Source organism: Taudactylus pleione, unplaced genomic scaffold, assembly GCF_031769625.1.
Source record: "Taudactylus pleione unplaced genomic scaffold, aTauple2 ptg000824l, whole genome shotgun sequence".
NCBI lineage: Eukaryota > Metazoa > Chordata > Amphibia > Anura > Myobatrachidae > Taudactylus > Taudactylus pleione.
In genome coordinates, this window is record NW_028285226.1 from 2,970,208 (window position 1) to 3,114,386 (window position 144,179).

Here is a 144,179-nt window from a genome sequence, read left to right on the forward strand (position 1 = left end):
AGCATGTGCTGAAATTGGTGTGTGGCGAGGAGGAGCATGTGCTGAGATTGGTGTGTGTAGAGGTGGATTTAGTGCTGAGCTTGGTTTGTGGAGAGGTGGAGCACATGCTGAGATTGATGTGGAGCATGTGATGCTATTGGTGTGTAAAGAGGTGGAGCACATGCTGAGATTGGTGTGTGGAGAGGTGGATTTAGTGCTGAGATTGGTATGTAAAGAGGTGGAGCACATGCTGAGATTGGTGTGTGGAGAGGTGGAGTATGTGCTGAGATTGGTGTGTGGCGAGGAGGAGCATGTGCTGAGATTGGTGTGTGGTGAGGAGGAGCATGTGCTGAGATTGGTGTGTGGAGAGGTGGAGCACGTGCTGAGATTGGTGTGTGGAGAGGTGGAGCACGTGCTGAGATTGGTGTGTGGAGAGGTGGAGCACGTGCTGAGATTGGTGTGTGTAGAGGTGGAGCACATGCTGAGATTGGTGTGTGTAGAGGTGGAGTACATGCTCAGATTGGTGTGTGGAGAGGTGGAGTATGTGCTGAGATTGGTGTGTGGAGAGGTGGAGCACATGCTACAATTAGTATGTGGAAGGGTGGAGCATGTGCTGCGATTGGTGTGTGAAGAGGTGGAGCACATGCTGAGATTGGTGTGTGGAGAGCGGGAGCACATGCTGAGATTGGTGTGTGGAGAGGTGGAGCTCGTGCTGAGATTGGTGTGGAGAGCGGGAGCACATGCTGAGATTGGTGTTTGGGGAGGAGGAACACATGCTGTGATTGGTGTGTGGAGAGGTGGAGCACGTGATGAGATAAGTGTGTGGAAAGGTGGAGCATGTGTTGTGAAAGGGGTGTGGAGAGGAGGAGTGCATGCTGAGATTGATGTGTGAAGAGGTGGAGCGCATACTGAGATTGGTGTGTGGAGAGGTGGAGCGCATGCTGAGATTGGTGTGTGGAGAGGTGGAGCTCGTGCCAAGATTGGTGTGTGGAGAAGTGGAGCACATGCTGAGATTGGTGTGTGGAGTGGTGGAGTACATGCTGTGATTGGTGTCTGGAGAGGTGGAGCTCATGCTGAGATTGGTGTGTGGATAGGTGGAGCTCATGCTGAGATTGGGGTGTGGAGAGGTGGAGCACATGCTGAGATTGGTGTGAGGAGAGGTGGAGCACGTGCTGAGATTGGTGTGAGGAGAGGTGGAGCACGTGCAGAGATTGGTGTGTAAAGAGGTGGAGCACGTGCTGAGATTGGTGTGCGGAGAGGTGGAGCACATGCTGAGATTGGTGTGAGGAGAGGTGGAGTATGTGCTGAGATTGGTGTGTGGCGAGGAGGAGCATGTGCTGAGATTGGTGTGTGGTGAGGAGGAGCATGTGCTGAGATTGGTGTGTGGAGAGGTGGAGCACGTGCTGAGATTGGTGTGTGGAGAGGTGGAGCACGTGCTGAGATTGGTGTGTGGAGAGGTGGAGCACGTGCTGAGATTGGTGTGTGTAGAGGTGGAGCACATGCTGAGATTGGTGTGTGGAGAGGTGGAGCACGTGCTGAGATTGGTGTGTGGAGAGGTGGAGCACGTGCTGAGATTGGTGTGTGGAGAGGTGGAGCACGTGCTGAGATTGGTGTGTGTAGAGGTGGAGCACATGCTGAGATTGGTGTGTGTAGAGGTGGAGTACATGCTCAGATTGGTGTGTGGAGAGGTGGAGTATGTGCTGAGATTGGTGTGTGGAGAGGTGGAGCACATGCTACAATTAGTATGTGGAAGGGTGGAGCATGTGCTGCGATTGGTGTGTGAAGAGGTGGAGCACATGCTGAGATTGGTGTGTGGAGAGCGGGAGCACATGCTGAGATTGGTGTGTGGAGAGGTGGAGCTCGTGCTGAGATTGGTGTGGAGAGCGGGAGCACATGCTGAGATTGGTGTTTGGGGAGGAGGAACACATGCTGTGATTGGTGTGTGGAGAGGTGGAGCACGTGATGAGATAAGTGTGTGGAAAGGTGGAGCATGTGTTGTGAAAGGGGTGTGGAGAGGAGGAGTGCATGCTGAGATTGATGTGTGAAGAGGTGGAGCGCATACTGAGATTGGTGTGTGGAGAGGTGGAGCGCATGCTGAGATTGGTGTGTGGAGAGGTGGAGCTCGTGCCAAGATTGGTGTGTGGAGAGGTGGAGCACATGCTGAGATTGGTGTGTGGAGTGGTGGAGTACATGCTGTGATTGGTGTCTGGAGAGGTGGAGCTCATGCTGAGATTGGTGTGTGGATAGGTGGAGCTCATGCTGAGATTGGGGTGTGGAGAGGTGGAGCACATGCTGAGATTGGTGTGAGGAGAGGTGGAGCACGTGCTGAGATTGGTGTGAGGAGAGGTGGAGCACGTGCAGAGATTGGTGTGTAAAGAGGTGGAGCATGTGCTGAGATTGGTGTGCGGAGAGGTGGAGCACATGCTGAGATTGGTGTGAGGAGAGGTGGAGCACGTACTGAGATTGGTGTGTAAAGAGGTGGAGCATGTGGAGAGATTGGTGTGTAAAGAGGTGGAGCGCATGCTGAAATTGGTGTGTGAAGAGGTGGAGCACATGCTGCAATTGGTATATGGAAGGGTGGAGCATGTGCTATGATTGGTGTGGAGAGGAGCACGTGCTGCGATTGGTATGTGGAGAGGTGGAGCGCATTATGTGATCAGTGTGTGGAGAAGAGGCGCATGTGCTGCGATTGTTGTTTGAGGAGGTGGAGCAAGTGCTGTGATTGATGTGTGCGGAGGTGGAGCATGTGCTGTGATTGGTGTGTGGAGGGGAGGAGCATGTGCTGTGATTGGTGTGTGAGGAGGTGGAGCATGTGCTGTGATTGATGTGTGTAGAGGTGGAGCACGTGCTGCGATTGGTATGTGGAGAGGTGGAGCGCATTATGTGATCAGTGTGTGGAGAAGAGGAGCATGTGCTGTGCTTGGTGTGTGAGGAGGTGGAGCATGTGCTATGATTGGTGTGGAGAGTAGGAGCACGTGCTGCGATTGGTGTGTGGAGAGGTGCAGCGCATTATGTGATCAGTGTGTGGAGAAGAGGAGCATGTGCTGCGATTGGTGTGTGAGGAGGCGGAGCAAGTGCTGTGATTGATGTGTGAGGAGGTGGAGCAAGTGCTGTGATTGATGTGTGAGGAGGTGGAGCATGTGCTATGATTGATGTGTGAGGAGGTGGAGCATGTGCTATGATTGGTGTGTGTAGAGGTGGAGCACGTGCTGCGATTGGTATGTGGAGAGGTGGAGTGCATTATGTGATCAGTGTGTGGAGAAGAGGAGCATGTGCTGTGATTGGTGTGTGAGGAGGTGGAGCATGTGCTATGATTGGTGTGGAGAGTAGGAGCACGTGCTGCGATTGGTGTGTGGAGAGGTGGAGCGCATTATGTGATCAGTGTGTGGAGAAGAGGAGCATGTGCTGCGATTGGTGTGTGAGAAGGTGGAGCAAGTGCTGTGATTGATGTGTGAGGAGGTGGAGCAAGTGCTGAGATTGATGTGTGAGGAGGTGGAGCATGTGCTGTGATTGATGTGTGAGGAGGTGGAGCATGTGCTGTGATTGATGTGTGTAGAGGTGGAGCATGTGCTATAATTGGTGTGTGGAGGGGAGGAGCATCCCGCCGGGCGTAACCTCTAAACCTAACCCTCCCTCCTGGTGCCTTAACCTAACCGGAGTAAGTGCCTAACCCAAACCGTCCCTTCTAGTGCTAACCATAACCCTCCAGTAAGTGCCTAACTCTAACCGTCCCTCCTAATTACTAAGCCTAACCATCAGGGGGTGTGCCTAACTGTAACCGTCCCTTCTAGTGCCTAACCCTAACCCTCCAGTAAGTGCCTAACTCTAACCGTCCCTCCTAACTACTAAGCCTAACCATCGGGGTATGTGCCTAACGTAACTGTCCCTCTTATGGCCTAACCCTAACCCTCCGGTAAGTGCCTAAGCCTAAAAAACAACAAAAAAGCAACTATTTTTGTGTCAACATTTTGACCATGGCGACCTTTTGTACCTGTCAACCTTCATCCATGTCGACCTTTTGTGTGTCGACCTTTTGGCACTGTCTACCTATTGATTGTCTACCATTTGGGGTCTATCTAGACATTGTCGATCTTTTTAGGGTAGATCTGTAGACCAGAACCCTTTTAATCTCTTGGCTTATTGTGTCTTCATGGTAAGGATTCTGTATATGACAAGAAATGGATGACAATTTTCCACTTTCTGGATCTCCGCACTGTGCAGATTCTGTGCAGATTGCGAACATTGAACTAATACACCACAGATGAATAGGGATTGGGGGTGTTGAGTTTACATTTAATGCTGTAAAATCCTGTACAGCTGCAATTATCCTGCACTGACTGATCTCATTCCACAGGAGCAGGTGAATCTAGAGCTGATCATTATTAGACTCTGATTTGTTAGTTTGACCCTCAGCAGTGTCCACAAAACAAATATTTCCAGCAGGTCAGAGCCCCAGGCGGATCGGATAATGGGCTGCAGAACAAACAATGTGTCAGCGTGTAGCGCTAAGCACCCATCTGAAAGTTCACTAATTAAAAATGCAGATGCTTATGAGGACATTATCCATCTACATAAAGCCATTAGAACTGTGCTAAGTGGATTTATCTCATTATTAAAGTTTTCCTCTCACCACTGAGGTTATTCACAGATGTACAGCATCGTCCAGTCTGTCAGTCAAGTACCACATTTAAATACCTCATGAAAGGGGTATGAAGACAGGGGGCAACTGACTACAGCTTTACATTGGACCCCCTCTAAATTGCTTTACAAAAAAAATAAAAATCTACATTTCTTCTAATCATATTACATTACCAAATCCATTTTGCTTTCCTCAGTGATCCCAGCATTGTCCCCGCTCTAACTGAAAATAATGAAACTCTTCTGTAGTTCTAGGTTTCCGTGTGGTGCATTATACACCACAGGTCGAGTGACCCTGCAATCCAACCCGGGTAGCCTGCAGAGTTTTACACAGGAACGACCGGTGTAACCCTGCTGGGTAACCCGGGGCGTCCAACCCGTATCCCTTTTACAGCATGGGGAGATCCTGATTTCCCGGTGCTTGCAGATGATGTCATCTCCAAGCTCCGGCAGAAGAGTTCCACTGCACACTGGTGCAGTGTGAACAGTGCCAACCCGGGAATAACCCCGTTTGGCACAACAGTGTGCAAGGGGCCTGTCCCAGGTCTGACCCAGTTTGGAACCATTTTCTAAATCCCAGGTCAGGCCCAGTACTTAGGTGTAAGAGGGGTATTAGTGGCAGGAGAGCTAAATAGAATCATGGGTTTATATGTGACAGGACATTAGAGAGGAACTCAGCACTATCACATATAGCACACTACGGGGGAGTAAAACCCCCGAAAATGCAGTTTTCGGGGGTTTTACCGCATTGCCCATAAAAACCTGCTAGGTAACACCAGGTGGTGTTACCCAATAGAAGCCTATGGGCTTCTTAACGTGACGCTCCTGGTCGGGAGGGATCCCATCTGATCCCTCCCATGAGCCCCGCCGGCCTGCGTCCTTCTGTGCCTGCGCAGAAGGACTTCTGGGTGTTCAACCCGAAAGTCCCTCTGTCCGGCAGCATCGCAAAGGACAGCTCTTATCGAGAGAGCTGTCCTTTGCGAATCCTTAGTACATACCATGGAAACGATTGCTTAGTACATCTTCCCCTACTGTGTATTAGACAGGAGAGCTATATTGAAACATGGATCTATATGTGAGAGCAGATTATAGAGGAATCAGAACTATAACATACATCACATTACAGTCTATTAGAGGGAGAAGAGCTGTACGGAAACACGGATCTATATGCGATGGTACATTACAAAGAAACCCAGCACTAGCACATATATGGTCCTATTTTATCAAATAATATTTGAGATATACCAGTTTTCAGGGGGTAGCCACAAATTTTAGGGATCCCCTAAATGTATGACGGAGATCAGAGATATCTGCTGTGGTCCCTCCATTTCCGACGCAGGCGCGGTCCCCATATGTTTCTAACATTCTATAGCGGTTGCAAAACTGTCAGATTTACCAAGTTCCATAATGCAAAGCATTACCCTGTAATGGTCGTCGTACATGCATGGTCAGCAGACCGCACTGCGCAGAATAGCCCCGGCTCCCCATAAAGAAGGTAAATAATTGCTTTTGTGATCATTTAATTTAATTTCTTTATGCATCACAGGAACGGGCTCCTGTCCCTGCATGTGATTTTTAGTACATTTGGAGAATGTGAATTCTTATTGCTACAAATAACGGCAATAAGAAATTCTAAGTATCTGGTCTGAAACCAGATAATTAGTAAATATGACCCACAGGGCAATACAGTATATGAGAGACAGAAAAGCTGTATGGAAAGAAATATGGGTCTGTATGTAACAGGGGAACGGGTATGAAGTCCCGGCGGCTGAGATCCCGACAGGGCATGTAGCTCTATCTACTCTATTCCTACCCCTCTCCCCTACCCTAACCCTCCTTTAGTGGTGCCTAACCCTAACCTCCCCCCTAGTGCCTAACCCTAACCCACCCCCCCTGACAGCACCCTAAACCTAACCCTCCCAGGGGGGTGCCTAACCCTGACCCTCCCCCCTAGGGGGGCCTAACCCCCCCTCAAAACCTAACCCTAACCCCGCTATGCTCCCTAAAGCTAACCCTCCCTCCCCCACGGCTAACGCTAAGACCGCCCGGACTTACCACGTTCGGTCTGGCGTCCTTCGGTGTTACGGCGTCGGGATCAAGATAGGCGTCGGTATTTCAATGCCTGTCTTAAATCCCTTGTTTGAATTTGGATGTCTCTATTGAGACCGGCATTCCGTGACAGGACATTACAGCAAAACTCGGCACTATCTCATATAGCACTTTAGACGTGTATTAGAGCGGGAATAGCTGTATGGAAACACAGATCTATATGTGACAGGACATTATAGAGGAACACCAAAGCCGTAACTAGACTTTTTGGAGTCCTGTTCCAGAAAGAGCATTAGCGCCCCCCTCATTTTTCAAAGAGACATAATGCACCCAAAAAAGGGCCATGGCTTCATGGGGAAGGTCCAGGGAAGAGATAGGAGAGGCCAGGAGATCTGGGGATGAAATAAGAGGAAACTACAAGCAAGAATGATAATAAACAGAAATTTGACAGGCCCAAACAGCGCCCCCTGAACTGTGCGATGGCACCGACCGCATTACCCTAGCTACGGCCCTGAGGAACACCGCACTATCATGTAATAGTTTAGTGTTCATTTTAATGGGAGCTGGAAGACATATTATATTGTACAGGGTTAATGTTAGAAATGGTGTTTCTGTGGGAAAGCATTATGCTGCCATGTTTGTGTCCAAACTCCAAACAAGGGTTCTCAGAACTTCTCATGCTCTGCAGATGCTTTCTGTGTTATCATTCTCCTATGATTTGGCTATAGCAGGCTCTGAGAAATCTTTATAAATGTGAGAAATAAACATTGGGCAGCCGCCCATTCCTAACAGGCAGTTGTCTAACTGAAGGAAGCTTGTGGGACCTGTACAGTCATATATGAGCCAAATAATGTGGTCTTAGTGCCCTAAAGGGGGGCTAGGGCCTGATACACTGAGGCACTGGAGGATGAGATAGACCTATTGCCTACCTCCACTGAATTGCAAACAGCCTGACGCCCAAAGTGTGACACCAGGGGCAACCTAGGGGTTTTGGCATCTGGGGAAGGTATCTAGGGGAACATTAGTCTTAGTGTAATATGAAATATGGAGGGTGCCCGCGGGCCTTTACTGGGTATGTGATCATCTCTTGTCCTCTTGACTCACAGAAACTTCCATCTTTCCTCTAACCAGTCTTTACCCAGGCAGGGGTGGGCAAAGGTCACCTCTTTTGAATGAGCCCTCTGCTTGCCTGGGATTTTAGCTTGACCATCCTTCTTCTGACCTCTTCAGACAAATGGTGGCATTATTTCCTGTTGCTGTCAGCGGTCCTTCTTTGCTTGATCCCAATGGCTCTTCTCTCTGCTTTCTCTCTTGTCTGACAAATAAGAGACTGTTCCTGATTGGCTGCTTGTCTATTACAAAGGGCCATTAGCTCACTCTGTAAGCTGAAAGGCTCGGCCTGTGTGGTCAGTATGTTGTCTGAAAACATTGGAGTATGAAATGTGTGTTTGAAATTGAGTATAAATATATATATATATGTATGTTTTAATGGATGACGATACTGTTATCTTATTAGGAGAGGGACACGATGTGTATTTAGAGGAATTAAAGGAGACAGTATTATCCTTTATATTTATATTCAGGGGATGTAATAATTATAATGGGGTCCACAAGGATTATTCAATACAATAGGGGCAATAAGCATTACTATAAAGATAATAGAAAGCACTATGGGCCTGATTCAGCAAGGAACGCACGGATGCAGACGCACGCACTCGGCCGCTGCGAGAATATGCTAATGAATGCATACGCACGGCAATCGCAGCAGAATTAGCAGACGCCCAGCGCTACATAATACCACCCACTTCCCTCTACTTGCGTCCTCTATAGCTGGCAAGACAGCAGAAACATCGGTAACATCGTGAACCATCGGACCCATACGCACAATTAGTGGTTGACCTGACCCTCCCGTAGTCTTTGTTACATCCCGTGCACACAGTGAGAGCTCAGGCTGCGTAGGGTTTCGCAATGCCTAATTTATGCATGCCACTGCAACGGCGTTGGAACGCACTAACACTCCTGCGTTCGCACGACCACACCCCATCACCACTTACAAACGGTGCTTCCTGTCAATCACTGGGTGGTGGGTCTGCGCACTGTCTGCGATCGCACTCCCTTTCGCAGCGCCTAGATCGCGCATGCGCACTGCGTCTTATATGCATGCGCAGATTGCAAACATCGGCCGGGTGTGTGCGTCCGCACACTTGCGTTACTTGCTGAATCAGACCCTATGTTTGTTAATAATATAATAGAGATATATCATGACTTTTTTTATTTTTTTATTGTCCTGCTAACATATATAATTTGAATAATATATGGGATGGGGAAGGGGGTTCTTTTGCATTTGTTTTTTTTTACGAAGTTATGAAGGCAAGATAGGTGAAACTAGCAGCAGAGTTTTACAGCAATTTAGTTTTTTGCCAGGTTTAAAATATGCTACTTGATAAATCTGCCGGTTTCCAGTGTCATCATCGGAAGCCGTATGCCCGCATGCACACAGCCGCCGGTGAGTCCGTGAGAAGGCGGCGGAGGGATCTGCTTGGAACCCTCTTCGCATCCCCGGAACTCCTACCCATAGGAAGGAGTGGGACTACGAGAGCAAGCGCCGTCTGAAGATGGCGCTTGTTCTCGTGAGGAAACTGCGACAACTTTCAGTTTTCGGAATTTGCTGAATATCAGGGGGTGCTATCGGACCCGGAGATGAATGGCCGGGTAACTAACACATGCGGAAACTAGTGTTTCTGCATGGTTACCGGGCCATTTATCGATGATGAATATGTCCCATAATCAGCCTGCAAAGAATAGGACCCCTTTATAAAGAACAAGGGTGTGTCAGGGCTGCCTATTTTGATTGGCAAGAGGGCTAATCTTTGTGTAGTTTCCATAGAAACGAACCAAGCACCCAAGTTTGTCCCTGGTCCTGCTGCACCAAGTTACTGACCCTAGTAGAGTAACAAATTCAATATATACTATATAGGCCCCCATTTATTAATGAGTTTTATCACCAAAACGAGTGATAAATTTCACTGTGTATGATAAATGGCGCTCCAGCCAATCAGCTCCCAACTGTCATTTTTCTAACAGTTGACAATTGGGAGCTGATTGGCTGGAGCACCATTTATCACACACAGTGAAATGTATCACTCGTTTTGGTGATAGAACTCGTTAGTAAATGGGGGCTATAATTTGAGAGCACAGTGTGGAACCTGCCCCCCTAGAGGAGGTGGCGAGCCCTTAGACAGTGGGGCCCACATGGGATTCCCCTGTACAAATGTGGGCCAGTAAAACCCTGGTGGTTTCTATTCCTTACTAGTGGAAACTAATGATGACGATGGTTATTGTGGTATTGTCTAAAGTTTATGTGGATTTGACTTTAGTAAATCTGATGAACCCCACATGTATACCTCATACAAAAGCAGCGGCAATGGGATTAGAGCCGTACAGAGACAACATAGATATAGATAGAGGCATATTTGTGGGATATCCCCAGAAAACACCAGTTTTCGGGGGTTACTTGCACGTTACGAATCACCTGGATGTAACAAGAGACAGCAGCAGATACAGAATCTCCGATATCTGAAGTCCCTCCATATCCGACAGCAGAAGCAGCCCCCATAGGTTTAGAGCTATAGGGTTTGCTAGACTGTCGGATTTACCAAACTTAGAAATGAGAAGCATTCCGGAGCCCTGGCAGCTAATGCCATCTTTAGATCGCGTTAGCCCATTGTAGCCTATGGGTTACAGTTTGCAGAATTTACCTGGCAAGAGATCCGTAGGGTCCCTCCCCGGTGTTGCCCGCTTGCACATGCACCGACGGACACCGGCACATGCGCTGTAGTACAGCAACTGACCGAAGCAGGAAGTAGAGCGATTGCATATAGTCTCACTTTACTTCTTACCGATCGCCGGAACTTGATCCAATTGGAGCCCCATTGCGGGAATAGTGGCAATAAGGAATCCTTAATACCGTTGTAGACCGCAAATATTAATAAATATGCTCCATAGAGAGAAACTGCAGAAAGCTTAACAGTGTCAACATCTCAAAGACATTTTCTGGAGTAATCACAAACTGCCAGCTCTGGAGAATGTGCTTTTGCTGATGAATGCAGTCAATATGAAAAGAGTTTTATGTGTCATTAATTCCTTTAGCATTCAAAAAGAACTTCCTCTGACTGGAGATAATGCAGTAATCACTCACGATTGCCAATACAATTATCTCCATTCAGCTGTGAAGAAGTAGTGTCATATTTTTAGCCACTTAAAGTTTTAATGTTTATATTGAAATCTGTTCTCGATTCATTCAGAGAAATCGGAGGTGAGATGAGAGATGGTTGTGTTAACCCTCTGGATTCTGCAATAGTTCTTCTCTCGCGTGATCATAATTCATAGGGATTCCCCAAATTGGAGGCTGCCATGAAAGAAAGCCGTTTTGTTGGTCACACAACCTGGCGTAATTAGATAATGACGGGATCATATGGCACTCAGTCGTCATACAGTGCGTGATCATACACAGTGATCATGCATAGTTTATTTTGGCTACTTGGCTTTGCCACCATGACCTGGCAGATGGTTCTTGGCAGTGGAGGCTTCAAAGGTGGGGCTGCAGCGCAGTCCAAAACTCAAATAGGGGAGCCACACCAACTGCCACCCAAAACACTGCCAAACATCGCCGGCCAGGATGGTGTGGCTCCCTTATTTGAACTTTGGACTGCAACTGTTAGGTGCAGAGCAAAGCAGTGAAGTGATGAACACATACAGGGCCTGATTCAGAGCCGTTCGCTCTGAATCAGTGCCCTCCTACCTAAAAATGGAGCGGCCTCCTGGCCGCTCGCATAGCTGTGGGTGACCACCCACAGCATATGCGAGCGGCCAAAAAGATGGTCACGATGGTCAAGACCATTGCGACCATCGGGCTTGCGACGAGACCCTGTGGTAGGGTCTCGGTGACCGCAAGCCCTGGAGTGATTTTGGCGACAGCTTGGCTGTCGCTGTCCGGGTCTCGCGCATGCGCACGACGGAACTCCCTCCGTCGTGTGCATGCGCATTGGGGTAACATCGACCCGCTTGCGAGCGTCCTGCGCTCGCGAGCGGGTCTGAATGACCCCCACTGTACGGGAGTTTAAAAAAGTTTCTCCCAGCACACTTGCTAGTTTACATTCTATATGTAAATTAAATGCAGTAGCTCAGTTACGCACATTTGCATTGCAAGTATATGATAAGCCGCCCACCACTTCACAATGCCTCTGCTAAGGGTGGTCCTACTCGTAACTAATGCCGGATACACACTAGACGATATGTTGTCTGATCCCGCAGATAGGGGAGACATATCGGGCACATCGTCTTGTGTGTACCCATTATGTGCGCCCCTGCTGCCCGACATGAATGCACAGTCGACGGAGCGACCCAGCTGCTGACACCGGCAAGTTCAATGGTGCCAGTGAACAACATATTGAGCGGTCGGTCACCGGATCATGCAGTGTGTACCGCTCGCTCGATATGTCTTTCATCAGCACCATCGGGCATCCCATCGAGGAGTTGGGTAGAGTGTACCCACCTTTAATTTAGCTTCTGCGGTTTATTTGCATATAGAATGCAACTTTTTGTTTTACTGGCTTATGGCAGTGTGCAGGGGGGACATTTGTGTATCTTTCTTGTCTAGATAACCCCACACTTTCACGCACCTATGGGACTATGGGCTCTACAGTCCGCAACCGTATGATCCCTCCCTGGCACCCCCCTCCTCACACATGTGCAGTCAACAGACCACACATGCGCAGTAGCACTGCTGGCTCCTAAAAGGGGAAGTGAAGTGATCACATTAGAGCAAGCTTGCCTACCCTCCCAATTTGGCAGGGAGCCCCCCGATTGTTGGGTGCCGCTCCCGGCCCCCCGGAAAGGCAGGCAAGCCTCCCGGCAGCCAGCAACCCTGCAGACCTCCCCCCAGAATAAACTAGAAACCCCCACAGCGAGGGGGGGGCGGTGACGCGATTCGTGCTGAATAGCGTCATCGTGGCCCCGCCCCCTGCTTCACAATGCCGAAAATAATGGCATTGTGAAAAGGGACGGGGCCACTATGATGCGATCGCGTGGCCCCGGCTCCACCCCCAAAGTGACGTGAATGCCGGGCACGCCCCCCGCTGTTAGCCGACAATCAGCTCCCTCCCGGAAGGAGGGAGCTGATTGTCGGCAAGTATGCATTAGAGATCACTTGACTTCTAACACATTCTAGAAACTGGCTCCTATCTGAGACCCAGTCCCCCCCATGTGTACTTGTAACACATTTATGTGTTACTTAGGTCACCTTTTTACTACAATCCGCACTTAACATAAAATATCACATAGATGTACTAACATCCGCATGCAGGGACAGAGGGCCTGATTCAGAGCCGGATGCTCTGACAGAGCGCTCACTCTGAATCAGGGACGGCCCTCTGTTTTTTTTTAGCGGCCTCCTGGCCGCTTGCATAGCTGTGGGTAACCACCCACAGCTATAGCGAGCGGCCATGATGATGGTCGCGATGGTCAAGACCATCGCGACCATCGGGCTTGCGACGAGACCCTTGTGGTAGGGTCTCGTTGCCGCAAGCCCAAGAGTGCTTTCGGCTCTAACAGAGCCGAAAGCACTCCCACTGACATCACTTGTGATGTCAGTGGGGCCGGCCCCAGACGGTAGGTGTTCCCATGGGAACGCCTCCGTCTGGGCAGCCACGCCCCCGGCCCGCTCACCAAAGGGGGCGTGCTGTCACTCAACATCGACAGCACGCCCCCTTTGGTACGAGACCTGGAGCGACGGTTTCCCCGGGTCTCGCGCATGCACACGACGGAGCCGGCTGTCTTGCGCATACGGACTGGGCCACCATCGACCCGCTTGTAAGTGGGGTTTTTTTACTTTATTTTTTGCAGTGATCAGCTGTATGGTCGGTTTAGACCACACAGCTGATCACTGGGGCCGGCTCCCAGCTCTGCCTGTTAGAGCAGAGCAGAAGTTGTGGAACTGGGGGAAACCCTGGATAACGCCATCTCCAGATGGCGTTATTATCACAGGGCTTCCGCCGGTATTTTTTCACAATATATTTTTAGTAAATCTGGGCAGATCACATTTCCCATTACAAGTATGGGATATGCAATCTGCTTACTAAAAATATGTGATAAAAGGGTTTGGAGTAGAATTTTGAGAATTCTACACCAATTGCCCGTTAGTAAATTGATGTGATACTAAAATAATGTTAAAAGGTTGTGAAAACACCAGTTTTTACATTAATTTAGTTAAAGTAATGTTAATAAATGTGCCCAATTGCACTGTACTTGTACAAAGATGCATGTATTCATGTTACCAGGATAAGGAATCTGTCTGCATGGTGTAAGGGATCAGCTACTGAGCAGTGTACAGTCTGTATTTCCTCCACATAAGCAATCCTTGAATTTAACAGTCTGTCCCATTCTTCTAACTAGTTTCAACTGTTGCTGCAATTAATGTTAGGCAATCCCTTTATGTGTAATCCGCTGCCAGAACTGTCCATCCCTGCTGCAGACGTACACTAATGGTGTGTACACACTGGGCGATTACGACATCATAATCGTGCAATCGCTCAGTAATCGTGCACTCTTATGTCAGAAACGTCCAGCGATGCGCGCTCTTGCTGGTCGTTCCCGACATTGTCCTTTGCCTGAACATGCAGGCCAATCTGCCGATAACGATAATATGTTCAAGAAGGAGGGTGCCTGAGACTGACCGCTCAGTGTAGGCACTACAGGGGATCAGGAACGACTGTACGATTACGATGTCGTAATCGTACTGTCTTTCCTAATCGCCCAGTGTGTACGCACCTTAAGGACATTGGTATTATTGTCTCATCATGGTTGGGTAACTTTTAGCTTATTTGCAGTGTTGAATAAACAAGTTCAACTTTATAGTACTCATTTATGGGCCTGATCGTTAAGAAGAATGGACCCAATAAACATGTAGAAACAGCATTTTCCAAGTAACAGGCCCATCCATCATTGGTGGCCTTATGTGGCTGCTGCAAATCTATTATGCTCTGAGGGGCTGATCAGCATTGCTCATATGTGCAATGCAGAACGCAGATTCCCAATTATCGGGAATCTGCACGTGCGCAGGATCCGTTCTGCGAATGTGCAAAACGGGTCCTGCATGATCACACACAGAGGCGTTTAAGGGGTGGTGCGGGGTGGGAACGGCTGGTGTTTCCAGAAATGGGGGCATGTCCTCCCCGTTTTCTGGGAGTGGCAAGTTTCCTGGTCTCACAAACCAGCCAGCCTGAGTAAAGGCCCCTATACATCAGCAATCTGAAAACCACAATTGAACAATTTGAAGATTTATTGCCCGATCTTAGGATTTCCCAATCGAGCAATCTGCGCCCATACACTACAGATCTTTTTCAGTGATTTGCAGATCGTTTGCAGCAAACACAGATCTGGCAATCTTGAAAGGCCCATCATTTTGCTAGAAATGGTCTGCAAATCTGCTGATCATGTCCATACACTAGCAATCTACAGCCCCAATCAATCTGTGAAAAGGCCTCCATACATCAGAGATGGATTGCAGCAATAGTGCAATTTGCAATCGATTGTGTATAAAAATCTGCAATGTATGGGCTTCACAGATCGCAGATTGCAACCAAAAAGTGATTGGAATTGTTTAATCAGATTGTCCAACATGGTGGATTTCACAGATCGATTGGCGCTGTAGATTGCTAGTGTATGGGGGCCTAAATCCAACATGTTGGACAATCTGATTAAACAATTCCAATCACTTTTTGGTTGCAATCTGCGATCTGTGAAGCCCATACATTGCAGATTTTTATACACAATCGATTGTAAATTACACGATTGCTGCAATCCATCTCTGATGTAGTTGAGGCTTAATCTCAGCTTGCCGGCGCTGTCCACTATTGCAACCGATGGTCACGATGGTGATCATAGCCTGAGATATCGGTCACTGTGCTGGGATCGCAAGGCAGCAGGGGGTGCCACACACCTCCTGCTGCATTTGCATATTGGCAAGGACGGAATTGCAAAGCTGCCTGTGTGCTGCCTGTGTGCTGCCTGTGTGCAGCTTTGCAATTCCGTCCTAAGCTGAATCACCCCCTGAATACGGAACTGTTTTTGGAGGCTGATTGTGGGATTTGACGCCATATTCAAACGGTGTTAGCGTCTGGTGCCCTACTACTCCATCTGCCCTCTGGGGGGGGGGGGGGGGTCCTTCCAGGTCTGCGCTGCAGGGGGCGTAGCATTGGCAATGGTGGCGTCTTAGCGTCTCTGTTCCCCACTATACAGGGATATGACCATCCTTCACATCCACTGAGAAGCACCACTTCAATGCTTCCTTCCTTCGACAAAACCATATTTAATCTGTGTTGGTAAAAAAAATATAGTTAATGAGATTTCCGATGTGTCCAGACTTTAGGGACACCCTGTACTATAAAGAGATTTCCGGCATTGTAAAGCAGGGGCGTGACTGCAATGACGCGATTTAGCGCAAATTGCATCATTGGCCCCCTACAGACCACCCACTTTCATCAGGTACGTGGGGGATGGGAAGTACAGGGGGAAGTGGGTAGGTGCGGGGGGAAGGGCTTCAGTCTGAGAGGTTTGCCCTTTCTAAATGTGCCGCGAGGTGGGGGGTTACGGCAGCCGGCGGCGGCGCATGCGCAAATGCATTCTCCGTGTATTTTTTCCAAAAAATATTGGGAGAAGTGTGCGGATGGGATTCGCAGTGACAGATTTATAGCTAGGGATTTTTGTTAAATTCCTCTGATATTTCCTAAATTCACAACGCAAATTTAGTCGGAAATATCACACTACAACCATAAAAAATGAGACATATCAGGTCTAAAACTTGATAATAAATTAGCTCCACAGGACCTGATTCTGAGTCTCACTCAGCGGCGATACAGCAGGCACTTAGCCAATGTTTTAAGTCTGCTCATGCATCTGAGTCGCACTGCGCAGAGACGTAGAACAGAATCGGACGCATGACCTGGATTTCAGTGGGCGTGTCTGGGCAGTTATATGGGCGTGTCTGGTCAGTTACATGGGGGTGTCTGGGCAGTTACATGGGCGTGTCTGGTCAGTTACATGGGGGTGTCTAGTCAGTTACATGGGAATGTCTGGGCAGTTACATGGGCGTGTCTGGGCAGTTACATGGGCGTGTCTGGGCAGTTACATGGGCGTGTCTGGGCAGTTACATGGGCGTGTCTGGGCAGTTACATGGGCGTGTCTGGGCAGTTACATGGGCGTGTCTAGTCAGTTACATGGGAATGTCTGGGCAGTTACATGGGCGTGTCTGGGCAGTTACATGGGCGTGTCTGGGCAGTTACATGGGCGTGTCTGGGCAGTTACATGGGCGTGGCTGGGCAGTTACATGGGCGTGGCTTGGCAGTTACATGGGCGTGTCTTGGCAGTTACATGGGCGTGGCTGGGCAGTTACATGGGTGTGGCTGGGCAGTTACATGGGCGTGTCTTGGCAGTTACATGGGCGTGTCTTGGCAGTTACATGGGCGTGTCTTGGCAGTTACATGGGCGTGTCTTGGCAGTTACATGGGCGTGTCTGGGCAGTTACATGGGTGTGGCTGGGCAGTTACATGGGCGTGGCTGAGCAGATGCAGGTGTGTTGCAGGAATCTTGGGGGCCCAGTATAAGTGGATCATGCAGGGCCCCCCTCTCCCAAAGCCCTGAGGGTGCAAAGGTGTAGTGCAGTGTAGAGTGCTGAGTGATTTAATAAATGAGAATCGTACTTACCTGCTATCCTTAGATTGTTGCGTTGAACCTTGTTGTTCTTCCCCTTCATCCATGCCTCTTCTTATCGCCAGCCAACGGCCAGGGTTCTATGTAGAACATTCAGGAGATGAGGACGGAAAGACATAAGGAGTGGAGAAGTGGTAGATGAGGGGGTACTAAGTTGTGGCATAAGAGGAAAGTGAATAAGATCTGCATTGGTTTACTGCTTCAAATATATCTTAACACCTTGATATCTTACTTAACCAATATATATAAATAAATAAAGACACGGACACCAGAGCTTGGCTAAAAAGGTCACAGCTTTTTATTTATAAATTAATAATCAACCTAACCAGGGTGGCTAAGAGACGCTGCAAACTCAGTTCTAGCTTTCACGCTGATCAGAATACTCGGAGGACTACTTAAAAGTCCCCCCTCTAGACGTACTAACGATGTGAGAGTCTCACTTCCCTCTAGGGCCAATCCGAGGTGCAACCGTACAGCCAGCACCCGGGTCCCCCGTACAGAGCAGGACAAATTCGCCAGGGGCAATGAGGGTCAGTGCCCCCACAAAGTTGTCTTACGCCCTCTAAAGCCACTGAGTTGCAGCATACTCTCGCCAAAACCAGGCCCTAAAAGAGACTGGCCCGCCACCCAAAAAACCAAACTCCTAACCCAGGAACGAGAACAAGTCCTTAATAAACAAAGCTGTGCCCACAGTGTTCAGATGCACCCCATCATGCCGAAAAAACTTCCCAAGCTCACCAACCAGAAAAACATGTCTAATCGCCATTCCATCCATAGACTCAACATGTCTCGTAATCGCCACATTCACCTTCTTCCGCGTCCTATCCAACGCACCATGCTTGCGCACACCTCTCCAATTCAAACGAGGCATCATATCCGACCAAACAATCTGAACTGACGGCCATCTGACACGAATCTCTTCCAAAACTTCACGCAGCCTCACAATCAATTCAACTCCAACATGGAACACCAAGAATTTGGGAATTCCCCATTTGGAAACAGATGAAACAATCAATCCTAGAACCAACTCCACCCGTAAACCTCTCACACCAATCCAGCGAACACTAACACCTCTCGGCCACAAGTTCTGACCCTGTGACAAGACATGTTTTTCCGCCAAAAAATTTAAGAGTGGCCCACCAGCCACACTGTCACATCTTCATTTGCCAAATCTGTGGAAAAAGAGAAAAAACCCTAACCTTAAGACCGCACCATACCCAAAAACAAAACACAACTTTAACAACACATGGCAACTAACTAGCAGGGATGCATATGTGGGAAAACTGGAACCCGAGTGAAGAAGAAAACCCAAAAAACCTTCCCGTGAACCAAATATGGGCCAAATCATGGCTAACGGGAGGAAAAATAAAAAAATCCCTTCACACCCCCAATTGCTCAACGCTAGTCGTTGAACAATTGGCGGGTAAGCAAACTTTTGGGTTGACGCCAGGAGCGCATCTATACCTTGTCGCAGCGAACATGGGCCCTGATTCAGAGCCGGATGCTCTGACCAGAGCGCTCGCTCTGAATCAGGGCCCACCTCCATAATTATAGCATATACGAGCGTGCAGGATGATGGTCGCGATGGTCTTCACCATCGCGACCATCGCCACTGTGAGCCCAAGCCTGCAGTTGAGTTTCTCAACCGCAAGGCCCGGAGTGATTTTGGCTCTATCAGAGCCAAAATCACTCCCACTGACATCACTAGTGATGTCAGTGGGGCCGGCTTCTGATGGTAGGCGTTCCCTTGGGAACGCCCCTGTCTGGGAGGCACGCCCCCGGCACGCCCACCAAAGGGGGCGTGCTGTCAATCAACATCGACAGCACGCCCCCTTGGATCAGACACAACGAGCGAAAGTCCTTCGCTCGTCGCGTTTCGCGCATGCGCACGACGGAGCTCCCTCTGTCGTGCGCATGCGCAGTGCACACCATCGACCCACTTGCGAGCGGACAGCCGCTCGCAAGTGGGTCTGAATCAGGCCCATAGTTCTTAAAAGCGGCCGACTTCCAGCGCCCTACTTGCTGAATGGAGTCTGCTGAAGCTCCAGCGAGAGCCGCGCTAGTAGCAGCCCCAATGTGGAAGGAATGAGTACCATATTCTGACGGATCTGCCCCTAATTCCAGCAAGCCTTTCCTAAATACTGCAAACTGGTATTTCGTGAGGGGTGAATTATCCGCATGTAGCAACCATTGCGCCCCCGCCCGAAGGGCGTATTACCATGTAATTTGCAGCTAAGTACACCGGACAAATATTCTTGTTCTGCTGCTGCTGTAAAGTAACCCACTTGCCCCTGCCTGTTTGATCGGTTTTAGAGAAACGAAGTCGACAAAGCACCGACGAATCTCTAAAAACGATATCCCCCAACAAGAGTCCTGAGGAATTGGACGCCTTGTTGGAAGCTACCAGCTCACTAACTCTAAATGCTCCAAAAAATGCCGCTGCAAATGTAAGACGAAAAAGACACGCCTCAAAACTATCAGAGGCCACCCTCCCCATAATCGATAACAAACCTGCCAACATCTGTAAGTCCACAGGCCGCCGTGAATCCGAACGAACGGGGAAACCTTAGCCCAACCTTTCATGGCCTTCATTAACACAAAAGACTTGGGGGCCCATTTATCAAAGATCATTTGAGGTAAATTCCCCGAAAACACCTGTTTTCGGGGGTTTACCTCAAATACTTAGTATCCCCTAAGTATTGTATGAAGGAGGGAATGTATGAAGGAGGGACCGCAGCAGGATCTCCGATACCTGCTGCGATCCCTCCATTGCCGCCGGCAGCCGCTTCCCCCATAGGTTTCTATGGGGGTTGCGATGCTGCCAAATGTATCAATATCGGGAATGCTTCGCATTCCGGATATTGACCCCGGCAGCTAACGCCATCTGCAGATAGCGTTAGCCGCTGTGTCCTATGGGCACTTACCGCATTTTCAGACGGCGGAGGGATCTCCCAGATCCCTCCGCCGGCAATGGGCGTCGCTCATGTGCAGTCCACGGGACTGCGCATGCGCAGTCCACGGGACTGCGCATGCGCAGAAGCCCGGAATGCGCTCTGGCCACATCGTAGGGACGGGCTCTTTTCGGAGCCCGTCTCCGTGCATGTACTGGGTGATACATTCGGCCGGTATGATCGCATTTTGCAATGCGATCATGGGCGGTACTGCATGCCCTGATCGCATTGCAAAATGCGATCCTTAATAAATGGGCCCCTTGATGGGGTCATGCAAACCCTTTAGCTTACAAAAAAAAGAAATCCCTGCAAGCGCGGATCCCATGGAGGCCCTGGACCTACCCCATTGATATCTTTCCCAAATAAAGGAAGAAATCACGACTTACCCTCCTTCTCAAGGAGTGCACCATGAGCACACCAATCCCGCCAAGCGGCCGAGTAAGCCTTGAGAGTCGACGGGGCAAGCGATTGCGACGCCAAACCTTCTAAGCTGGCCTGATGATCTGCCACACAAAAGGGGGCACACCAAACCAACGTCAGAAGCCCTCAAGGCAGCGCAAAACTAAATGCCGAAGCAAACGCAAAACAAAAGGTGAGGACAAACGTTGGTTGTTGATGGCGTGAACCACCCCCAGATTGTCACACCAAAATACTACTTGCCAGTTACTCAGTCGTACAGACCAGAGTTCCACCGCTACGACAATTGGGAACAGCTCCAACAACAACATGTTATTCGTCAGCCCCTCCCTGCGCCAATCAAGAGGCCATGGAGCAGCACACCACTCCCAATAGAAAAAGGCCCCAAAACCGGACGAACCAACCGCATCAGTAAAAAGTTGAAGCATGCTATTCGCCAACGGGGGTGAAGGCCAAATACGTTCACTGTTGAAACGCAACAAGAAACGCTTCCAATTCCTAAGATCCTCTTAAATCTCTACTGACAGGCGAATATACTGATGCGGCCGCATCGCACCGACTGTGGCCCTCTCCAATTTTCTGCAGAAAACTCTACCCATGGGAATGATCCAACAGGCAAAGTTTAAGGAACCCAGGAGCGATTGAACCCTGCGTAACCTAACTGATTCTGCTGCTAAACACGACTCAATAAGTTCCTGCGGTTTCTCCACTTTATCCTTAGGTAGCCTGCAACAACCCGCTGCTGTGTCTATCTCTATGACTAAGTACGACAAACACGCCACCGGACCCTCCGTCTTGTCATGGGCAATGGGAACACCTAAAACTTTGAACAACGCCTGTGCAGAAAAGAGAAGATCAGCACAAACCTCACTCTTTCCTGGGCCTATAAAGAGAAAATCATCCAAATAGTGTGCTATGCCCATCTGACCTGTACCGGCATGCAGACACCACTGAAGAAAAGAGCTGAATTTCTCAAAATAGGCACAGGAAACCGCGCAACCCATGGGCAAACATTTGTCTACAAAATAACCCGAATCCAATCTAAAACCCATGAATTGCATGGCCTCCGGATGCATCGGTAACAAACGAAATGCAGCTTCTATGTCTAGCTTCGCCATTAAAGCGCCACTACCAAAACTGCGAACTAAGGCCCTGATTCAGAGCCGGACGCTCTGACCAGAGCGCTCGCTCTGAATCAGGGCCCATCTCCATAAATATGGAGCGTCCCCCTGGACGCTCGTATAGCTGTGGGTCACCACCCACAGCCTATACGAGCGTGCAGGATGATGGTCGCGATGGTCTTGACCATCGCGACCATCGCCAGTGCGAGCAGAAGCCTGCGGTGACCGCAAGGCCAGGAGTGATTTTGGCTCTATCAGAGCCAAAATCACTCCCACTGACATCACTAGTGATGTCAGTGGGGCCGGCTTCTGACGGTAGGCGTTCCCTTGGGAACGCCTCCGTCTGGCAGGCACGCCCCCGGCACGCCCACCAAAGGGGGCGTGCTGTCAATCAACATCGACAGCACGCCCCCTTTGATCAGACACAACGAGCGAAGGAAAGTCCTTCGCTCGTCGCGTCTCGCGCATGCGCACGACGGAGCTCCCTATGTCGTGCGCATGCGCAGTGCACACCATCGACCCACTTGCGAGCGGACAGCCGCTCGCGAGTGGGTCTGAATCAGGCCCTAGGTTTAAAGTAGCATCAAAAGATTGATACACTACCCTACAATAGCTCTCAGGTATGGCATCATTCACTGAACCGCCCTGAGGATGGGAGAGATGTTGAATCAAGCGGAACTTACCCGGCACTTTCTTGGGAACCACCCCCACCGGGGATATACAGAGGTTATGCAAAGGAGGACAGGGAAAGAGAGCTTCCATCCTCCCAAGCAAAACCTCCGCACTCACTTTATTCCTGAATTCCCCTGGAAATTCCCTGGCGGAACGCAAATTCTGTGACGCCCTGATCCGCAAAGGCCCCATTATAGGTAAACGAAAACCAACTGTGAAACCTTCTAACAAAAACAAAGCATCTTCTCTACAAGGATATAACTTTAGCCATCTGGTAAGAGAAGCTAAGCATACTGGAGAAACGGCTTTAACCATTTCCTTTGTGACCCTCTCCTCTATCCTGTGAAACACTTCCTGTACCCCGTCGACAATCCTTGGCTAGATGCTCCCCCCCGCAGAGACGACAGGAGTGGCGAAAACGACAGCCTGCACCCCGTGTACACTTGGAGTCATTATAGGTGAAACATTTCCCTCTCCCCCCTCCCACCGTCCCCTGTCTGTTGTTTGCAAGATTATTACGAGGGGGAGCACCATCCAAGGGGGGCCGACGCTGCTGCGACACCTCCAGCCAAACCTCTACGTCTTTAACCCCAAATGGAATGAGGAGAGCACTGTCATGCTTCTTGCGAAATTGAGAGTCATATTCACGCCACGCCAGATTACGAGACCTGACGAACATGTCGAGAACCAAGAATAAATATCTTATAATGTTAACATAGTCGTCTGCCCTGGTCTCCAAGTAACATGTCGCGAAAATGAGCATTCCCTTCAACCATGTGTTAAAGCTGCAAAAGGCATCTTCGCCAATGCCGCCCGACTTCTTCGCCTGTGTGAAACCCTTTTTCATATCATCTGTGAGCGAAAAAAAGGTCCACGAATTTTCCTCTACGAATCCTGCTTCTAACACTTTTACGCAAGCCCCTGAGCACCGCCGTATTTACACAGTGGACCGTGTCTGCGCCTGCTTCTTGCGCTTTAGCCCCTATCTCATCATCCTTCCTAGCATTGTTACTAGACTTTTTTGCTAAACGCCGCGCCACCATTCGAGCAATTTTGCGGGGGCGTGCAGGGGAGCCAGAAGAGTGTGAAGAGGAAAAGGAAGAATCGGTAGAAGACATGTCATTTTCATACTCACCAGAACCTGATGGGCCCGGAACCTCTTCGCCCACTTTATCTTTTGTTTCCGCACCTGTCCCGGTCACCGAGGTAGAAGGGTCTTGCGCCGTTTCAGACAACGAAGGCATTACTGACACCGCGGTAACTTGCCCGCTAACCGCATCTGTACCTGAAACTGAAAGAGACGTGTGAGGCACCAGCAACGTGGACAAGGTAGCGATAGTGGCCGAGGGTGTCGGAGATGCTTGACTGGTACTATCAACAGAGGGGTTCAAAGGAAACGCATGTGAAATGGGAGGATAAAGCACAGGCCGAAGAGGGGGTGCGGCCGGGGCAGAGGGGTAAGCTTGCCAAGGCGGCATGTAGGGGTAATACAATTGATGCTGTGGTAAAGCTGAAGGGTAGTAAATAGGGGGTGCCGTGAAGTGTGCCCCGTACACGGAAGTGGAAGGGGCCACTGCAGGGGAGGATAAAACAGGTGGGACAACACCTGAACTCCATGACGCTTGGCTCCAGTTAGGACCGGCCATGGAAAGGGGCATTGGTGATGCGCTCGCCGCTGCCTGACTACCTGCTGGCGTGAACCACGGGGGCTGATAAGCCGCCTGCGAAACTACACTAATGGGTACCACCCCACCATGAGTGGGGAACCAGCTGGGAGCTGATAAGCGCGGTGCAATGCTGCTGTGCAGCTGACTGGCAGTTCCGGCAAAATATGGGGAGCTCATCCCCAAAATGGCACCCGGCTGTAAGATGGCCGCCGGACCTGCCGTATGAGCCAGGCCGACAGGACCACCCTGTGTTATCGAGGCAGGGGAGGAGGTATGCGGGGAAACAAGCCCAGCGCCCGGGCCCGCATAAGGCCATGTGGAAGGTCCTGCTATGTGCCCGCCCGCAGCGTAGGAACCTGACGCCGACGGGTGACTCGCGGCAGGAGCCCCCGCCAGAACAGGTAAGTGGGGAGTGTTAGGAGGGGGAGAAAGGCTGACTATGATAGGCAAACCTGGGACCAGATGCACCGGGAGATGTGCACGGCGATGGAGCGGGGGTGCCATCAGTAGCGGAAGGAGGTCGCTCCGCCATGAGGCCTGACGCGTGTGAAGTCTGGTGAGGGAGAGGTGCTGGGGAAGCCTGCCTGATGGAGGGCTGTATAAGCAAGGGTGGGGGCGCGGCCAAAGAGGGAGAGCCTGTGTGTGCTAGGGGACTGCCGGGGGGGATGATGGATCCACCCGGTGACAAAATTAAGAGGGCAGGCTGAGGAATTGGGGATGAACCCCGGAAGGGAGCGGAGCGAATGGGGCAGGCAAAATCAGCCAGCCGGCTGGGGGGGGGAGCAGTGCGGCGGGGTCGTGACATGATGGATGGAATAAGGGGAAAGCTGCAAGCGAGTACTAGACAATGTGGCCACAATGAGCAGACTAGCAACTCAGATACTTAGCTCTATAAGAAGATCAACTACAAGAGACTGAGCTGAGTTCTGGCAGTCCTTTAAATAGACAACACCTAGCTCCTCCTACTAACAATCCTATAGGATAATCCACTCACTCTGACACACACAGTTTAACCCAGCAACAAGGCTGTCATCAACACCCACACGCAGCAGAAAACCAGTCTGTAATGTGACACACAGGAATAAAGAAAGTAAGAGGTGTTAGAGGCACACAAGTGGAGTGGAGGCAGAGGCACACATAGGGAGGGAAGGAGGTGCATGGGCACACATGGGAAGTGGAAAAGGGGCAATGGTACAATTGTGATTTGGAGGAGGAGGCCGAGGCACTCATGGGGAGTGGAGGGGATAGAGGCATTCATGGAGGTGTGAGGTAAAATCACCCATGGGATGGGGAGGGGCAGAGGCAACACATACTAAGCTACATAGAGTTCACTAGAGACAAGTACAGATGCCCTGATTCAGAGCCGCTCGCTCTGAATCAGGGCCGTGGGTTTTTTTTTTAGAACGGCCTCCTGACCGCTCGCATAGCTGTGGGTGACCACCCACAGCTATAGCGAGCGGCCATGATGATGGTCGCGATGGTCAAGACCATCACGACCATCGGGGCTTGCGACGAGACCCTTGTGGTAGGGTCTCGTGGCCGCAAGCCCCAGAAAGATTTCGGCTCTAACAGAGCCGGAATCTCTCCACTGACATCACGGAATCTCTCCACTGACATCATCCGTCGTGCGCATGCGCGAGACCCGGATAGCGACGGGCAATCCGTCGCTCCGGGCCTCGCACCAAAGGGGGCGTGCTGTCGTGTTGAGTGACAGCACGCCCCCTTTGGTGGGCGGGCCGGGGGGGGTGGCTACCCAAACGGAGGCGTTCCCATGAGAACGCCTACCGTTTGGGGACGGCCCCACTGACATCACTTGACATCACAGCGCTTGCGACCAGGTCTGAATCAGGCCCAGAGTACAGACAGGGACAGATATCAAGGTGGTAGGGAGGGAACATAGAGCTGTAGACACAAGAAGTGAGATCCATGTAGTTACTGGGCTGTGGGCCTGATTCAGAACCGGACGCTATTTGTGGACGGTCGTTCTGAAAAAGGGGCCCGGATATTTAAATTAAGCGCTCGCTCTTTGCGGTCTGTTGACGCCTCTATGTCTGAACGAGCGAACGAAACAAGCGCTCGCTATTTTGAAAAAACGCCCCCTGGCCGTTCGCATCATACGTCATCTCTGCTATTTATTACATCGAAAGGCGTCTGAACTGCTCGCTATTCTTGTGGTAGCATTTTCCTAACGCAATCATGCGAGTAGTTCAGGCTAAAAGACACCCAACTGACGTGGTCGATGACGCTGCTTTGTTAATTATGCACACCCTTAAAACGCCCGTTTTGACTGTTTGGCACGCCTGCATTCGGATCACCACTCCCCGTTTTCAAGCACCTTCCACTGTTACCACCCACAAACGCCTCATCCTGTCACTCAAATTAGCAGGTATTCGCTATTTTGTGAGCACACGATTTCCAACCGCACTGACTGGTTGGCGCATGCGTATTACAATTTACAACCCATACGCATGCGCAGATGTGCAAACATCGCTCGGAATGAACGAGCGGCCGCTTACGAGTGGCTCTGAATCAGGCCCAGTGTCTGCAGCGCTCTTCCTGGGCTGTGTGTGGATGACAAAACCATCTGACCTCCAGGCTGCAGCGTGGATCACAGATCTGCTAGGAGAACCCAGCACCTGACAGCACTAGCTTGTGTGCTGCTAGCGATGTCTGGAGAGTTAATTAATGAATGACTCTTCACAGCTTAGCAGTGCGATGATTGATTCATATTAGGGATGGGCAGAACGGTTCACCGCACTGAGGGCCTGTTCAGAGCCGCTCGTAAGCGGCCACTCGTTCACTCCGAGCGATGTTCGCACATCTGCGCATGCGTATGGGTTGTAATGCGCATGCGCGAACCAGTCAGTGCGGTCGAAAATCGTGTGCTCGCAAAATAGCGAATGCCTGCTAATTTGAGTGACAGAATGAGGCGTTTGTGGGTGGTAACAGGGGAAGGTGCTTGAAAACGGGGAGTGGAGATCCGAACGCAGGCGTGCCAAACGGTCAAAATGGGCAAAACAGAAAAACTTTTGCTATCGGCGCTAACAATAATATACTGCAAATTTATGTGTGTGCAGCAAATAAATCAAAGGGGATTTTGTCATGATTTGATCAAAGCATTTAAGCCTGCAGCCCAGCATCAAGGGACCCCATTTTTCTGCAGGTCCCTAACACTAGCATATATGCCTAGCACATCATTACATTGCAGTTAAATGTACTCACCTCCTAGATACAGAGGGACACATCTATACAGGGCTGGCTGTTAGCCACACCCAACTAGGCCTTTTATAGCCTTAATTGAAAGCTGCCATGATAGCACAAGGCAAAATTTTGAAACCAAACAGAAAAGAAATATGCCCGCGCTCGGTTTTACCCATATCATACATGGTACCAGCAGCATGGCAATATTAATGCCATATATGTGTACAAAACAGAAAAACTTTTGCTATCGGCGCTAACAATAATATACTGCAAATTTATGTGTGTGCAGCAAATAAAACAAAGGGGATTTTGTCATGATTTGATCAAAGCACTTAAGCCTGCAGCCCAGCATCAAGGGACCCCATTTTTCTGCAGGTCCCTAAGACTAGCATATATGCCTAGCACATCATTACATTGCAGTTAAATGTACTCACCTCCTAGATACAGAGGGACACATCTATACAGGGCTGGCTGTTAGCCACACCCAACTAGGCCTTTTATAGCCTTAATTGAAAGCTGCCATGATAGCACAAGGCAAAATTTTGAAACCAAACAGAATAGAAATATGCCCGCGCTCGGTTTTACCCATATCATACATGGTACCAGCAGCATGGCAATATTAATGCCATATATGTGTACAAAACAGAAAAACTTTTGCTATCGGCGCTAACAATAATATACTGCAAATTTATGTGTGTGCAGCAAATAAAACAAAGGGGATTTTGTCATGATTTGATCAAAGCACTTAAGCCTGCAGCCCAGCATCAAGGGACCCCATTTTTCTGCAGGTCCCTAACACTAGCATATATGCCTAGCACATCATTACAGTGCAGTTAAATGTACTCACCTCCTAGATACAGAGGGACACATCTATACAGGGCTGGCTGTTAGCCACACCCAACTAGGCCTTTTATAGCCTTAATTGAAAGCTGCCATGATAGCACAAGGCAAAATCCGAACGCAGGCATGCCAAACGGTCGAAACGGGCGTTTTAAGGGTGTGCATAATTAACAAAGCAGCGTCATCGACCACGTCACTTGGTTGTCTTTTAGCCTGAACTGCTCGCAGTGATTGCGGTAGGAAAATCCAACCACAAGCACTGCGAGCAGTTCAGACGCCTTTCGATGTACTCGATTAATCAAATAAATAGCGGAGATGACGTATGATGCGAGCGGCCAGGGGGCGTTTTTTCCAAAATAGTGAGTGCATGTTTCGATCGCTCGTTCAGACATAGAGGCGTCAACAGACCGCAAAGAGCGAGCGCTTAATTTAAATAGCCAGCCCCTCTTTCTGAACGAGAGTCCGCAAATAGCGTCCGGCTCTGAATCAGGCCCTGAGTTGAGCCACATGGCTCAACTCAGTGAAGCGTCTCGAGACACGGCTCTTTAGATTGTGCAGCGCTGTAGCCAGCAGGGGAGCCAGCGACTCAGAGTGCGTCACCGACAGCTCCGCCCCCTACACTGCTGATCTGACATACTGGAGAAGTATAATCAGGTCGGATCAGCAGTGTAGGGGGCGGAGCTGCTACTCACTCAGGCTCCCACTGACAGAGAGGCTAGGGAGGTGAGTGTCTCGACATACACCAAACGCTGAGTGACTCAAATCATTCTCTCATCTGAATCATTCGAGTCAGTGTGTTGACACACTCACTCACTAGCCATCTCTAATTCATATATCTCTCCAGTAAGCACTACAGCAGCTTCAGCTGTCCTGTGTGACAGGTCATTAAATAGCAATCAACTCGTCCTGTGGCGGGGCCCCTCAGATGCCCGGGCCTGGTACAGGAGTACTGGCAGTTCCCCCCTGATGGCGGCCCTGGCGGCTCAGTCCAAAGATGCACAAGCACTTACACAGGATGCCATACGCACACAGCGAAATGCATCTGCCAAAAGGTTGCTGCAAGTTTCGATGGTGCGTCCGATGATGAGTTCAATGATGAATCTAAAGACACACCAAGATGGATTCACACTGCCGCAAGACCCTGCAAGTGGGCGCCTCAATATTCATAAAGAGAATAAAGTTGCAGATGCGTCTGCGTGTGATTCAGAATCAGACCCAGAGTGTGTATCATCTACAGTACCGGTCTCTTCTCTGTTCTTCCTATAGCCTACTATACCCCAAAGGATATGACATTATTCCAGTACGCCAGTATCTAAACGCTGTGGGGCTTATAATCAGGGCCAGCCCACCCTTTACGCCGACTACGCAGGTGCATAGAGCGCCAGCCGAGCAGAGGGCGCTGTGATTAGCAACCGGGCCACAATTCAGTCTCCAGCGTGGCCAAATTCCTTCCCCCACCTCCCCGCCGCCACACTCCTTCTCCCTCAGCCGCCGCAGGGAGGCTCCAAGTGCCTGGCGCCCTCTGAAATTTTGTTACCAGCGGGCGCCCAGCTCTATCGATGCAGCGGCAGCTGGAGCTCACTCCTGAGCTCTGGCTTCCGGCTCCCTCCACGGGCACTATGGGAGAGACATCGTGACGTCTCTTCCATAGTTCCAAGGAGCGGCGGATGGCAGCAGACGCAGGATCGGGGCTTAAGGTAAGTATTGTGGGTTTTTTTGTGTATGTGTGCGGCACTCTTACAGGGGGCACTTTTACAGGGGGCCTTACTATTGGGGGCACTACTAATGGGGGCTAACTACTGGGGGTACTACTACTGGAGGCACTAGTACAGGGGCATTACTATTGGGGGCACTACTACTGAGGGCACTAATACAGGGAGCATTACTTGTGGCGGCACTATTACAGGGGCACAACCACTGGGGGCACTACTGCAGGGGGCATTACTACTGGGGCCACTACCAATGGGGGCATTGCAGAAGGGGCACCACAACTGTGGGCACTGCATAAGGGGTACCACTGCTGTGGATATTATGTGTAAGTGGCACTACTGCTGTAGGCACTACTATTGTGAGTATTGAATTAGGGGCACTACTACTGTGGGCATTGTGTATAAGGGCCATTAATGTGGGCATTGTGTAAAAGGGGCACTACTGTGTCAGAACATGAATAAGGCACACTAATGTGGGTAATGTGAATCAGGGGCACTATGAGCCTCATTCAGATCGTCTCGCAAGCGCTATGTGCTCGCAAGCGGGTTGATGGTGGGTGATTGCACACGTGCGGCGTGCGTAATGCGTGTGCGCAAGCCCCGGAGCGAGTGAGAAATTCACTTGCTCCGGGGCTCGTGGCAAACGGCGGGGAGGGGGGGTGGCTGGACAAACGGAGGCATTCCTGAAGAAACGCCTGCCGTTTGTGGGCGGCCCCACTGACATCACCACCGGTAACATACCCCTAGTTACGGCCCTGGTGGTGAGGGTCCTCTGCATACTACCTTCGGAGCCACCGGCTGTTTGTATTACCATCGGATGTCTGTGATTCCGGTCCTCAGCATGTCTCCTCTCAGGGGGCGGTAGGTACTGTGCAGGAGACGACGGCGGTACCAATGGTAGTACGCCGATGATAGCATGCTCTGAGGACCAGAAGATGGCAGCTACAGTGGAAATGTAACCCACATTCTTTAGCTGAACCGACGATGTACCCATGTACCACTGTCCAATGTATCATAGTCCTGTGATAGTCCTTGCTACTGTTTTGGACCATACAATATGCCCTGAAAGCTATATATTCGCTCCTGTACCATTAATAGCTGATTAACCTCCAATTCTCCTGTGCTCTTTCTGTATGTGACATGAAACATGTCCCCAAACTGCCCTGGTGTTCACATGACCTTTCTCCTAGAAGTATGGATCACAATCTGAGACCTGAAATCCTGGGTAACGGGAGTCATGTAAATGTTATTATTAGAGAAATGCTCGCTTATAGCTCTTATAATACTCAGAGTAAATGGTTTGTGTTTTAGGTCAGAGGTGCGGAACAGTTGGGTGATTGTCTTATACGAGTGAGAAGACAATTGCAGAACGATTGTCAAGTTAAATGTTTTCTCTGAGAAAAACCTCTTAAAAATTCCATCTCTTCTGCTTCATTCCAGTCTCTGAAATGTGAATCTGCTCATGAGATGCAGAAATAATGAGACAACCGGCTGATTTCCTGCAGATCCCAGAGCCGGACATTAGGGCAGTCAGTAGAATGTAAAGTGCTGCAGAGATTGGAGTTAGGTGATAAGGACATATTTACAAAGAAAATCAACTGTGGACGCAGTGACTTGTGTTACACAATTATTGCTGAAATAAAAAAACAGTATATATTAGGGGTGAGCGGGTTCGGATTTCTAAAATCCGAACCCCCCCGAGCCCCCCCGATCCGAGTCCGATCCGAGTCAGGCTCGACTTTTCCCGCCTGACTCGGATCTGAAATCGAGGCAAAACGTCATCATCCCGCCTTCCGAGTCTCGCGGGTTTTGGATCCTATATAAGGTACCCGCGTCGGCGCCATTTTCTCACTCGGCTGTGGACAGTGAAGAGGGAGGGTGGGAGTTAGGGCTGTGTAGTGTAGTGTAGTGTAGTGCTGCTGTTGTCCACTACTTCAAAGTCCATAGGGGCTGGCTGTGTTGTGCTGTGCTGCTGTTGTTAATAGGGGCTGTGTCCACTACTTCAAAGTCCATAGGGGCTGGCTGGACTGTGTTGTGCAGTCAGTTCTCCATAGGGGCTGTGTCCACTCCAAAGTCCTGTGCAGTGTCCCAGTCCTAAAGGAGAGCTGTAGTGTTGTCCAGGGGGTGCTCTGTCCATCAGGGGCGCTCCCCCCAAGTGCTAAAAAAATAATATATTTTCTGTGTTTGTGAATTGTGTGCGCAGTAGCCGCACGTGCATCAACAAAGTAGTGCCAAGCGTGCGCCTGTGTCATAAGTAAAGGGCCGGCTGGCTTGACCGTTAAAGGGTGCTGTAACCCCCGAAAGTACACTCCAGTCCAAACCAAAAAAAAATTATTTTCTGTGTTTGTGAATTGTGTGCGCAGTAGCCGCACGTGCATCAACAAAGTAGTGCCAAGCGTGCGCCTGTGTCATAAGTAAAGGGCCGGCTGGCTTGACCGTTAAGGGTGCTGTAACCCCCGAAAGTACACTCCAGTCCAAACCAAAAAAAAAATTATTTTCTGTGTTTGTGAATTGTGTGCGCAGTAGCCGCACGTGCATCAACAAAGTAGTGCCAAGCGTGCACCTGTGTCATAAGTAAAGGGCCGGCTGGCTTGACCGTTAAGGGTGCTGTAACCCCCGAAAGTACACTCCAGTCCAAACCAAAAAAAAAATTATTTTCTGTGTTTGTGAATTGTGTGCGCAGTAGCCGCACGTGCATCAACAAAGTAGAGCCAAGCGTGCGCCTGTGTCATAAGTAAAGGGCCGGATGGCTTGACCGTTAAAGGGTGCTGTAACCCCCGAAAGTACACTCCAGTCCAAACCAAAAAAAAATTATTTTCTGTGTTTGTGAATTGTGTGCGCAGTAGCCGCACGTGCATCAACAAAGTAGTGCCAAGCGTGCGCCTGTGTCATAAGTAAAGGGCCGGCTGGCTTGACCGTTAAGGGTGCTGTAACCCCCGAAAGTACACTCCAGTCCAAACCAAAAAAAAATTATTTTCTGTGTTTGTGAATTGTGTGCGCAGTAGCCGCACGTGCATCAACAAAGTAGTGCCAAGAGTGCGCCTGTGTCATAAGTAAAGGGCCGGCTGGCTTGACCGTTAAAGGGTGCTGTAACCCACAAAGTACACTCCAGTCCAAACCAAAAAAAAAATTATTTTCTGTGTTTGTGAATTGTGTGCGCAGTAGCCGCTCGTGCATCAACAAAGTAGTGCCAAGCGTGCGCCTGTGTCATAAGTAAAGGGCCGGCTGGCTTGACCGTTAAAGGGTGCTGTAACCCCCAAAGTACACTCCAGTCCAAACCAAAAAAAATATTATTTTCTGTGTTTGTGAATTGTGTGCGCAGTAGCCGCACGTGCATCAACAAAGTAGTGCCAAGCGTGCGCCTGTGTCATAAGTAAAGGGCCGGCTGGCTTGACCGTTAAAGGGTGCTGTAACCCCCAAAGTACACTCCAGTCCAAACCAAAAAAAATATTATTTTCTGTGTTTGTGAATTGTGTGCGCAGTAGCCGCACGTGCATCAACAAAGTAGTGCCAAGCGTGCGCCTGTGTCATAAGTAAAGGGCCGGCTGGCTTGACCGTTAAAGGGTGCTGTAACCCCCGAAAGTACACTCCAGTCCAAACCAAAAAAAAAATTATTTTCTGTGTTTGTGAATTGTGTGCACTGTGGCTGCCCGTGCATCAACAAAGGAGCAGCGCCAAGCGTGCGCCTGTGTCCCATAAGTAAAGAGCCGGCTGGCTCATTTCTTAAAGGGTGGTGTAACCCACAAAGTGCACTACTCTCCAGCAAAAATAAAATAATATTTTCTGTGTTTGTGTGCGCTTTAGCCGCACGTATATATATCAATATAACATAAATGGAGGACCAAACTTTCTCCGATAAAAATAAAATAGGGAAAGATCAAGAACCACTTCCTCCTAGTGCTGTTGCTGCTGCTGGGAGTTGTTCATCATCCCAGAGAGGAAGTAGGAACATCACTACTTTTACTAAACAATTGACCCTCCAACAGTCCCTAGCGATGAGGATGAAGTACGACAGCAGTCATCCTGAAGCAAAACGTATAACTGAGGCCTTGACTGCTATGTTGGTGTTAGACGTGCGTCCGGTATCCGACATTAGTGCAGTGGGATTTAGACAATTGATGGAGGTAGTGTGTCCTCGGTTCCAAATCCCGTCTAGATTCCACCTGCATCCTCAAAGCAGCAGCGACAAGCGTGCGTCTGTCTGTTAAAGGGTGGTGACACCCTCAAAGTGTGCTACACAAACAATTAAAATATTGTTCTTTTTTTTTCTGTCTTTGTGAATTGTGTGGGCTGTAGCCGCACCTGCATCCTTAAAGCAGCAGCGACAAGCGTGCGTCTGTCTGTTAAAGGGTGGTGACACCCTCAAAGTGTGCTACACAAACAATTAAAATATTGTTCTTTTTTTTTCTGTCTTTGTGAATTGTGTGGGCTGTAGCCGCACCTGCATCCTTAAAGCAGCAGCGACAAGCGTGCGTCTGTCTGTTAAAGGGTGGTGACACCCTCAAAGTGTGCTACACAAACAATTAAAATATTGTTCTTTTTTTTTTGGTCTTTGTGAAATGTGTGGGCTGTAGCCGCACCTGCATCCTTAAAGCAGCAGCGACAAGCGTGCGTCTGTCTGTTAAAGGGTGGTGACACCCTCAAAGTGTGCTACACAAACAATTAAAATATTGTTCTTTTTTTTTCTGTCTTTGTGAATTGTGTGGGCTGTAGCCGCACCTGCATCCTTAAAGCAGCAGCGACAAGCGTGCGTCTGTCTGTTAAAGGGTGGTGACACCCTCAAAGTGTGCTACACAAACAATTAAAATATTGTTCTTTTTTTTTTGGTCTTTGTGAAATGTGTGGGCTGTAGCCGCACCTGCATCCTTAAAGCAGCAGCGACAAGCGTGCGTCTGTCTGTTAAAGGGTGGTGACACCCTCAAAGTGTTCTACACAAACAATTAAAATATTGTTCTTTTTTTTTCGGTCTTTGTGAAATGTGTGGGCTGTAGCCGCACCTGCATCCTTAAAGCAGCAGCGACAAGCGTGCGTCTGTCTGTTAAAGGGTGGTGTAACTCTCAAAGTGTTCCAAAAAATAAAAAACTATTTTTTTAATGTGTTTGTGACTTGTGTGCGATGTAGCCACACTTGCATCCTCAAAGCAGCAGCGACAAGCGTGCGTCTGTCTGTTAAAGGGTGGTGACACCCTCAAAGTGTGCTACACAAACAATTAAAATATTGTTCTTTTTTTTTCTGTCTATGTGAATTGTGTGGGCTGTAGCCGCACCTGCATCCTTAAAGCAGCAGCGACAAGCGTGCGTCTGTCTGTTAAAGGGTGGTGACACCTCAAAGTGTTCTACACAAACAATTAAAATATTGTTCTTTTTTTTTTGGTCTTTGTGAAATGTGTGGGCTGTAGCCGCACCTGCATCCTTAAAGCAGCAGCGACAAGCGTGCGTCTGTCTGTTAAAGGGTGGTGACACCTCAAAGTGTTCTACACAAACAATTAAAATATTCTTCTTCTTTTTTCTGTCTTTGTGAATTGTGTGGGCTGTAGCCGCACTTGCATCCTCAAAGCAGCAGCGACAAGCGTGCGTCTGTCTGTTAAAGGGTGGTGTAACCCTCAAAGTGTGCTCCACAAACAATAAAAATATTCTTTTTTTTTTCTGTCTTTGTGAATTGTGTGGGCTGTAGCCGCACTTGAATCCGCAAAGCAGCAGCGACAAGCGTGCGTCTGTCTGTTAAAGGATTACATCGGTGACAGCATCCAAGTAGGCATGTCAGACAGTCCGTACCTGTACTGGCAGGAAAAAGAAGCAATTTGGAGGTCCCTGTACAAACTGGCTCTATTTTACCTGAGTTGCCCCCCCTCCAGTGTGTACTCCGAAAGAGTGTTTAGTGCAGCCGGGAACCTTGTCAGCGAAAGGCGTAGGAGGTTGCTTCCACAAAATGTGGAGAAGATGATGTTCATAAAATGAATTATCAACTCTTCCAGGGAGACCAGCCTCCAGAACGTACAGAGGGACCTGTGGTTCCAGCAGGGACGAATTAATACTCTGTGAGGATGAGGATGTACACACTGAAGAGGGTGAGGAATCGGTGGATGAGGAGGATGAGGATGACATCTTGCCTCCGTAGAGCCAGTTTGTGCAGGGACAGATAAATTGCCAGCTTGTTTTGTGGGGGCCCAAACGAACCAATCATTTCAGCCACAGTTGTGTGGCAGACCCTGGCGCTGAAATGATTGGTTTGTTAAAGTGTGCATGTCCTGTTTATACAACATAAGGGTGGGTGGGAGGGCCCAAGGACAATTCCATCTTGCACCTCTTTTTTTTCTTTGCATTATGTACAGTTTGGGGCCTAGTTTTTCAATGCCATCCTGTCTGCCACTGCAGTTTCACGCCTAGATGGGTCACGTGTTTGTGCCGCCCACTTGTGTCGCTTAGCATAGTCATCCAGCTACCTCGGTGCAACCTTTTGGACATAAAAACACTATTGTGAGGTGTGAGGTATTCAGAATAGACTGGAAATGAGTGGAAATTAAGGTTATTGAGGTTAATAATAGCATAGGAGCAGAAAAACCTACAAATTCTGTGATTTTAGCTGTTTTTATGCTTTTTTTCAAAAAAATCCAGATCCAAAACACAAAACCCAGAACCCAAAACACGCAAGGGTGGTTTTGGCAAAACCAATCCAGATCCAAAACACGAAGAAAGATCCAGATCCAAAATCAAAACACAAAACACGAAAAGTGGCCGGTGCACACCCCTAGTATATATTATTACTTATAGAAAGGAGCTGATATCAGTGCTGCATCTTCTCTTCATTTCAGGGGGTATATATATTAGGGGTGTGCACCGGTCACTTTTTGTGTTTTGGTTTTGGATCTGGATCTTTCTTCGTGTTTTGGATCTGGATTGGTTTTGCCAAAACCACCCTTCCGTGTTTTGGATTCTGGGTTTTGTGTTTTGGATTTGTATTTTTTTTTAAAAAGCATAAAAACAGCTAAAATCACAGAATTTGTGGGTTTTTCTGCTCCTATGCTATTATTAACCTCAATAACATTAATTTCCATTCATTTCCAGTCTATTCTGAACACCTCACACCTCACAATAGTGTTTTTATGTCCAAAAGGTTGCACCGAGGTAGCTGGATGACTATGCTAAGCGACACGAGTGGGCGGCACAAACACGTGACCCATCTAGGCGTGATACTGCAGTGGCAGACAGGATGGCAGTTTGAAAAACTAGACCCCAAACTGTACATAATGCAGAGAAAAAAAAGAGGTGCAAGATGGAATTGTCCTTGGGCCCTCCCACCCACCCTTATGTTGTATAAACAGGAAATGCACACTTTAACAAACCAATCATTTCAGTGCCAGGGTCTGCCACACGACTGTGGCTGAAATGATTGGTTCGTTTGGGCCCCCACAATACAAGCTGGCAATTAATCTGTCCCTGCACAAACTGGCTCTACGGAGGCAAGATGTCGTCCTCATCCTCCTCATCCACCGATTCTTCACCCTCTTCAGTGTTGTGTACATCCTCATCCTCACAAAGTATTAATTAGTCCCCGCTGGAATCCACCACCACAGGTCCCTCTGTACGTTCTGGAGGCTGGTGTCCCTGGAAGAGTTGATAATTCATTTTTATGAAGATCATCTTCTCCACATTTTGTGGAAGCAACCTCCTACGCCTTTCGCTGACAAGGTTCCCGGCTGCACTAAACACTCTTTTGGAGTACACACTGGAGCGGGGGCAACTCAGGTAAAATAGAGCCAGTTTGTACAGGGGCCTCCAAATTGCCTCTTTTTCCTGCCAGTACATGTATGGACTGTCTGACATCCCTACTTGGATGCTGTCACCAATGTAATCCTCCACCATTCTGTCAGTGGTGACAGTATCATATGCAGTGACAGTAGACATGTCAGAAATTGTTGGCACGTCCTTCAATCCGGACCAGATGTCCAAACCGGCCCTTGACTTATGACACAGGCACACGCTTGGCGCTGCTGCTGTGTTGATGCACGTGCGGCTACTGTGCATACATTTCGCACACAAACACAGAAAAAAAAGAATTGTTTATTTTTTGTGGAGTGCACTTTGGGGGTTACACCACCCTTTAACAGACAGACGCACGCTTGTTGCTGCTGCTTTGAGGATGCAGGTGCGGCTACAGCCCACAAAATTCACAAAGACAGAAAAAAAAAAAAAAAATTATATTTTGTGGAGCGCACTTTGGGGGTTACACCACCCTTTAACAGACTTATGGGACACAGGCACACGCTTGGTGCTGCTCCCTTGTTGATGCACGTATGGTGCGCACAATTCACAAACATAGAAGAAAATGTTTTATTTTTGTTGGAGTGCACTTTGGTGGTTATACCACCCTTTAACAGACAGACGCACGCTTGGCGCTGCTGCTTTGAGGATGCAGGTGCGGCTACTGCGCATACATTTCACACACAAACACAGAAAAAAAGATTATTTTATTTTTGTTGGAACGCACTTTGGGGGTTACACCACCCTTTAACAGACAGACCCACGCTTGTCGCTGCTGCTTTGAGGATGCAGGTGCGGCTACTGCGCATACATTTCACACACAAATACAGAAAAAAAGATTATTTTATTTTTGTTGGAGCGCACTTTGGGGGTTACACCACCCTTTAACAGACAGACACACGGCTTGTCGCTGCTGCTTTGAGGATGCAGGTGCAGCTACTACGCATACATTTCACACAATCCCTGAAAAAAAGAAGATTATTTTATTTTTGTTGGAGCGCACTTTGGGGGTTACACCACCCTTTAACAGACAGACGCATGCTTGGCGCTGCTGCTTTGAGGATGCACGTACAGTGCACACAATTCACAAACACAGAAGAAAATGTTTTTTTTTTGTTGGAGTGCACTTTGGGGGCTTACACCACCCTTTAAGAGATGAGCCAGCCGACCCTTTAGTTATGGGACACAGGCGCACGCTTGGCGCTGCTCCTTTGTTGATGCACGTGCAGCCACAGTGCACAAAATTCACAAACACAGAAAATAATTTTTTATTTTGTTTGGAGTGCACTTTGGGGGTTACAGCACCCTTTAACGGCCAACCCAGCCGGCCCTTTACTTATGACACAGGCGAACACTTGGCGTTACTTTGTTGATGCATGTGCGGCTACTGCGCACACACTTCACAAACAGAAAAAAAATAATTTTTTTTTGGAATGCACTTTGGGGGAGCACCCCTGATGCACAGATCACCCCCTGGACTACACTACAGCTCCCCTCTAGTACTACAGCCTTTATGGGACACTGCACAACACAGACAAGCCAGCCCCTATAGACTTTGGAGTGGACACAGCCCCTATGGACAACTGACTGCACAACACAGCCCAGCCAGCCCCTATGACAGCAGCACAACACAGCCCAGCCAGCCCCTATGGACAACAGCAGCACAACACAGCCCAGTCAGCCCCTATGGACTGAGTGGACACAGCCCCTATGGACAACAGCAGCACAACACAGCCCAGCCAGCTCTAGCTCCCACCCTCCCTCTTCACTGTAGACACCTGGAGTGAGAAATGGCGTCGACGCGGGGACCTTTTATAAAATCCAAAACCCGCTAGATCCGGAAGGCAGGATGATGACGTTTTGCCTCGATTTCAGATCCTAGTCAGCCGGGAAAAGTCGAGCCTGACTCGGATACGACTCGGATCGGGGGGGGGTTCGGATTTCAGAATTCCGAACCCGCTCATCACTAATATATACTAGAAGTGGAGATGTAGCCCATAGCAACCAATCAGATTCTACTTAACATTTATCTAGCACTTTCTAGAAGATAATAGAATCTGATTGGTTGCTATGGGCAACATCTTCACTTTTAAAAACCTGCACTTTTAGTAAATAATATACCCCCAGGTCTTTGTGCATTTCTTAAAAATAACAGGAATACTTTGTATGATCTTCATCACTTCCGCCTAAGTTTAATATCTAATGGGTCTATTCATGTAGAACATGAAGTGGCTACTAAAAGATATCGCTATAGACCGCATCACATTGATGCGGTATACAATGACGTTTAGTAGCCATTCATGTACACTTAGCTGTCCGGCATCTTCCTGCAGTGTCTGCACACTTGCCTACTTTTGAAAAAGCATTTCATGGAGATTATGGGGTCTATGTACTAAGCCTTGGAGGGAGATAAAGTACCAACCAATAAGCTCCTAACTGTCATATTTCAAACACAGCCTGTAAAGTGACAGCTAGGAGATGATTGGTTGGTACTTTATCTCCGTGCATGTTATCTCTCTCCAAGGCTTAGTACATAGACCCCTAAGAAAGCAGTACCTATGACTATGTGTTAAAGTGGACGTTTATTGCTACAATTGAGAGGCGTGTCATAAAATTGCCTTACAATGTAAACAGGCCCCAAAGCAGTTAGGGCTCTATTTACTACAATCCGCATTAAAATCCATAATACACTGTAAACCAATCCCACAAAGGTATAAAGATATATAACCAGCGGTATTATATAAGTTTTAATACACTAAATTTCTTTCTTTCATGCACATCTTTCTATTATGCTTGAACCTTGATTGTATTTTAAATATTTTGCCAGATTGGTAACCCCAAAATGACACAATTTTAATTAAAAACTAATAAAGACTAATATGTTTTAACTGAGGAATCAAGTGATTAACGTGGACTGACGTAATAGTGCACCGCAGCAAAGACTCTACTTTTCTCTTTGTTTTTTTCTTTGAACTTTTCAGAAAATGCATGTAGCCATAGGGATCATTGTGTCTTATAACCAATGCAGGGATATTATACTAATGATCCCATATGAATGTATAGATCTGAAGGTTTTTTTTTATATACCAGCTTCATAATGGGGAAGGGTGTGCATGGACTGCACACCCTAGCTCCTTATAATGGGATGTACTACCTAGCTGAGACTTTATACTACAACATAGATAAAAAGAGAGACCAGATGCACCATACAACCATTATTAATTATACATCATATACAAGGTTTTTGGCATAAATTTGGCCAAAGTTATGAGCTTACCCACCAATGTCAAGGTAACCTCATCGGGTAAGTTCCTAACACTATGGGGGTTCATATCAGGGGCGTGGGGCACCCCCAAACCATCCCAGCCAAACCACCCCAGGGCACCGCACAAAATTAAATAAAAAATAGCAGTGAAGTGTTGAAGTGTTAGGTAAGTGATAGTGGGTGCTTAGTATTGAAAGTGTCAGAAAATTGAAAAACAAATATGTGAAAAATGTAAATAAAAGACAAGAGTGATATAGGGCGGGATGTACTAAGCGTCGCTTTCGCAATGCGGTGCATCCCCCCTGACCTTGGGTACATACCGCGATTCATTACTGCGGTATGTACTAAGAATTTTGCAAAGGACAGCTTTCCCGATAAGAGCTGTCATTTGCGATGCTGCCGGGCAGAGGGACTTCCGGGTTTAACACCCAGAAGTCCTTCTGGCGTCCTTCTGCATATGCGGTGAAGGCCGCGGGCCACGGAGGCTCATGGGAGCCTCCGCCTGGAGCGTCCCGATAAGAAGATTAGTGGGGCGAAGCACCGGAATGCATGGCATTCTGGTGTTTGGTACATTTGGAGAATGCGGTAAAAGCCCCGAAAATTGAATTTTTGGGTGTTTTACCGCATTTTTACCTTTAGTACATCCCACCCAAAGTGTTAAAAATAAATGTTAAGTGGTGATGCCCCAAAGAAGTCCAGCTTAGAGCAGTTCAAGGAACACCATGCCTCAAAATTCACCCCATCTGCATTTGCAGAACGGGTCCTGCGTGATCTGATGCAGGACGGCAGCAGACTGTCAGTGATTGACAGTCTGCTGCCGAATGTTGGCGGGGAGGGGGCGGCGATGGCCTCAGTCTCCCAAAATGGAGTGTGTTGCTGCCATTGTAGGAGGAGGGGGGAAGGAATTGCGAGGCTGCATGTCCATCCAGTGCTTTGCAAATCCATCCAGTGCTGAATCAGCCCCATAGACCTCGTCATCTGCTTGAGTGTAAATACTCACCATTTTTTCTATCCCATTCATTTATCTACTTTTGATTTGAGACTCATGGCTCTGTTGTTATCATTAATCATTATTCCCTACCGCCCTCCTTAGGTTTGATATGCAGCCAGGAAGCCGACGGTCGAAATGCAGAACGCCAGCTTAACGACTGTGCAATCCCGACAGGGGACTAATGATAGGCATTGAAATCCCAATGCCTACCATTATCCCTATGCCTGGAGCCTGATGCCCAGCATACCGAACAAAGGTAAGCCGGGCGGCGGCCGCGGACAGCTGCGGGGGAGGGGGGGGTTTGGGTTCCTGGGTGGGACATAGGGTTAGGAACCCCCCCGTGAGGGTTAGGATTAGGCTAGTGGAAGGGGGGGTTAGGGTTAGGCACCCCCTGGGGGGAAGTTAGGGATAGAAACCCCCCCCGGGAGGGATAGGTTTAGGCTGCAGGGATGGGGGGGGGGTTAGGGTTAGGCACTAGGGGGGGTAGGTTAGGGTTAGGCACCCCTAAGTGAGGGTTAGGGTTAGGAGGGGGAAAAGGTTAGCGATAGTGTATTTACTTACCTGGTGTTCCGGCATCAGGATTGGAACTGCCAGACATAGATCCGGCGGTCATTCATGTCGATCCCCTAGGTTGTGCAATGGAATTATCCTCACCACTCTAAATACAATTACACTCGGCAGAAGCAATTGGATACTATAGTTTGTTTAATGGTGCAGCCAGTGTAACACCCCAGTTTCAGCAGTGAGCCTGTTGCCATGGCAATCAGTCATGTAAATAAGGAAAAAGTCTTAAAAGTTCCAAAGAAGTAAAGTTGGGGAGGTGAGACTGAGAGGAGCATGCGAGAAGCAGATGAGGTGCACACAGTGTGACGGGGGAGATGTATCAAGCCTCGGAGAGAGATAAAGTGGAGAAGTTGCTCAAAGCAACCAATCACCTTCTGTCATTAATCTAGCACCATACTTGCCGACTCTCCTGAAACGCAAGAGAGGGCAAATCCCTTGCACTGGCTGCCACCCGCCCACACCTGCCCACTTCCCCCCACACCTCCCCTTCCCCACTTACCTGGTGAAAATGGGTGGTCCGGAGTGGGACGATCGCGTCATCGTAGCCCCGCCCCTGCTGTACAATGCCGGAAATCTCTGCATTGTATAGTGGGAAACAGGGCTGCTATGATGCCACCATTGCCACCACCACGCCCCGCCCCCTGCAGTGACGACCTGGAAGCCACCCCAGTCTCCGGAGGGGAGAGGGAGTAGCAGGGCAACAGCCACTAACACTAAATATGGCGTCAGATCCCACAGTCAACCTCCAAACAGCGCAGGCAGCTTGCAATTCCATCCTTGCTAATATGCAAATGCAGCAGGAGGTGTATGACACCCCCTGTATGACACCCCCTGTATGACGCCCCCTGCTGCATTTGCAATTCCAGCACTTCGACCTAGGTGCAGGCTAGGATCACCTAGTGGACAGCTGAGTAAGCCGCAGCCACTCAGGCTGGCTGGTTTGTGAGGCCAGGAAACTTGCCACTCCCAGAAAACGTGGCGGACATGCCCCAGTTTCCGGGATGCCGTCCGTTCCTGCTCCCGCACTGCCCCTTAAATATTTCTGCCTGTCAATCAGGCAGAGAAATTGAAGGGGCTGTGTGCAATCACGCAGGATCTGTTTTGCATATTCGCAGAACGGGTCCTGTGCAGGCGCATATTCCCGATAATTGGAAATCTGCGTTCAGCATTACACGTATCAGCCCCTCAGAGCATAAAAGATTTGCGGCAGCCACATAAGGCCACCAATGATGATGGGCCTGTTAAAATGTGGAAAATACTGTTTCCGCATGTTTATTGGGCCCATTCTTCATAACGAACAGGCCCATAAATGAGTACTATAAAGATGAACTTGTTTATTCAACACTGCAAATAAGCTAAAAGTTACCCAGCCATGATGAGACAAAAATATAAATGTCCTTAGTGTACATCGGCTTCAGGGATGGACAGCGCTGGCAGCGGATTATACATAAAGGGATTGCCTAACATTAATTGCAGCAACAGCTGAAACCGGTTAGACTGGGACAGACTGTTACAGATAAATTCATGGTTTGTTTATGTGGAGGAAATACAGAATGCACACTGCTCAATAGCTGATCCCTTACACCATGCAGACAGACTCATTCCTTACCCTGGTAATAGAAATACATGCCTATGGTTGCAAGTACAGTAGGAAAAGACCAGGGATGCACATTTATTAAGATTACTTTTACTAAAATAATGTGAAAATGGGTGTTTTCACTAGAGATCAGCGGATTCGGATTCCAGAGATCCGAACCCAACCGAATTTAGCAGAACCAAGTTGGATCCAAGCAGGCTCGGAGTTTCCCGCCTGACTCGGATCTCGGAACCGATAGAGTCTGAAATCTTGAGGTTTGCGAGCTTTCGTCTATACGATCAATATAGTATATAAGGGACCACGTGACGGATGCCATTTCACTCCGGCTGTGGAGACTGAACAGGGAGGGTGGGTAGTGTAGGGCTGGGAGAGGTGCTGGTGCTGTCTGCTGTGTCCTGGGCTGGTGCTGATCCATTCTGGGCTGGTGCTGATCCATTCTGGGCTGGTGCTGATCCATTCTGGGCTGGTGCTGTCACTGTGCTGTCTGCTGTGTCCATCTGAGCTGTCTGTGCTCTGCTGTGTCCTGGGCTGGTGCTGCTGATCCATTCTGGGCTGGTGTTTTTCATGTCTGCTATGTCCTTCTGGACTGGTGCAGAACTGCAAATACATCTGGGCTGGTGCTGTATCCATCTGGGCCCAAGTTCTGTACTCAAAAAAATATATATATAGTCAAAAAAAACCAATAAATGTGTATTTTATATTTTTCTGTGTGTGTGTGTGTGTGTGCGTGTGTGTTAGGCTTAAACGCAGTACCCAGGGGCGTAACTAGAACTCTGTGGGCCCCATAGCAAAATTTCTTATGGGCCCCCCCAAGTCAGGTATCCATCACAGTGGTAATGCCTAGTGCCACACTAGAGGCGAGTTTACCGTTGACTATCATTTTTATACAATGTACAAACCTTCTCCTGCACAAAGCCTATTAAGGCAACCAATGTCGCTGGTATGCCTGTACACTGTGTGCTGCTTTACATATTACCGCTGCTGACTGCGGGCCTGGACACCATCATCTGCAGTGAAGACTTATTTCTTGCTGCAGATGGTAGTGTCCTGGCCCGGAGGCAGCAGCGGTAATAGCCGGGTGTTGTGGGGAGCAGTTTCCAGACCCAGCCACGTCCATGTTGACTCAATAAAGGACTAATGCGGCTGCAGTCTGCGGGTCAGCAGCATTAATAGCCAGAGGGCCCAGGCCCAGGTGGTGTGGGGAGAGCGGTTGCCGTGCTCTTACCTGCCTACGCGCACCGTCTCCTCTCCATCCTGGACCATCACTCTCGAGATGATGACGTCATTGTCATTATCTCGTGAGTCTTCTAGCGGGCGGCTGTGGGACGGGCCTGCCTCCATTGTGGTTTAAACCTCCAGTGGCTGCCGCATAACTACAGAGAGTACAGGGGGCTCACACCAGATTAAATAAACAATAAATTTTAAAAAAATAAGATTGCTTGCACTCGGGCCCCCCAGGCTGCGGGCCCCATAGCAACTGCACCCCCTGCACCCTCTGTAGTTATGCCAATGGCAGTACCGCACAAGATCCAGCCAGCAACGCAAGTTGCAACTAGTGCTGCCCGACTCCAGTCGTGATCAATCTGTGCTGTGGGACCAAGTTCTGGAGCATAAAAAAATTTAAATCAATTGGGTTTTTTTTATCTTTAACTTTAACTGTCTGTGTGTGTGCATGTATCCAGCCAGCAACGCAACTTGCAACCTAGTGCTGCCCGACTCCAGTCATGATTAATCCGTGCTCTGGGCCCAAGTTCTGTAGCTGAAAAAAAATATATATATATTGTCTTCTTTTTGTACAATTTTTTTTGTGTGCGTGTCAGCCACACCTGATTGTCACTGTCATCGGCGTAGGTGTGCAGGGGTGCTGTGCTCCTGTCTGTCGAGGGGCTGCATGAATATTGCAAAGAAAACTTTTTTTTTAAGTTATTGGGTTACAAAAAGTTCTTTTTTTTTTATCTTAAACATAGCAGAAATGTTATCCTAACAGCTTATAAAGTTATATGCTCTAAAAAACTAAAGGCTGAATTTATTTGCAAAACTATATAGAGTAGACATCCTAAATTCTAAAACTGTTCTACTCAAATACGTAAACAAAAGTCAGGAGAGGCCTCAGAGAACATGAAAAAAGATGCTCTAGGTGCTGAACTTCAAGGGATTTCTCCATCATGTTCTGCAGTGTGGAAAGGTTTCATTCACATGTTCACTTTGCCAGGAATTACCAAAGATTATTACAAGCAAAGGATTCATCTGTCCAGGATCTGTCTGGGAATTCATCTATCATATTTGGCCTGAATGCGCTAAGACATCCAGTGATTCTGTCACTGTGTTCTGTAGCTGACTTTATTCCTACCTGAATCGTAAACTGAAATATGGAATAGTAAGCACAGACAACATGGAGGCCTTTGTTATTCCGCTGCCTGCATGCCAACCAATACCTCCCAGACTACACCCACTGGGGGGACCAGGTCTTGATAATGACATCCCCATCTGTTGCTAGGCCTTCTTCTTCCAAACCATCCATCCTGGACTTCCTGTCCAAAAAGGGTGAGCAGGGTACAGAAAGAGGAGCTAGATGTCCCCGATTACATTTTTCTTTCATCTATAATAGATGATGTGGAGAGATAAGAGCTTCAGATGAACAGGGGCTCCCACCTATTTGGCTTCCCTCCAGAGAACAGAGCTGTGTTCCTCAGGAAGTGTCTATGCCTGAACTGATAGGTAGGTAGTCTCTGTCTGTTGGTAAACACCCTTCAGGAGATGGCAACCCAAAATAACAACAACCATAATTAATAATGTGTCCACTGATGATAACCAGCCTGATCCCTTAACAGCAACATACCCCATATGGCCAACTCATAACATGACACCCAGTTTGCAGCCTCCTCTTCCTTATGACACTAATCCAGTCGCTATAGTTGATCAATCGGCCTTGTGTGGTCCACCCAATTTTGGCCTTCGACATTCTAACATTCACATACTGTATCTAAGAAGTGGACAGTGGGAACAATGGCAATTTGAAGGCCACTAACTAACTCTGTACAGGTTGGGAAATTCTGTTACAGAACAGAAGGTTTGCAAAGGATTATTTAAGTCAATTGTTTATTTATTTTTGGAAAGCACACTTCCTGGTCCCCTTCTGGGATGAAAAAAATCAACTCCCAGCAAGCAGGCATGGCGCTCAAGAAAGAATTCCCAAGAAAGATACAACGTAAGACTTAAACCTTAAGGCTGAAATGTTGCATTTGCTGCTCTGTTCTGCTTGCTCACATATCTCAATATGGTTAAGTGGACAGTGGGAACAACGGCAGTTTGAAGGCCACTAACTAACTATGTTTTTATTTATGTCCCTGTACAGGTTGGGAAATGCCTTTGTAGAAGATTTGCAAAGCATTATTTAAGTCAATTGTTTACTTATTTTTGGAAAGCACGCTTCCTGGTCCCCTTCTGGGATGAAAAAAATCAACTCCCAGCAGCAGCAGCCATGCTCAAGGATGCTTCTGTGGCAAGGACTGATGTAAATGTACTGTATCAAATTTTTTTGTAAATGCCTCCTCCCCTCCCCTTCTCCCTCAGAAATTTTCTTTGGAATCAAAAAACAAAATTAAATTTACTACCAATCAAACCTTCCTGTCCCTGCCCTACCTCCAACTACATACATACTCCAACTGCCTCAGGCCTCTCTTAAATAATAAACGTGTTTCCTGATGTGCCATGTTTGAAGTTGAACTGCCATGTGTTTGTGCCACCCACTCCAGCAGCTTAGCTTAGTCAGCCAGCTATTTTGGTGCAAATTTTGGGCCTAAACTAGATGAACAAATCAATATTGTGAGCTGTGAGGTTGTCAAAATTGACTGGAAATGAGTGTAAATAAATGTTATTGAGTTTATTAATACTGTAGGAACAAAAAAAGGCCCATTTTATGTGATTTTAGCTGTTTTTTTTATTTAAGAAAAAATCCAGATCCAAAACCAAAACACAAAAACAAAACACGGAGTTGAGATTTTGACAAAACCAATCCAGATCCAAAACCAGGGGAGATTCAGATCCAAAATTAAAACCAAAACACGGGGTCTGCGCACATCTTTAGTTTTCACACCCTTTTTACATTATTTTAGCATCCCATGACTTTACTAAAGGGCATTTGAGTAGGGTTCCGGACTATAGATAGACAGTAAAAAGGTCGACAATGTCTAGATAGACACAGGGACGGTTCTAGGGGCAGGCTAACAGGGCCGTTGCCTGGAGCGTTGGCTCCTAGAGGGCGCCGCTGAGATAAAAAACAAAAAAAGGAGACTCATTGCGATATGTTGTAAGAGCTCCTTGCCCGGCCAGTAGCGGCATCAGCCTCCCTCCCCAGCTCAGCAAGTGCTTGTCTAGGGAAGGACTCCTTCCAAAGGAGGCTGCTGCCGGCCAGTCAGGGATGCTGGACTGGTAGTTAGCGGTGTGCCGGGCTTTCTCATGCGGGTAAGAGACACTTTACTGGGGGAAAAGGGAGAGCCTGCAACAAGGCATCGGAGGGGGGGACCGATGGGTGATATGTGTGCTGCTCAGGGGAGGGGGGATCTGACGGGTGATGTGTGTGCAGTGGTGGGAGTGGGGGATCTTACGGGTGATGTGTGTGCAGCGGGGGGAGGGGGGATCAATGTATATATATATATAATATATATATATATGTATGTATATGTGAAAAACAAAAGGTGGAGAAAGGGTGCCTCCTAGTTCATTAAAATAATATATAATGTAACCTTCATCAAAGGTAATCACCCTCTGTGCAGATGGGGGTGTACCTTATATAGTGGAATACACCACTTTTAAGACAGCAAGAACAATCACAGCGAATCCTTAACTTTCCAATTTCTGGAGACCATCAGACTTCTCCTTCCATATAGACCATGATAAATCAGCATGAAGAGAAAAACGGAAAGGCCATAGTGTAATACTACACACACAAATTTATTACACCAAAAATAAGCATATCAAATGCCCGTACATAAAATATAAAATATCAGAGCTTATCTGTAGATATGTGTCACTGGTAGAGGATCACTTAGAGGATCACTTGCCATGCCACACACCACCTCAATGCGTTTCGTCCATTACATAGATTCTGGACTTCATCAGGAGGATAATAGAGGGTGCTACTCATGGTCTATATATATCCCAAACTATCAGTCTTAATAGTGGGCATGTGTACCACCTAAAACGGGCTCCATTGCATGCGTTCCACCAACCCGGAAGTCACATGTGCATGCGTTCCAATATCCGGAAGCGGAAGCCCCGCCATCACCACGAGCTCCTTCTATCTCCTGGAGCCATGGCCTACATGTTCCCCGAGGTAAGGCCAAAATGGCGCTCTGGATAGGCTGTATCGGTCACAGTGCCGTCAGCTCCAGGCGCCGCTTTAACCTCCACCGGCCTATGTATTTAGTTGGCGGTGGCCATTTTGTTGAGTTTTTTGCCTCTAGTGTTCAGCCGGTGGCCATTTTGCCTTGGGCTTCCACTATTCTCAACGCTTAGAAAAATAATTCCTACAATACTTAATGCATAGTTGGGAAATACATATAGCCAATATGAATAAATACAATAATAATACATCAATAGACTCAATGATAAATTAGCTAAAATGGATAAACATACACACTAATAATACATATTAAAATTCATATATATAAAATAAATTACTGGTGAATGTGATATAAAAATATAGAAATATAAAAATATAAAAACATATAACTGGCAATATCAACATGAACACTAATAATGATAATAATAATAATAATAATAAGACCTAATGGTGAAAATCATCATAATATAATACTAATAATATCTCAGTGAAGTCACGTTAAAAAAGCCGCAATTTCATAGTTATCATTCAATCCATGTGGGACCAGAGTATTTAGTGTATAAATCCAAAACATCTCTCTTTTGGATAATTTATTCTCTATATCTCCACCTCGTTCGCCAATCTCCACATGTTCTATGGCTTTAAATTTGAAACCTTCTATATTTGAATCGTGGACTAGTTTAAAATGTCTGGGGACACTGTGATTTTCCTGTTTATTCTTAATGCTACGAACATGCTCTTGTATTCTCATTTTGAATGGTCTTTTTGTTTTTCCAACATACTTTAATTTACAGGGGCACTCTAATACATAGATGACCCATGTTGTTAAGCAATTCATAAGCTCTTTTATCATGAAACTTTTGGAATCATCACAATTCATAAAACTCCTAGTGATAGGATGTGCAAATCTACATACATTGCAGTGACCACTTTTGAAAAAACCTTTTCATTGATTTCCCCCAAAATTTCCGTTTATGGATTCTTTCTTTCTCAGCTGGCTAGGTGCTAGTATACTCTTAAGGTTTCTAGCTTTCTTGAAAACCACTGTGGGTTTGTCAGGTAAGATAGTACTTAGAACCCCATCCATTTTTAAAATCCCCCAATGTTTCGTCAGAGTATTACAAATTTTCTTATCTTCTCTATTAAATGAGGTGATGAATAGGACTTCTTTACCCTTTTCACAAGTTTTCTCTTTATACTTCAAGAGATCTTGTCTATTTGTATTTCTGGTTTTATTAATTGATTCCGTGAGGAGATCTTCTGGGTAACCCCTTGCCTTAAATCTACTGGAATATAACTCCAATTGTTCCTCACATTCATCCTGAGCACTACAATTCCGCTTCACTCTGCAGAACTGCGAATAAAGTATATTAGTTTTCCATTTTAACACATGTCCACTGTCAAAGTGTACATATGAGTTTGTATCTACCGGTTTCACAAAGCTCTTTGTATGGATATCAGTTCCAGTACTCATTAATATTTTAATATTAAATCCAGATATTCTATTTGATGGCCATCAAATTTATACGTAAATTATAAATTGTAATTATTTTCACCAATTCAATCCATAAACTCTTTGGATCTCAATTCATTGCCTTTCCATATAATCAGAATGTCATCAATGTAGCGTTGGTATAAGATGATATTTCTTCTAAAAGTGGTATTTCCATAAATAAAAACATTTTCCCAGCTGCCCATATGTAGATTGGCAAAGCTGGGTGCAAATACAGTCCCCATCACTGTACCACAGACTTGCAAATAAAATCACTGAGAAATTTAAAATAATTATGTTTCAAAATAAAATCCATTAAAATACAAATAAAATCTTTATGTGGTTGACTCAGATCCAGATCTTTAATAAGAAACTCTTTACATGATTCGATACATTTTAGATGATCAATCGATGTATAAAGTGATTGAACATCTATAGTCACCCAGTGATAATCATCCTCCCATACAAAATTCTCTAATATCTGTAGTATACTCGTGGTATCTTTAGTATATGACTTCAGCTTATATACATATTTACTTAAAAAAATCTCCACATATTCTGAAATGTGTGCAGTAAGAGAATCTATACCCGCCACAATCGGTCTACCTGGGGGGTTAGTCAAACGTTTATGAATTTTAGGGAGAAAGTAAAATATAGGTATCACTGGGTTATTTTTCACAAGATATTGGAATTCGTCTTTATTAATGATCTCCTTTTTGAATGCATCTATTAATACAGCTCTGAGTTCTTCCACAAACCCCGGAGTAGGGTCCCCATCAAGTTTGATATATGAAGAAACATCATTTAATAGCCTCTGACCCTCAGTTCGTAATCTATTCTATTCATAATTACTAAGCCACCACCTTTATCAGCCTGTTTTAATACAATTTCCTTGTTTTTTCTTAAATTTTTTAAGGCATTTTTCTCAAAGTTAGTCAAATTGTCTTTGCTTTTTATGCCCTGGAAAGCATTATCCACCTCACATAGATCTTTTTTCACAAGTTGATAAAACATGTCAATTTGACTACTCTTACATTCTAGTGGATAATACTTAGAAGGTAATTTCAAACCTGATTTGGAACCACTCTCAATACTGCTCGTAGTAGCTTGTTCTTTTTTTATATAAAGTCTCTTCAACGTCAGTTTTCTAACAAACTTGTTGAGATCAATAAACAATTGAAAATGTTTGGGCTGTGTTGTAGGGGCGAAGGAAAGGCCTTTACTCAATAGTGATGTCTCCGCTTTCATGAGCTCATGTGAAGAAAGGTTAAATACACCCTTAATCTTAAGATCTGTCTCTGTGACTAATTCTGTAAGTTTCTCCTTTTTTTGTATTCGCTTAATGCCCCCCCTTCTTCCCCTTCATCTACATGCCTTCTTTTTAGTGGTGAGGATCGTCTTACTTCTTCTTGACAACCCGTAGCCCCTAATTTCTCTCTGGGGTCTGAGGCTAGTGGGGATAAATTATCTGTGTCAGTATTGGATCCTAGTCTGCTTAGAGTGGAGTAGCGATTTTGATGCTCAAACTTCACTCTTTTTGGTGTTACTATCCTATTACGTGAGTACTTGGGTTGGACTGTGGTCTAGTCCATTCTCCCAGGCCTCTTGTTCTGGAATCATCCTTCTTAGCAGGATACGATCCCTGGATATTGCCATTCCATTTTTTAATTTTCCCATTCAAATAATCCATTTTATCTCTAACAAATTTCTTTTCTTTAATTTTTATAACTTCTAATTCTATCCTCTCCAGTTTTTTCACTAGGACTACCTCATTTATTTTGTAGTCCTCACTTGTTTAAACTTTTCCATATCTACTTCTTTATTTTTAAGTTCTTTTTCGATTTCTACCAGGTCTTTCTTTTTTTCTTCTATAATTAATTGTATTAGTCTCATGGAACAATCATGGAGCACACTGTCCCAATCTTTGAGGAACTTCTCATTGTTGCTAACAAAACTTGGTTGTTTAGTAATCCTTAGTCCCCTGGGGATCCTGTTTACTTTGGTGTATTGCTCTAATCCTGCAATGTCCCACTGTGTTCTAATTTCTTTTGCAAGGGTTCTCTCTATATCCCAAAATTGATAATCCAATGATTTATTTCTGATTGGTTGTTCCGCACTATTCTCACTGAATACTTTAGCACAGAGGTCCATCCTTCTGCTATTCCCTGTCCTGGAAAACATGATGTATTAGGACTAGCTGCCTTAGTACTCAATTTAGACAAAGAAATGTATAAAAAAGGAGTAGTACACGGCGCTAAGTCCTATAAAGTCAATGTAATCTCAATGCAGTCTCAATATATGTTCATCAAATGACGCACTCCCCAGGTATATAGGGTGGCTGCTCCTACTCCCATGCACTGTTGCCCAAACAGCATAAATTTCTGTAAAACAAAAGGTGGAGAAAGGGCGCCTCTTAGTGCATTAAAATAATATATAATGTAACCTTCACCAAAGGTAATCACCCTCTGTGCAGATGAGGGTGTACCTTATATAGTGGAATACACCACTTTTAAGACAGCAAGAACAATCACAGCGAATCCTTAACTTTCCAATTTCTGGAGACCATCAGACTTCTCCTTCCATACAGACCATGATAAATCAGCATGAAGAGAAAAACGGAATGACCATAGTGTAATACTACACACACAAATTTATTACACCAAAAATAAGCATATCAAATGCCCGTACATAAAATATAAAATATCAGAGCTAATCTGTAGATATGTGTCACTGGTAGAGGATCACTTGCCATGCCACACACCACCTCAACCTGTGTTTGTTTTAGCAGCCACTGAGAGTCAGACTCTAATTGGCTGCTGTGCCCACTGCCTGAGCCGGGCTGGAGCTCACTCATGAGCTCAAACTTCCGGCTCCCGCAGTGGGTGATGGGAGAGACATCATGACGTCTGTCCCATAGTTTTGAGCGGGAGGACCACTACTGGGGGCACTGCATAGGGGGACCACTACTGGAAGCACTGTATAAGGGCCACTACTGGGGGCACTGCATAGGGGGGGACAACTACTGGGGGCACTGCATAGGGGGACCACTACTGGAAGCACTGTATAAGGGGCACTACTGGGGGCACTGTATAAGGGGTACTACTGGGGGCACCGTATAAGGACCACTACTGGGGGCACTGCATAGGGGGGACCACTACTGAGGGCACTGCATAGGAAGACCACTACTGGAAGCACTGTATAAGGGGCACTACTGGGGGTACTGTATAAGGGGCATTACTGGGGGCACTGTATAAGGACCACTACTGGGGGCACTGCATGGGGGCCCACTACTGGGGCACTGCATAAGGGGCCACTACTGGGGGCACTGTATAAGGGGCACCACTACTGGGGGCTCTACATAGGGGGACCACTACTGGGGGCACTGCATGAAGGGGACCACTACTGGGGGAACTGTATAAGGGCTTGTGTAGCAATCCGAGGGAATGGGGGGGGTCGCTAGGATGAAGCTATGCCTAGGGTGCCAAGAAACCTTGCACCGGCCTTGGGGACAGCAGGCCATTCCGGTACGGTGCTTTACCTTTATGATGAATGGCCCGAAAATTTAATTTCTACAATTGCAGGTGAAAATGTTAATTTTCACCTGCTCTTATAGAAATTAAGTGATGATGAATAGAGCCCTATATGTATCCTGTATTATACAGCACAACCTATAAATAATTGTCAACATTTGCTGAAGATTTCTTCTTTGCAAAAGAACCCCTTTTAAATGCAGAAAGCTATTCCTGTCTGTGTCCTAATTATTGTTATGGGGTGACTCTATGTGTTGGATTTTCGGCTGCAGCCTACAAACCGGGAGAATGCCAACTGCATGTTAGTGCACACTATGCCAAGGTCTGCAGATTCTTGCTGCCTAGGATCCTCTCCACTGTCCCAATTCAGCATGCTTTTTAAGCCTTGTAACCACTTAATTAGGGAAGCCAATGCCGGAATCGGAACTGGTGGTGCCTCCAATCCTGGGATTATCGGGATTAAAATGTGTGGATTGGCGCAGCTTGATTTCAGCCCGGGGGCAGCACTGAGCACTAGTTCTGTTGGCTCAGACTCTGCCCCTACGGCTCCTATGGCTGTGCGGCTGCCTGTGACATCATAGAGGTCACATTGTGCTGCCGCACACCAGCCCGTCCCATTGCACAGCCGCACCCACCTGCATTGGAGTCTGTGTGCTGTGGGCGGCCAGCATTGATTCATTCAATCCCTAGAATGCCAGGATTGAGATTTTTTTCAATCCCGAATCTCGGGATTGAAAAAATGAGACAGAGATTGGCCTCCCTACACTTCATGTTGTTACACTACCAGTACTCTCAGTTCTTGTAGTACTCTTGGATTTTACTCATCATCATAGCTTCACTCTCTGCCATTGGCTGCTCAAGAGGAAAATAAAATTCAGGTTTCTTAGTCTGTGGATAAAGCTGACCCTGCTCCAGTTTGGACAGAATGGTGAGAGAGAAACCCTGACAATAGTATGCTTCCTAAAGAGATCATGGGGCATATTTATTAACATTATTTTTACTAAAATAATGTTTTCACACTCTTTTTTTCACACCCTTTTCACATGATTTTAGTATTACATGAATGTATTAGAGGGCAATTGGAGTAGTTTTCATAAAAAACTACTCCAATCCCTTACATTTTTCTTCAGTGCGGTCAGGTGAGGTAGAGCCTTTCCTGTCATACTTCAGTTTACTCCAGAGTTTTGACTATTAAAATTAGAAGAAAAACGTAAAGAAAATATTATAAATATCTTCTTTGTATTATTCTAATAATTTTTATAGTCAAACTCTGGAGTAAATAGTGTATGGCAGGTGAGGCACTGCCTCCCCTGTCTACCTTTTCCTCACAATCCTGATCAAAACACACCAAATTCCCAGCACTATATACTGCTGCACCTTTGTATAATGCTCACATGTACCCTCGGGTTCATATATGTATAAGTAAATCTGGCTCTGATACTAGCCAGTGCCGCCCCAGCCATTTACCTCACAGCATGATACTGGCCAGTGCCTCCCCAGCCGTTTACCTCACCGCACGTCACTGCACATACTCACTGTATTTTTTGCAAAAAAATACAGTAAAAAGTATTTAAAGTGGATTTGCAGGGACAGAGGGCCTAATTTAGACCCGCTCGCGAGCGCTCTGAGCTCGCAATCGGCTCGATGTTGGCCAAGTGCACATGCGCACGACGGAGGCGGCTCCATTGTGCGTATGCGCGAGACCCGAATAACGACGGCCAAGCCATCGTTATGGGTCTCGCACCAAAGGGGGCGTGCTGTCGGTGGTGAGTGACAGCAAGCCCCCTTTGGTGGGCGTGCCGGGGGCGTGGCTGGCTAGACGGAGGCGTTCCCATGGGAACGCCTACCGTCTGGGGCCGGCCCCTCTGACATCACAAGTGATGTCAGTGGGAGTGCTTTTGGCTCCGATCGAGCCAAAAGCACTCCAGGGCTTGCGGCAACGAGACCCTACCGCAAGGGTCTCTTCGCAAGCCCGATGGTTGCGATGGTCTTGACCATCGCGACCATCATTTTGGCCGCTCGCTATAGCTGTGGGTGGTCACCCACAGCTATGCGAGCGGCCAGGAGGCCTCTCTTAAATTCAGAGGCACGGCCTGGATTCAGAGCGAGTGCTCTGTCAGAGCGTCCGGCTCTGAATGAGGGCCAGTGCTTTATTGCACGCTCTGTCCCTACATGCGATTATTAACACATCCGTGTGATGTATTCAAATATCGAATTGTGATATTGGGCGAATTTATAACAGTCATTCCACATCTGAGATACGAATTGTGATAAATATTCCCCCATGCCTCATGTGTACAGATACCTTATATACTGTATTAAAGATGTTTCCCTAAAGATTCCTAATCTAGCCATGGTGATATTCACAGAAGGAACGTTACAATTCCTGACAGACTCAATCTAAATACAATGAAATAAATGTTGTTTAACAAACGTTTATGTAAATATGTTTAATATAACTGAACTTTTATAATGATTACACACAATACAGATTAAAGTAAATACTCCACTATAAGAATCCTCATGTGTATCTTGTTCAGTATGTAATATAACCTGCGGCTACGGTTGCCACCCATCAGGATCGTATTTAGAGAGGAGGGGGCCCATGTTCATTCACCGTCCGTGGCTCCCTCCTCTCTCTCTGGCAGCTGCGGCACAGTGACAGGTTCAGTGGACTCTGGCACTAGTCTGTGCCCGGAGTCTACTGCGCATGCATACCTCCCAACATGACCCTCTCCAGGAGGGACACAATGCTCTGGTCCTGGACTTCCCTGGTAATTTATGATTGGGGGCAGCTCCAGGGGTGGGGCTGCAGAACAGTCCAAAATTCAAATAGGGGAGTCGCACCAACTGTCAGTGAGTCCCAGCCAGTGATGTTTGGCAGTGTGTGAAATGACAGTTGGCGTATCTCCCCTATTTAACTTTTGAACTGCGCTGCAGCCCCACCTCTTACCAGGGAAGTCCAGGACCAGAGCATTGTGTCCCTCCTGGAGAGGGTCATGTTGGGAGGTATGCGCATGCACAGGACACTAAGAAAATGGCACGCCAGCCATTTTCCCAGTGACTTCCCTATGGCAACACACCAGGTAAATGGTCGCTGCGGCCATTTTTTCCAGACGTTCTGTGTAGTGCCTCTCCAGCCGACGTGGGACTTCAGAGAGGTAAGTATTAGAAAGCATGGCCCAGGTTCCCGTGTGCACCCATTATAGATATTGTACGCCCCTGCCACCCATTCTGGGTTCCTCTGGATGGTCCAGAAATCAGCAATCGGACAGGTGGTAAGCCGGCCTGGCCCTTTCTGTTGCTTCAGCCCGCTCGGCAGCCTGCCTCCTTTGAGCATTTTGGATGTGAGCGAATTAGGGTGAGAGGGACTGTAGGGCAGATTATTCAGTGAATATGTTTCATTGAAGCCGAGTTGCCCATTTCAACAGACGGCTGGGAGTCAGAAGCAACCAGCATTTTGCTCTCAGTTCTTCGTGTTCATTACCATTTCCTGTTTTAGTAAAAATAATGTAATGGAGACATTCGATAACATGTGGGATCCACAATTACTGATTCAGGGCTTATCCACCCACAAATGACGTAGACCACCATTGCCCATTAGCCTTGCATTTGTATTTCTTCAATGTTGTTATAAATGTCATGTGATATGCACTTGTCATTTACATGGGTAGATTGATGAATGTTTCCCAATTGCATATACTCACAATAACTAAGGTGTGTTCTGTAAACTGGAGAACAAATACAATACACATAAAGCCGTAAGAGGATATGTTTCCACAAAAAAGTAATTGTAGTGTTAGACCTGTTTATAAGGATTTTACTAGAAATAAAAGCGTTAGTTAAAAAAACATGCAATACTGTAAATGGCATGATGAAGCTCTGGGCTAAGATATAAGATCATACAGGGCCTCTGAGTCATATAAAGGGGCGTATAAGATACATGTGGAGCAGATGGCATATGTAGGGGAAATCTGAGAGATAAAATACATATCACCCTACTGCGGTTTGACCATATTCACTTGTCACAATTCCTGTCCGGGAATCAGAACATTTAAAGGTGGTAACCCGAACTATGGCTGTCATTTGATTTGCTGCAGTCCATGGCGAGGATTAGTCAGTGACTAGTCGCCCTCTACAAATAGCGTAATGAAAAAAAGAGTAGCGATATATGTTTCTGATTTATGATATATGTCTACAATTATCCCTATAAATCAGTGGTTCTCAAACTCGGTCCTCAGGACCCCACACAGGTCACGTTTTGCAGGTCTCCTGGCAGGTGCACAGGTGTAATCATTACTCACTGACACATTTTAAAAGATCCACAGATGGGGCTAATTATTTCACCTGTAATTCTGTGAGACCTGGAAAACATGCACCGTGTGGGGTCCTGAGGACCGAGTTTGAGAACCTGTGCTATAAATTCTCACTGTGAGGATTATTAACCCATTAGCTGTCACAGGGCTAGACAGGGTCTTATCGCCTCTTCTGGTGACGGCCGCTGAGGGTCTCGATTTCTTTCATGAGGCGCAGGCAGAATTCATCCTGGTGGGGGAGCGCCACACACTGAACAGACAGCGGGAGACCCACCCCTCCTTCCACAGCCTGCAGGGAAAGTGATAGAAGAGCAGTTACACAGAGTAGCCAGTAGAGGGAGTAAGAGAGAGATTGCACAAGACCACTGAGCCGCAGCAATGATACCAGTCTGGGCTTCATGCTTATATATATATATATATATACACATATATATATACAGTATATATATGTAAACAATCCTGAAGATTGGACACTTTATAAAAATAATAAATAATATAAAAGACAGAGCAAATCAACCTCACCTATGTCATACAAACCACTGTAATAATTACCTTCTTATATAGCTTGTCCCAGGGATCATTAAAGTAACCCCTGTAATGTTTCAGCTCTTCCTCATCCTCCACAGTGACGGATCCTACAGGAACGACTCCAGCCGGACAATTCAGTAGGTTGAACAGCAATGTGCAGGAAATAGGAGCTGAGAGATATAAGAGAGATCAGTGATCTATGTAAGTTCCTGAGCTTTATCTTTCCATTAATATCCAGTTTCTTGTTTTATTACTTTGTTTGCTCCTAATTGTAAAGCACTGTTGACTATGCTGATGCTATATCAAATATTAATAGTAATAATTTAAGAAGGGTTATTTGCCTTGTATTTATACCGTAGCTCTGAATTATAAACTGTACATTTATTTATTTTATTTATTAACAGTTTCTTATATAGCGCAGCATATTCCGTTGCGCTTTACAATTGGAAACATTGATAGAACAAAACAGGGTAATAACAGACAGACATAGAGGTAAGAGGGCCCTGCTTGCAAGCTTACAATCTATAGGGAAACAGGCATTGATACACAAGGATAGGTGCTATATATATTGCAATTTGGTCTGGCCAGAATGCAGAGTTTCTTGGTGGGCTGCTTGATCCAGTCACATAGGAATGTCGGCAAAATGTCAGGAGTATGTGAAAGAAAGACAATATGTGAGGTTATGTATGGACTGTGAGAGGGGATGTGATAAGACATGGAAGCTATGAAGGTTATGTGGTCGGTTCTGGAGTCTGATAAGCTTGTCTGAAGAGGTGAGTTTTCAGGGAACGCTTGAAGGATTGAAGAGTAGAGGTAAGTCTTATTGTGTGTGGTAAGGCATTCCATAGAGTAGGTGCAGCCCGAAGAAAGTCCTGTAACCGTAAATGGGAGCAAGTAATGCGTGGGGATGAGAGACGCAGTTCTTGTGCTGAGCGGAGAGGTCGGGTTGGGAGATATTTTGAGATGAGTGAAGAGATGTATGTTGGTGTAATTCGGTTAATGGCCTTATGTGTAAGTAACAGTATTTTGTATTGAATACGGTAGAAAACTGGCAACCAATGGAGGGACTGACAGAGCGGGGCAGCAGATGATGAACGTTTGGCAAGGAAGATAAGCCTCGCAGCTGCATTCATAATGGATTGTAATGGCGATAGCCTGTTTTTGGGAAGACCAGTAAGGAGACTATTGCAATAGTCAATGCGGGAAATAATGAGTGCATGGATTAGAGTTTTTGCAGTGTCTTGTGTGAGATATGGTCGAATTTTGTATATGTTTTTTAGATGTATGTAACATGATTTTGAGACAGATTGAATGTGGGGAACAAAGGACAATTCAGAATCAAGGATGACACCAAGGCAGCGAGCTTGTGGGGTGGGGTGGATTGTTGAGTTATCAACAGTGATAAAGAGATCAGATTGGTAACTGTTATTGGCCGGTGGAAATATAATTAATTCTGTTTTAGAAATATTAAGTTTCAGGTAGCGAGATGACATCCAAGATGAAATGGCAGAAATACATTCAGTGACACGGACCAATACAGATGGTGATAAATCTGGAGAGGATAGGTAGATTTGAGTATCATCCGCATACAGATGGTACTGAAATCCAAAAGAGCGGATTAGTTTGCCAAGAGAGGTGGTATAGATTGAGAATAGCAAAGGACCTAAGACAGAGCCTTGCGGTACTCCAACTGATAGAGGTAGCGAAGAGGAGGCAGAATCAGAAAAACGAACAGAAAAAGAGCGATCAGATAGGTAGGAAGAGAACCAAGAAAGGGCTGTGTCCTTAAGACCTAGGGATTGTAATGTTTGTACGAGAAGAGAGTGGTCAACAGTGTCAAAAGCAGCAGAGAGATCTAGAAGAATTAGAAGTGAGTAATGGCCTTTAGCCTTGGCAGTGACCAAATCATTTACTACCTTAGTCAGTACATCTGATTTTGTCATATTTGCACTCTCTTTGCCAGGGAACCTTAGAATAAAATCCACGTGCAACTCTGGGGCTGATTCAGAGATGGCTGGTGATGTGGTCGCAGCCACTCTCACAATAGCGGTTGCGGGAATATGCAAATGCTAATCTCGGCTTTCCTTTTGTGCGAGACGGTGTGATAGAGTGTACGAGCGGTGAGACCCCCACTCTCAGGCTGTTTGGTCCATACTTACCTACATTGCTGGGCAGCTTTCCGGGAGCAGCATGAGGGGACCTGCTGCTCTCCTCTTCGGGGGGCGGGGCCAGACGATAGACGACAGAAAACCCCCGTGATTCGTGGGTCCGTGAGGAGGGGGCGGGGCTAAAAGACGCGATTTGCCTAATTTAGCCTCGCCCCTTCCCGACGGACCTGATAATTTCAGGTAAAATCTCCCCATCCTGCCCACTTCACTAGGAAGTGGGCAGGATGCGGGAGATATGCCTACTCTTCCGGGATCGCGGGGGGTTACCCGAAAAATCGGGAGCCTCCCGCGATTCCCGGGAGAGTAGGCATGTATGGTTTGGTCTGTGTATTTGCAATGAAGATTGTAAACACACCAACATCGATGCATCATCGGTCACACAATAGACATTTGCGGTAGTCTAGGGTCTACTCCAGCTACTCTTGTCTAATCCAACTAAACATGGCCTCTGAAGCAGAGGATTTGCATTTGGGAACTCAGCAGCGTCCCCAGACACACCTGTGAGCCTCCCATAAAACGTCCCCTTTTTACGAACTCTTTTGGTCAATCCCAGTCTGCACACTAATAAAGTTCAGGGATCGCAAAGCCCTTCTCACGTGTTAGCAATACTGTACGCAATTGGGAACAGCATCGCACACATTGGTTCTGCGCATGCACAGTAGCAAAACATCACTCAACAGCGTAAATATCGTCCATCTCTGAATCAGGCCCTCTGTTCAGACACAATCGCGACAGAGAAAATGTGCGTCTTAGACACAGGCACAGTAGCAAAAAATTGTGTCCGACATCGGCAGTGTGTACACATGTGAATATCTCATGTTGCTGTATTGGCTAATCACTGAGTTTTTCATGTGCCGCTGTCATTATACACTGCAAGACACCCATCAGAGGTCCCTAAGATTATCGTACTGTAGTAACAGGGGCTGCAGCTACTATGAGCCATGCAAATGGAAGGGCCCTCCCCCCCCACATGAATGTCCATGTGTAGATGTGTTTTCTGAAACTTTGGTACGCGCCATTCAGCAGCACGAAGTGTAAATGGGGGCCCTTACAAAATGTTGCTGTGGGGCCCGCAAATGCCCAGATACATCCCGTGTAATGCTATATATAAATCAGAAGGAACACAGGGAAATACCAAATAGTCTCCCGGCATAACCGATGTTGAAGGCTGGGCCCAGCATGGGACATAGGATCACATCTAGGTTCAGCTTTCTCCATTCAGTGAAGAATTCTGTCTGGTATTCCTGAAAGAAAATACTCATCACAAGAGCTGACAAACACATGGATGGAGGAGCAAGAAGAAAGAACACATTTCATGTACAGTAATAATGAAATATAATATTTATACCTGCACTGGCTGTATAACTATAGGGGTGATACACCCCCAACTGTAAATTATATAGATATTAGATGTCACTGACAAGTTCTGTGACCAGAGGCACCAGGGTTAAGATGAGGTGATTTTTAATATCTTTTATAAATTACAGTTAGGGAGGGATATTCCTAATAATCCCAAACAACACATACTGTACATTACACCTCACTGATTTTACAGATAGTGTTGTAGATTATACATTTGGTTACAGCATTTATACATTATATTTATATTATTACTGACTGGAGTCACACAGCGATTATTAGTAGATACAGACAGACCTGACAGAACAGACTGGGGATATCAATTAGAGGTGTTTAATAAGTGACTGATATCATTGCAATCTCATTGCTGTGAAATTCTATGAATGTATAAAAATTATATGAATGATTTATATATAAAACACAAGCCATATATACCATCTATATATCCTATATATGCCATGTATACTACCTCAATGGCTATCTGATCCTTCCAGAGATGCTTCACAGAACTATGAGAGAGATAAATAAGGACAATAATAGCAAAAGCAGAACAGGAAAATCGCAGTACATTGTAAATAAGATAACCGAGAGCCTGATTTAGTGGTGGTCGCTAATCCTATTGTGGCTGCAACTTTGTACACAGCGGTACGGAGAAGTTATGCTAATGCCGCAGCCGCTGTAATGTGTACAGAGACGTCCGCTGGCTTGTCTTTATAATCCGCCGCTTGCGTTGCACCATTGGTTGCACATCTTTTGTGCAACCCTATGGCTGCACAGAATGTACGTCGGAAGTAAGCCACCGTCTGCAAAGACGCAGTCGCTGCTCGCTGGCAGTGACACGCCCACAAAACGGTTGCGACACACCCACCTTTGACTAGCCACCCCCTCCGTTACCTCCCACAAATGCACACTGACCGTCAATCACTCTACATCCAATACTCACTGCGACCTCCGTCGGTAAACCATCGCGACACAGCCGCCCAGACATCTGCATTGCATCAACCTCTAAATCAGGCCCATATTACAGAGAAAATACAGAAACAGTATGTTCCATGTTATTATAGCAGTGTAACGGGATGCCAACACTTACATTACCGGCGCCAGAATACCGACGCCGGTCAGAATTCCGCCGCTGGCATCCCGACTGCCGGGATCCCAAAGGTAAGTAACGGGGTTGGGGGGAGGGTTAGGTTTAGGGGTTAGCGTTAGGCACTAGCGGGAGGGTTAGGCACTAGGGGGGGAGGGTTATGTTTAGTGTGCGGGGAGGGGGAGGTTAGGTTCAGGCACATGGGGGGGGGGTTAGGGTTAGGCACCAAAGAAAGAGGGTTATAGTTAGGGTAGAGAGAGGGGGAGGGTTAGGATTTAGGGTTAGGATAGGGAGAGGGTTAGCATACCGACCAACAAGTGTCGGTATGTTAACCCTGTCGGGATCCCGACTGTCGATATTTCATACCAATTCCCAGTGTAACATAGGAAGTTAGGAACATAACATGGAAACAGAATCACAAAAACTTTGATGGCAGAAAGGAACCTACAGATCCACCTAGTCTGCCCTATCTGTGTTTTTCTTTCATATTTAAGATTTGTTCTAACTATATCCATAGGTTTGTCTCACGCATTCACCAATTATTTTACAGTATGAGCACCAGGAGACAATTCCACAGATTTATCAACCGCTCTGTATAAAAGTTGTTCCTTATGTTTCCTCAAAGTTCTTACTTATGTTTCCTCCATTTCCACAGTGTCTCCTTGTTCATTTATTTAAATACCATACTGCCTACCTTATCGTTATTATTAATAAAGATGAGCGCAGAACCCTGTGTTTTGATTTTGGTTCTAAATCATCATCGTGTTTTGGTTTTGCAAAAAAATAACCCTGAATTGTTTTGGTTTTGTATTTCTTTCAAAATTTATAAAAACAGCTAAAATCTCGTCATTTGGACCTATTTTATTCCTACAGTATTATTAACATCAATAACATTCATTTCCTATCATTTCCAGTCAATTTTTAACCACTTCACAGCTCACAGTTTTGTTTTCCCCAATATTGGCCAAAAGCTGCAGTGAGCTGAATGGCTAAGCTGAGCGCCAGAGCAGTGGCACAAACACATGGCAGTTTAAAAGAATATGGCACATCTATGAAACATAGTAGCACAGCAGTGGCATGCAGGATGGCAGTTTAATAAACTATAGGACCATAGAATGTTTACATTAATCAAAATCTAATAGCCTAAACTTAAATGCCTAGTAGAAAATATAATATATTACCAACACAATTGTCCAAACAGCAAATCACAGGCCTCAGGCCAGTACAGATGACTGGAGTAAAGTCTAGTAGAAACTAGATCACCATCAAACTTACTCCAAACAGCAAATCACAGACCCAGTACAAGTAAATGATGATGGAGTAACATGCTAGTAGTCTTGTGCACCAATACAGACAGGTGGGCAAAGCCCATACTAAAAAGTGGAGCACAATGGAACTGTCCTTGGGACTTACCACCCACAATTATGTTGTACATTAAAAGGAAATGCACAGTTTAACAAACCAATCATGGACGTGCTTAATTTGTTTTGTCTCCCACAAAATAAGACATTATGGTGGTTTGGTTAAACCAAACTACCAATGGTCTTAAAACTAAGGGGTAAATTTACTAAGAATCAGGATTGACTCGATTTGCAAAGTGATTCATCTCGGTATAAATCGCCGGAACTCGGGTGATTTTTTTCCTTTTTTTTTCCAAATTTACCAACAGGCGATTTGAGGCTAAACAAGTTGTCAAGTTGATGTAGGTCAAGATTCTCGGGTGATTTGTAACTTGTAAGCAAGCTCGAGTGAGTTATGTCACCCGAGATTGCAATGATTTCTCTCTGCACAACTCTCCCTAGCAAGCAGTCTGCACATATCAGTGAGATATGTGTAAGCTGCTTGTGTTGTACCTGTAAAAAACGTGTTAGGGCCGTATTCAATTTGGAGCGAAAAGCTGTTTTCAGCTAAACTTTTTTGCCGATGATGTCATTTTTGCCCATTTCATTTATCCCCGTTTTCAATTTCCCCAACTTTTTGCGCATTGTAACCAGCAGAAAAGTATCGTCAATGAATGCCTGGCGGAAAAAAGTACAGAATTGGGGTTTTGGGGTGCAAACTTGCAGGGACTGCCCTAAACCCTTTTTACACCCTCATTGACGCTAACTGCATAAAAAAAATGCAAAAAATTACACAACGGACACCCCAAAAAATCACTTTGAAAAAATAGCCAAAAAAAAAGGTTGGGATACAAATTCAAAAACTAGCGAAATAGCCTCTAGGGGGCTCTGGAAGTATGGGGGAGGTTTTTTTTTATTGCAGGTGAGTTTTTTTGTGCACTGTAAAAAGCTTTATTTTAGTGACTTTGAACTATGGGTCTGATTCAGAGCCGCTTGCTAGATGCGGTTGCTCGCTCCCAGCGTATGCAAATCCAGCGCACGCCCAGCAAGGCAGGTGATCGCACAGCAAGGCATTAGCATACCCACTATGTCTTGGAATGCAATCACTGTGTATATGCAGACGCCCACCAGCCATTCATAAGACGCCCACTTGCGCACGTCATCTCCTGAAAGTGCATGAAAACATTGGTACATTGAGCACCATCGGATGTGCTCGCAGCGCTTGAGGTTGACTATACCTTTCCGCAAGCACTGTGAGCACTTCAGTGTATAAGTCAACCAGGTGACATGTACTATGACGCTGCCTTTTAATTATGCACGCCTCTGAAATGGCGTTAAGATTCTCAGGCACGCCTGCATTCGCACCTCCACTCCCCTGTTTATAATGTCCAGCCCCCAGGGCCGGACTGGCCATCGGGCAGTTCTGGCAAATGCCAGAAGGGCCGATGGCCAAATGGGCCAGTCCGGTCAGTGGCGCCACGCAGCCTTCCCCCCAGCTCAATTCCCTGTATCTCCTCCTCCAGCGGCCCGCCCCTCCTGTCACTCACCGTGATACAGCCTGCGTGATGTCCCGACGGCTCCTTTTGCGGCCCGGTGTTTGAAACGTCATGCTGTCACTCCGAGGCTGAGCCGGGGGGCAGGGTCCGCCGGATCTCTGCAGCTGCACGCTGCATCACATACCCTGCGGCTGGGAGACAGAGAGAAGTGCTCCCTGACCGCTCCATTTATATTATTCTATACAGTCAGAGCGGCCGGGGAGCATCTTCTCTCTGTCCCCCAGCCGCCTGTCACATACTTGTGCAGCCGCAGCGTCCGTCTGTTTGGCAGAACGCTGATTGGTGGATGGCTATAGTCCCATCCACCAATCACAGTGGTGGGATGTCTCCCCTCACTGATTTATGGATATATGGAGCTATCCACCAATCAGAATTCAGAAGGCTGCAGGAGGACTAGTCAAGGAGAGGGAGTCGGGACTGATTGCAGCAGGGTAAGTAATGGTGATGGTTCACAGTCCTATAGTTGGGTCGCCTCATAGATCTGGGCACTATTTACAATGAGAGAGGGAGGGAGAACATATTTGGACCATAACTTTTAATAAAAAGGGCAGGCAGATTTGGGTAAGATGTTTAATAAAGGGGGTATTTGTGTTATTATTTTTAATTATGGAGTTGGTTGCTTGTGTGTTTTTTTGGGGGGGGGTTAATCTACTGCATTATTTTTAATAAGGGATGTATGTGTTTGTATAAGTGTGTGTGTGTGTGAAATCTGTGGTTTGATTTTTTTCATGAGGGAGGAGGGGGATTATCTAATTTGAGGTACCGCTTTTAATCAGGTGTGTGTGGGGGGGTTATATCTGGGGTAGGAATTTTAATAATGGAAGTTTGGGTCAGTGAAATCTGAGGTCTGATTTTTTTTAAATAATAAACCCCCAAATCGGACCACCGCTTCTCGCTCCCCCGTCAGATCTGGTATAAAATGTTTAAAGAGCGAGGAGAGGCGGTCAGATTTGGGGGTTTAATTACTAAGCCTGGGGTACTAAACCCAGCGCTTTTGATTGCGTTAATGCCCAAATTTTAAAAGGGCAATGCTATTACTAGCCATATTTTTCTAGCCATGCCTTCTAGATAAAGCATTGCCCTTTTAAATTTCAGGCATTAACACGATCAGAAGCGCAGAGTGTTAGAACCCGACACTTAGTAAATCAACCCCTTGGGTCAGATTTTAAATGTGTTTATTGTATAGACAATAGAATAGTAGCTGCTTTGTCAGTTTGGCTGGTAGGTTTTGTATTTGTTTATAGGTTTTTGACGTAAGATTGTTTTTATATTTAAATTGCTACTTAAACCACACCCACATTACACAAGCTAAACCCACATTGCATAAACCATACCCACATTACACAAGCTAAACCCACATTGCATAAACCATACCCACATTACACAAGCTAAACCCACATTGCATAAACCATACCTGCAAGATTTTCATTACACTTATTTTTTCATCACAGTGCGCTGGTAGAAAAGCTGGGGCCAAATGCTTGTATTGTCCCCCAGGCTGGAAGTTGCCAGCCACCCCCTGCTGTCACTGCCGCTGAGGAGCCGCGAAGAGAAGCTGGGGCCAGTAGTGGGCAGGACCCGAGAAGACTTAGAAGGTGAGTGGGGGCGGCAGAGACTGAGCGATAAGGAACCAGTGGGAGTTGCTACTATACATACAGGGAGGGGGAGAGGGGGGGAGGAGACACAAGACAGGGAGCTGCTGCTATAGGAAAGAGGGGGATCATCTGTGGGAAAGGAGACACAGGACAGGGAGCTGGGGGGAGGGGGTCATCTGTTGGGAGAGGAGACAGAGGACGGAGCTGCTGCTATAGGGACGGCGGGGGATCATCTGCTGGGAGATGTTGACACAGGACAGGAGCTGCTGCTATAGGGATGGGGGGGGCATCTTGTAGGAGAGGGGACACAGGACTGGGACCTTCTGTTATAAGGACGGGGTTAGGTCTAGAACGAGATGCTTCACAGGACCTTTGACGTCACAGCCACGTGACAGGCGACCAAAAGGGAGGGGCAAGGTTTAGAACAGGGGCCAAAAGTGTTTGCTCGCCACACTTCGGGCACGGTTTAAATTTCCTCTCCATAGCTACTAGGATAGTAACACTGGTAGCTGTCCGGCCTTGTCATAACGGTCACGTGGTTGTGACATCAGAGGTCCTTTCTTCAAGTTGGATCTAGCAACAACCTGGGTATAATCTGGTGGGAGAGGAGACAGAGGGCAGGGAGCTGCTGCTATAGGGGTGGGGTGGTTGGAATATGGTGGTAGAGAAGACACATAGACAGGGAACTGCTACTAGAGGGATGGGGAGGGTTTACTCTGGTGGGAATGGAGAGACAGTGACAGGGAGATGCTGCTAGAAGGACACGTTGGGGGGGTTGAAGCTGCTGGTCGGAGAGGAGACATATACACACTTCATGTGTTTTAAAGGGGCATAATGTGTTTTAAGGGCCATTACTGTGTGGCATAATGTGTGGAGACCTGACCATCGAAACCGGTTACACTCCCTCCCCAGGCAGAGGACACAGATCTGGTTTCCCGTTGACAGTGAGGGGTGTTTCAACCAGGCGCAGCTCCAGTCCGCACTGTCAGTGTCTGTGCCCTTGTCTGGAATCCCTGCTTTTCGACCCCCCCCATAACGTGAAAGGGCTCTGTGTGGCGTAATGTGAATAAGGGACACTACTGTGTGGTGTAATTTCAATTTGGTGGTACTATTGTGTGGTCATGCCCCTTCCCAGCGAGACCAAACCTGTATTTTTCGGAGCGCGTGACACTATCTAATCTTATACAATTGCTAAGCTGGGGCTTGGTCAATTGGGAAAATGCCTTCCCCGATCCTTGTGTGTAACCTACACCAAATGAAGTGCTGGCTTTACCTAACAGAATGAACCAAATACCAAATGTCTGACTATGGCAGATGTTTGAATCCCCTGCAGAATGTCTCCTGTTGTGTGTATTTTAATACAGAGAATAATGTATACTTGTACAACCCTCCCTTAGGGGTGCCTAACCCTAACCTCCCCGCTAAGTGCCTAACCTTAATCCCCCCCCTAAGTGCCTAAACCTAACACCCCCCCTTCCCCACTGCCTAAACCTAAGTCCCACAGGGGGGTGCCTAACCCTAACCCCCCTTCCCCTAGCCTAAACCTAACCCTCCTGGGGGGTGCCTAACCCTAAGTCCCCCTGGGAGCCCTAAACCTAACCCTCCCCCCCCCTGCAGCTGTCCGCGCCCGGCTTACCTTCGTTTGGTATCCCGGTGTCGGTCTTCCGGCGTCTGGTTAATGACAGGCGTCGAGTTATCGACGCCTGTCATTAGTACCACGCCGGGATTAGAGCGTCTGGAAGCCGGCGGTCGCCATTTAGACCGCCGGCTTCCAAACTACATCCCATGTCAGGAGCCAGGTGTTCACGTGAGGTGGGCTTGTGTGCTTTAAATGCCAGGGCCTATTTTTAGTCCCAGTCCGGCCCTGCCAGCCCCTGTTACCACCCACAAACGGCTTGACCTGTCACTCATTCTGCAGACGCCCACCAGCCATTCATAAGACGCCCACATGCGCACGTCATCTCCTGGAAGTGCATGAAAACATTGGTACATCGAGCACCATCGGATGTGCTAGTAGCGTTTGAGGTTGACTATACCTTTCCGCAAGCACTGCGAGCATCGCGCGCACTAGTTCACGCACGCGCAGTGTGACGCATGCGCACATTGCAAAACATCGCTCGCTACGAGCGATCGCTTGCTAGCGAATGGGTCTGAATCAGGCCCTATACTTGCACCCATTTTCATATACCCCAAATTTTATGGGAATACTTATTTTCCCCTAAAAAATTAGCAAAAACTTATTCTTCATCACTTGCGCAAAGACTCAAAATAGTGCCTATTGAGACCATTTAAAAGCCACAAATACCTTTAGCAGAACTATTCGGGGGTATCCATAGTGATCCCCCATGTCAAGACATCTTTAGGGGGGTGCTAGGATGATTTCCCGAAAATTGATAGGACTTTTCCGATACTTACCTTTCCACCGTGTCCCGTTTTCGCCGGAATACGGGGATAAGCGGGCACGCGCTCGATACTTTATCCCAGGAAAAAACAGCGATGATGGCGAAAAGTCCAACCTCGGATTTTTTGCCTCAAATTGTTTAAAAAAAAATGACGTGAGGTCCCCCCCAAAAGACTGACCAGCCCTGGACTTGCCAGCCAGTCCTGGTTCTTAAAATTATAGGGAAAAAAAATGTGTAAGGTTCCACTGTAATTTAAGAACCAGCAACAGGCAGCAAGGAGAGAGCTGGTTTTAAATATATAGGGAGAAAGTTACTTGAGGTTACATCATTGATACAATGTAGTGGTTCCCACCATAGACCAATCGAGATTTCTCTCCATTGAAGTCTATGGGGAGACAGGCTGACCGCATACAGCCAATCAGCGAGCTGCTCTTCCAACGGAGATGCCCGCTGATTGGCTGGCGGCTCCTTCAATGACGGGCACACGTGTGTCCCGGTCATTCGCGCGGAGCAAAGATATGTGGAAACACATAGCTTTACTCAGTCCGGCTTGGATTCGGGAGCACCCGTTATTTTGTTTTAACCCCATGGATGCCTACTTGGAGAAGAGGATGTGAACTACGCATAGGTCGTGGGTTCAATTCCCACCACGGCCCTAACTGTGTGGAGTTTGTATATTCTCTCTGTGCTTGCGTGGGTATCCTCCCACATTCCAAAATATACTGGTAGGCTAATTGGCTCCCAACAAAATTAATCTGTGTGTGTTTGTGTGGGCCTGTGGTAGAGAACATAGATTGTAAGCTCCACTGGGCAGGGACTGATGTGAATGGCCAAATAGTCTCTGTAAAAGTGCTGCAGAATATGTGTGCGCTATATAAATAACTGGTAATAATAAAATATATACACACACACACACTCTTCCAGATCCCTATTAAATTTACTACTTACATCTTTCACCCCCCACACCCCTCCTGTCCCTACTCTCATCTAATGTCCTACTTCCCCTTGTTACCTATGATATTTTTCTACTTCAGAATGCACAGTATGATGGGGTAAAGATCAGGGGAAGAGGGGATACTTATCTGGAATAATCCCTCAGGGCTACACATCTACAATATATAAGAGATCCTCTGGAAGAGTGCGTAGAATCTTACCTTGCACCGAGACTGGAATATATAACACTGGAAATCCTGGGATACTAGAAAATGTTTAAAATAAGATTTACTTACAGGGAAAATATTTTTATTCATCATCATTGTAAACTATGAAATGTTTATCTTCATGCTGTTGGCAGAAGCCACATGGCACAGTGAGTTCTAATTACAGACAGCACGTGAAACACCTTTAATGATTGAGGGGTCTTTTTACTAAGCCTTGGATGGAGATAAAGTGAATGGAGATAAAGTACACGCCAATCAGCTCCTAACTGCCATATCGCAGGCTGTGTTTGAAAAATGACAGTTAGGATCTGGTTGGTTGGTACTTTATCTCTGTCCATTTTATCTACATCCAAGGCTTAGTAAATAGACCCCTGTGTTTGAAAAATGACAGGAGCTGGTTGATTGGTACTTTATCACTGTTCAGGCTTAGTCAATAGACCCCGCAGTTTTATACCTGAGAGCATGTATCCAACCAACAATGACCATGTATTAACCAACAGTGGCTATATAGTACTATACTGCTGCTCCCGACAGATGTATACACCAAGAGCACTGTTCAATCTATAGGTACACTGATGTAGTTCCGTGTGCAGTTGCTTAGTGAATGCTGTCCAATATCACAAGTCTCCTCAGATATATTTGGTGTGAAATCACTGCACTAACCAGCCATGGGGGCAGTGTGTGTGTGTGGCTATCTACTGGCCATAGATCTATCCATCTAACCAACTGAGGTCATGTATTTAACCAACCATGGCCAAGTTTCTAATCAACCCTGGACATTTTTCTTTTTTTTTTAAACAAGCTTTATTAAGATTTTGGGGTCTATGCATCAACACTAAAGTAACATTTTAAAGGCCCTTATTCCTTATTTAACTATCCCTTGTATTCATTAACACACTTAACGCAGGAGATATCACTGATATCGCCTTGTTACAGTAATATGGGGATGTAGAAATTACTGTATTTATCACCTTCCGTAAATCATCGATCACAGATGGCGTACAGCCCCCTAAAGCGATCGCAAGTTGCCCGTTCACACAACATGGCAGTTTGTGTAGCACATCTGCCTACAGCCACTGCTGTGCGCTCCTCCTCCCTCTACCCTCGTGTCCGGTAGCGACCGCCCTCTCCTCCCGCTGCATCTCACCATCGCTGCTGCTTGCTGATTAGTGGCCACTCTTCTCCAGTAGCGGCCGCGTCCTCCTCCCACTGCATGACTCATCACCCCCTCTGCTGCCTGCCGGTATCGTGTGTCCACCCTCCTCTGGCACTTCTTCCCTCTTGTCTGGAGGCGCCTGCTCCCTGCTCCAGGTGTCTCTGTTGGCTCAGTACTCCTCCGGTCCCTCCGGCTCCCTCTTCAGTCGGGTTCCTCCGGCTCGCTCTTCATTCGGTTCCCTCCTCCGGTCCCTCCGGCTCCGGCTGCACTTGTGTGTCCTCCCCGCTGCTGCATGCTGCTACTGACGGGAAGTATCTCCCCTCTGTTCCCCAGTGGCACTTGTTGTAAGTAACCTTAATAATTAACTGTTTATTTACTATAAACAGTTAATTGAAGAAGCACTTACAACTGCCACTGGGGAACAGACACAGGGGAGTCACATCCCGTCAGTAGCAGCATGCAGTGTCTGATTACAGCTGCTGTAAGATAGGAGCAGGCAGAGAAAAGTATCTATTTCCCGAAAAGCTATCATCGCAAAAATGACAGCTTTTTGGAATAGATAGTTATGGAGAGGAGGAATGATGAATTCCTCCGGTAATTAGGTAGAACTACATGCGAGTCTAAACCTAATTATATCCATAGATTTTTTAGTAATGATGAATAGATCCCTATGTCATGTAACAGAAGACAAGCAAAGAGAAAGAAGAGAAAAGACAACAAGGAGGACACAGAAAAACGAGGGAGGAAGAGGAGAGACAATACAGGATGCAAATGAAGCATGAGTGTGTCAAATAGAAAATACAAGTGAAAAATGACACGGTCCATGATATCCATGTAAGTGCTGTGAGTGAAAACTTAAGCCAGGTACACACTGGAGCGATGTTGGTATGATAGGTCGTTTCCGGACAAATCGTAACGGCATATCGGCCGCATCGCTCAGTGTGTACGGCCAATATGCGCGCTCCCATGGATGCTTGCGACATCGTCTGGTTGGCTGTGCTGCTCGTCCAACCGGATGATATTACAAGCAGCCCGTTGCAGGTAAGGAAGGACAAAATGAGGGATCGATCCATCGTTCATTATCTCGTGCAAATGTGTACCCAGGATCCGATATGTCGGCCCATCAGTATGTACCCAGCTTTACAAGAAATACAATAACAAAGGGTACAATAGCATTAAACATGGAACCGAGTGTATAATGAGAAGAGTTAGCGCATATGAGAGGAAGGCGGGAGATGAGAGCATATTAATATATAGGGAGGGAGAAGGAAAGCAAAACAAAGGCTCTGGAATCTGCCACTTCATATGGATATGATTGAGAGGGAGGAGCAACTGCCAGAGGAGACGGTGGATTCTAAACATGCGAGCCCGGAGTACGTGTACATTGCTTGGGGAGGTCATGAAGGACACGAGGGGGTATATTTACTAAAGTGCAGGTTTATAACAGTGGAGTTGTTGCCCGTGGCAACCAATCAGGTTCTACTTATCATTTATCTAACAGCTTCTAGAAGATAATATAGCTAGAATCTGATTGGTTGCTATGGGCAACATCTCCATTTCTATAAATCTCTGACGGTATTTGGGGTGTATTTACTAAAGTGAGAGTTATTAGAAATGGAGATGTTGCCCATAGCATTCTACTTAGCGTTCATCCAGTGGCGGATTTAGGAGCTCATTCAGACCAGTTCGCAAGTGGTCGCTTGCTCGTACGCGACCGATGTTTAGCGACCGTGTATGCACACGATTCTTTCTGCGCGTGCGCAAACTACTCAGAGCGATCAGAATACGCTCACTTGCCAAGCAAAGACAGCCCAGTGTAATGAGTGACAGGAGAGGCCGTTTGTGGGTGGGAACAGGGGCAGGACACTAATAACGGGGGAGTGAAGGTGAGGACGCAGGCGTGCCTGAGTGTTGCACCGCCGTTTCTAAGGCGTGCATAATAAACAGACAGCGTCATAGTACACGTCACCAGCCTTTTTTTACACTGAAATCCTCACAGTGCTTGCGGTAGGGTAAGGCAACCACAAGCGCTGCGAGCTCTTCCGATGGTCCTCGATGTACCAATGTTTTAATACACTTCCTGGAGCTGACGTGCGCTCGTGGGCGTCTCTACATACGCTAATGGGCGTCTGCATACACAAAGTGATCGCTCATCAATACAAAGTGGGCGTGCTTATGCCTTTCCGAGCGAGCGAGCGAGCGCATGCCATGCCGTCACTTAGCCGAATTTGCATATGCTGGGGGCGAGCGATCACATCTAGCGAGTGGCTCTGAATCAGGTCCTTAGACCTCATGGGGCCGTAAGAAAGATATCAGTTTGGGGCCCCACTCCCTCAACTGCATGCAATTTTACACACATACACTGCCATTATAGCCGCACACACACACACTGCCCCCCATAGCCACACACACACAGGGCCCCCATAGCCACACACATACAGGGCCCCCATAGCCTTACACACACACAGGGCCCCCATAGCCACACATAATGCTCCCATAGCCGCACACACACAGGGTCCCCATAGCCACACACACTACCCCCATAGCCGCACACACACACAGGGCCCCCATAGCCACACACACAGTGCCCCCATAACCACACACACAGTGCCCCCATAGCTGCACACACACAGTGTCTCCATAGCTGCACACACAGTGCCTCCTTAGCCGCACACACTGCCCCCATAGCCGCACACACAGGGCCCCCATAACCACACACACAGGGCCCCCATAGCTGCACACACAGTGCCTCCTTAGCCGCACACACTGCCCCCATAGCCGCACACACAGGGCCCCCATAACCACACACACAGTGCCCCCATAGCTACACACACACAGTGTCTCCATAGCTGCACACACAGTGCCTCGTTAGCCGCACACACTGCCCCCATAGCCGCACACACAGGGCCCCCATAACCACACACACACAGGTCCCACATAACCACACACACACAGGGCCCCCATAGCCACACACACACAGGGCCCCCATAGCTGCACACACACAGGGCCCCCATAGCTGCACACACAAAGGGCTCCCATAGCCACACACACAGTGCCCCCTTAGCCACACACACTGCCCCCATAGCCACACACACACAGGTCCCACATAACCACACACACACAGGGCCCCCATAGCTGCACACACAAAGGGCTCCCATAGCCACACACACACACACAGTGCCCCCTTAGCCGCACACAGTGCCCCCATAGCCGCACACACACAGGGCCCCCATAGCCACACACACACACACAGGGCCCCCATAGCCGCACACACACAGGGCCTCCATAGCCACACACACAGGGCCCCCATAACCACACACACACAGCCCCCATAGCTGCACACACACAGGACCCCTATAGCCACACACACACACACAGTGCCCCCTTAGCCGCACACAGTGCCCCCATAGCCGCACACACACAGGGCCCCCATAGCTGCACACACACAGGACCCCTATAGCCACACACACACACACAGGGCCCCCATAACCACACACACACACAGGGCCCCCATAGCCACACACACACACACAGGGCCCCCATAACCACACACACACAGGGCCCCCATAGCTGCACATACACAGGGCCCCCATAGCCACAGATACACACACACTACCACCATAGTCGCACACAAACACTTCCCCATAGACACACACACACACTGCTCCCATACAGTAGCTGCACACATACACACAGTGCCTTGCTGACACCCCTTACTGACAGATACCACTTTGACACAGACACTTACTGACACAGACACTTACTGACACAGACACCACTTACAGACATACTTACTGACAGACACCCCTTACTGACACTCACACACAACACTTACTGACACAAACACACTTACTGACACAGATAACACTTACTGAGACACACACCACTTACTGACACAGACACCACTTACTGATACACAGACTGACACAGACTTAATTATTATGCATTCACAAAGCACACACAGCCTTTCATGATATACAACCCCCCTGCTGCCCCCCCAATCCCCCACGGTCCCCCCTTCAAAAAGTACGCAGCTTTCATGATATACAACCCCCCCCCATGGCCACCCCCACTCTCCTCTTTCACAAAGCACACACAGCCTTTATGATATACAAACCCCCCCCACCATTTTCCAAAGCGGAGTCGTGTCACCGCCGTTGAGGGGGAGGGGGAGAGGCCAGGATGTCCGTCGGGAAACAGAGATTTCTTGGTCTCTTTTGGACATTTGCAATGGCTGGCCTGCGTGACCCCATGGTCACTCAGCCGGGCGATGGACACGCAGATGATCCTATGTTGCATCCGTGGACGCAGCTCAGATCATTAATGCATGCAGGAGGCATGACGCCTTCTGCTGCATTACCATAATAGCAAGGACGGAATTGCGAAGCTGCTTACGTGCAGCATTGCAATTCCGTCCAGTGCTGAATCAGGTCCATAGAACATTAATTAGGAGAAACAGAGGGATCATTACATTGTTCTGAGAGAAAAGTGGTGTAATAATCTTTCAGCGTAAGAACTATACTAAAAATCAGTCTTTGATTGTTGTTATTGACAATTGTTATTATTATGTCTTTTTGGTTTTGGGGTAAGAAAACATAAGTTCGGATGACTTGGCGTTGGCAGATAAATGGACAAGTCAGAAGGGCTGATATTCTTCCTATGACCTGGTCTGACCATGCACCTCTTGCTTTGGAGTGGGCGTTGGGGTCACCTTGCATGCCACCTAGACTTTGGCGTTTGGGAGCTTACCTCCTGTCTGATTTCCCTGTACTCTTTCTATGTATATGGACAGTGCCATCTCTTCCATTGGGCTTGTTGGACAGTTGCCCAAGGGCCCGAAGCTTGTACCACCCCCCCCCAGCAGCCACGCCCAGTTGGGAAAATGTGTGATATTTTTATGAGACGGCTGCCGGTGCACTGGATTCCGATCTAACCTCCCCCATCCCATCCCCCCCCCCCGTGACGAGTACTCACCTCAGTCCCAGTTTCACTTCATCTGCCGGCTTCAGACCAGTCAGACAGAGGGCCTGATTCAGACCCTCTCGCAAGCGGCCACTCGCTCATACACGGCCGATGTTATGCATTTGCGCATGCGTATAAATCGCAGTGCGCGTGCGTGAACTAGTTCGAGCGATTGGGAAGAGCAAAGACAGCCCAGTGAAATGAGTGACAGGAGAGGCCATTTGTGGGTGGTAACAGGGGCAGGACAGTAGTAACGGGGGAGTGGAGTTGCGAACTGAAGTGCTCGCGGTAGGGTACATACAGTCAACCGCAAGCGCTGCGGTCAGATCCGATGTACCGATGGTTGTATATACCTGGAGATGACGTTCGCTAGTGGGCGGCTAAAGACAGGCTGGTGGGCGTCTGTAAACACAAAGTGATCGCTTGCCAAGACATAGTGGGCGTGCTTATGCCTTGACGTCACTTAGCTGGATTTGCATACGCTGGGAGCGAGCAGCCGCATCTAACAAGAGGGTCTGAATCAGGCCCAGAGTCTCTCTGCATGTGTGGGAAGTCCTATGGGCATGCAGGAGGGTTTAATTTTTATTGACCATTTAAATTTTTTTCCCGTGAATGGGTGGGTAGGGGCCCCAGTGCATTGCTTTGCCCAGGGCCCACACTGCTGTTAAGACAGCCCTGTATATGGAAACTAATAAACCATCAGATACTTCTGTTTTCAACTATTGGTGTAAATTAAAAGCCGTAGTGCGAGGGACGGTCATTCAATCAGCAGCGAGCCTCAAGGAGGCCAATTTATAATGCCAGACTGAATTGGAAGCCCAAATAAAGGAATTGGAGGAGAGACTTAAACGTTCTCCCTCTGATGCCACCATTTTTAAAGAATTGCTTCAAGCCAGGGATGAATGGAATAGGTTTACTTTACGTGATGTACATAGAAACTTATTTAAGCTAAGACAAAAGTTTTATGATCAGGGAGCAGGCAGAATGTTGGCTCAAAAACTGATGGGGAAACTTGCCAAGGGGAGAATTCATGTGACCTTTAATAAAGTTGGTGCAAGGGTGACGGATCCTCTAGATGTAGCCAATGCTTTTGCTGACTATTACTTGCATCTGTATCAATTAACTCGTGATCCACAAGTTTTTCAGCCTAACTTAGGGCCTGATTCAGACCCATTCGCGAGCGGCTGTCCGCTCGCAAGTGGGTCGATGGTCTGCACTGAGCATGCGCACGACGGAGGGAGCTCCGTCGTGCGCATGCGCCAGACACGACGAGCGAAGGACTTTCCTTCGCTCGTTGTGTCCGATCAAAGGGGGCGTGCTGTCAATGTTGATTGACAGCACGCCCCCTTTGGTGGGCGTGCCGGGGGCGTGCCTCCCTGACGGGGGCGTTCCCACGGGAACGCCTCCCGTCAGAAGCCGGCCCACTGACATCACTAGTGATGTCAGTGGGAGTGATTTTGGCTCTGATAGAGCCAAAATCACTCCGGAGCTTGCGGTTGAAAACCTCAACCGCAGGCTCCGGCTCGCAATTTCGATGGTCGCGATGGTCACGACCATCGCGGCCATCAAAATGCACACTCGTATAGCCTGTGGGTGGTGACCCACAGCTATACGAGCGTCCAGGAGGACGCTCCATGACAATGGAGCCCGGCCCTCATGCAGAGCGTGCGCTCTGCTCAGAGCGTGCGCTCTGCTCAGAGCGTACAGCTCTGAATGAGGGCCTTAGAAGAGATTGCTCAATTTTTGGATGCTATTAACCTTCCATCATTACAGGAAGAAAACATCTGTTAAATGAACGTTAGGATGATTTATACAATAAAGTTGTTTCTTTTTTTAGTTTTATATTGAAATGTCCCTGCTAAACATCAATTAAATTCACAAACTTGCTTAACAATGGCTTTTTGTATTATTTTCCCACGTCTACTTACTATTGGCCAGAGAATAATGGACAGGATCCTCCTCACCACAATGGGCATCGAGCAGAGACTAACGCATTCCTTCAGGTTGGGGTCTACGATGTTGTGCTTACTAGCAGGAATAAGAAACAAAAAGGTAATTTAAAGTGGTCCCTATATTTATAGTCACTAATCCTATTACTGCCATTGCAAGTGGACGGAGCCTATAGATTTAGTACAGATAGACAGGACATACACTCCTTCCTCTTGTATCCACAGTATTCACAATGATTTAAGGGCTGTGAATGAACTGGATCATGGCTATTTGGGTATGGTATGGCTTGTTGCCATTCAGAAGGTCGACAGTTAGAATGTTGACAACTATGTAGACATGGATTATGCGGAGAAAAGAGTGCTCCCGCACCAAGTTATGAAATAAATAATAATAACAGAATGAGGATACCAAATATCATATTTACCAATAGTTGGGGTATTAATTCTATTGAAATATTGTTGGTGCCAAAAACTGATTCGAATATATGCAAAGTGCAAATCAAAATTCACAAAAGAAAGGAGAATCAGTTTTATTAGGTTCACTCAAATCCTCAAATGACACTATGCATAAAAACTATTTTTATTGGATATACATTAAAAAACATTTAAAAAACAATCAATTGATCGGACAATATATCTGCTGCATGTCGGCCAGTGTGTACTAGTGATATGTCTCTGAACGGCGTCGTTCACAGACATATCGCATTGGCTGCGCTGCACAGCCGATGGACAGATATGTCTGCAGACCGCCCGTACACACACAGCGGCAGCCTCTGGGATGGGGGTGGGACACGCCCCCGACCCTCCCCCCAACCGCCGGGACCCACTGCAGCATGCAGCTGATGGTTGTTCAGTGTGTATGAACGACCATCATCTGCAGATATATCGCTTAGGTGTGTACCCACCTTTACACTGTAACTTATTTATGTGTAATTTTGTTAATTCAGTTAGGAGAGAGTTGGCTTCTGCGAGCCGTTTTCACAGCAAAATTCACACTGCGAATTGCATTTGCAATTCAATTCCAAACTCGCAATCCATTTTCCCAGCAAATTAAAAATATTTATTGTGCACACCCCCATGAGCAGGGGAGAAACCTTTATTTTAAGGTAAAAAGTCGGGACACAGGGCCTGATTCAGCAAGGATCGCAATTCTGCTAATACGCACGCTACGCAGCAGTGATATGCAAATGTTTGCAAATGCATTGCGATCACAGCCTAATATAATAATGCCCACTTCCCCTTACTCACATCCGTATACTTGGGCAACATAGCAAAATAATCGGTAACATCGAGTAATATCGGACCCATACGCACAGTTAAGGCAGGTCAGACCTCACTCAGGAATTGCTATGAGGCCTCAGGCTGCGTATGGCCACGCAGTGGATATTTTATGCCCCTGCAACGACATTGCAAAGCACTAGCACGCCTGCGTCCACCCATCCCCCCCCCCACCACCTTCCACAAACGCCACTTCCTGTCAATCACTGTACTCTGGGTCTGCGTAGCCTCTGCAATCGCAGTTCGGATCGCAATTGCTAGTTCGCGCACGTGCACTCTGATGCATACACATGCGCAGTGCGCAACAATCGGCTGATTGCGTGCTTATTAGCAACTGCGTTCCTTGCTGAATCAGGCCCACAGTGCAGAACTTTCGGTGCACCTCTCCCAATGTATAATAATGCACTTGAATATTTTTACGTTCATTTCTCTGAAAAGCTCATAAATGGGATAAATGCTGTGGGATAGGTATGTTAGGAGTTGTATTTATGGGAAATTAGTTGTTGGACTTCCAGATGAGAGGTAAAAGTGTTTTTTTTTCCATCATATTACAAACTTGTATAAAAACACTGAAAAATGAATATACAGACAATACAGACATTTTTCTGTAGCCCAGAATACTGTAAAGACTTTTGCTGAGAAACACTTGCTGGCTATCATCTTTCAACCATTACTAAAACATGTAAATAATAAATATTCAACCATTGGACACCTTTTAAGAACCTCCAATACTTGGCTTATGGCTACTAATAGCCTTCTTTATAGTCCGGCTGTCTTTCTAGCACCTCTCCGAGTGAAATATGCAAATTTGCTCGGCGGGTACAATACACAGAAAACTTGCGCATATATAGCCGCGTATGCATGTTTGTGTAAATGTGACACTTATGACCATCTGCGATTGGAGAGCTAGGTGCAGGGAGGGGACAGAAGCTTTAATGTAGACTGCATACATAAAGAGCAAGCTTACGTAATCACCCGGAGACACATATACACCTGTAAAAGACATATTAATTACAAGTGCCTGGGAGCTAGTGCAAATATGTGCAGATATGCCCAACGCAGAGTGATTGACAGAAAGTGCCGTTTGTGGGAGGTGACGGGGGGTGGTCAGCGAAAAACAGGCGTGCCAGTGCGTTTGAACGCCGTTGCAGGGGCGTGCATAAATTATCCACTGTGATGCCATACGTAGCTTGGGCTTCCACTACGCGCGATGAGGTTAGCAACTCCTGAGTAAGGTCAGAGCTTGTGCAAGTGTGCGTGAGGCTGCGATGGTACTCCATGTTACCGATGGCTTTGCAGTCTTGCTAAACATTATGAATGTGTGTAAGGTAAAGTGGGCGTCCTTGTGTAGTGCTGCGATGGCATAGTGATCGCAATGGATTAGCATACTGTCGCAGTGAGGCTGCGTGTGCGTAATCACTATTGCATTAGCAGTTGTGATCTGTAAGGAATCAGGTCCTGTGTTTGCAGCATTACACTTACAACTTGTGCATTCAGTGCTTTCCACTTACAACTTATCTACTACTGTTTCTCCTCTATCTCCAAGTAATGACTTCCAGAACAGCTGATATGCATAATCCACTCGTGGAGGCTTGAATGGGATCAGCTAAAATGCCAAAAATAATAATAATAATGTTATTGAATTTTAACTGGAGACTGGTAAAAATATTATTATTGTTAAGTAGTTCATAATTGAAGAGGAGATGCTGTATGTGTGGGGGGGATAAATACAAAAGGATTTTGGGACATTTAAATGACCCACTCCAAGGCTATTGGGTTGCGTCTGACCCTCGACTCCTCCTCTTCTTTAGAACCTTCCCGCTCCCCAGACCTTTTTTCTGTACACTTCGAGCTCAGGAAGGACAGAAGGAAAGAAGCAGAATAGGGCAGGGACCCCGTATTCCTGGGTGAATTGGTCTGTCCCGCTACAGACTTAGATAAAGAGATATAATTAGTCCAAAATCCATTTTCCTCCTACAGCAGTAGGGAGCACTGACAATGGAACATCTCAAAACCCCCCTCAAATGGATGGGGGGAAGAAATGTCTAGTGCCAGGATTTACTAAAGGAAAAATGTAGTAAAAAAACCCAGTTTTCGGGGTTTTTACCGCATTTTCATATGTACTAAGTCCTGGCTAGGGTACTGCCAGGTTTATGGGCTTCTTACCTCATCCTGCTCCCGATGCTTTGCCGGTGCCTCGCCGCCCCACAGTCACCCAGCACCGGCCCCCACTCACCTCAGCCTCCTGCGTGTCGGCCTGTGCTCCTCCTGGGTCCCTCGTCTCCTTCTCCTCCTATTCTTCCGGGTGCAGGGAGGATGAGGAGGAGCCCGGGACTTCCTGCAGAGGTGACTAGCAGGAAGCTCCGGGGGCTAGAAGGGGACGAAGACCCACGGAAACCCCCTCACCCGGCGTCGGCAGTTTTGCAAAGAGCTATCCTTTGCGATGCTAATCACATATGTTAGTACATATGTGATTAGTATTTTTGCAGTGACTGGCGGGATGTGCACCGCAACCTTAGTATATCCCGGCCTAGGAATGGACAGCCATCTGTAGAATCTTCCTGCCAAAGCAGCTTCTACAGAGAAGGCAAATGATCGATTTGTAAAGATTAGAAATGGTATTTATTGATGACCAGACAACTGCACTGCAAATTTAATCCAATGAAGCTGAAGCTTCTCACAGCCTGACCGGGTGGTGGTCACTTAAGCGGCCAGGAATCTGCTTTTTACCGACACAGACCCAGGCCTCGTCCCTCCAGAAAAAGGGGGACGACATGCTCCTGTTTTTGGGAACGGTGACCAGACACGCCAACCCCATATCAATCATGCTGCGGGTTAGGGGGGATCTGTGAGCGAGATTGCAGACCCCTCAACATCGGAGATGTATGTTAATTAGCAGATTAACGTACATCTCTCTGAATCATAATTTCCAAGTGTATTCCAAAGTACATTGAAGTATTTAAGATAAATTAGCTCTTCCATTAAATTAATTTCACTTCCCATCTATTAAAAGTGAGCTGCTTATGCTCAGATTGCATACTAAAATGGCAGCTGCTATCTGGTATATTAATGGGAGATACAGGTAAAGATGTCACCCTTCAGCACACAGGTATACATGATGTACCATAAATGACCCCCATCTACGTGCTCCTCTCACCTTGTGTCCAGCATCCTGTAGAAGATGTTTGGTTTCTAGAAGAACTCGTCTCATACCGGGGTTCGGCTGGAAATATCCGTCCTCTTCATAATATCCAATACGGAGAGGTTTGGTAGAGGAGTAAATCTATAGAATGAAGGTCAGTGAGATGATGTTGGGTAGTAAGGGGTATATTTACTAAAGTGCAGGTTTACAAAAGTGGAGATATTGCCCATAGCAACCAATCAGATTCTACTTATTTAACTAGTACCATCTGGAAAATGGTAGCTAGAATCTGATTGGTTGCTATGGGCAACATCCACCCACACTTTAGTAAATATACCCCTAAGAGTCAGGGAAGGGAATTATAATTTGAGTACTGAGCTCCATTCATCCCAACATATATATCCCCGTTTTTTGCTGTAACTTGATACCATTATTGTGTTTGGTAATTTGTGAAAGTCTGTATAAATCTTACAACGCCCAGGGGAATATCAGAGTTACGGTGCCCCTCCCCTATTCATATACACTCCACATCTATTTTATATGTAGGTATCTTTACCTCCTCATTGAAATACAGAGGTGGGACTTTTGGGTCTAGACGAAACATCTCATCACACCATAGAGCCCTCATGGAAAGTACCAGAGCGTCCACATCTCTCGCCATAGGTCCATTGCATGTTGCCACTGGTATAATAGACAAACAATTAAGGTGTACACCTCTTACAGGGGTTGGATATGAAATCCCGGTGGCTTAATAGCTCCCAGGATGAAATGCCGATGCCGGAAGGCCGATAGAAGAGAATCCCGACGGAGCATGTAAGTACCCTAACCCTACCCTCCCCCCCCTAACCCTCCATTAGGGGTGCCTAACCCTAAAACTTCTGGGGTGGTGCCTAACCCTAAGTCCCCCCCATGGGTACCTAAACCTCCCCCCCGCACTCTAAACCTAACCCTTCCGGGGGGTGCCTAACCCTGCCCCCCCTCCCCTAGCCTAAACCTAACTCTTCCCAGGGGGTGCCTAACCCTAAGTCCCCCCGGGGTGCCCAAACCTAACACCCCCCCTCACGGCTAAGTGCTAAGGATGGCCGGATTGGTCCGGCGTCCTTCGGCATTCCGGCATCGGGATTAAGATAGGCATCAGTATTTCGACCCCTATCTTAAGTCCTTTGTCGGGCTTCTGCTGTCGGGATATAGACCGGTGGCATTTAGTCCGCCAGTCTATAAACTACATCCCCTCTTACAGGGCCTGATCCAGCACGGATCACAATTGCACGCAATGCAGCTGCGAAAATATGCTAATATCTGCCACAGCTCAGCCCACTACTGCTTTCTCACATCCGTAATACCTCGCAGTCCTGCACATACTGTGGTAACATCGGAGCACATCGGCCTGTCACGCACAATTACAGCAGGTCTGACCCGTCACAGAAATTGCAAGTCTCGCTGCACGCAGTGAGTACTCAGGCTGCCTAGGCAATACAGTGGCTAATTTATGCACGCCCATGCAACGGCGTTCCAACGGACTGATACCGTCACCACCCCCAAACGTTCACGGCCTATCACTCACTCGTCCGATGGATTCCTGTCTACGTGCGTAATCGCAGTCCATTAATGTCACCCAAATAACAAACTCATGAAATACGGTACTGCACTGCCCTTGAACCCCATTACACGGAAATATGGCACCCAATTAAGGTGTACACTTTGCACCCTGTTACACATTTAACCCCCAATAAATATGCAACCTTACTAATTCATCAATGAAGTGACTGGCGCACTAATTTGAACTTTTCTTACACCCCGGGGTAAATGTACACCCCAACGTGTTTAAGCCCAATATTTAAAATGGCAATAATATTAATAGCAAAACACAGCAGTGCTTTTAAAGTCATTGCCGTATTACATGGATTAAACACCAGGAGAAGTGGCGGCTGGTAAACGTCGCCGCTTAGCAAATTTACCCCCTACATAACTGGAATAACAGATGCCTGATGCATTTTCTCCATTCTCGCACCCAGGGCCTGATTCAGAGCCGGACGCTCTGAACGAGCGCCCGCTCTGAATCAGGGCGTGTTTTTTTTTTTGTGAAGCGGCCTCGTGGACGCTCGCATAGCTGTGGGTTACACCCACAGCTTATGCAAGCATCCATGATGATGGTCGCGATGGTCAAGACCATCGCGACCATCGGGCTTGCGACGAGACCCTTGCGGTAGGGTCTCGTCTGCCGCAAGCCCTGGAGTGATTTTGGCTCTATCAGAGCCAAAATCACTCCCACTGACATCACTAGTGATGTCAGTGGGGCCGGACCCAGACGGCCTCCATCTGGGCAGCCACGCCCCAGGCACGCCCAACAAAGGGGGCGTGCTGTCACTCACCATCGACAGCACGCCCCCTTTGGTGCGAGACCCATAACGACGGCTACCCCGTCGTTATTCGGGTCTCGCACATGCGCACGACAGAGGCGCCTCTGTCGTGCGCATGCGCATTTGGGCAACATCAACCCGCTTGCGAGCACTCAGCGCTCGCGAGCGGGTCTGAATCAGGCCCCCGGTTCACTGCACATGCTTCCGTAATAGTAAAAAGAATGTTTACAAAATATACAAAAATCGAATTTACAAAACAAAACCAAGCAACCCCCAGAACCCAAGGAGGACATTCACCTCGTCAAATGAATACAATCAAGGTTACTTTTTAACCAGTTCTGTAATGTTACACACATTACTTCCCTTCCCAGGCAATAACATGTTACACAGGATTCAACTGAGCCATTCAACTGCAATCTCCACCATGTATCTGCACCCAAATAATTACCTGTAGTCATTCCATCAATACACGGGCGGTCACCATGAATACTGCAAAATGAAGTGATATTATTAGTATCTCCTATACCCTGATAATATACTGCTAAAACATCATTTTCTTTTCATCTACATTGACAGCATATTGTATTAGAACTTTATATTACCTGCTGTACTCTGACCACGCATTAATATTTTCTCATACACTGAAAGAATCTCTCCAGATGTAAACCTGTTATAATACTAACAAAATGCTCTGGGTAACCTGGAGCACAGAGATTAATCGGAACCTTGATAATCACTAGTATCCCTTCATAATGGAGTGACGTACTTTGCCATGGGTACCCCTGATCATGACGCACAGAGGCTGGCATCTCAGCCTCACTATCTCACCATAATCTGCACAGTAGAGGTGACATGTTCCTTTCTATAGTCCCAACACACTTCCCAGGGTGTATTCTGAAAACCCTTTGTGAGTGACAGTTTAGGAAAGGCACTGAGGAAGCATGCACTTCAAGAGAGTAGCTGGGTACACACCATGTGATGGTGCGATGCGATGTAACAATACATCACACCTGTCATAATGTATCGTTACATGTAACTGCACCAGGGTCATTCATAGCATTGACCCATCTGCTGTGAACGACCGCCACGAATGACGGACAGACGTACACACTATGCGATGTGGTTGCAGGGGCGTATCTATAATGGATGCAGGGTGTGCGGGGAACACGGGCCCCTGGGTCCAGGGGGGCCCCGCACCGCACACCCTACACCCATAATATTACTTACCTCTCCGGGGTCCCACCATTTTCCCAGTGACCTGTGCATACATTATAGACCCTGGGCACACTCTAGTGCCCAGAGTCTATAACTCTGGCGCTGGCCGCGCACAGCTCAGTGCACTGCCGACTGCCAGGCGGAGAGGAGGGGGCCCGTGTCGGAGACTGCACACGGGCCCCCTCCTCTCTAGAAACGCCCCTGTGTGGTTGACATATATTGTTCCGATTGAAATCGGAATGATATATTGTACGATTCATTATATAGTGTGTATAACCATTTTAAGACTGAGGGGCCTATTCTTCATCAATAAATGGCCCGGTAACCATGCGGAAAGAAGCGCAATCTTCAGACGGCACTTGTTCTTGGATCCCTGCTCCTTCCTATGGGAAGGAGTTCCGGGTATGCGAAAAGGGATCAGTGCGGATCCCTCCACCACCTCCTCAATACCTCCCCGGCGGCTTTGCACATGCGTGACCTCGGGTCACTCATGTGTAGTTCTGCCGACGGGGAGGAGGTTAGTAATGCAGATTCAATACTTAATCATCGGGGGCCATACGGCCACTGATGATGAATAGGCCCCTGAAGCAGTGAAAAACTTTTCATAAGTTGATAAAATGCGCCCGAAGACCACTTGCAGGTACTTGTAAGTTTCCAAGTTTATGACAGACTGAGAGTAGTTGGAAAAGCAGAGGAACTCTTAGCAGCTTTAATCTCTGCACTTTGGGGCCAGTTCAATCCCTTTTATTTGTAGCTTTTCAGTGGATATTAAATAACCAATGAATGGGACTGAATGAAGTTTAGCCTAGAGGCCATTATCACAGAGCTCTGACTTATAGTTTTATAAGATGCTTGAGACAAACTTCTAGAACAAATAAAGATATCATCTAGGTACATGATGAACTGAGATCCCAGAATATCTTAATAACGATATTTTGGAATATTGCCAAAATTGTCTGTGTCCTTCACTGGGGGAATTTCAGGAGGTTGGAAATGAACTACCTATAACTGTACAGATGTTTTGATACAGTCCTACTAGTGATTATGGGGGGAGATGTACTAATCCTTGCAGAGTGATAAACTACTAACCAATCAGCTCCTAACTGTCATTTTTCAAACACAGCCTGTAAACTGACAGGTAGGAGTTGATTGGTTGGTACTTTATCATTCCTCACTGTATCACTCTCCAAGGCTTAGGTCATATTCCCCTATATTCTCAGAGAACTTTATACAACATGATATGGTCATCAAGACATGCTGTCATATTTTAAAGATCAATAGGTGACCTGGAAAACAGGAACTGTTTGGGGTCCTGAGGGTCGAGTTTGAAAACTACTGTAATAATCTATATATAATATATGTATTATTAGCTACAGCTCACCTCACTCTGCTGTGAGTTGGTTTGAATCCGGCAATTCCACAGGAGCTGGACGGGAGACGGATGCTGCCACCAATGTCTGTTCCAATACCAAGAATTGAACCGCCTCCTCCAATCAATGCCCCCTCTCCACCGGAAGATCCCGACGCAGCCTTGGCTCTGTTATGGGGATTTAGTGTGTACCCGTATATCGGATTACTGGTTTCATGGCTTAGTAGAAAATGGTAGAGAAAAGTATTGTGAATTAGTACCGTATATAACATTGCAATAAAATCCTAACACAGAACATGCTCAAAAAGTCTAGTTTTTACAATTCACTTTTCTCCATATACAGCCTATGGTAACCAGTTTATTATTGTTTATTAATAGTTATTTATATAGCACACACATATTCCGCAGTACCTTACAGGGAATATTTGTCCATTCACATCAGTCCCTGCCCCAGTCGAGTTTACAATCTGGTGTATTCCCTGTGCACACACACATACACTAAAATGCCAAACGTCATGGGATAGATGCCAAGTATCATGTAGGTGTCTATCGAGTGTCAATCCCCCAGCCCAAAACAACTTGAACCATGAGTCATCGGACCACGCCACATGTTGCCAGCCTTCTGGGGTCCAATTAGTGATGTCACGAGCCCAGGTGAGTGCGCTGTGTCCGGTGTTATATGGTTAACAGGTTCACAATGGTGGATCTTCTGCTCCCATATCCCATGGAAGCTAAAGAACGCTGCACTGACCTGCTGGATAGGTGTCTGGTACCTGCTGATGGGAGGATTTGGATCTGGCGCAGACCCCAACAGGTCACAGACCCCAGTTGTCAACAAGGCATCATTCAGGCTAATGGTGGTTCCATATTGGTGGGGTGTATTCATGTGGCATGGTTTAGGTTCGCTGGTCTGCCAGAACACGTCATTGACCAGTAGCCACTATGTGGCATTGCTTGATGACCATTTGCAGCCCTTCATGGGCTTCATGTACTTCCACAACGATGGAATACTTTGGCAGGATAAAGTACTGTGTCATCGGCCCCAATTTGTCCAGATTTGATTCGATTAGCATTCAGGAAAGTTCCGATGACTGGTGCGGCCACCACGTTCATCCAACATGAACCCAATCTAGTATATATGGGATGTGGTGGAGAGGTCCATCCGCACCCAAGATCCTGCACCTACATATATCAGGGAGTTGTGGGAAGCTATCCAGACGACGAGTCAACATCTCTCCAGAAATCTTCCATCCAGTTGCTGCACATCGCCGGGCTAGAGGGGGTCCTACACGATACTAGGCACCTATCCCATGACTTTTGGCATTTCAGTGTAGTTCAAGGGGCACTACATTACTGTGATGATAACTACATGCAGTGTGACCAGGACAGTTGCTATAGAGTACAGGGGGTAAATTTACTAAGATGGGTGATGTTGCCCATAGCAACCAATCAGATTCCAGGTATTATCTTCTAGAAGGTGCTAGATAAATGAGAAGCAGAATCTGATTGGTTGCTATGGGCAACAATACTTAATAGAACTCCCATCTTAGTAAATTTGCCCACAGGAGTGAGAAAAACTATTCCCAAGGCATGGATTTCCAGCTACTGTGCCACATATAAGGGACACTATTGGATTTTACTGTAGTTTACAAGTATGTTCTGGAGCTGTGCACTAGTGGAAAATCATCTGGTGCCCCTTTATTATTATTTGTGATGTGATCTGTACTGATGTATTTGTGATGTAATATTGTCAGCCTACTTTTAAAACACTCGGTGAACAGTCTGAGCCTCGTGGAACCCTGAGCCAGAAGGAGTTGCACTAACGGTAAATACCCACATCATATAGACCTGTGGGAAGGGGCTACACATGGATAACTCAAGAGAAATATCAGATTCCCTGACATGTAGTCACCAAAGGAGAGACTGGGGAACATTTGTCTTGGCAAACACAATGGCTCCTTGTTTCTTCAAAACCTTCACAATGACGCCGTCCCCCTCATCCACTTTATCGAGGTACTGAACAAGGCCGCAGGTGGCAGGGTGGCCCTGAAAATACACCAAATGGTTTTGTTACAAGGATGTCCATGCTTCGCAGCAGTTGAGTTAGGTTGGACCGTTCATGAACACACCTGTGTTCAATCAAGGAAATTCTTCAAGCTTTAGAAGTTATTTGAGGACAAGGTTGCTTTAAGTCTCATGGAATTTGCAGTCTTTTCAGATAAAGCAAAATGTATTTATGAAGAACTTCCTCTTAGTAGAATTAGTAGAGTTCAGTGTGCCCCACACCAATAGAGTATACAGAGTATAATAACTACCTTATAACCAAGGTGTTCCTTTATAGAGATGGGGACTCCGTATAGTGGACCCTTCTCCTCTTTCTCTCTCAGTTCCTTGAGCTGAGCCTCACAGTCTGACAGAAATACAGTCACACAGTTGAGATTGTCATTTACTTCCAGAGCCTGTGAGAAGACATTAATCAGAGTCTAGAACAGAGTATTCTATCTAGACAATATTAGGTATATTTCTATCTCTAATGGGTAGCACAAGATTTAGAGTTCTATGCAGCAGTAGTCATGGCAGTGCCGCAATTAACAATCCATATCATGTTGTGTATTAGACTTTTTAACATAGTTATCATAACTGCATATTAAAAAGTATTGTATTGTATTGTATTTATTGTTGTCATCAGCAAAACAAGTTTGACAGACGAAATTACATTGCACTTTTTTAAAACAGTGAATAGCAATCCATGGTAAAGGTTATCACAAACAATTTCGCAAAAATAATAAAATTAAAATTAACTAAAGAGATACAATCATAGCATTCAACATGCGCACAGCAGATGGAAGAAAACTAACCCTCAAGCGACTCGTACGTGCCCGAAGTACTCTAAACCGCTTTAAAGATGGGAGCTTATCAAAAAATTCATGAAATGGATGGCTTGGATCCGATATGATACCTTTGGTTCTCTTTAGAACCCTAAGCCCATAAACATCATGAATAGTTGGCAACTGCACGCCAATGATTTTGCTGGCGGTCCTAACAACCCGTTCCAGTGCACTTCTTTCACTCGCTGTGCAGTTGCCATACCAGATAATGATACCAAACGTCAGAATGCTCTCAATTGAGCATCTGTAAAAGTTTAGCATAGTTACTTTGCTAACTCCCGAGGCCCTCAAACGTCTTAGGAAAAACAAACGCTGTTGCGCCTTTTTAATTAGGGACAGTGTATTTAAAGACCATGTCAAATCTGCCGCAACCTGGATACCCAGAAATTTAAAAGACTCAACTATATCAACATCCTGGTTGTTAATAGACACTGGCAATTTCTGCTCTAAACATCTCCTACGAAAATCAATTACCAGTTCTTTTGTCTTGTCACCATTTAGGAGCAAGTGATTATCACCACTCCAAGAAACCAAATTTTTGATCTCTTTCCTATAATGGGACTCATCATTCCTGCTAATTAACCCAACGACTGCAATATCATCAGCAAATTTGATGATTTTCACAGAATCAGAAGTCGACACGCAGTCGTGGGTAAATAGCGAGTATAATAGGGGGCTGAGAACACAACCCTGGGGAACACCAGTCTTAATCAACACTTCCCCCGACACAGCACCTCCAATTCTAACTACTTGTGGTCTATCAGTTAAAAAGTTTAAAACCCAGTTACAAATAGACCCACTTAACCCCAAGTCAAACAACTTAGATGTTAGTGAGACGGGAATAACCGTATTAAAGCAGAACTAAAATCAACAAAGAGTATCCGAACATAAGAATCCCTCACTTCCAAATGAGCTAAAATAGAGTGAAGTGCTGTAAGTACCACATCATCAGTGCAACGATTTTTCCTATATGCAAACTGAAAAGGATCAAAATCTACTGGGAAAAAAGATTGAATATGTCCTAATACCAGCCTTTCAAAGCATTTCATTATCAATGAAGTTAGTGCAATTGGGCGATAATCATTAAGGCATTTTACTACCCCCTTTTTTGGAACTGGAACAATATTTGCCTTCTTAAAACATCTCGGCACTACACAATTAAAAAGGGACAAATTAAATAAGACCGTTAATATCCAACTTAACTGGTCTGCACACCCCTTGAGGACTTTACCGCTAATCCCATCCGGGCCGGCTGATTTACACAAATCAACCCGACGTAGACATTTAATCACATCATACTCCTCCAACATAAGAGGAGACTCCCCCACCCGGGGAATTTGGGGCGTAACAGAAAAACTATTCTCTTGATCAAACCTAGAGTAGAACAGGTTCAAATCTTCAGCTAATAGATTATTGTCATTGCTAATCACCTCCTTTTTTATTTTACAACCAGTAATATCCTGGATCATCTGCCACAGGCTTCTCGGATTCCTGTTATCATGACTTCTAGCTTCAATCTTTGCGGAGTAACTAATTTTAGCCCTCCTAATACCTTTCTGCAATTTACACCTGGAAGATTTCAACATTTCTAAATCACCAGATTTAAACGCTCTATCACGAGCCTTGAGTAGAGATCGAACTTCCCCGTTCAACCAAGGCTTCACGTTCTTCAAGTTCTGCAGGGACAGTGGTTGTAAGAAACAGTAGGCCCTGGGCAATACAACTGAGGAGTCTTCTGCATTTTCTAAAGACTCCTCCACAGTCTCTAACACTGCACATGTGCAGGACTTTCATGTTTTTTCAAAAACTTCCCAGCAGGCTGTAGGTTGCCGGAGAGGAATCGCACCTCTCATGCGAGTATGCAACCATAGGCATAAAGTAGTTACCGCCATATGAAGATGGCATCAGCTTTCGGGCCAAACTGTGAGAAGCTACATTTTTTAGAGCTTGGAACATAGAGTCTGATCTCAGTCCCCATTGAGAACAACGGTGACTGAGGTCTGCAGTGCTCATTAGCCTTTTACAGGATATTTATGTCATGTCTCCTCCATTATATTGTTGCTACATAACCCCGATACTGTGACTGAGGAGGAGGCACCATGAGAAAGGAAGCAGGTAGGAGTTGCATCTTGAAACCCACTTACACCCGGGGTACTTACTCCGCCCGGCCCCCTAGTTTCATCCCTGACAACACAACATACTCCACCATTCACAACATACCTACAACCTCCAAAAAACACCCACCACCACCACACCCCACACATCCAACCCCATAAGGCATAACACCCACCACAACACAATACACCCCACCAAGCAGAACACACCATACCACCATCCTATTACAATATACAACACAAAGCATAACACTCATCCACCACTAAGCAACACACCTACCCACCACCACAACATGCACAACACAAACTACCACCACCACAGCATAACACCCACCACAACACATCCACCATCACCAAAATGCACTCACTACCATAACACACCCACCCACAACCACAATATACTCAACACAACACAGCACACCCCTTCAAGTATAACACCCACCATAGCACAATACTTCCCAGCAAGCATAACACAGCCACTACCACAACATATCCACCAACCAACACAAACCCACTCACCACCACACCTACCCACCACAACACATGACCCCACCAACCATAAAACCCATCTACAAAACATATCCACTGCATCCACCACACCCTAGGAACCAATATATAATTTACCCACCACCACAGCCCACACCACATTCACCACCACTATATACTGTACCCAATGCAACACCCCCCAACTACCCACATTAGCCAAATAGTATCATTTCTCTCTCTGATATATTTTAAACAATAAGGTGTGTGCAGACGTAGTTGGACTACCCTGGTCTCTGACCTTCTCAACATAGGAATACAGGACACATTCTGGAGAAAGGGATCCATCCTGCAGTTTCTCTGTCAGTTCCAGCAGTGTCAGGTTCCGTATCATTCTGCTGTCCACTTTAGGATTCTGGAAGAATTGTAGAAATTCAGAGTACTGAGGGAGACAAGTTTAAAGGGCGGCACCTGATCAACCATTAGACTGTAGCCTAGGGCATTGGGTCATGAGCCGTGGCCAGCTACTCAGCTACAAGTGCCCCGTCCGGCTCCCTGCACTTTTCTGATCACAGATGTCTTCCACGGACACTGCAATGCAAAAACTGGGAGTGGCAGGGGTAATTGAGCCTGTAGACTAGTCGGATGACAGCCTAGAGGTGATGGTGGGACTAATGGTCATTTATATGTTCTTATATATGCAGCTGTGTTACGGTGTAGTGTGATGTTACCATGGGCCTAATTCAGAGGTGGACACAATGTAGATGTCGATGACAGTGGAGCGATTTTTTTGCTACTGCGCATGCGTCACAGCTGCACCGCTCACGCACGGTTTTTGTTTAGTGATGGCGGACACAATGAGGATTTATTTGCAAGATTAGTGATCATTTGGGGGAGGTAACGGAGGGTGGCTAAAAAACCGCAGGTATTTCGTCACCGTTTTCTGTGTTCTCCTAGTCTGCCACTGCAAATTCGTTCACAGATGGATTTGCCCCGGCCCTGGCGTCTTAGTTGAAATGGACATTCTGAGACACCATAGGGTTGCTGAAATGGCAGCACAGAGGTTATTGGTTCGATTCCCACTACGGCCCTAACTGTGTGGAGTTTGTATATTCTCCCTGTACTTGCGTGGGTTTACTCCGGGTACTCCGGTTTCCTCCCACACTCCAAAAAATATACTGGTAGGTTAACTGGCTCCCCACAAAATTGACCATAGTGTGTATATTTGTGAGCATGTGGTAGGGAACATAGGCCCTCATTCAGACCCACTCGCAAGCGGGCGCACGTACGTTAGGCGTACGTACAAAATTATTTAAATTCAATGGCTCGCTCGTATTTTCTTTCGCATCTAAAATTCCTCCCTAAACTCAGGCGACCCCTCCTCTAACTAACGAGCGTGCGAAATAGCGAGCGTACATCCCCGAAATGGCTTGAAGGGAACGCACGCACAAGTGAAACCGGAAGTGGCCTTGTCAGATGTCGATTACCTGCTCCTTTATTCTGCCTACCTCCCTCAATCGTATCATGCCAATCAATGTATCAATTAGCTTAATTGTTTTTTTTTTTTCAACACAATGCAAGAAACTTTACTCTTGTCCGTGTTTGTGTTTACCCGCAGAATACGTACGGATGGAACATTCGCTTTTATTGTTCAAAAAACATGTGAACCACAATTAAACAATTGTTCTATTGCTGTGGATCCTCGCATATTTTCCGGGGTTCATTTCTTTATTTAAATTTGCAAACGCATGTCACTGCATCAAGCCTATCATAACTCTCCAGAGATTTCTGGCCCTGTTGAACACATGACTCATACACTAACCAATAAAATTGCTCCTGTTAATTTCCAAAATACATTAGCCAATCAGAAATTTATTGCACACTTTATCAAAAATGTTTTGTATGAAAAACTCCATTGCCATCATGAGAGCCTCCGCATTCACCAGGCGCGAGCTGCTGGTGCTTACGGAGGTGATGGATCGCCGTATCACCAGCCAGCCTCCACCCATCACCAACCGGCAGAAGCGCTCCGCGTGTGCGGAGGCACGGTCCCGCCTGCGGTCCTTAGGTTCACGCCGCAACATCGGGCAGCTGGAGCGCAGGTGGTCAGACCTGCAACGGCGAACGCCCCGCTTGCTGGCATGCTTTCGCATGCAGATCCTGGAAAGTAAGTGTTATGTATTGTGGTTTTCATGTTTGTGTTTGTGGGGCAAACTGCATGTGCATGTTTTCCTGTCTGTCCTATTTATTATTTGTCCTCATATCTGCGTGTGCATGTTTTCCTGTCTGTCCTATTTATTATTTGTCCTCATATCTGCGTCTGCATGTTTTCCTGTCTGTCCTATTTATTATTTGCCCTCATATCTGCGTGTGCATGTTTTCCCTCTATTTCTGTTTTTTTCATTCTACTCCTATTTGCATGTTTTTTGTTGGTGGTTTTTTTTTTTTTATTTGGGCCCCGGATTTGCCCAGAAACTAACCTCAATTTGTTTGACATATTTTAGGAGGACAGCCAAGACTACGCCGTCACCGTCCGGCCAGACGGCGTTCCCGGCCACTATCCCCAACCCCCAGCCAACACTCCACCCCAAATATTTCCCCTATACCCCACTCCTCCCCAGCCTTCCAAGACCCTCTCCCGGAACTGTCGGGCCTCCTTCCCCTCCGTCCCACTTCCCCCTCTCCTCCACCCACCCCTCTTCCAATTACCCCCTCCCCGGAGTCCATCATTACCCCTCCCCGTTCTTTGGGGAATGAAGGCTCCTCCGAGGAAGAACATGGAGGGACTTCCGGAGCTCCCGTTTTGGCTCCCGGTATGTTTTTCTTTCACATTTTTTTTAACCACAAACTGTTTGTATGTAATCATGTGTCGTGCCTTTATTCGTGCTAGTTTGGTTTACTTTTGGTGATTTAGCAGTTTGCCTTTACCTCTTCCTGCTGATTTCAACATACACATATCACACCTGTGGGAATTTGTACATAGGCCTTGTATTTTTGGCAGCACCCCCTTTTTGTTTTGGTTTTTTTTTTTTAGGTTTAGGAGTGATTTCGTTGTGTTTTTGTTTTTTTAATGTGGATTCCCTATTGTTTTATTAATCCACACACTTTTCTCACCCACAGAGGAACAGAGGCGTCGACAAGAGGTGGACGAATGTGTTGGCCAGATGCGCCAACATGTCATTGGCATTCTTGTGGGCCTTGACCGGCTGTCTGGCATCCTTCGCCAGTAGTTTTTTTTGTTTATTTTCGTTTTCTAAATAAATTTTTTAGTTCTAATATATGTTCTGGCTCATTCTTTTTTTCCAAAACAAAAATAGTTTTCCCTGACATAAGTAGACTGTTCCTGCAAGGATTTCCCTTTTTTAAAAGTTAGATTGTGTTTTGTATTTGTATGTTAAACAGCCACAAGAAACACATAACAGTAACAATGTCATTTCCCTTTTTGGGTGTAGTGTCAATTAGATATTTCGACATTTTACAGGTTCCTAGTTGGTGTGCAAGCTGCTTAGGCCAATCTTCCAAATCCAAAGGTTTGGACAGGCTTCCTTTTGGTGTGGGTTGGGAACCTGAAAACATATTTCAGTTTACATCAACTGGTGTCAGTACTGGATTACCCCTTAGTCAAATGTAAGGTGTGTTAACCTGGTTACACTTGCTGTTAACGTCCAAAAAAAGGAAGACCATTTCACTCTCCAAACATTTATTCACAACATAAATGAGAAATCAAAGTGGTCACTCCCCAAAAAAAAAAACAGTGATAATCTCAAATACAACACATACAAATAAAATATTTAAATAAAAAAAACAATCAAGAACTGGTTGACGAAGGACCATGCCAACATGATTCCACAAACATGGCGTTGCGATATGGGTTCCAGAATATATGCCCAAAATCACCAGATCCAGGTTTGGTAAGGGTAGCAGGAAGTAGTGAGCGTTGGAGTGGCAAAGATTATGTGAACAAACAGAAGATGGTGAAAAAAATAAAAATAAATTAGATGTTCGCAAACAAACACAAACACATTAGGTATAAACACTGTAGTTTTGGTCAAACTTACCTAAAAAATCTGGCCACCACATCATCGCGTATGGCCCCCCCACATACTGACCTCCGACCAACCTCGGGGGGGCCATCCTCAGGTAAGGCATCCTCTGGCTGCATTGGGACACCACTCCTTATGGCGATGTTGTGAAATATCCCACACAGGACCACAATTTTCGACACCATATCCGGCAAATACATGAGCTCGCCACCAGAGCGGTGGAGGCATCTGAATCGGCCTTTTAAAAGGCCGATACAGCGCTCCACTACTTGCCTGGTGGTTGTAAGTGCGGAATTATACTCACTTTGTGGGCCTGGTGTGGGAGCCAAATAAGGAGTGAGCAGCCAGGACATGCAAGGGTATCCACTGTCTCCTGTGAAAAATAAGAGACAACATCAGGAACACTGTGTATCAAGCTTAACATTGTTATGTACTAAAGGTCTCCACTTACCCAGAAGCCACGCATCACCAGCTTGTAGGTTGGTTAATTTCTGCCATATCCCTGATTGCCGGATGACGAAGGAGTCATGTGCACTTCCTGGTAATTTAGCATTCAGGGACAGGATCTGGAGGGAGGCATCACATACCACCATTACATTCAGGGAGTGATAGTGTTTCCTGTTTCTAAATATTGGCTCCAGCCGTGCTGGAGGCTGAAGTGGTATGTGAGTACCATCCACAACCCCTATGATGTGTGGGAAGCCAGCTATTTGGTAAAAATTGGCCTTGGCCACACTAAGGGCACCCATATCCAAAGGCATTTGAATAAAATGATGGAGGTGCTTGAAAAGTGCCTCCATCACTGCCCTCAGGATCCGGGAAAAGGAGGATTGGGAGATGCCCGCCACTATTCCCACCGTTGTTTGAAACGATCCTGAGGCACAGAAATGTAACACCGCCATAAATTGCGTCAGTGGTGGTATTGCTGTTGGACTGTCAATTTGCCGCTCAAGATCACTTTCTATTAATGAGAGAGTGTCTATGATGATTTTGGGAGGTAGACGGTAGCGTCTTAAAACCTCATCATCGGGCATTCCAAAAAGGGTGACACGTGTTCGAAATATCTGGGGCCTTGCATGCCTACGATGCCTACGCCTGGGATGAGATTGAGGTTGGTCGGCTTCCGGGAGCATGGCCAGAACAATCCGCCCCAGATCAACCTGAAATTCAAAGATTTCAAAGTAAGGCTTTTGACCCACCCCAAAACTATATTAAAACAACTTAGCTTGATGATACCATCCATTGCTGCTTACATGCCGGGGTATTGTCATGATACGTCCAAACTGAAAATAAACACCAAAATTACTTGACACATTTCACTCTGTGCATTTTTGTTTAAAAATTTTGTGCTAGACCAAAGTTAAAATATGCCAAACACCCATTTAGCAAAACCGCAAAGCGAAATTTAACACAGTACATCAAAACGGGTCGAAATGTTGACTCAAAAAGCCAAAGATAAACCACCAAAAAGTTAGAATGATTATTAAGCTGTTTAAAATGCGCTAATTAGTTCGCTAATACAAGTCACAAGAGTAACTACTAAAAATGCGCTAATTAGTTCGCTAATACAAGTCACAAGAGTAACTACTAAAAATGCGCTAATTAGTTCGCTAATACAAGTCACAAGAGTAACTACTAAAAATGCGCTAATTAGTTCGCTAATACAAGATAAAAAATGGACTTACCAAGAGCAAATATCTAAGATGCAAAATCAAAAGGTCTTTGGGGTCGAAAATAAACAAAATCTAAAATAGAAAAAATTAGGGATCCAAAAATTACAAAATATACGAAACACAATGAAACAACAACTGAACAAAAGTTAGACTTCACAAAACTTACCAAATCAAGAAACGAGGTCCCAAAAATATAAACCAACAAAGATAACGGAAAAAAAAACGCAAATCTAACCAACAAACGAATCTCCAACCGCCAACTCCTTTCTACGCAATCAATAAACTCCAGCCAAGATAACCTCCAACAATCCAAAAACGCCACCTCGACTTGAGACACACCAAGTCATAAATAGTGTTTCGTTTCCCGCACAAATTAAGGAGGGATCATAGGGCCGCACAATCAATGATGCGGCCGCAAAATAAGGACGCATGTATAAATACGTCACGAAAACACATTCAAATTCTGGTGTATTTCTTGTTTGGACCTCAGACATGGCGACAGACCAGGGAAAAAATAGCCAAGAGTCAGGCGGTAAGTCTTTCATGCATTTTCTATCAACGATTAATTTGAAACATAAGATTAGGCAAGTTGTGATTTTGTGAATTCTGTAAATTTACACAAATAGGTGAGGAGGATGACATGGAAGAGGCTGCTTGGCCCAGTATTCCGGCCAAAGCGGGCAAAAAAAAAAGTCAGCCACATTTCACAAGAAAGGAGATGGAGGTTTTGATCCAGAAGTGTGTGGACATCCTGCCACAGGCAGACAGGAATATGAGTCTAAGCCAGAAGTGGAGAATGTGGGAAGAGGTAGCCGTTGCTGTCAATAGAGTGGGTGACTATGTCCGTCTAGCCCGGGATGTCAAACGGCGGTAAGTAAACCCTTGCCCCCCCTAAAAACAAACCCCATTTTAAACCAAAGGATAATGGCTTCCATTTTTCCCCACAGATGGGGCGACTTCAAATATCGCCTAAAGCAAAAACTCGCGGACAGGGCTAGGCATGCAAGGGGGACAGGTGGGGGTCCCACCCCTGTGTCATTGGAGTTGACGGATTTAGAAGAGCTGGCACAGGGGTGTGTGCAGCCTGTGGAGGTGTTTGGCGTGTCCAACATGGATACGGACATGCCAGACTTTGCGGCTCCTCATGTTGGCCCAGGTAAGTATTGTGATGTCACCAACTCTGAAATGCTATTGTGCCAATATGTAGATTCTAATGTGACTCTTTTCTAATTTTTCCAACAGAGACACAGGTGGATGAGTCTGCTCCAGAGGGAAGCCTTGGCCGCAGAATTTCTGCTGGCTCTGCAGGGGAGGAACCAGTACATCCGGCTGAGGACCCTGCAGAAGCCAGTCCAGGGCGTGCCCCCTCGCAGGCAGTGGGCCTCCTCACAGAACTCAATTTAAAATCGGATTTCCATACGGAGATTCTGCAGAGGATGGACGCCAGTCTGATACGGGTGGCTGAGGCCCTGGAGCAAAATGCTGCGGCCAACGTGACCATTGGTCAGGCCCTGGCGGAAAATACCAGGGCCAACATCCGCATCGCCGATGCCCTGGAGCAGCTCGTTCGCCAGCACATGGTGGAGCCGACCTCCCTTCCTGCCGGAACATCAGGATCCTCCACCTCTGGCACAACATCAGCCAATCCTCCAAATGTGCCTAGCCCTGTGCCTAGTCCAGAGGCCACAACATCTGCCTCTGGACAGGCCAGCCCGATGGCATCCCGGACCCGGTCTGGCGCCCACCCTCCCCCATCCAAACGGGCGAAAAAACGGTGACAGCAATGGCGACTTTTCCCACACTCCTTCTGTGCTTGGCTCATATTCCTTTCTGGTCAAAACTTCCCTCTCCTTTCTTGTGAAATGTTTTTAATTTATTTTTGTACGTTTATGTTAGCAGTTATTGATTATTTATTTTTGATAAAAAGTATCTTTGCCAGAAAAAAACAAAACAAAATATTATGCCAATTGGTTTGTGTTTAAACAATAAATTTATGTTAAAAATCTGACATTGTATTGTGACATTATTGTACAAATGGGTTACATTTAATCCTGGCCCTAAAGGCAAAAAAGGACACCAAAAACCATTTCATTTTTAAAAAAAAAAGGCCTCTTGAAGGAACGTTTAAAAAATCACATAACGATGCAAATTCCACATTAATAAAAAAAAGGGGAGCTAATTAAAACATGATGACATTATTGTCACAATAGGCCATAAACAACAAATTGAGGCCAAAAAAACCCCCAAAAAATGTACGCCAATTGATTGTGTAATTCTGACATTAGCAGGTATGATTTCCACCTGCGTACGGTTTTGTGCTATCCCAATAAACTGCTTTCCAAACACATACCAAGCCGGTTTTCAATACAACACTAATTGCTTTTGTGACCACCCGCGATTAATCGCTGCAACATCATGGAGTCCCGGGACGGAGGAGAAGGCCATCGCCAATGTGGTCGAGTAATCCAGACCCTAAACTGTGCGAGCATTTTGAAGGGAAAGAGGATGTTCCAGTGACGTATGTGATGGTCCGAACACATTTGACGTTCGCATCTGCTAATGTATGTACGCCCCAAAAACGCCTCGCCACGCCTGCGTTTTTCCATCTCCACCCCCGTCAACACCCAAAAACGCCCTGTTCTGTCAATCACATTTGACATGTCACTTCCTGTACGCTATTTTAGGAACGAGAGAAAAAAAGCTCGCAATCTGCCGTACGCACATGCGCAGTGTAACACCGACGCATGCGCGGTTAGTCAACATCGGAACGCAACGAGCGTACTGTTGGTAACGTGCGGCTCTGAATGAGGGCCATAGATTGTAAGCTCCACTGGGGCAGGGACAGATGTGAATGGTAAGATATTCTCTGTAAAGCGCTGCGGAATATGTGTGCGCTATATAAATAACTGGTAATAATAAATAATAAATGTTCAATGGTGTGACTGAAGCTCCTGATGCTGCATGTGTTGTACGTAACGCAAGTGGTGGATCTGAGCGCCGGCGGAGGGTGTGTCTGTACACAAGACAGCAGATGAGTCGTTAGCACATTTTTGCAAGTCCGCTGTCTCCACCTCTGAATATGGCCCTCTGTGAGGATACCTGGAAAACATGCACTGTTAGTGCGTCCAGAGGCCTGGAGTTGGGAAACCGTGTTATAGTGGCTATAGGAATCATTATATAGAATAGGTCATTGTGCTGTACAGTATGTATTCTGTGGATGGTGGGTGCAATTCCCAGGTACTTTGCTCAGCCCGTGTATATGGATAAGTGCTCAGTATCACTTTCATATCCTTTGCGCAGTTGTCAGAATCTGTCTGTATTCTGCATGCCCATATTTACAGATGATAGCAATTGCAAAGCAAAGTGACAGACTATTCTTAGCGCATGCACACTATCATCATTGCTTATGTGTATGGAGCCATAAAATGTGACACCATGATGCCGGACAGTCAGAGTTACAAATCATGCAAATACAATCACATAGAGGGCCTGACTCAGAGCCACACGCAATGCCGGAGGTATTTTACTGCTTACGGGATCGCGGTTGCAGGTTGAGACACGTCCACTGGCATATCTATAACATACTTGCCGACAATCAGCTCCCTCCTTCCGGGAGGGAGCTGATTGTCGGCTAACAGCAGGGGGCGTGCCCGGGCCATGACATCACATTTGGGGTGGAGCCGCGTGATCGCGTCACCGTGGTCCCGCCCCCTCTTCACAATGCCGTTTTGATATTAACTCTGCGGGGGGTAGGGAGGGATGCCGGCTTCCGGGAGGCTTGCCTGCCTTTCCGGGTGGCCGGGAGCATGACCCGAAAATTGGGAGGCTCCCGGCCAAATCGGGAGGGTAGGCAGGCCTGATCTATAATGGATGCAAGGTGTGTGGTGCACACGGGTCCAGGGGAGTCCACACACCGCACACCAAGCACCCATATAAAATGACTTACTGCTCCGTCAGCCCGGTGCTGGCTGCAGAGCTGCAGAAATCATTAGGAAACCGGCCACCACGCCCATTTTCCAGTGATTTGCGATTGCACAGTAGAGACATCCCGGGAACGCGTGCGGGCGCCGTTACCCCGGAGACCTGCGAATGCGCAGTAGACTATGGCACAATGTCAGAATCTACTGCACCCCGGAGAGGAGGGGGTCCGACGATCGGAGCCTGCACATGGGCCCCCTCCTCTCTTAAACCGCCTCTGGACAGACCCCAAAAAAGGTCATGTTCCACCTGCGTTTGAGTCGCAGGCCGCCCACAAATGGTCCCTAATGGTCAAACGTTTTGCATATAAAGCCTCACTGGAAGCGATCACAGTACTGGAAATTGACGCAAGCGCAGTGCGACTCAGACGCAGGCGCAGACTACCGATTAGCGTTCAACTTCATAAACATCGGTACTGCATACATCTCGGAATCAAGCCCTAAAGACGGATTTCACTTTTAAATGTGGGTCTAAAAATTGATATAATGCTTTTAGACAATAGAATGCTGCATACAGTCCTCCGCTCCTTAATACACTATGACCAGGTCAATTAAATTCCTTCCCGAGAGGCCTTCGATAACACAAGACAAGCCATTAACCTAATTCACTCAATTCTTATGCAGAAAAGACCATCTTTACTTTTAACATTATACACTGGGAAATCGCATAGCTTATGGCCTTTTCTGTTTAGGGTACTCTAGTATTTAGGGTTTTATTTTAAAATGCCTAATTCTACAGTCTACCCAAACCTAATTCTGTATATAAACTCGGTGCATATCCAGAGTGCTGTGTACACGAGGTCGTTGGTTTAGTGTTTGGAAAACATTAGACTGTTTTTTGGCATCCCGTGCTCTGAGCTGTAAAGCAATGGATTTGGCAAGAACCAGTTCAGAAGCCTGGAAAACACAATCATGATCTCACATGTTTGCTATGTAAAAAGGATAGATTGTCATGCAGGGGTGTAGCCAGAGCAGTGGCGTAAGTTCATCCCAGATGCCCGGAGGCAAGTTATAATTTGGTGCCCCCTGTCACAGACGCTGACACTGTAATGTAACATTTCGCAAGCAGAAACAAGAAACACCGGCAGTTCCACACAGAGTATAGGCATGCCAGGGAGGAGAGAGACGGAGAGTTGTGGGTGAGGGGGGCACCGGACGTGTTACAGTGACAAAAGAATCTTCTGAGGAGCAGCAACACCAATGAGTAGGGACAGGCTATAAATAGACGGATGGGGCAGCTGACACGGAGCTCTCCACTAGTGTATAGTGGCTTCTCAGGTGCCAGGAAAGGGTGCCATGTATTGGGTGGCTGTGACGATACACTCCGGGTAGCTTTAAGTGGGGTGAATATATTGTGGGCAATGGACGAGGTACCCCTTCAGTGCTGGAGCCCAGTGGCAGGCGCCTCCATTGTCTCCCATAGTTCTGCCCCTGAGCCAGAGCTTTGTGGACCCCATAGTAACATTTTGAAGGGGCCCTTCCCCAATGCTTCTAGAGAGACACCTTTCTCCACAGTGATTGTTTATTTTATGCCCCATAATATTGCCTTAGTTCATTTTATGCACCATACAGTAATACGTACTTGCCAACTCTCCCTCATTGTCAGGGAGACTTCCTGAAACAGTAGCAATCTCCCTGTCTCCCTGAAGAGCCTAGCAATCTCCCTAATTGTGCCTTACCCCCAATATGAAGCTGTTATGTTTAGAAAAACAGAGATATAAACATTCAAATGGGATCATTAGTATCATTTCCCTGCATTGGTTATAGGGCAAATGTATGAAGCTCTGGAAAGTGATAAAGTGCAGAGTGATAAACGACCAGCCAGTGGCAGAAGTCGCGGGGACAATGGAGTCATTTGCCACTGGGCGCCAGCCCTTAAGGGGGCACCCGGCTCCATTGTCACCCAGCCGTTTCGTGTCCACCTGTTGCAGGGCTGAGGAGCCGCATGGAGGAGGACCGATGCTGCCGATCGGTGCTCCACCTCCATGACCTGCTGCTGCCGGAGAGCTCAGTCTTTGGTCGCAGATGTCATGTAGCATGTGACCGCCGCGACCCTCCTGAGCACCATACGCACACAGACGGGAATTTCTGAGTAAACAGAAAGCCCCCCTGCCCGCCAATCAGTAACAAACACGCCAGCGATGTGTTTGTTTTAGCAGCCGATGAGAGTCAGACAGAGTCTCATTAGCTGCTGTATCCACAGAGGGAGCCGGGTGGAGCTCACTCATGAGCTCCGCCTTCTGGCTCCCGCAGTGGTGATGGGAGAGACATCATGACGTTTCTCCCATAGTGCCAAAAGGGAGGACAGAGGAGTGGACAGTGGTGGGTGCAGGAACGGGGATTCAGGTAAGTAATCTGTGTGTGTCTTGTGTTACATCTGTAAGGGGTACTGCATAGGGGGGACCCACTACTGGGGGCACTATATAACAGGGCACTGCATAGGGAGGACCCACTACTGGGGGCACTGCATAATGGGGCACTGCATATGGGGGACTCACTACTGGGGGCACTACATAATGGGGCACTGTATAAGGGGCACTACTGGGGACACTGCATAGGAAGGGCCACTACTGAGGGCACTGTATAAAGGGCACTGTATAAAGGGCACTACTGGGGGCACTGCATAGGGGAACCACTACTGAGGGCATTGTATAAGGTGCACTACTGGAGGCACTGCATAGGGGGTCCATTACTGGGGGGCACTACATAGGCGGGCACTGCATAAGGGACACTACTGGGGGCACTGTGTAAGGGGCACTACTGGGGGCACTGCATAGAGTGACCACTACTGGGGGCACTGCATATGGGGCACTATTGGGGGCACTGTATAAGATGCACTACTGGGGGAACTGCATAATAGGCACTACTGGGGGCACTGCATAGGGGGACCACTGTATAAGAGGCACTGCATAGGGGACACTACTGGGGGCAGAGGAACTGCATAGGGGGGCGGCAGCAGCTAGGACTGGCATAGGTGCTGGGGGGGGTAAATTTTAATTTGGGGGGGCACCAACATTTATCTTGCCTCAGGGCACCTGGGATGAAGTTACCCCACTGCGACCAGCCACTCAGCTCCTAACTGTCATGTTACAGGCTTTATTTGCAAAATGACAGTTGGGAGCTGCTTCGTTGGTAGTTTATCACTCTGCACTTTATCACTTCCCAGAACTTCATACAACTGCCCCCATCCCTATGGCTACATGGATTTTCGGAGGAGTATTAGTGTCTTGCCATCAACAAATAGATCTTATCATTAATTGCTTTTGGGCTCGCTTAAATTTGGATGTAAGTCAGTTATATGACACGCCTCTCAGATGTAGCAGTACACGCCCACTTTACCACCGCGCTCATAGGTGCTGCTTTCACAATCTCCCTGAAATGCTTTTTCAAAAGTAGGCAAGTATGCAGTAATATTGCCTTAGTTCATTTTATGCCTCATAGTAGTGCCCTGGTTCATTTTATGCCCCCAAAAAGTACTCTAGTTCACATTATACCACACAGTGCCACCTTCATATTATGCCACATTGTATTCCCCACAAGTTCACAATATGCCACATTGTAGTGCTGCCAGTATACATTGTGCATCACTATGCCTCCAATGCATATTATCCACACAGGGGGCATGGACCAATCCGCTCTAACCTTAGGGGGATACTTCCTATTGCAGGATCTTCTTTATTTCGGCACACTATCCCTAGGGCTGGGCTTACCGATTAGCTCAGCTGTGTCTGTAAGCGTGATACAGGATTGTGGGAGATGGATCATACCAGTGTGGAGCTTTACTGAAAGGTAAAGACAGAGATAGCCACTAACGAATCCCCATTTCAGGCCCAGACAATAGTACAAACCCATTTTCTTAGCAGCCAATTTTAGGAACTTGGTATACAACTATATGAGCTGGGTCCAGGCCCCACTAAGCCTCTGTGGCCCATAGCAATGGCACCCCTTGCACCCAATATATCTACACCCATGTTGGCAAGGAAGACAGAAGGTTTTTGGATTGTGGACATCCTGCCCACACGTAGCGTGTGTATAATAATTTTTTATGGACCATACAATACCAGTTTGCAGAACTTCTCCACCTCCTGCTTCATGAACTGCACACTGGCCTCTCTCCTCTTCCTCTCCTCTTCCATTCTCCTGCGGATACATCGTCTCTTCCTCCACTTCAGCCCGTAGATTGACACAACCAGGATGCAGCCCACGGTGGCCAAGAGCTTGCACTCCAGCAAGTGCTCTGAGAGGATCCGAGTCACCTTCTCCCGCATGGTGCTTACAGTATCTGTGTCTGAGCTGGCAAACAACTGCTGGTTTTTATGCTGCAAAGGTTTGGCCAAGTTCCAAGACAGGCTTCCTGTAATAAGTTCTCATAGGCAGTGCAGGGAATGAAATGGGAGCACTGCCACTTACATAACTATAATAATGTGAGCAACATTTATACTGGGATTTTCTCCTGTAACTCAATCATTATAATCAGACTGGCAGCCATGACAGCGTCACTCACACCCCTTAACTAAATAAACTCTTTTTTTTTCCACTAAATGAAATCATACAGCCATTGTCAAAACTTTACAGAACTTTGTGGCCTATTATGGAAGATTCAGTAATTGATGATCAGTTTTTTATGATGTTCAGGTACTCAGGGCTCTGTTCACCATGTTAATTATTGGGGTCCGAATGTCCGCACAATGTCAGAATGGAATGCCCCATCCATCGGTCACCCACTATCATGCTTTAATAAAAGATTAAAGTTAATCTGAAACACTGGAACCATATTAAAGGTTTCAGCGGGACTCTATGTGAAGTGAGGTCCCGTCAGTGCCGCCGTGCTGGGTTAAATATATATATATATATATAAATAAATATATATATATATATATATACTTCCCAACGGTGTGGCACTCCTGGACGACATCACTCACTCAGACAGCGGCATAATACAGCAACGTTTCAGTGCCTGTTTATTAGTGTGGCACTTTCATCGGGATGACAATATACAACAGTGTGTCCTACCTTAATATAGGCAAACACCAGGTGAACGCCATTGCTAATTGCGGGACCTCGCACCCGATCAGCGGCGCATGTGGGATGATGTCATCAAACCCCGACTCACACGTGGGTATAGATGTCATGTCCGTGCACACCGTCACCATAGTAACATCATACACAAAGACAGAAGGCTGTAAATATAATTATAAAAGATATAAAAACATTTGGTTTGCTGAACATATCACCTATATCAAATACTTAATGTATCACACGGCACTGTCATATATTAATATGCAAAGCTCTACGCATAACTATTAATAGCTACTACAGCAACCAATCATAGTATGCTATACTACTTCATGTATAATACTAGGGCATATGCTATCACACATATATTGTAAGACATGTATATGGTTTGCATAACCACGACATAGGATCACCATCGTAAATTCTACCAATCTAATACACTACCCATAAAGTAGATATAGGCATAGCTACCAGCTCCTAATATTATACTACTGGTCACACGTAAATCACGTGGACCTATATCATATTGCAGCAAAAAATAACATACTCCTCAAACGATATGTATATATAGCACAGCAATATGACCTTGTTAAACTCGTACTACAAGAATAACCCACATAACCTATCTGCATATTTACCTAATCAATCTGACAGGAACCAGCCCCATACTACATATCCAGGTAACCAACGTACCAAACCTACTATAGCATGGGAAAAAAAATAAGTGTTACATGTTTCAGAGGGGGTAATCGACCACTGATGTTGTTACGCAGAGAGACCGAGTGGATTTATAGACTTGGTACCATGCACCCTAGGGGACTTAATGAGCATTTGGGCATGAATTCCTGTCTGTAAAGGATTAGTATACACTACTATTGGTTAGCCAAGGTCCCTTGACACCATGTTAGTTGACAGTTCTTTACTTAATTTTTTTGCAACATAAATCCACTGTCACCCGTCTATCCAACAGAATCAGTTCACGTGCACGCTCAAAGTTCTCCTCAGTCAAATCAGGCTCCTTCTTCATGGCTGACACTTGTGCAACCTTTGAACTTCTTTATCCATTCTTATATACACTTCTTCGCGACAAACACTTTCTCCATACTGTACACAAAGTCTTCGTTAAATATTGGCACCAGACACACCCTCAGACCGCAAAAAATGAATCACTGCACGCTGCTCTTCTTTCGTGCAAATCACAATTGGGGCAGCCATTTTTTCTTGCACTGCAGTCACAAATGAACTGGCATAACATGTTCAAACCTGCACAGCAGTGACTGGGGAGACTGTGACCTGATACGGAAAATGTTGATAAGACAGACAGAAGTTTTAATATGTGTGCAGACTCATGTGTGTGTATATATATTATATATATATTGTGATAAAAGCACTGGAAAAGTCTGAAATGGTTTCTATGTGTGTTCCAGATTCCTGTCCTGTCTGTTTGAAAATGTCGGCTTTGGTGAAAAGCCGGAATGGGTCCTGGGGGTGTGTATGTGAGGAGAGGGAGGGCTCAATCCACAGGCCACTCCAGGTGTTGGGTCTTTCAGCTTGGTAGCAGGTTCATTAGGGCTTGCACCTGGAAATGGCTGATATAAGCTGGGTTTAGTTGTGGCTGAGTGTCTCACACCTGGGAGAGCAGGCCCGCATGCTAGCTTGCTCTGAGACACTGTTTGATACAAACCTGTAAGTACTGTGGACGTGAACTTGTTTAGTGTTCTGATAGTGAGGGAACCTACTGTCTAGTTAGAGCCCGGACGGGCTAGGATTTTGTTTATGTTTTATTTTATTTATGTGTCTGGTACAATAAAGACTGGCTCCGACCAGCTTGCACGAGAACCCCAGAACTGTGGCCTGTTTCTCTGGCTGCTGTGTGTGTAGAGAGAGAGTCCATCTACCCCAGGAGAGGGACCCCTATCCCGACTGTGTCACTATATATATATATATATATATATATATATAAAAATGCACTCATCCATAGCCTGCAGCATGCACCATATACATTAAGTCTGAGGTGCATGCGTGTACCACAGCCGCTATTATGGTACAGATGACCATGTGGAAAAGTGGACCAGTAACAGGAGTAAGACTAATGAGAGGAGGCATGTCTAGCTGAGGGTACCCAGCAGACGCCTAGTTCATTTGGGGCAGAATAGGAACAGAAACAGGATAAGTATGATGGGAGGGGGTGAGGAGGGGCCGAGGGGGCGGGATGGGGTGGCTAAAGCAGCTGAGATGACCCATGTCCATTTACTAATACACAGGTTCTCAAACTCAGTCCTCAGGCCCCCAAACAGTACTTGTTTTCCAGGTCTCCTCACAGAATCACAAGGGAAATAATTAGCTCCACCTGTGGATCTTTTATAATGTGTCAGTGAGTAATGAATACACCTGTGCACCTGCTGGGTGACCTGAAAAATGTGACCTGTGTGGGGTCCTGAGGACCAAGTTTGAGAACCACTGTACTAGTATGTATACTGTAATAACTTAGTAATTAGCTGGTAGATGGGTGTCAGTGGTGCAGTGTCTAAGGTGCTCAGTCAGGGTCCACGCATCTTTTCAGGTATAAATAAAAGATGTGTTTTACTGTCAGCATACTGTAGATAGAAAACAACAAATGCCTAGCCCCTATTTAGGGCACTGACTCACTTCATTGCCCAAGGGCATTTCTAGAGATGAGGGGGCCATGTGCAGTCTCCATCACAGGCCCCCTACTCTCTCACCGGCGGCCAGCAGCGCACTGAGCGGTGCGTGGCCAGCGCCGCACGTATAGACTCAGGGCACTAGAGTGTGCCCAGAATCTATAGTGTATGAGCAGGTCACCAGGAAAGTGGCCGCGGCGGCCATTTTCCCTGTACTGCGCATGCGCAAAACGACAAGAAAATGGCAGTGGCGGCCATTTTCCAGATGTTTTTCAGTGCTGACACCGGCGCCTACATGGGACTCCAGAGAGAAAAGTACACTATGGGTACAGGGTGGGCGGTGCAAGCCCCCCCTGTACCCAGGGGCCCGTGTGCACCACACACCCTGCACCCATTATAAATATGCCCTTGTCTTCACCCCTGACTAACCTTGGGCAGCTAGTCTGCAAATAAAGTCATAAAGTCTCTCTCTGCTATCACAGGCTCCGGCCTAGCTTTCACAGTGGGCCTCATTTATCAACGAGTTATAAAACTTGCTGCATATGAAAAATGGTGCTCCATCCAATCAGCTCCCAACTGTCATTTTTCAAGCAGATGACAGTTGGGAGCTGATTGGCTGAAGCACCATTTATCATACAAAACAAGTTTTATCACTCATTGTGAGTGATAACATTTATTGATAAATGGGGCCCAATGTTTCTCTTATGGTCTTCCCTGCCTCCTGCAGGTATGGACACTGGCTTCCTTAGCCTGCAGCTTAGCTGCTTCAATGTGACACAGTCTGAGAGGTTTGTGGTCCTAACTGCCTCCTGCAGGTCTGGACTCTGACCCCCTAGCCCCCAATGTCTTGACTTAGCTTCACTGGGCTCTCTGGCTGTCACAGTCCCACTTAGACTGTCTCCAATAGCAGCCTGACTGGTCTGCCTTCTCATCAGCCCACACATGGACTCTCTCCACAAGGCAGCCCATAGGTGTGGCAAAACAGTATTTCTACCCTGTGTGGGCGGATCTCTCCTGCCTCGCACAGAATCTGCTGCTCACCAGCGCCATCTCTAGTTATACTGCCACAATAAATATTTTATATATATATATGTATGCATGAGTATGCTTACTATGTTTACCCCTAATTCTACAAGGAACACCAAGCCCAGTTTCAGGCAGCTTCCTTTCTTGAAGATACTGTAGTCTTTGTGAACATCCTAGCACAATATAACTTAGCATCATAAAAGGCATTTGTGCTGCAGGCACACATTTTAGCAGTTTATCAAATTGAATATATATCCATTCAAATAATACTTGCATACTCTCCTTGAATGGCCAAAAGGCTCCTGAAAATCAGGTGCCTGGAAGAGTGGGCACGTCTCCCGGAGCAGCCCCAACAAATCTGCGGCTGCCCACCTCTGAGTGTAGTGGGTGGTACAGATGGGCGATGATGCAATTCACGTTGAATCGCTTTATTATGGCCTCGGTATTGTCTAGCAAGGGGTGGGGCCATGATGATGCAATTGCATTGCCACACCCCTGTAGTATTGACCCAAAGGTCACAAGTATTTTTCAAATGCATCTAAAATGTGTATTTATTATGTGGTTTTGGTGTCTCCCTACTGTTAGCAGAGTATTATGGTGACAGCACATAGTAGTAGCAGAGTAGGATGGTGACAGCAGATAGTAGTAGCAGAGTAGTATGGTGACAGCAGATAGTAGTAACAGAATAGTATGGTGACAGAAGATAGTAGTGGCAGAGTAGTATGGTGATAGCAGATAGTAGTAGCAGAGTAGTACGGTGACAGCAGATAGTAGTAGCAGAGTAGTACGGTGACAGCAGATAGTAGTAGCAGAGTACTATGGTGACAGAAGATAGTAGTGGCAGAGTAGTACGGTGATAGCAGATAGTAGTAGCAGAGTAGTACGGTGACAGCAGATAGTAGTAACAGAGTAGTACAGTGACAGCAGATAGTAGTAACAGAGTAGTACGGTGACAGCAGATAGTAGTAGCAGAGTAGTATGGTGACAGCAGATAGTAGTGGCAGAGTAGTATGGTGACAGCAGATAGTAGTGGCAGAGTAGTATGGTTACAGCAGATAGTAGTAGCAGAGTAGTATGGTGACAGCAGATAGCAGTAACAGAGTAGTATGGTGACAGCAGATAGTAGTAGCAGAGTAGTATGGTGACAGAAGATAGTAGTAGCAGAGTAGTATGGTGACAGCAGATAATAGTAGCAGAGTAGTATGGTGACAGTAGATAGTAGTAGAAGAGTAGTATGGTGACAGTAGATAGTAGTAGTAGTAGTGTGACAGCAGATAGTATTAGCAGAGTAGTATGGTGACAGAAGATAGGAGTAGCAGAGTAGTATGGTGACAGCAGATAGTAGTAACAGAGTAGTATGGTGACAGAAGATAGTAGTAACAGAGTAGTATGGTGACAGCAGATAGTAGTAGCAGAGTAGTACAGTGACAGCAGATAGTAGTAGCAGAGTAGTATGGTGACAGCAGATAGTAGTAGCAGAGTAGTATAGTGATAGCAGATAGAAGTAGCAGAGTATTATGGTGACAGCAGATAGAAGTAGCAGAGTAGTATGGTGACAGCAGATAGTAGTAGCAGAGTAGTAGGGTGACAGCAGATAGTAGTAGCAGAGTAGTACGGTGACAGCAGATAGAAGTAGCAGAGTAGTACGGTGACAGCAGATAGTAGTAGCAGAGTTGTATGGTGACAGCAGATAGAAGTAGCAGAGTAGTATGGTGACAGCAGATAGAAGTAGCAGAGTAGTATGGTGACAGCAGATAGAAGTAGCAGAGTAGTATGGTGACAGCAGATAGCAGTAGCAGAGTAATATGGTGACAGCAGATAGAAGTAGCAGAGTAGTATGGTGACAGAAGATAGTAGTGGCAGAGTAGTATGGTTACAGCAGATAGTAGTAGCAGAGTAGTATGGTGACAGCAGATAGTAGTAGCAGAGTAGTAGGGTGACAGCAGATAGAAGTAGCAGAGTAGTATGGTGACAGCAGATAGTAGTAGCAGAGTAGTACGGTGACAGCAGATAGTAGTAGCAGAGCAGTACGGTGACAGCAGATAGTAGTAGCAGAGCAGTACGGTGACAGCAGATAGAAGTAGCAGAGTAGTACGGTGACAGCAGATAGAAGTAGCAGAGTAGTACGGTGACAGCAGATAGAAGTAGCAGAGTAGTACAGTGACAGCAGATAGCAGTAGCAGAGTAATATGGTGACAGCAGATAGCAGTAGCAGAGTAGTATGGTGACAGCAGATAGAAGTAGCAGAGTAGTATGGTGACAGCAGATAGCAGTAGCAGAGTAGTATGGTGACAGCAGATAGAAGTAGCAGAGTAAAGCTGTCACAGATAGGTGTATTGGAATGTGCTTAGTGCAGTAGTCCTCCATATAAGAAGATAAACCCAGGTACACATTGGTATTGGTGGTGGTTAGTTCAGATTTGGTGATTAACCAGTACTTAAATTTATTGTAATCTGGTAAAATGTTTGACATGCTGCGGCGGTTGGGGGGCAGGGGTGTGGCTGCCCACTATTCCCGGAAAGGGGGGCATGTCGCTCCCATTTTCTGAGAGTGGCGAAGTTAGTGTCTGCAGCTGCCAGGACCTGGTCAGGCTGTGGTAAGCTTCAGCTACTGCAGCCTGGCCAAAGAGGCCACCATAGAGACCAGTGGTCACGATGGTTGCGATGGTGTTCAAAGGCTGTGACCTCAGATGCAGCAAGGGGGAGTCTGTTTCCTACTGACACCTCCTTCTGCATTAGCATTTTAGGTGGACAGAATTGCACACCCACTTGTGTGCGGCTCTGCAATTCCATCCATCTCTGAAACAAGCCCATTATATGTTGACCAAAACTTTTAACAGGATGTAGTTATGAGGCCGTCGGTCTTAAGATAGGTATCGATATACAGACGCCAATCTTAATCCCGATGCCACAATGCTGAAGGACCACATCCCGAATTAGGTAAACCCGGGGCACCCTTAGCGTTAGCTGCGGGGGGGGAGGGTTAGGTTTAGGGAGTATAGCGGGGCAAGGGTTAGGTTTTGGGCGGGAGGTTAGGATTAGGCACCCCTAGGGGGGAGGTTAGGGTTAGGCACCACTGTGGGGGGATTGGGTTAGGTACTAAGGGGGCAGGGTTAGGTTTAGGCATGAAGGGGGAAGACCTAGGTTTAGGCACTAACGAGGAGGGTTAGGGTGTGGGAGGGAGGGTTAGACTACAAAAAGGGACGGTTAGGGGGGGAGGGGGGAGGATAAGTATACCAACCATCGGGATGCCGCTATCGGTATTCTGACAGGAGACATCCCGACAGCCGGCATTATATTATATAACCATTCCCTGTTTTAACAAATATTTGCTTATAACATTTAATAATACAAGGAGATTGCTGTGAAATGTGTGGAGGTGGTACATAGGGTTTAATGCTGACCACACACAGGATGCTGCTCTAGTGCTCAATCTGTAATTCAAAAAAAGAAAATCAGTTGTCCCAGCACTCACCGATGGAGGATTCAAAGGGTATATTTATTGAGATCCACTATTTGATACCATTTAGGAGGCAGATACTGTAGCTCTCCTGGGCCCCCATTTATTAATGATATCTATTGCAATGAGATCTGGGCATGACATTACCGCCCATGATTGCATTGCAATATGCGATCATAGCATCTGAAAGTAGCCCGTCCCTGCGATGTACTCGGAGAGCTGCCAGAGCTGCTGCACATGTACAGCCGCCAGTCACGTGACTGCACATGCATGGCCACCGGCGGAACCCTCCGCCGGCTAATTATGCGCGGTGTAGTCCATAGGCTATAGCGGCTAACATCATCTTCAGATGGCATTAGCTGCGGGGGCCAATATCCAGAATGGATCGCATTCCGGATGTTGGTAAAATTTACAGCATCACATTCCCCATAGAAACCTATGGGGGATGCGGCTGTCTGCGGGAATGGAAGGATCACAGCAGGTAGGGGAAGCTGCAGCCCCCCCTGTAAAATCCGCCACTTCAGTGAGCCAGTGCACTCCGTTACTGCCACGGCTACACTGTGACTGGAGGTGACTTCCTATTGGAAGTGCCACGCTGAAGACAGGCAGCCAGGGGGAGGTGTCTCCTCCACCTGGGACTGCCAGTCCGGGCTGCGATCAGCAGAGAGCGGCTTCCTGGAAGCTGCTGCTCTGCCTTTCGGGCAGCCCTACAGGGTATTAAGTGTGCGCATGCGCCGGTCTCAACACCTGCCAGATTCATTCAGCAGGCACCGGGACCCAGGCCATCAGCAGTGGCAGCCCCCCTGAGGTAAGAGGGTCTCCTGGAATTGTTTCTCTCAGTTCTTACAGACAGAGCTCTAATGTGGAAGAGGAGGGGGTTGGGAAGTCAGGGAGGTAAAGGAAGAGGAGGGAAGCTGAGGCTCTCTCTGCAGGTTTGTAAAACTATGGGTCGGATTCAATTAGAGGCGAAAAGTCGCGGCCTTTTTGGGGGATACCAGTCTGTACCCCAAATTAAGCCTAACTGAGCCTGGTAATCATTATAGATGTTTTCACCTCATTCGCCTGTTTGGACGCAAAATGTTTGCGTGCTTTCACATTAGGCGCTCCCACTTTTCGCCCAATTCAATTCCAAAACAGGTAAAAAAAAACGCGGACGTGCGAATGCCGCGAGTGTTGTAACTAGCGAAAAGGAATGCCTTTTTTGGGGAAATTAGTCTGTACCCCAAATTAAGCGTAACTGACCCTGGTAATCATTATTGAAGTGTTTTTATCGCTCTCTTTAAAGTATTTTGTTCTCTGGCATGTACTAAAGGAAGAATGCGGTAAACCCCCCGTTTTCTGGGGTTTTACCGCATTTCCATATGTACTAAGCCTCGGCCACCCTATTATCGGTGCGGAGGGTAACGCCGGAAATACCTGGCGTTATCCTATAGAAGCCTATGGGCTTCTTACCACACCTCGCACCCGACGCTTCGCTGCAGCCTCACCGCCCCGCCGTAACCCAGCAATGGCCCCCACTCACCTGACTCTCCATGGTCGCCAGCCGTGCTTCTCCTGGGTCCTCCGCCTCCTCCTAATCTTCTTCCGGGTGCAGGGAGGAGGGGGAGGAGCCAGGGACTTCTTGCACAGGTCACCAGCAGGAAGTTCCCGGGGCTCGGAGGGGGCGGGGTCCCACGGAGACCAACTCACCCGGCATCAGTTGCTTCGCAAAGGGCAGCTCTTATCGCAAGAGCTGTCCTTTGCGATACTAATCACATATGTTAGTACATATGCGATTAGTAAGGTTGTGGTGACTGGTGGAATGGTCACCACAACCTTAGTACATCCCGCCCAAAGTGAGTCAAAGGGCTGTTATATGCACTTTTGCATTAGTGTGATAAAATGAGAGAAAGCAATTTCTTTGGAGTTAAATAATCGCTGGAGTTAATTTGGGGGTACCAGTATATTTTGGTGTTAATAATGTGCATAAACGCTCTAGGGCCCTCATTCAGAGCCGTACGCTCTGAGCAGAGCGCACGCTCTGAATGAGGGCCGGGCTCCATTTTCATGGAGCGTCCTCCTGGACGCTCGTATAGCTGTGGGTCACCACCCACAGGCTATACGAGCGTGCTTTTTGATGGCCGCGATGGTCGAGACCATCGCGACCATCGAAATTGCGAGCCGGAGCCTGCGGTTGAGGTTTTCAACCGCAAGCTCCGGAGTGATTTTGGCTCTATCAGAGCCAAAATCACTCCCACTGACATCACTAGTGATGTCAGTGGGCCGGCTTCTGACTGGAGGCGTTCCCGTGGGAACGCCCCCGTCAGGGAGGCACGCCCCCGGCACGCCCACCAAAGGGGGCGTGCTGTCAATCAACATTGACAGCACGCCCCCTTTGATCGGACACAACGAGCGAAGGACTTTCCTTCGCTCGTCGCGTCTGGCGCATGCGCACGACGGAGCTCCCTCCGTCGTGCGCATGCTCAGTGCATAACATCGACCCACTTGCGAGCGGACAGCCGCTCGCGAGTGGGTCTGAATCAGGCCCTAGGTCAGATCACCTCACACGCTCATGCAACACAATCACACAACGCCTTAACTAAAATAAAGACAGACACATTGCGTTGGGTGAAATGGGTCAGCTTTTTATTCAAACTACGGTAAACTATTTAAGTGAACCTATTTATTAAATTCTTAAATCTAATAATGTGAGAGAGAAAAATGGTGGCGGGGGCTTGGATGCCTATTATGCAACACAACATATCACACATAATGCAAGAAAAATAATAAATTAGCGGGCCTGAACAGCCCGCCCAATGGAACCTCGGGACCATCTGCCCCTCCGTTCCCTACAACTCGCAGGGTGTTGGCCTTCTGCCTGACCCTGCGGGGATTGCAACTTGGGGGGCCCCCGTGCCAGTGAGGGGGACCGTACCACCTGGACCGGTGGTACTGACGACGCCCTAAAGTCCGCCCCAGGCGCACGGGCAACCCCCCAGGGATGAACTAAAACTATCAATAACTCGACAAAACTAAAAGGCCATACAAGACCGGCCGCCATACTTAAGCCGACATCAACTAGAAACCTAATCAAGTGAGGGAGGGTGGGTGGGCAATCTCCAGAAGAAAAGAGGGAGAATGGAGTCTAACTTACCCATAAATCTCCAGCTCAAACTCCACCCCCCCCATAACTTGTGCTTATTGGCTAACTCATAACTTGTGCTAATTGGCTAAATCACCAGCTCTAACAAAACCCTTCTCCTTGAGAACTGCTAAACCCATTCTGCATTGCAAAGCGTGCCTGGTGACAGACCAGAGGTTTATGTCACTCCTGTCATACAAGGATGACCTCGGTGGTCTTAAACGCTCTAGGTCAGATCACCTCACACGCTCATGCAACACAATCATACAACGCCTTAACTAAAATAAAGACAGACACATTGCGTTGGGTGAAATGGGTCAGCTTTTTATTCAAACTACGGTAAACTATTTAATTGAACCTATTTATTAAATTCTTAAATCTAATAATGTGAGAGAGAAAAATGTTGGCGGGGGCTTGGATGGCCTATTATGCAACACAACATATCACACATAATGCAAGAAAAATAATAAATTAGCGGGCCTGAACAGCCCGCCCAATGGAACCTCGGGACCATCTGCCCCTCCGTTCCCTACAACTCGCAGGGTGTTGGCCTTCTGCCTGACCCTGCGGGGATTGCAACTTGGGGGGCCCCCGTGCCAGTGAGGGGGACCGTACCACCTGGACCGGTGGTACTGACGACGTCCTAAAGTCCGCCCCAGGCGCACGGTCAACCCCCCAGGGATGAACTAAAACTATCAATAACTCGACAAAACTAAAAGGCCATACAAGACCGGCCCAACAGGACAAAGTCCACCACCGCCACCATAACTACCCTCCAGCTACTGAACTACACATCTAGACTCCTCAGACACCTAAACAAGTTTCTTGAAAAAATTTCTAAAACCTTCTCTAGATAAATGGACCCCGTCTGGTCAAAATAGCTCCCTTTGTGACACCGGGATATTATCATGCCTGGCTACTGCCCCTTGGATAAAACAAATTATGTCAACTTTTTGACATCTAGGGGATATGTCAGAAATAAAACTAGGCCTATTTATTGAATAACCTATTACCTAGCATGATGGGAGATTGGGCAGAAAAAATGGGGGGAATCCCAACTTGGCCTGAGGCAAAAACACAAAACTTCCACTGGGCGGCAGAAGCCTAGGTTAAAACCAGTGATAAAACAAAAATTCCTCAAGACCCCCACCTAGGGAGAGTAGCTAGTCCCCAAGTTGGGATGACCGAAAGCTCGAAGCCGGGCGTAACATAAGGTAACAACGCCCAGCCTTGAACCAACGCAGCGCCTGCAGGCCAGCCATGCCCCCATCATATCATAGATCCTTTCGGGCTAATGAATGATTGGACGGGCCGAAATCCTGAGGCGTTGACGCAGCAAGCAGGTGCAACCCTTCATTACCCCTGTCCGAACCAAAAATTTAATTAAATGGGGAAAGGCACTAGGAACAGCCCTCCCATGAAGCCGCCGAAACCTGCCGGCGACCCAGAAGAGGACCACCCCCAGACCCCCCCCCCTTTTGCGGCCACAAAAATGTTGGGTTTTTGCCGCGTTGCACCCTGCCCGCTGCGTCTTGCTTACCAGACGTCTAGAAAAGTGGAGAAGTGGCCCGTCATTTGACGTAGCTCACGCCGCCACCTCTACCGTCCCCTTCTGGCAAGGAAAAAACGCACACTGGCCGTGTCGCACGGCCCCCAAAAACAGATGTACGAGTAAGGTAAAAATTTAGATCTTACCTCGCGGCCTCTCCCTCAATAGGAAACGGCTCCACCTTTCCCATGACGAGAGGTAAACCCTGAAGGTCCCAGTGGCCAGGGACCGGGATGCTAGGGCCTCCATGCTGTCCGAACCACCTGCCAGACATAATCGGGACATGCATCACCGACCATGTTTGTCCAAGGGGCAAGTCTCCTAAACCTTGCCCACTGAAAACGCGAAAGCGCGTCAGCAACATCATTATTAGCCCCTGGGACATGCTTGGCGCAAAATTCAATATTAAATTGAAGGCAACGCGATATAATTTGCGCAATTAGTCTAATGGCGGGCAGACCCGTCGCTTTTTGTCTGTTCAGCGCGTCCACTACCCCCATATTGTTGCACCAAAATATAATCGCCCTATCTTGCAATCGCCCCCCCATAGCTCCATCGCGACCATGATGGGGAAAAGCTCTAACAACAGCATGTTCCTGGTCAAACCTTCTGCTATCCAGCTGCAGGGCCAAGGAGCAGCGCACCACGATTTTCCTAGCATCGCACCAAATCCCATAGCCCCAGCCGCGTCTGTGTACAGCTGCAATGTGACGTTTGATACCGGGGGGGCTTGCCAAATGCGAATGCCATTAAAATTAAAATTAAAAAGGAATCCCAAATAACTAAATCCCGCCGAATTTCGCTAGGTAATCGCAGGAAATGATGCGGGCTTCGAGCCTTTTGCGTCAGTCTTTCGAGCTTCCTACAGAAAATCCTTCCGATCAGAATGACCCTACACGCAAAGTTGAAAAGACCCAACAGCGACTTGGTCTGCCTTAATGTCAGCTTACCCACTGACAGGGCCAACAGTATTTCATCCCGCAATCGCTGGACCTTTTCATCCGGCAAACTACAAAAACCTGCAACCGTATCGATTTCGATTCCCAAAAAGGAAAGTCTTGAGGTGGGTTCCTCTGTTTTGTTTTCCGCAATGGGAACCCCAAAATCGGAAAACAGCTTGAGTGTGTTTTCGAGCAATTGCGCGCACCTAACGGAATCTCGTGGTCCCACTAATAAGAAGTCATCTAGGTAATGAGCAATGCCCGGCTCATGCGTCTCCCTAAACAGGCACCAGTGTAGGAAGGTACTAAATTTCTCGAAATAGGCACATGAAATAGAGCACCCCATGGGCAGACATTTATCAAAATAAAATCCGTCGTTGATCTTGAACCCCATTAAATGATAAACCTCTGGGTGCAGGGGAAGCAGTTGAAATGCGGATTCCATGTCGACTTTACACATCAGCGCCCCTCCCCCGAAAGAACGAAACAAGTCAAGCGCGTCATCAAAAGATTGATAGACCACGTGACAAAGTTCCTTGGGGATAGCATCGTTAACCGACAGACCGCTCGGGTACGAGAGGTGCTGAATAAAATGAAAGCTACCTTGGGTTATCTTGGGGACCACTCCAACCGGTGATAAAACCAGACCCGGAATTGGAACTTCCGAGAAAGGGCCAAGTATCCTACCCAATTCTATTTCTTTATTTACCTTCCCTTGTAAAATCAACGGCATATCACGAGCTGAACGAAGGTTCCGTCCGGAACCTCCCTGCACCCTAGCTGCTAACGGAAGCCTAAACCCTACCGTAAAACCTTCGCGCCAGAATGTGGCTACGTCCTGAAGCGGGTACGCCTCAAGCCATGGTGCCATGGCCCCTGCCTTGACAGGCGTGGGGGCCCTGCTTAGAATGGTTGACTTACTTGATGGAGGGGGCACTAGGGCCACGGCTGGCACTGTCCCCTTTTCCCCCTGACGTGCCTCTGGGACCTTTTGAGCACTCCTTAATTGGGTGGGGGCCACCGTAACGGATGCATGTGTGTCGAAAACGACACCGCCCGCCCAATGCGCATTGCCCATTGTTGAAGGCAAAGCACTTGCCATGTCCTGACTTGGGACCCGCACCCCGCGCCGATCCTCCGCCCGGTGCAACTGACTGTCCCCCAAAACTCCTCTGCAAGGGTGCCCCCTCTATTTGCGTGTGCTGTGGTTGCGTGACGTCCACAAAAATCTCGACGTCTTTTGTCCCGAAGTCTATAACTTCCCTACTGTGCTGCTTACGAAATTCTTCGTCGTACACCCGCCATGCGCCGCCTCTGGAGTTGGTGAACATATCATGAATTAAGTACATGTACCTAATTACGCGCATATGCTCGTCGGGACGTGTCTCCAAATAGCAAGAGGCAAAGATATACATGTTTTTTAACCAAACATGATAGGACATGACACCGTCGCGGGCCAACCCTCCATTCTTTTTCGCAGATACCCAAGCTCTTTTCCCCCGGCTGGTAAGCGCGAATACGTTGACATAACGTCCGCGCCTGATCCGGTCCCGGATCCTGGGCCGAACCCCACGCAGCACCGCTGTGTTAGAGCATAAGACTCCCTCCGAACAATCCGAATTCACTGACATGCTGCTGCTGGACGAACGATGCTTGCGCCTATATCGCCTGGACCTCTTCCTGCCAGCTCGTCGTGACACCTCTGAGGAATCCGAGGAGGTGGAGGAAAGACTACTTGTTCCCGGCTCTGAGCTATGTCGCCTACGCTTCTTGCTTCGCTGCGCCGATGCTTCCTGGCTACTACTAGAGCTACCGATCCAATCGGGATCAATGGAAGACTCATCATCCGACTGACTAGCCGCACCTTCTGCGACCGTGGCCAGGGGCCTTTCGCTTCTGTCTTGACTCTGCATCGTAGGATCCAATAAGCTCTCTCCTGCTGGAACACAAACAATGCTGTCTTGTACAGAAACTGTTCGCCCCTGGCCTAGCGATTCGTCCATGCCTGTACTATCTAAACCTTGAAGCATTCCTGGGGGCGCCCGGGGACCCGAAGCGCTGACAAGCTTATCCACCAGCGCTGCAACGCTTACGTCGCCCCCTCCCGAAGCTGTCTGAGTGCTGTTCTGAGCCAACAAGGGCGCCAGCGCAGAGAGCAGTGAAGCGCACAGTGTTGACACGGTCTCTGCGCGCAGCACTGGCTCCATCGGGGATGCAGCCGTGGATCTTGTCCGGGGCGCAGTGGACCCGCGCACCACATCCGCATATGACCTTCTATTACAACTCCGCGCAGGCACGCCTCCCCCCGTCCTTTCCGTGGAACCAGCTGAGGGCGGGGTGCTGCCCCTAACGGACGCCCCGCCATCGATGGAAAAGGACTCACTGGAGTCAGAGGGGGACGTAATGACCCCCTCGTCCAGCAGATGGCGCACATTGCGTCGCCTACCATCCCGCGACCGGCGGTGCTTTGGGCATTCCAGTCCCACACAACCGCAGCCCTACTGGACTGCGCGCCGCTGTGGGCCGCCGGGCGCGCTGTTCGCCTCGGCACGGGAGACCCCGCGGGAACAGTTAATGGAGGCGGGGGGGAGGCGGGCACGATCCCCCTCCGTCTGGAAGCATGCGCCGGGGGGGATGCAGGCACCGTGGCCGCTCCCCGCCGAGAAGCAGGTCTCTGTTTTTTACTTCTGCCGCTGGATCCGACGTGAGCCGAGGGTATCGCATTATGCATAGGAGGGGAAGGTGCCGCTCCCCTCCTCTTGCTGCGCCTCATGGCCATAGATGCGGACGGTCCGTCCCCACCCCGGCCAGACTCCAAACCAGCTACACGCGGTGATCCGCGTGACGCTGGCCCTGCGGCCGGGATGGGTGAGCTAGACAGCCCTCTAATGGCCGCCCGTCCGCGAGCCCCCGCGCGAAGCCTGCCCCCCTCCCTCGCCCGCTGATGGCCAGCCTGCGGGCCGACCGTGCATGGCGATATGTGATCCCGCTCCCGCGGCCACCGCATCAACTAGGTATCGGGCAGGTATGCCCACAGCACGCCGGGGGCGATCCATGAGGGTGAGGAAAGAGAAAAGAAATGGAAAGAGAAGGAAAAAGGAGAAAGTAAGAAAAGTATCAGAGGGGTTAAGTGTAAGGAGAGACAGGTAGAAACAGATGGGGTGTATTATAACAATATAAAGCACAACTAAACAAAATATAAAGTCTGGCAACCGTAATACAGTCAAATACACAGAGTAATGATGACAGTACTTCACCACTCCAATCTCCAGAAGAAAAGAGGGAGAATGGAGTCTAAATTACCCATAAATCTCCAGCTCAAACTCCACCCCCCCATAACTTGTGCTTATTGGCTAACTCATAACTTGTGCTAATTGGCTAAATCACCAGCTCTAACAAAACCCTTCTCCTTGAGAACTGCTAAACCCATTCTGCATTGCAAAGCGTGCCTGGTGACAGACCAGAGGTTTATGTCACTCCTGTCATACAAGGATGACCTCCGTGGTCTTTATTTAAATATTTTTTAATAACAGCTGCTGCAGCGCCCTGCAATCCTAAAAACACCTGTCCCTTCCATACAGCGGGATGCCGACAGTCGAAATGCCGACCACTGGCTTCCCGACTGTCAAATCCCAGCAGGGGTCTAATGATAGGCGTCGAAATCCCGACGTCTATCTTTATCCCTACGCCGGGAGCCCGACGCCCGGCATACCGAACAAAGGTATGCCAGGCGGTGGGCTCGGAAAGGCGTGGGGGGGAGGGATAGGTTAGGGGCTCCCGAGGGGGACTAAGGGTTATGCACACCCCCGGGAGGGTTAGGCTAGGGGAAGGGGGGGTTAGGGTTAGGCTCCCCCGGGGGGTGGTTAGGGTTAGGTACCCCTCCAGGGAGACTTAGGTTTAGGCTGCGGAGACGGGGGGGTTAGGTTTACGTACTTGGGGGGGTTAGGGTTAGACACTAGGGGGGGGAGGTTAGGGTTAGGCACCCCTAAGGGAGGGTTAGGGGGGGGAGTAGGGTTAGTCTTACTTACCTTAATCCCCTGTCGGGATCTTCACTCATGCCGGTCTTCCGGCATCGGGATTTTAACCATACGGCCGGCGGTCATTCATACTGATTCCCATACAGCACCCCAAAATATTTGCCCCAGTAATGTAGACACTTTTCCATCAATTTTTACTTTTTTGCCCCAAAATTGACATGGCATTTTTGGGGAGTCTTTCGTATTTTTTATATATTTTTTTTATTTGCTTAATTGACATTAGGACGGTGTCCTAAGGGTTCTGAACCAATTCCTCCTTTTTTCATCCCAAAATAGAGTTTTTTCACTTCTTTTCGTCTGCCTTTGGGGGGAGAAACTTTTTCGCCTGTTTTAGCCTATGGAGTTTTCGTACATGCAAAAATGTACCGGAATTGAATAGGGCGATATTTTGAAAACAGGCAAAATATTGCACCGGCAAAACTTATTCGCCAATTGCGGCTTACCGCCTCTAATTGAATCCGGCCCTAAGCCGGGATAGTGTCTGCAACATACATTTAGGGCCATAGGTGACACTAGACATTTGGTAATGGGTGGTCCCAGTTCCAACCCTTTGCCAGAACTTGTGTTACCTTGACAGGTTGTCAGTCTTATGGCCAATTAGTTAGGCAGCAAATATTTCTAAACTATTCTCTGTTACCAGGCGGATTAAGGGGGGGTGACAGGGGCGGTCGTCCCGGGGCCCCCACACACAGAGGGGCCCCCACACAGGGAGAACATGTGTCCAGCGGCACCTGTTCCCAGGTAGAGACTCTGGAGCCACGGCTGTTCGATAGACTGATACAGCAGCACAGTCAGTGCTGCTGCATCAGCTGTCTAAGGGGGAGTGGGGGGTCAGCTTTTTACAGTAGCACATGAATTCCCCCCCTCACCGATGCCTCTCCTCCAGTGGCCACATTGGGGGTGGAGCCAATACAGCAAGCCCCACCCCTATATCCCTGCGAATCGCGTCATTGCGTCACGGGGTGGAGCCTAATGAATTGAGGAGGTGCCCCGGTCCTTTTGTAACCTGTACCAGGCCAGCAGCAGCTGCTGCTATTGTTTCAAGTGTAAGTATGTGTAGTGTACTGTTTTAGTGTGTGTATGTATGTATGTACAGTATGTATGTGATATTGTTCATATGTGTTAGTGTGCATACTTTGTATATACTGTATGTGTTAATGTGTATATATGTGTTAGTGTGTATATACTGTTTATGGGTATGGGCGGGATGTACTAACCTTGCAGAGCACATCCTGCCATGCTTCGCATCCCTACTGATCACACACGCACTAACATATGCGATCAGTAGCACAAAGGACAGCTTTTCCGATAAGAGCTGTCCTTTGCAATGTGCGCTGTGCCGTGGACTTCTGGGTCTATGACCCGGGAGTCCACCTGCGCATATGCAGTGAGGCGGCGGCCACGGGGCATGCTGGGAGGGATCCGATTGGATCCCTCTTAGCAGCACGATGCGGTAGAAGCCCATAGGCTTCTATAGGGTAACACCAGCAAAAGCTGGCGTTACCCTCCGCATCGGAGACCCGGCGGCCAGGTGATGATACATACTGTACGGAAAATGCTGTAAAACCCCACTAGCCTTAATCCGGCCCTGTCTGTTACCAATGGTCGGGGGACCGCCTATGCCTCCAAGACTAATAAGGATTTTGATAGTGTGAACTTAATTGTAGATGCTTTAATTTTTTAATACTCCTCTCCCGCAGGTGCTTTGAGCTGCTTGTCTGGCACATTGGGCCAAATGTAACAGGGTGAGAGTTTAGAAAATGTGAGAGTTTAGTAGTAATCTCCCACATTGGTCAGGGCCGTAGCTAGGGTAGTGCGGCCGATTCCATCGCACAGGGCACCACAGGTCAGGGGGCGCTGTTTGGGCCTGTCAAATTCCTGTGTATTATCTGTCTTGCTTGTAGCTTCCTCTAATTTCATCCCCAGCATCTCCTGGCCTCTCCTATCTCTCCCCTGGCCCTTCCCCGTGAAGCCATGGCCCTGCTTTGGGTGCATTATATCCCTTTGAAAAATGAGGGGGGCGCCAATGCTCTTTCTGGCACAGGGCACCAAAAAGTCTAGTTACGGCTCTGACATTGGTCGAGTTTTATCTTCAAAATGGGAAAACATCTGAATGAGATGTGGTACCCCCAAGTTTGTTCCCAAATAGGGGTCCCCCAAATGTTTTATTTTTTATCAAATAGATCGTACTGTCCCCACAGCTTAGGGACATAGGCCCTGATTCAGAGCCGGATGCAAGTGGCTGCTCGTTCGCTCCGAGCGATGTTTGCCCAACTGCGCATGCGTACGGATCGTTATACGCATGCGCGAACCACTCAGTGCGGCCGAAATTCATGTGCTCGCAAAATAGCGAATGCCTGATAATTTGAGTGACAGAAAGAGGCGTATGTGGGTGGTAACAGGGGAAGGTGCTTGAAAACGGGGAGTGGAGATCCGATCGCAGGCGTGCTTAAAGGTCAAAACAGGCGTTTTATGGGTGTGCATATTTAAAACAGCAGCGTCATTGACCACGTCACTGGGTTCTTTTATAGCCAGAACTGTTCGCAAAATTGTGGTAGCAAAAACCAACCACAAGAATAGCGAGCAGTTCATACCCTGGTCGATGTACTCGATTAATCTAATAAATAGCGGACATGACGTAGGATGCAAGCGGCCAGGGGGCGTATTTTTCCAAAAAACGAGCGCAAGTTTTGTTCGCTCGTTCAGACCTAGAGGCGTGAACAGACCGCAAACAGTGAACGGTTCATTTGAATAGCCACCCCTTGTTTTAGAACGAACGACCGCAAATAGCGAGTGGCTCTGAATGAGGGTCATAATGTCATATACAGCCCCATTCACATAGATAGGGGCACTGAACTCTGAGTGACCCCCCTGTCCCTGAACCCCTACTGGGCATGTGTAGACTAAGGGAAGAATTTGTTCATGTCCAGTAACCCCTTTTGTGCGGGAAAAATGCCCTCCATTGATTGGTCCCCCAGGTTGCAGGGCAGAGGGACCTGTGGGTGGACTGCTACTGGGTCCGCTGGTCCAATAATTATAGCCAGACTGACCCGAGGAGGTGGGACTGACGTGTTAAATAACAGCCGCCTGGAGCTGGAGGAGAGGTTCTGGCCGGTCTGCGGAGGATTGACAGCGCTGCTGTCACGTAGTGTGCTGTGGCTGCTGCCCTGTGTGAGGAGGGTGGCTTACGGAGAGGGAAGTCCATGCCGGACTGTAAGAAGGAGGTTGCCACTGGGGCTGCGGCTGCCTTAAACAACTAGCCGCCGGCCGCAGCAACACTAACAGACCCACAACCCATCAGCACCCACCTGCGCTGCAGGTGCGATTGTAAGGAGGAGGACGGGGCTGACCTGCTGAAGCTGCCGGAGAGGGTACCTGCCAGCCTGCCTTGGATCAAGCTCCACTGAGGACCCTTGGAGCCCTCTTGCTGGTGCCCGTCAGGACGGGCTGTATCTGGTCGAAGGTCTGCCGGGCAGAGCAGTAAGCTAGGACTGCTCCGCAGAAGTGGCTGGGTGAAGAGGACGGAGAGCCCCAGCACCGAATAGTGAAAGCACCCACCACAGCCATGGAGAAGTAAGCCGCTAGGATCCCCTGGAAGTACTTAAGGACCCCACAGCTGCCGGCTGACTTGTTGAGAGCCTGAGGACCCCTGTGGATGTAGACAGCTGCCCCGAGGATTGCCTCAATAAGGGTCCCACTGCTGAATGAGCTACCGCTCTGTTGTCGCTTAGGAGGACCCGCAGAAGAGACTGCCGCTGGGGAGAAGACCCGCTGATGATTGCTGCACTGACCGGAGGGACTGCCTGAGAAGACACTGTCGGGAGGAAGCTGCCCCTGCTGCTGCTGGCCCCGCGGAGGACCCTGCCAAGGTTGACTGCAGCGGAGTCCAGAGGAGAGAGGTCTTGTTAGAGGGGACATTGCTGCACAGCTGGGAGAGGAGCCCCTGTTTACCGGACCCTGCCTCACACTTGTTAGCCTCCTAAAAGGACCCTGCAACTGCTCCTCCAGACATATCGCAGCCTGGTGCGGTGCTCTGCATCCCGGGCCTGCATCTGCCGTATCGAGGAATCCGTTTGGGCAGAAGAGCCCCTGCCTGTGGTGAGACTGTGACTACCCCTATCCTCCTCCCCATAGTGCCTTGTAGTGGGTCCCCATCCTTTTTTTTAGTGGGTCCCTTCTCCCCTCCTAGGAGCTGCCGCTGTGCAGTTGTGCCCAGTACCTACTCTTAGACCCACACAATTTATACTAGCCTGCCATTTATCCTCTTATTGATAGTGCCTTAAAGAGGTAAAGTGTGAAAATAGGGGGGAAGTGAAAGATAGGTTACCACTTCTGTGCCCCCAAGAGTTGTATTGGTGGTTGTTTTCTTTCCTGTGAACCTCCGGCTCATGTCCGGGAGGGGACGTGAGTTACTTGTGTCGGCTCATGTCTGACGCAATCTAATGGGTTGTCAAATGTTGCTTAAATCTAATGTAATCTGTATTTATTCTTGCTGAAATTTGTTATTCAAATGCTGTTCTCTCTTGGGCATTGTGCCTTGTTGCTGTGTTATTGTTGTCAATGCTGATTATTATTTTGCTTGCCATGAAATGTTTGAATATTTGCTGGTATTGTAAATTGTTTTTTTTATATACACTGCTTGTTGCCGGTATCCGTTTCAAAGTCTATTCATGCTGATGTAATGTATATTATTTGCTGTCATCTCTTAGCACAAAGTGTATGTTTGCTGTGCATCTTGTACCTTGTCATTTTCTGTGGTGTAATGTACATTAATTGTTTATTTAGCCCTGTGTAACCCTGACTGGCAATTCTGGTAGTAAAAGTTGCATTATTGAGCTTGGGCCATTTACTCTGCATGAACTGTTAGCCGTTACAGCTGGAGAACTACAAGTACCAGCCTAACTTGCATGTACTTTATTGAGCTTGGGCCGTTTACTCTGCATGAACTTTTAGCCGTTACAGCTGGAGAACTACAAGTACCAGCCTAACTTGCATGTGCTTGATTGGGCTTGGGCCATTTACTCTGCATGAACTATTAGCCGTTACAGCTGGTGAACTACAAGTACCAGCTTAATCTGCATGTGCAATATTGTGCTTGGGCCACTTACTCTGCATAGACTGTTAGCCGTTACAGCTGGGGAACTACAAGTACTAGCTTAACCTGCATGTGAATTATTGTGATTGGGCCACTTACTCTGCATAAACTGTTAGCCGTTACAGCTGGAGAACTACAAGTACCAACCTAATCTGCATGTGCATTATTGAGCTTGGGCCATTTACTCTGCATAGACTGTTAGCCGTTACAGCTGGAGAAGTACAAGTACCAGCCTATCCTGCATGTGCTTTTCCCAAGCTCGACCTGCAGGTTTCATGTTCTGTTCTCTCATTTGCTTTTAGGGAAAGTAAAAGTTCTGCAGAAATCGTGTGTTCTTGTTGGTTACACTTGCTTGCCAGCTGGGGTCACCGGTAGAGGACGGGGAGGTAATAAATACCTTGACATTGAAAAGTGTAATTTATTTCATTCAATCTGTGAATGGTAAACATTTCCTGTGTCAATTGTTATTCTTTGATTGGTTACAATAAATTGCGTTGCACCTTCCCTCCTGACTGGTCATTGTGTCTGCAAAAGGGGAATACAGGCTTGCCTCTCTGTCACGGTCTGTCCTATTTTAGCGAAGGGGAAATTGGCCACCGGAACATTCCGAACAGACCTGAACCTGGTGCTAGTAGTGCAGAACTGTACAAAATTTCAGAGCACCACAGAGATTTTAAATCGTGAGAGTTTTGTCTGAAAAATATGCAAGTTCGCTCTGTTACTTTGTTTTCAGACTCTGTTACATTGGCCGAGTTTAAAAAGTGCCAGGAACTCTCACATTTTCAAAACTCTATTACATTTGGCCCCTTGTGTGTATGTTTGTGGTATTGGTGCGGATCTACACTGTTAAAGAAAACAAACCAGTTGTGCAGTATATAAGAGGAAAACATCTACATCCCTATTCCGCATATATTTGCTGCCTCCTTCCCAACCATGCCGGAGGTTTACAGTTATTGGTGAGCCCCTCCGGAGGGCAACAGCAGAATTACTATGAAACAACAGCAAATCATTGTGACTAACGTTCCCCAACACACTGGGGGCTTTCAATGATAAGAAACAATTATGTATTTAGGACCATGTTCAAGCCCTTTGATGGGGTTACAAAGCCCCAGGCCCGAGGTCCAGAAAATCAAAATCCTTAGGGGTTGCTGCACCAACCACCTAAAATTGCTCCTCTTGGTGCAAATGAGCAACAACAAACAATGCCATGGTAAACCCACCCCACCCCAAAGGTGGTGTAGTAGGGTTCAAATCCTGACAGCGGCAGCCTGGCAGCTTACCGATCGTCCCTAAGGTAAGTATCGCTAACCTAATTCTACCCCCTAACCCTCCCTTAGGGGTGCCTAACCCTAACCTCCCCCCCAAATGCCTAACCCTAATCCCCCATCTAAGTGCCTAAACCTAATCCCCCTTCCACGCTGCCTTAACCTAAGTGCCTAACCCTAACCTCCCCCCGAAGTGCCTAACCCTAATCCCCCATCTAAGTGCCTAAACCTAATCCCCCTTCCACGCTGCCTAAACCTAAGTCCTCCAGAGGGTGCTTAACCCTAAGCTCCCCTCGAAGTGCCTAACCCTAATCCCCCATCTAAGTGCCTAAACCTAACCCCCCTTCCACGCTGCCTGAACCTAAGTCCCCCGGGGGGTGCCTAACCCTAATCTCCCCCCGAGGGTGTCTAACCCTAACCCACCCTTCCCCAAGCCCAACTCTAACCTCCCAGGGGGGTGCTAACCCTAAATCCCCCCGGGAGTCCTAAACCTCCCCCCCCCCATGGCTGTCCGCGCCCGGCACCCGGCTTACCTTCGTTCGGTATTCCAGGCATTGGTCTTCCGGCACATGATTAATGACAGGCGTCGAGTTTTAGACGCCTGTCATTAGTACCACGCCGGGATTAGGGAGTCTGGAAGCCGGTGGTCGGCAATTTGACCATCTGCCTCCAGACTACATCACCCCAAAGGTTACCCCGTCCACACCGAGGACACACTACTTGGTGCTGTGTATTCGCCACAGTATTGACTTACTCCGCATTACATGTGAAGCTGTGCCCATACCTGCCCTTCTGCACCCTACTATAGCTGCCACCTAGGAGTAGCAGAAGGAGATGAGCTGGATGGGAGCAAGCTTGTGGTGCGCTCTTGAAGTACAAGCAGCAAGCTGCACCACCATTGTCCGCTCTGCTGCCCAGCAGCACCATAAACTGGGACTATAGATATTCTTCCCACTCCATGATGCAGCCTCAGGTACTGGTACACACAGGGGAGGGATGTGTGGGATACTGGGTCGAGGGTGGTGGTGGTGGGGATTGAAGGTGGGAGGGGGGGGGAGATTGACAAGGTGGGGCAGAGACATCAGTGTACGAGGTGCCAAGATTACTGTTACCGCCCTGACCCTGTTTATTAGCTCTATAGCCACAGCCCCCCCTCTGCCTCCCTCTTATGTGTATGGAGTGACTCACTTGGAGCCTGTTCAGTAATACTGAATAAGTTCTGCCGAATATCCGTCCGTCTCCATGCGGAAGGCCGGGACACTCTGCCCAGGGATGCTGACATTCTGGTTGCCCCTTCCGGGAGAGGGCAGCCAGATTGGCAAAACCAGGGGGCGTGGCCGTCATTTGTGGGCGGAGCAGGGGCGTAATCGTGACATTTTGGCCCCGCCCCAGCTACACAATGTGAAGCAGGGGGTGGGGCCAAAATTACACGATTCAGCGTGAATTGCGTCACTGCCCCCCCCACTGCGGAGGATTCTCATATAATCGCAGGGGGGCAGGAGGGGTTGGTGGCTGCCGGGAGGTTTGTCTGCCTTTCTGGGGGGCTGGGGGCGGAACCTGATTTTCGGGAGGCTCCCGCCCAAATCAGGAGGGTAAGCAATTATGACTCTGCCACTGTTTTTCAGTCTGCAGCCATCATCATCATTAATATCAGCACTTAACCCATTTCAGGTTGGGTGCAAAAGATCTGTCTAATGTAGGTGTCCCATCACCATCCGCACACTCAAAATAAGCACAGAGGTCTGCTTACACCCCCTGCTAAAACATCCTACTGTAGCTGTGGGAGAACACTAGAGCACTGATTGCCATGGGAAGGCCAGTACTAGCCGAAGGGGAGTCCTAGGAGAAAAAATCCCTTTGGCGCAAATCCCTTCCCCCTACATTTTAAAAGTAAAAAAAAAAGGACATATCCTACTTTACACCTGACAACTGTAATAAATGAAAAGTTGGGAGAGAAATGTGTACTGGTCAGGGATGCTATAAACTGATACTGTATATAGCTCACGAAGGGACATTGGACCTCATTCAGAGGCGGTCGTTAGTTGCAAGCGGTCGCCCTGAATCAGGGCGGCCGCTTGCATCCTGAATGACCGCCTCCTTGTCGATCACTAAGCTGTGGGTTACCACCCACAGCTTAACGACGGACCAGGTTGATGGTCGCGATGGTGAACATCATCGCGACCATCGGGGCTTACGACCAGACCCTAAAGCTGACCACACATCTAAAGATTATCTGTCCAACCAGCCAACTAGTTGATTGGTTGGAATGAAAATCTGGTAAGGTATGAAAGCAAATGACAATCAGCAATTTGCTCCCAAATGCCGGAAAATGGACAAAAACAGTTGTTTGAACAAATTGTTTAGATCAAACATTTAACAAACTTGTCTGACGTCCATTTTCATCTGTTTTCTGGCATTTAGGAGCAAACTGCTGATCATCAGTTACTCCCATACGTTACCAGATTTTCATTCCAACCAATCAACAAGTTGGCTGGTTGGATGTAAGTTGGTCTAGTGTGTGGCCAGCTTAAGGTTGGGCCTGGGCACTCGTAAGCCCCAGGGAGCTTTCTGCTTTGATGGAGCAGGAAGCTCCCCACTGACATCACTGATGATGTCAGTGCGGCCGCCCACAAAACGGTAGGCGTTCGTTAAGGAACGCCTCTGTTTTGGAAACCACCCCCCCCGGCCCGCCTACCAAATGGGGCGAGCTGTCGATCAACATCGACAGCCGCCCCTTTGGTAGCGAGCTCCGGAGCGACAGAGTTTCTCTGTCGCTCCGGGGCTTGCGCACGCACAGTGCGGCCGCTGCGCGTGCACAAGACTAACCATCGAGTTGGTTGCGAGCGCTTCGGCGCTTGCGTCCGACTCTGAATGAGGTCCATTGTCTTATTTTCCATTAAAGACTTACAGTCGCTAATCAGTTCTGAAATGAAAAAGTAAAACACCAAAACAAACATTTAACAACAAAAAGTTAATGTAAAAAACAAAGCCAAGACAAGTTATGTCCTACCTGCACTTCCAGCTGCTGCTGCCAGCTGGTGATGTAAGTTCTGTTGGAGCTTGTCTAATTCCAGGTAAATAAAATGACAGGCCTGGCTGCAGAAGAGACAAATAATACCTGCGTTTAAAAGGTGCCAAATATTCACCCCCGCCCCGTTGCACCTTCAGTGCCACAACTAGATATTTTGGTGCCCTGTGCGAGAAAGCGCGCCAGTGCTAACCCCCCTCCCCCCATCATTTATATATAGATATACACACATCAATTATTATTCACATTAAACAAATATAGAGGATAATAGGGCTAGAATTTATTTACAAAGAAAATAGGGGGAGATGTATCATCGGCAAAATGCGGTAAAACCCCCGAAAATGCAGTTTTCGGGGGTTTATCCGCATTCCTCGTATGTATTAAGCAGCAGAATGCGCTGCATTCTGCTGCTTCGCGTTGCTAGGTAACGCCACCTTCAGGTGGCGTTACCCAATAGAAGCCTATGGGCTTCTTAGCGCGACGCTCGGGGCTAGGAGGGATCCGAACGGATCTGCATGTGCAGAAGGTCTTCTGGGTGTTAAACCCGGAAGTCCCTCTGCCTGGCAGCATCGCAAAGGACAGCTCTCATCGAGAGAGCTGTTCTTTGCGATATTCTTGGTACATACTGCGGTAATTAACCGCGGTATGTACGCGAAGTCGGGGGGGATGTACCGCATCAGCGATGTCGCCGATGATACATCTCTCCCATAGACTCCAATAATTGCAATGCTCTTATTTTTATATAACTATACCCCCCTGTCCCCCCCCCCCCCTTTCCCGGGACTTCTATGTCACACACATCCCTGAAGCAGTGCACAACACCCCCCTGACCAATTTGACCACATTGACAATGTCTCTGCAGATACAGTTTTATTTTTTATAACTGCGGTGCCACCAAACCCCAGTATTTCTATGTCACACACACATACATCCCAAACTCACACAGCACCCACCTGGCCAACACTGACAAGAGACAGTCTGCCTGGACTTTGCAGACAGAGTTTTAAGCCTCACAGCGCCATGCCGCCAACAGCTCCTCGATCCTCGCACTGTGGGGGTCACTTGAGAGACGTCATGACAGTCAGTGTGCCATGCGGGAGCCAGAGGAGGCAGAGCTCACAGGCTCACAGAAGTCAGCACAGGTGGGCGCACTGCTGCTCATATAGAAAAGGTACGGATGTTATGAACCTCTGGGAAGATTCACTGTGGAATCATTATCAGGAATATGAAGCTCAAAATAGTATAGTGAGTTGAATGATTATGAAGTTTAGGTGAATCAATTGATAAAGAGTCGATTGAAAAAAATACTTCAAGAGTCAATAGATATAGAGTCAATGATAAGGAGTTGTGTGGGCAAGGTAGCTCCTAACTGAAATGTAGCCTTGAGGGCAGATAAATACTGGAATCGGTATGAATTCCCGCTGGACGCAAGTCCGGCGGTTCAAATCCTGACAGTGGCTGGCCGACATGGCTGAAAATCCCGATCATCCCAAGGTAAGTATTAACTAACCTGACCTCCCCCCCTAACCCTAACCTTCCCCCAGTACCTAACCCTAATCCCCCCCTCTAAGTGCCTAAATCTAGCCCCCCCTTCCCCGCCGCCTACACTTAAGTCCCCCGGGGGGGTGCCTAACCCTATGGCCCCCCCGGAGGTGCCTAACCCTAACCGTCCCTTTGCCTAGCCTAACCCTAATCTCCCGGGGGGTTGCCTAACCCTAAGTCCCCCCCTAAGTCCCCTATACCTAACCCTCCCCTCCCCCTCTGCGGCTGTCTGCAGCGGCGCCTGGCATCACTTCCTTTGGGATGCCAGGTGCCAGTCCTCGGCATCAGCAAAATGACAGGCGTTTAGATTTGGATGCCTGTCATTTAACCCTTGCCGGGATAAAGCAGTCGGGAAGCCGGCTGTCTGGATTACGTCCGCCGGCTTCCCAACTGCATACCTAAATACTTAGCAGGTTGCAGCCACCTAAATACTTAGCAGGTTGCAGCCCTGAGGACTGATAACACTTGGCTAGTTGCAGCCTTAAGAGCTGGTATGCACATGGCTAGTTGCAGCCTTGAGGGCTGGTATGCGCATGGCTAGTTGAGCCTTGAAAGCTGGAATGCACTTGGCTAGTTGCAGCCTTGAAAGCTGGAATGCATTTGGCTAGTAGCAGCCTGAGGTATATCAGAAACTGCTATAAAAGTTTATTGCTAGCTTGCATATACGAACAATGAATTGCAACTGAAACTTAGGAGTTGTAAATTGCAGTTTGTGCACATAAACACTGATTTGCAGTGCAGACAGCTGGGAGTTGTTTAGCTGATTGAACCTTATGGTGCCCACAGACATAGCGATGTGCTCACAATCCAACATCGTACGATTTCCCCTGAGCTCTCCCCGGGAGTTCCCCTGCAGTCGTGGGCACGATTTGGTTAAAAAAAGCTGCCAATTTGATTCACGATCTATCGTGCATCGTGTCTTAAGTCCAAATCGTGAGATCGTGCCTGATTGTGAGTTTACTAAACAATACACGAGGATCTTGATGATTGGTGGAACATTTAAATAATGGGCTAGGGGGCATAAAAAGCAGGTGCCATTTTAACCCTGTGCACATTCTGCTCTGCTACTAGTGAGGCTGAACCCTGTACATAGCTACTGTGCTCTGCTTTGTATTTGGCTTGCCTTTTACAAAGTGTGTTATCTACCTGCAAGTGTGCATTCTATCCTGTTCTTGAATTCTGTGCTGATGTATTGCTATCGGTATAGAGTGTTGGTCATCCATGCTGGGGTCAAGGTGATCCAGGAGAGGGCCCAGCGAAGGAGGAGGATAGCTTGCTGGACCAATGAGTGGCTGCAGCAAAGGGATACTCGTTCTCACATGTCCTTGCTGATGGAGATCAAGGACAACAACCCAGAAGACTACCGCAACTACCTGCGCATGGATGACACCACCTTCCAGGAGTTGCTGCATCTGGTGACCCCCCACATCCAGAGGCAGGACACAAGATGGCGGAGGGCAATACCTGCTGATGTCACGGTTGGTGTCTGAGAGTTACCTGATTCAGGTGATGAACTGGATTCAGCGGAGACCGGCATGACTGGAACCATAATGAGGTAAATCGCTCTGTTGCATAAGACTTATGTGGCAGTGAGAACTGCCTTTGATGATAAATGACAGGAACTTGGAACCAGTAGAAAACTTGGAGGAACCGGACTGGGACCAGCAGGAAGACTTGCTGAATTGAACTGGTGATCTTGGAACTTGGACTGGAGTAACGTGGATTGAACTGAAGAACTTGGAACTTGACTCCGGACTGGAGTAGTGTGAATTGACTTGGAATATCACTCCGGACTGGAGTATCGTGGAATGGACTTGGAACTTGGAGTTGGCTCCGGACTGGAGCAATATGGAATGAACTTGGAACTTGGAGTTGGCTCCGGACTGGAGCAATATGGAATGAGCTTGGAACTTGGAGTTGGATCTGACTCCGGACTGGAGTAGAGTTGAATGGATAACTTGGAACTTGGATCTGACTCTGGACTGGAGCAGAGTGGAATGGATAACTTGGAACTTGGATGTGACTCCGGACTGGAGTAGAGCGGAATGGGTAACTTGGAACTTGGATCTGGCTCCGGACTGGAGAAGAGCGGAATGGGTAACTTGGAACTTGGATCTGGCTCCGGACTGCAGAAGAGCGGAATGGGTAACTTGGAACTTGGATCTGACTCCAGACTGGAGTAGAGCGGAACGGGTAACTTGGAACTTGGATCTGAATCCGGACTGGAGTAGAGCAGAATGGGTAACTTGGAACTTGGATCTGACTTCGGACTGGAGTAGAACGGAATGGGTAATTTGGAACTGACTCCGGACTGGAATAGCGTGGAATGAACTTGGAACTGACTCCGCACTGGAGTAGCGTGGAATGAACTTAGAACTTGGAAGTGACTCCGCACTGGAGTAGCGTGGAATGAACGTGTAACTTAGAAGCAAAGGTTTCACACTAGGAACTCAGGAACACAGGTCATGCTGTTAGCAGGATTTCTGAATATGCCAGGAATTGCTGTAAGCAGGTTTTCTGGATATACCAGCTATTGCTGTAAGCAGGATTTCTGGATTTACCAGGTATTGCTGTAAGCAGGATTTCTGGATATACCAGGTATTGCTGTAAGCAGGATTTCCGGATGAACTGGTCTAGGAACCAGCAGGAGCAGGAGCCTGGGATACCCTTGTACTCAGAAGTAGCACAAACTATACACCATGGGAAGTAACGAGATGTTCAGGCACTGAGTGCTATCAGAGGAGGATCTTTATACTCTGGGTCTAGCAGGAATTGGTTTATACAGTCAGGTGGTCTTGCAGTAGCATTCAGAGTAGTGGAGGGCAAACATATCTGCAGCACTGAGAGTCAGACTACACCTGCAATTCCAATCAAGCCTAGCAGTGTTCACAGACAGAGGAAAGCCCAGGTGAATAATCAATGTGGAAAGGCACTCAGTCCAAATGCAATCATAGAAGTGTTACGGCCAGTATGATTTAGAGCAGATCTCCCAGGTGAATTGCACACACAGATCCACGGAGCAGCTGGCAGAGGTAAGTCTCAAGGCAAAAGGTAAAAACTAGCCAGGGTTGTGGCAGCTGAAGAGAGACTGGCGGCTACCCTCAGGTACCTGGCTACAGGAAGGTCATTTGAAGACCTGAAGTTCACCTCAGTCCTTGGGCGTCATCATCCCGGAGACCTGCAAGGCTATCGTTAAAGTGCTGCAGTACCAGTATTGCATGGTAAGAAAAAAAAAAAAAACACTACACATTTGTTTCTTGTGAAAGAAGAAAGTTTTTATTTGTGTTTTTTTTAAAACTCTTCATAATAACTGTGACAGCCAATAAGGCAGCATTAACAAATCTGTGCTGCATAGCAGTCATAACATATGTGTGGCAACAACACTACATAGTAGTCAATTACATATTTTTAAGGTTTATTTTTTTAAGTCATTATAATAACAGCCATTGTGCCCATAACACTGCACAGTAGTCAATAACAATTTTATTTTATTTTTTTAATTTAAACCCTTTATTATAACTGGGACAGCCAATAAGGCTGCATTAACAAGACTGTGCACTGAAATGTAGGCAATAACATATTTTTGTTTTATTTTCATATATAAAATAAACATGTATATAAATTGTACAAAACAGCATTATCACGAAATTTTATCAATCCCAATAGGTGCTGCTGTATGTTGTACGGTGGGTCAGACACCAGATTGAACAGGCCAATACACACATGGCACAAGTACAGATTGTGGCCCCGGCTTCCAACAATTAGTGTCATCACCACCGTATACCATACAGCCAGCACCTATTGAGAGTGATGAAATTTGGTAATAGTTGGGCAACATTATAAGAAAACAAAAGACCTAAAAATTAGGAGTAATGTGGAAAATCTTCCTCTGGCTCCAGCAGAGCATTATAAATGATCGGGCTTGTGGGTGGGATGCTGGGTGGGGGGGCCTCACATAGGTGGTTGGGGCAGGCGAATAAAGAAGTGGGTCTGCAATATAAGTGGAGTCATGTAAAGTGCTATTGAGTGACCTAATTAAAAGCTCATAGACAAGCCTGTGGAAATTTTTCTTAGTTAGCTCATCCATTTTACTCATTCGACTGTTAATATGTGCAGTAAAATTGTCAATATCATCCGGCGGTTTCTGAAGGATGCGTTCTGCTTGTTGAAGAAATAAGTCCTCTTCTGTCTGCTGCTGCTTTCTCCCCTGTTTTTTTTTTTTTTTGGGGTGGTGCCGAAGAAGATGATGGTCCTGGTAGAATGGGTGTTGGCACTGGGGTAAAATTATCCACCTCTCTGTCCCCGAGCAAACTTAGGTCCGGCGTGGAGGCGCTTGGGAAAAAAATATATAGGGAAAAAAATACAATATTATAGTCATGTTTTAACCCATTTTTTACTATTTATCCAGTTTCCTAACACCATGGATGAGTCGAAGAACATCGCTGAAAAGTTTGAACAACGTTGGAATTTCCCTAATTGTGGAGGAGCCATTGATGGAAAACACATCCGCATCAACCCACCTACCAACACCGGATCATATTACTACAACTACAAAGGCTTCTTCAGAATGGCAGTGGTGAATGCCAACTACGAATTTGTGTTTGTGGATGTCGGCAAGAATGGCCAGGCTTCAGATGGTGGATCTTCAAACAGACAGCTTTCTACCAGAGATTCACCAACAAAACCCTCAACTTGCCATCACTGGACGAGACAAAGCACCACCTAAATTAAGTTTTCATCGCAGACAAGGCTTTTGCATTGCATGGACATGTGATGAAGCCATTTGCACAAGGGGCATGACCAGAAAGAAGAGAATCTACAACTATCGTCTATCCCGGGCACAGCGCATTGTGGAAAATGCATTTGGAATACTCAGCAACTGGTCTGCATTTTCCACACCACCATAAACCTACATGTGGAGAAAATAGACTGGGTCGTGATGGCGTGCTGTGTGCTGCATAACTTTCTGCAAAGGAAAACTACACAACGAGGACCAGTCCCAGCTAGACCAGAGGATGAAGGACCTCCGGAGGAGATTGTCCAGTTTACATCAGTGTCTGCAACACCAATTCCTACAACTTCGACAGCAAATGCCAAAGAAGTGAGGGAGGAGTATATGACCTATTTCAGCGGACCAGGTGCGGTGCCATGGCAGGAGGACTGTATGTGAGATAAATGACTATAGTGGACAATTGGGATTGAGCTACAAAAACAATAAAAGGTTTTGGTTTATGAACAGTGTCTCTACTTACCAAAATTTCCTCAGATGGTCCCCTCACTTCTGCTGTTTCTTCTCCCTCTTGCTCAGCCATCAGGATGACAGACTGGTGTTGTGGCTCCTGTTTGGTGATGAAGCTTATCAGGTGATAGTACCACAGTGTTGGCTGGTACACGTCGTCGGTGCCTGCACCAGAGCTTTTTGAATCGTCCACTTTTTTCTTCTCCTTTATGTAGACAGTACGCAGGTTCTGGATTTTCTGGTGTACTGTTTTAAGGTCAGCATCCGCAATTAACTTTTTGGTGTGTTCCAACAACACCCCCAAAGATGCCAATTTCTTAGACTTCTTGTGGTATTGCCTACTGGATATCTGCCACAGACATTCATTTGACTGTAGGATCTCGGCGAATCTAGTCACAAACTTGCATTCAGTATCCATAGACATTGCTAGGAAGAAAAAATAAAAAAGGACATTTTTTTAAGCTATAATTGTCAATTGTTTTGTACATGTTTAATGTTTATTTCTACAGCTTTCAGGATTTTTTAAAATGTGTTTTTTTCCACGTTTTTAATATTTTTTTGTTTGTATTTTCTAATATGTTTTTGTTTTACAGGAATGTAATGTGTTTTTAATAGTATTGTAGTATTTTTTTTTCAGGATTTTAATGTATTTTGATTGTATTTAATATGTTTTTTTTACTGGAATGTAATGTTTTTAAAAGTATTGTAATAGGGACTTCCGGCTCCACCCCCGTGAGAGATGGCTGCAGTCTGAAACAGCTCCCTTATAGCTGCAGCTATTACACTGCTCCCAGACCTCCTGAGGGTCTGAAAAGTCGGGACTTTGCCACCGCTATTGTAAGGAACATTTTGGCTGTGCATGGAGAAGTATTTTACACCTCTCATGCCCCCTAAACAGCAGCCCCAGAAGCAAGAAAAGGTGAGGGGTGAATCAAAGATGGCCACAACTCACACACAGTCACCACACCCAGCCACCTCTGCCTCTCCCTCTTCCTCACAGACTGCTTCTAAGGCCCTGGAAACCCCTCCACATGCTTTAGCCACTTACACTGACATAGTTCAAGCTATTAAAACAACCATGGCTCCTCTGATGCAGGAACAAGCTGAGTCTTTTAAGCAAGCACTCCAGGAAGCTAATCACAATATACTGCAGCTTACACAGAGGGTGCAATCTAATGAATCTAAGGTGGGGGAGGTTTTCCATGATGTTTTTCTACTGAAACAACAACATGATGCCTTACAGAAAGAACATTATCAAATTCTTAACAAGCTCGATGATTTAGAAAACCGCTCAAGGAGAAACAATTTGCGCATAGTCGGCCTCCCGGAGTCACTTAAAGGTAACGCACTTACTAGTTTTCTCACCACCTCTCTGTTGGATATGCTTGATATACGGGACTCCTGTGGCGACATTGTGATAGAACATGCTCACCGTATCGGCCCACTGCGAGACAACCCGGAGGTTCTCCCTTGAGTGACCATCTTTCGCTGTCTGAATTTTCTCCACCGTGAGGCAATATGGCAAGCTTCCAGAAAGCATTGCAC

At 47.3% G+C, this 144,179-nt stretch overlaps 2 protein-coding genes across 2 annotated transcripts; both read right to left on the reverse strand.

Annotated features, from left to right (window-relative positions):
* Positions 1 to 57,564: 57,564 nt before the first annotated feature.
* On the reverse strand, positions 57,565 to 108,942 carry LOC148474658 (vitamin D3 hydroxylase-associated protein-like). Its single transcript, XM_088458313.1, has 15 exons — positions 108,736 to 108,942; positions 95,283 to 95,396; positions 91,812 to 91,955; positions 91,409 to 91,542; positions 89,509 to 89,715; positions 87,361 to 87,401; positions 85,109 to 85,233; positions 84,568 to 84,693; positions 82,922 to 83,016; positions 80,112 to 80,211; positions 72,060 to 72,103; positions 63,395 to 63,434; positions 62,702 to 62,810; positions 59,423 to 59,568; positions 57,565 to 59,159 (listed from the first exon to the last, which is right to left on the reverse strand). Exons 1-15 carry the CDS (start codon positions 108,940 to 108,942, stop codon positions 59,031 to 59,033), a joined length of 1,761 nt encoding a protein of 586 aa, XP_088314439.1. The 3' UTR covers positions 57,565 to 59,030.
* A 14,403-nt stretch (positions 108,943 to 123,345) lies between these two features.
* LOC148474659 (uncharacterized) lies at positions 123,346 to 124,635 on the reverse strand. The gene has a single exon (XM_088458280.1). The coding sequence runs from the start codon at positions 124,633 to 124,635 to the stop codon at positions 123,346 to 123,348; it is 1,290 nt and encodes a 429-aa protein (XP_088314406.1).
* Between the last annotated feature and the right edge of the window lie 19,544 nt (positions 124,636 to 144,179).

Bases quoted from the DNA above. Each gene is read 5' to 3' on its own strand.
- LOC148474658 (XM_088458313.1), bottom strand. From the start codon at position 108,942: ATGCGGGAGAAGGTGACTCGGATCCTCTCAGAGCACTTGCTGGAGTGC. The intron at 89,716-91,408 runs GTGACTACATGT...TTTTCTACTAAG, and splicing joins GTTCCCCAGTCTCTCCTTTG to CCATGAAACCAGTAATCCGA. The intron at 83,017-84,567 runs GTGAGAGGAGCA...TTGGCATTTTAG, and splicing joins TACAGGATGCTGGACACAAG to CTGATCCCATTCAAGCCTCC.
- LOC148474659 (XM_088458280.1), bottom strand. From the start codon at position 124,635: ATGGAGCCAGTGCTGCGCGCAGAGACCGTGTCAACACTGTGCGCTTCA.